Source organism: Sceloporus undulatus, unplaced genomic scaffold, assembly GCF_019175285.1.
Source record: "Sceloporus undulatus isolate JIND9_A2432 ecotype Alabama unplaced genomic scaffold, SceUnd_v1.1 scaffold_18, whole genome shotgun sequence".
NCBI lineage: Eukaryota > Metazoa > Chordata > Lepidosauria > Squamata > Phrynosomatidae > Sceloporus > Sceloporus undulatus.
In genome coordinates, this window is record NW_024802940.1 from 1,932,905 (window position 1) to 2,077,083 (window position 144,179).

The 144,179-nt window shown below is 41.4% G+C and overlaps 1 protein-coding gene and 1 long non-coding RNA gene across 6 annotated transcripts; one reads left to right on the forward strand and one right to left on the reverse strand.

The window, feature by feature from the left end:
- Positions 1-4,568: 4,568 nt before the first annotated feature.
- On the reverse strand, positions 4,569-72,691 carry LOC121917444 (BTB/POZ domain-containing protein KCTD1). Of its 5 annotated transcripts, none has more exons than XM_042443426.1 (5): positions 72,617-72,691; positions 35,417-35,595; positions 18,758-18,902; positions 9,608-9,913; positions 4,569-6,076 (listed from the first exon to the last, which is right to left on the reverse strand). In XM_042443426.1, the coding sequence occupies exons 2-5, from the start codon at positions 35,578-35,580 to the stop codon at positions 5,918-5,920; spliced, it is 774 nt and encodes a 257-aa protein (XP_042299360.1). In that variant the 5' UTR covers positions 35,581-35,595; positions 72,617-72,691; the 3' UTR covers positions 4,569-5,917. The 5 variants fall into 5 exon arrangements, with proteins under 5 accessions (XP_042299360.1, XP_042299358.1, XP_042299356.1 ...); XM_042443424.1 differs by lacking the exon at positions 72,617-72,691 and adding an exon at positions 71,718-71,968; XM_042443422.1 differs by lacking the exon at positions 72,617-72,691 and adding an exon at positions 69,487-71,435.
- A 52,397-nt stretch (positions 72,692-125,088) lies between these two features.
- Positions 125,089-130,564, forward strand: LOC121917445. Its single transcript, XR_006101028.1, has 3 exons — positions 125,089-125,805; positions 128,356-128,531; positions 129,503-130,564. It is a non-coding gene; the product is annotated as an uncharacterized LOC121917445 (long non-coding RNA).
- Positions 130,565-144,179: the final 13,615 nt, after the last annotated feature.

Consider the following 144,179-nt stretch of genomic DNA (forward strand, 5'->3'; position numbering starts at 1 on the left):
AGAGCATGTGCAATGTCCTAGGGAGGACAATTGGCATGTTGCATGTTTGTAAATGCCAGGCCACTAATACCAGTGACTAGAGGAATGCATGCATTCCAAAACACCTATTTTCTTGGGGAAACTATTGTTTATAAACAATGTAACATGGTACCTTTTTTGTATTACAGTGGAGCTCATTTGTCATCAGCTGCAGCCCAGACTGCAGAAACATATTATATGGAGTTCTCTTTCTCCATTTCACATCTCTGCCCAGCATAGCCATTTTAATATAGTTACCCAGTGGACTGGTGCTTGCAGACAAAGAGGACTCACTATTTATTATGATAATATCTGTAGGACATATTTTTCATCTTAACAGGACCCCCCAAATAAAAGTGATCTCAAGAATGCAATATATATGACACACAGGTTCCACGTTCACTGAGGTTTCTCTGACTAGTATGCTGAGTAGATGCTCCATCTTTTAAGGACATAATAAAATTTCAAAAACACTAATTTTTGCACTTTCCCATGGGATGATGGTGATAAGAAATAATACATCACATAATTCAGTTAAATTTCAGGAAACATGTGGCAGACCTACATACTATAAAGATGGGCTGCTACCTAAACCAGCAGCAACAAATTGAATTGAAATGCCCTTACTATACAGTGTCTGATTCAATTCAATCCCTTGCCTTGACATCACCATTTTCTTCTGGGTATCAACAAGGGCCAACAATATCATCGTCATAATGATGTCAAGACATGGATGGAGCTTTGAAGTTACATTTTTGACCAGCTGGGAAATTCTGGACAGTCATCTAAATAAGTAACTTTCTGGCACTCCGGGGAAAAAATGAGATTAGGAAATAAAAATTTGATGGGGCAATTTTCAGAAGAAGCCCCAAGTTCTTTTTAATGTACTATAATTCTATGCTAAATGATAGAACGTACTAAAGTTGATGCCTCAAAATCTTAGATTCCTGACTATAGACTATAGATAAAGAGGATTTAAATGAAACAGGATAATTAAACCCAGAAGGGAAAAATATTCTGACACAGGTAGTCAAGTTCATGATTACTTACACATACGTCCATTTTCAATGCTTATGTCCAAGAACACAAATCATGTACTTCAGTAAACTATTTCACACAAAACTATTATGCAACCTGACTACTGTTTGTGACTATAACGTTAAACCGACAAATGCTACCTTTTTAAATTAAAGTGATCCACATGCAATTGTAGCACCTTCTTTTAAAAAACTGCAGCAAACAACTAGCTTTCCTACCTCTGTCATATTTGTGTTTCAAATGCAAGCCTGAGAGTGTTTTGGAAGCAGCAGCTTCACCTTCAAACACAGAACATCTGATCCAACATCTCCAGTTTATTTTTTGAGGCCCCAGTAACCAGATCAGTGAGGAAACAGCCAAAGATAACTGAAACCCTTAATGCAAAGTATTGATCTTGGTTCTGGTGATCCCTCCAGTCCCTCAAGAAATAATAAACAACTCACATTGAAGTCTGAGAAATTCAACCACCCTGAGGGGCTTGAAGGTTTCTTGGTTTCATTTCCACTGTAAATAAACCTCAGGCAGCAAGAATGCCGGCATTCAAATACCAGTTGTCCAACAGAAATAATTCATAATATAAAATTCTCCAGGACAGGAATGACAAAATAAAGCAATTTGGTTTTGGTTTCTAAACAAATTTAAAAAATGAACTATGGTCAATATTATTTCAGTTGTAGGGTTCTCCCTCCCTTCCTTGTTTTATGCATTTTTCTCTTTGACAAGTTAGTCATCAAAATAATATAAACATATTGATATGAAAAGTACATACACAGGTGTACTTTTAGGAATATGTATTTCTTATTATTCAATGTCAGCTTGCAAGTGGGGAGTCAGACTGTGTACGACATTGAAAAAGCAGCAATAACTGGACACTTGTGAAGGGGCAACTTGTGGCAGCATCATTCCCATAGACTCTTTTGTTGGTATCATGCACAGCACATGATTCTATATTATCTTTGAGGTGACATATGGTTTAATGGTTAACACGGTATCTTTGAGCATTTCCAAGTGACTGATGAAAACTGGGCACACTTGCACCATGGAACCTACTTACTTGAAAAGTACTCCCCAAACTATTCCTAATAAGTGCTGTCATCCCAACCTGTTGGCAAAATTGGGCAATATGGGATGGCTCTTTGGTTTGTTCCCTTGCATTGTGATTTTACACACACATTACAAGCTTTTGGTGAAAATGACCTACATGCAGAATGTGTGCACCATGGTTGTCAATAGTTATCTAATAAGAAATGATCATGCTTAGAGTTTGAGTGGATGAAGAGTGGTCTGATGATTTTTTTTTTTAAAGGAAATAATAAGAGCATACACTGAGGAACTAGAAAGAGGTATTTGTATTGGTAAAAATGCATTGATAACTGATATAAGCAATAATGCCTCAATTTGCATTTGGAAGCTAGTTTCATTTCCACCTCAAGCCACATTTTTTTATGTGGAGGAAGGTCATGTTGCATGGCATTTCCAGTATATGTTCCCAGCTGTCCCTTTGCTACCACTTAATCATGTTGACAGAACACACTATATTTGGTAGCTGCAGTTCCTTTCCAATATTCCATGCATTACAGCAAAATACAGCACCCACTGATGGCATAAAATGCAGATATATTTTTTAAAAAGTAGCTAAATTACAACTACAGTGCATTACAATATTATTAACCTGTAAAAAGAGAGCTGTTTGCTATCTCTGTTTTGTTTCTTAGTCAGTATATTTATTGCTCATATCTATCAATCTGATTTTATAAATGACATTTAACAGATTGTTAAAGACTGTTTTCTTTGTATAGGGCTAATCAGTCACACCTACAACTCTATGTTTTCTCTACCCTTGCATCTGTTTTATCCAATCCATGACCACAGATTTCTTTGACTATGACTTAAAGTACAGTGTCATTAAAATTTTAGACCCCCATAATTTGTGGTTCAGTTCATAAAATAACATTCAATGAAGTGTTTTTCTGACTATCCAAAGACTTACAAAGGAGCAAGATGATGAAATGACCCAGATCTTGTTAAATGCAACACACACAAAACCCCCACAGTTACATTAACCTGCAGCATTTAGAAAAGTGAAGACCTTTGCAACAATATCTGCAATTGAATTTTTTCTATCACATATCCTAGGCAGAGTTCAGAAACATGTATTAATCTGCAAGCTCCTATTTAGAGCATGGGGTAGTTTTCACATTTCCTCTCTTCAAATTCAGAGTCAGTACCATTTAAAAAAATAATTAAGTAGGGCGAATATAATACTCAATGTTAAGTACAGATATGGTATTTTAACAGCCCCCCGCCAACATGTTTGCAGTAATACCCTATTGTTTAAGAATTTAAAAAATGCAGTTTCCAGTATTCTCACTCCTTCCATTCTACCTTAGTGCAAAATTAAAAAAATGAACTTACATTTATTTCATCAAAACTAATTGTCATTATTAAAACCTCAGTTAGTTAACAATGAGCCAAAATACAGCAATACACTAGAATGCTATTGCCTGAATTTACAAATTTAAAACCACAAACTTACTCTGTCTACCTTCTCAGTGCATCTTTATGTTATGCTGTTTCATCAAGCATTTTACCTGAATGCCAGCAGTTATTGAAATCTATCTCTAGCACTGATCAAACATATATGTCTCTTATAAGGCAGTGAGCAGAACTTTCTTTTAAAAAATGACAGTCCTTTTGTTATCAAAGATAGCAATTTAGAGCATGATCGTACCTGGCAAACATAGCCAAGGGTCTGCTGAATCTATATTGAAGGCGATCTTAATGCTTTCCCTATCTAGGGGTCTTGGCAATTACTTAGGTCTTACCTCTGTCTTAAGAAATCTTCTGGTATTGTGAGTGTATCATGGCCTGGAGGAGGTTTGGATCTAATATAACTTGCCCCTCTTTTATCACAGTCATTTTTGGCATTTCATTCATAACATCTTAGCCAGCAAAGTTCTTCTGCCAGAAAATCTTTGAGATCAGTTGGCAGGAGAAGGCTCTACCCAAGCAAGAGCGTTTCTGATGCCAGTGGAGGGGTGTGCCTAATCCTAAACCCTTTACAGCTAGTGTATCTCTTAATTAGAATTCTGCTGTGCATTTAAGATTTCCCTTTGGAAATCAATCAGATGTCAATTGTATGCTGTTATTCTATGTTTGAGGGGGATATTAGGCCAGGGCTTGGGAATGCTTGTCCCTCTGAATATTCCTCCTAGTATCTGGTGGGGCTACTGGGAGGTGAAGTCCAAAATATCTGGAGGGTCAAAGGTTCTTCATGTCTGTGGCGCATTACAGACCGCCCAAAACGGGCAGTCTGCCGTCGCTGCCGGTTGCTGCGTCTGGGAACCGCAGCGGCCAAACTGCGTGGTTCCCGGGTGCAGCCAGAAAGAAGCTCTGAAATGGCGCTTCTTTCTGGGCCCTGGAAGAGGCGCTAGTCACGCACTCATGGCGTCACTTCCGCTGCGTGATGTCCGAACGTTATGCATCCGCGACGTCAAAATGGCAGTCCCCGTGTGGACGGGCGCCTCCATTTTGTATAGACTCGGTCCGTACTAGGGTTGAGGGGCTTCAGGAAGTGACGCCCCTTCTCAACCCTAGCACGCCCCTTTGGCACGTCTGTAACGCGCCTGTGTTACTTAAAATAGCACAGAGTTATAATATTTCATTAAGGGGAGAAAAAGAAAACCTGAGTATGAATGTCAGGGGACTGATTTTATGGGCACTGATGAAATTCTATTATGTAGCAATGTTAGCAGTAGAAGTAGTTAAAGATAATTGTACAGAACTGCATTCAACTGCTTTACCAAACAAAAAACAACCTCCCTCCTTGCTTTACCAACTGCTTTATGATAGGCAGCAGGATCTTTTCAAAATGACCATGTTTGAAAACAGGATCAGTGAGGGAGAAAAAGGAGCACCAAAAAGTGCACCAGAACAATTTCCCACTATGTACAGTACTAAAAATAAAGTACTGTAATCACTTTCCCTTAACTCTCTCATGCCTTCATTTTGTCCTTTGCACACAGAATTCAACACCACTTATATCCAGTAAGCATATCAAATGCTTAATAAAACAAGGTAAAAGCTAACATTAACCTTTACTTTTTAAAGTTTTATTTAACATTTTTGGGTATGCCTTAGTTTAAGACTTGATGTTTTAACAAAATTTATTGTACTTCATATATGATCATGGGGTTTTTTTTTGGGGGGGGGGTTGGTAGAGGTGGAACATATGAAAACACCAGACTCAAACCAAATCACATCGAACTAAGTGGTAACAAAATTCTGGCTCCTTTGTAAAATAAAAAAATAATTAAAGAAGAAGACAAATCTTCACATCTGTCAGGTGGACAGAAGTATATTCCTTCTGTACAAGCTACATTAGAAATTGCTGTCTGTGACCTTTCTTATGTAATGGATGGATGTTTTCTGGAGTTGTGTCCAATCACTTCTAAGACAGGTGTCTGTAAATTTTATTGATGGTGTATGCGCTGAAAAGCATGTTACCATTGGGCAATAGGAAACAAAAAGGAGTTGTGAGCCTCCCTCTAATGGCAATGGCTTCTGTATTGTTATATCAGGCCTAGCTATGGCCTAGGACACTTAATGGCCATTACAGCACCAACCTCATCTACCATTGTTAGGTTTTTTTATTTTTTCATTTCTAACATTTCACATATACATATTTTACACCTTGAGGTTATTACTATTCCAAATGCTCCCATATGAATACAGGTATGGTCTTTATATTTGATATAAATGTGTCTTTATTCAGCTTTTCGTTCCAGGGTTCTTTTGGTGTCCCAACTGCACATGAAAGAGGTCCCTCTTTTTTTTTGTTGTTGCATAAGAAAAAAAGTCCTTAGTCCAGAGGCTCTTGCTTTATTCGAATGACAGAAGATGAGCGAGATGTCCGTCTGAGTTCTCGCCTAAGTACATATTCACTGAACTGGGAAGAGTCCACCCCTCCACCACATGAGCCAACAATTTCAAATCCTCTTTGTTGCAACCTCTCAAGTACCTACAAAACAGGACAAGGGAGAGATTGTGTAAGAAGAACAAAAGAAATTGTAATCTACCAATCATCTACTCATCTCAGTTTCAACCTTATTTACAATGCATCTCTGAAATGCAGCTGTGCAACACATTAGGCTTAGCATTGTTCAGCTATAATTCCTATGTTCAGATAATCCCCAGATGCCAACATGAGGTTGATATTTTTTAAATCTCATTTTTAACAAACTATTTTCACACTTCAGTAACAAGTTGTGTGTGTGTGTTCAAGTTGTCTGTTGACAAATAGGGACCCTTTGGGTTTTCTTAAGCAAGGAATACTCAGACATGTTTTTTTTTAATCTAGTGAGTCAATTCTTCACCTCATGCTAAGCAATCATTTTTTTCTTGAAAGAGTGTTTGTTTTCACATGCTTTCTACCATTATTTCTATTTCCAAAAACACATGAAAATACAACTCCCACTCCCCAAATACTCACTAGTAGACATCAATGACTAAGATTTTAGTTCAATAAATAAGGAAATAATCAGCTTTGATTTACTGCACAGTAAGAATAACAGCCACGATCCTGTATCACATTTGTCATTACATAAATGTAGCTACTGATGCCCTAAGGAGTTGATTCCTGGAACCCACCTTCCCAGGAGGTGATGTTAAGAAGCTGGTGTTCAACTGCATGGCCTATACCAAGGATGGACAACTTAAGGGTGGGGGATTTTCATACGACTCCCTGACTTGCTGGCACAGCCTTGGAAAAGCCAGCTCTGGGACCATATTGAATAAAACTGTGGGAAGGATCTCATTTTGCTGAATCCAAGAGAGAGGAGAGCTAGTAAAAGGTCAGAACATATAGTAATGTGATGCTGGGCATGAAGATGCAGAGCCACAGGGGTTACTAGCTTCTGTCCAACCCCTCTGCTACCTCTTTGGTCCAGCGATTGTTATGTGACAACTAGAGAATGTGTGTTGGGATTGTGCTGGCACAAGCCTCAGGCTTTTAAGTATGTAACGGAGTGGCTTGTGGTCTGTTGTTTAGGGTAACTGTGGGTGTGATCCCTTAGGGTCCCCACAGGCCTCATGGAAGGCAACTAAGCTTTAGCAGATCTCATAGGCCCTGATACGGTAGTTGTAGGGACTGGGTTCACAGGCCTTTTCAACCCTCAAGTACATCTTCATAGGCCCATTGACCTCCCATAGGGCTCATAGGCTCTGCTAGGCACACTCATGAGTGGGGTTCGATTTGAGACTCATTATTTTAGAATCAGAAATTCTGCAATAGCATCTGCAATACGATGGAGGTATTTGGCTTGTAAAAGGTATAGTCACAATCACAGGTGTTAAAAGTAGTTTGTTCACTAATGTAGTTGTGTTTCAGATTCTAGGTTCAGCTTAGAGAAATTCTATGCTTTGACCTGCAAGCTTAGGATGATCTATTAGGCAGTGTTATTTCAGATTGCAGCTGGACCTGACTGACCAAGCCACATGTGAGTGGCTGGGAAAGAGGGGGCTGAGAGGGCATGGTTTGCTTCCTTTGTTGTTTGGGGAGTGCAAGGAGCCTCCACTGCACATTCTGGTCACTCACCTTCAGGGTAAGGACCTTGGTTTGCTGAAGGGGGAAGCCCTGATTACCCGAACAATCCATGACTTTCAAATTATTCAAGCTCAATGACCTGGGATGCATTTACAATGGTCAGCCACTCTTCTCTGCTAAGTTTGGCAGGGTGAGGGTGATCCATGTTTTCTGGATAAGGCCTGCATATAGGTCACTAGGGAAATTAGGAATGCATTGGGGTGTTGTTGTTTTTTAAACACATTCTCAAACAATATTTCAGAGGCCTGAGCTTTACTGAGTTGATGGCATTCACCTCTCTGAAGATTTGGAGCATGGGGTGAAAGCCATGTTGGTCTGTCTGGTGGGAGAAAGGGACTAAGCTGATGCAGCTCTGTGGCAGGTAGTGGTGGAGAGAGAAATAAGATTACAGTGAACACCTATGGCATCCATTTTAATAAAGGAATGGCCTCTGGAACTGCCTCTTTAGGTCATGGAACCAGGGAGTGGGAAAAGAGATTGTTCTCAGAGCTGGCCCAGAGACTGTGCCCCAGTGTAAGCTGGGGAAAGGGTCAAGTGGAGACCTACTGCTTCAGTTTTTCCCTCACCAGGTTGCCCCCCTCTATTGCCTTTCTGGGTATTTTCTTGGCAAGATTTGTTCCGAGGAGGTTTGCCGTTGCCTTCCCCTGAGGCTGAGAGCTTGTAACTTGCTCATGGTCACCCAGTGGGTTTCATGGCAGAGATGGGAATTGAACCCTGGTCTTCAAAGTCATAGTCCAGCATAGTAGTCCAAACTACTAATGTGCACATATGATTGGATATTATATGTTTACATGTTTTAAAATCTGGACAGGAAAACTTAACACAAGGCCTGAACTCATAAACATTGTTCAAATGCAGTTTATACATGAAACCTTGGAGTAGAGAGAATTTACAACTGGTCCACTTCAGATTTTTGGACAACTGCTCCTATAATCCACAACCATCGGCCATGGCTGCTTGTGTGCAGAGGAGTTGCAGTCCAAAACATCTGAAAGGTACCAGGCTGCCTACCTCTGATTTACATTAATGGCTACAAATAGTTCCATAAATACTTAACTTCACCACCACCACTACCACAGCTAGTTAACAAAACCTCCCATGCTCCCTATTATAATAGCTTTACATCAAGCCAATTCATTTAAATCACAGTATATGGCCTGTCATTGTGTCATAAAATGGAAACACTATTGGTAGTGGCAGGGAAATGTTCTAAGTACCTTTTCCAAGAGCTCTCGAAATGCCTATGTTCTCAGAAGTATTTGACTGCTCAGTTATGCACTGAATAGGAGCAACACATGCAATTAGCTCTAATGTAATACAAGAAGTTTAATTTGTGTTCCAAGAAGGTATTTCAGTTTTCTCAATTTTTTAATACCCATCAATGAAAAACTGATAATTAGTAAAGTGAACATGTAATAAATTTGTAAGAAAGTAACCAGGAACCCTAAAGGTTCCTGATCACATGGGGAAGCAATATGGACATTCATATACAGTAATGCCTTCCAAGTACCTGCTGATTGTGTAGTCAAGACATTTGCTTCTGATACCATCCCATGCATGTGGAGGGTGTGTGTGTATACCATTGTCTATTGCTCAATTTCCTCTAATTTCAAACACATATTAACACTGCCCCCAAAATCAGCCAGTTTGCTCAGCAACACTATTTTCTAGTGCATATGGAAAATTCAGCTACTTTATTTTGAGTTCTAATTCTGTCATTTAAAATAAATGCAACACTGTTTTGTGCCACAAATATATTTGGATGATGGGATCTCTTTCAGAGGATGTTAAGTTTTCAGATGTCTTGTTGGTAGCAAGATTAATCAATCAGCAACTTACTGATAAAACATATGATGTCTTTCATATTTCAGTGATTCTTAATCTATAATTTCAAAGGCGTGACACATTATCAGCCTGCTCAGAATGGAAATACTGATGATTACTTACCTGAACTGAATTAAGATGACAATATCCATTTAAAGGAAATCTGATTACATGTGTTGAATCGTGATTCCAACCTGCATTCACTGAATTGCACATCACATCACCAATTTCTGGGAACACCTCTTCTATCAAGGATTTGTCACCACTCAAGGTAATCCTTTCTCCAAGATCTGGAGCAACTCGGACAACCAGACATTCACAGGATTTGGAAAAACGGCCTGTCTCCCGGTCTTGTTTCCACCTCTCCATTTCCCCTAGCATGGGCTGAAGTTGAAAATACTTTGCTTCTTCATATAGCAAACTGTAATCCTGAAAAACACATAATTGTCAATACAACAGAGACTGAAATGTATTTGCCAGTGTGTTTACAGTGAAAAGGAAATAAAATCTTTCTTTTGGTACCAAGCTCCCATATACATTAAATGGATAATGATGAGGGAATTACGGTCCAGTGCATCTAAGATGAGCTAGACTTCTTCGTTTTTATAAACACTATGTTATAGACTGTTCACTTTCTCCAGCTACATAAAAGCTTAGGACAGGGGTGGAAATCATGCAGCCCTCCAGATACTGAACTGCAACTTTTTGCTGCTTAAGGCTTCTAAGACTAGATGTTTGAGTGCTGCATATTTCCTACCCTGGCTTAGGGAAAAACTCAAGTGTAGGAGAAAAGAGAAAGACTGTCTCTGTATTGTATTTTAGTTCTGTTCTTCAGTTTTGTTTTATAAGTCATAAACTTACGCAACTGCACATGATAAAAACCTGTGTACCTGCCTGCCCCTTCAAACATTTCCAACCATCATAAGCTCATCCCAGATGTTGGAACAAGTGCAGAAAACCAAGAGTAAGTCAATATTCAATACTGATTGAATTCTTGTTGTTGTCAACTGCCCTTGACTCATAGTGACCCTGTGGATGAAGCATCTCCAAGACTCCCTGTCCTCAACTGCTTTGTTCAGTTCCTGTAAATTCAGGCCCATGACATCCCTGATTTGAGTCTATCCATCTTGCATGTAATAATAATAATATTTAATAATAATGTATTCTTCTTCTCTTTCTCCTACCTTCCACCTTTCCTAGCATCATTGTCTCTTCTAGTGATTCATGCCTTCTCATAATGGGGCCAAAGTATGACAACCTCAGTTTAGTGATCCTGGCTTCCAGGTAATGTTTGGACTTGATCTGTTCTAGAATTAATTTGTTTGTTTTCTTGCCCGGCCACAGTATCCTCAGCACTAACTCAACCACCGCATTTCAAATGAGTTGATTTTCTTACTGTTGGCTTTCTTCACTGTCCAGCTTCAAACAAGGTGATGGGGAATACCATGGCTTGGATGAGCCTCACTTTAATGTTCAGGTTTCTATCTTTATACTTTAGGATCTTGTCCAGTTCTCTCAATCCCAGTCTTTTTCTAATTTCTTGACTATAGTCTCCATTCTCATCAATTTTAAATCCAAGGTATGGGAATGCTTTGACTATTTCAGTTTTCTTGTTATTTAGGATAAATTCATCATTATTTCCAAGGTCATTATTTTTGTTATCTTAATGTTCAGCATTAAGCCTACCTTGGCACTTTCCTCTTTGACCTTTTTCAGTAACTAATCCAATCTGAACTGAATTCTACACCCTGTAATTTAGGCCGGTGGAATAACCCTAGTACGTATTCTGTACGTACAATATGGCAGCGGCCATTCCACACGGCGGCCGCCATATTTACGTATCAGACGCTGTGCGTCCGCACGTGTCGCAGCGTCTATGACGTCGCAAGTCCGCCCCTGGCGCCTCGCGACGTCATAGAGGCATCGCTTAAAGAAGCTCCATTTTGGAGCTTCTTTTTTGCTCCGTAACGGAGCCGCGCGGTTTGGCTGCAGCCGCTCCCTTACGGAGCATACAGCGGAGGCGGCAGATCGCCGCAAAGCAGCGGTTTATAACCCGCCATAGTTACTTGTGAAAGTTTAGAGACAGGGTAGGGTGGTAGCTTGTAAATATTGGTGTTTGAAAGCAGCTAAATTAAAATGCATTTATTACTGAAAACCATAATTATTTTTTTACAAATAAAAACATGTCATGGGAGCCTATATTCTCTTTGAGATGACAAATGATTTAATGGATAGAAGGAGCATAAATATTTATATCAAAAAATGTGTAGGCATAACTCAATGTGACATATACAATTCTACTCAGAAGTAAATCTCCCTGAGGTGGGACTATTGCCATAACACAGGTAGAACATTAGGAAATATGTACCCAAATACTATTAAGTGAAGAGCTGGTGTTCAGTTAAGCATACTTTGGTAGACAGTACTGGAGTAGACCAATAATAATTTATGTTGTTTCTTATTAATTTTACTGTTGGTTGTAAAGTTTGCATGTCGTTGAACAAAGAAGAGGGTGTGTATGTATGCAAGAGATGGGTTACAACTCACAGCAGTTTTGAAGAATGTATTTGCTTAGAATCTCTCAGACTTGATCAGGATCACTTTAAACTAAATTAAATGAGGGAGGGAGGCAGGATTCAATAGAGTATGGGGATACTAAGTACTATGAAAAATTAGTCTTAATGATATGGGGGGGTCAATATTACAAGAATACAGAAGTGGATAGAAACAAAACAAAAAGAAATCAACAGAAAGAAAGATGCATAGTCTTAGATAACCCTATACTAATGTACAAAGCATGGAAAATAAACAAGATGAACTTGAAGTCTTAATGTAGGGTGGCAAATATGATTTAATAAGGTGGCAAATATGAAACCAGATGGGATTAATCTCATTATTATAATGTAGTAATGGAAGTGTGTAACCTATCCCAAAAATAGATCAAAGAGGTAAGGAAGCAGGGGCGAGTTACAGACCGCCTCTTTGAGGCGGGCTGTACCCGCCCCTTTCCCCACCGGATCGGGGCCTGAGCTGCCAGAACAGCAGCCGCTGAGGCCCCGATCTGCCGCTTTTCAGGCTGTGGGGAAGCAGCAAAACGCCGCTTCCCCGCAGCCTGAAAAGGGGTGTCCCTGGGGCTTCAAGCCCCAAGGACACCCCGCAGCGGCAGGGAGGGGGAGGCCCCTTTCTCCCTTGCTTCGCTGGGCGCAGCCATCTGAAGGCTGCGCCCAGTGAAGCAAAGCGGCGCCTCGGACCAGGAAGGAGCTCCGAAATGGAGCTCCTTTTTGGTCTGCGGAAAGGGCGCCCTAGGCGCCCTGCCGTGGATTGAGGACGTCACATCCACGCCTCCCCGTTTAGAGGCGGCGCGGCCGTGACGTCCTCATGGCGGCGGCTGTATGGAAGGGCCGCCACCGTTTAGTGCGTGACGAGCACACACTAGGGTTAGGGCGGTGCGGAAGCACCGCCCTTTTGTAACCCTAGTGCGTGCTCGTCACGCACTAAAGTGCCGGTTTGTAACCGGCCAGAGTAACATTATATGTGAAGGATGTGTATACCTATGAGGAGATCCTTGATTTAGAGCATGGAAAACAAGTTGACACATTGGGGCAAAAATTAAAAAGGAGAGAAGCAATGGTGACCTCATTGTGGGCATCTACTATAGCCCCCCCCCCAACCAGACTGAAGATATGAATGCCTTTCTAGAATAAATGCTCAAATATTTTAAAAAACGAGTGATACAGTAGTAATAGGAGACGCCTACCACCTTGATATTTGTTAGAATTGACCTCTGACTAGAATGTAAGATGCACTGTCTCACTTACCTTGCAGACAATTTCATTGTCCAGAATGTGGAAGACACAACCAGGGAATCAGCTATTTTGGATTTGATATAAACCAGTGGCTCCCAAACTTTCATCCTCTGGATGTTTTGGACTTTAGCTCCCAGAATTCCTGACTGTTGGCCAAGTTGACTGGGGCTCCTGGGAGCTAAAGTCCAAAATACCTGAAGGACCGAAGTTTGGGAATCACTGATCTAAATCAATGAGATGAATTGATTAACAGGGTGGAAGTACTGTAGTGAGATTCCTCTTGGGATTTCAAAATACATAGTTGTGTTACTCTGGAAAATCAGTATGCAAAGGGATCTTGCAGCACCTTTGAGACTAACTGAAATATTGAATATGGTAGGATGAGCTTTCATATAGTCAACATACAAGTCTATGAAAGCTCATGCTATCAACTGAAAGAATAATTTTTTAGTTATTCTCAAAAGAGCTGCAAGATCCCCTTGCATACTCTTGGGATTTGTTATACAGTGGAAAGGGGATGCCAAATACAGTCAGACATGTGCTTTGGATCACAATAAAACTATTTCAGTAACTTTAGGAATATAATGTGTGAGATCCCATGGTCAGAAATGCTCAAAAGGAAGGGAGTTCATTAAGGCACAGCTGCAAGCTATTCTAGCGAAGATGATAAGTGGAAGGTGTCTAAAGAAACCAAGGTAGATTATATAAGACATTTTCAGATAGATTTAAGAGATGTATAAGAAATGGAAGAAGGGAGACATAACCAGAGTAAGACAAATAAACAGCTAGTACTTGTAGGAGGTCAGAAAATCTAATGATTAGAATGAGCTCATGTGTGTTAAAGAGATTAAAATAATAATCCAGACTAAAACATCCTTGCTTACCTGCCTCCCCTCTTTTTTTCTCCCATTTCCCCCCATCTTTATCTTTATTCTACCTAGACCCCACTTGAAACTCTTATTTCATTTTAATCGTAATTGCATATTAATGTTTTTAACTTCTTTTCTTGGTTTAATCTCCTTTTAGCATTTAATTATGTTTTTATGACGGGGGGAAGGATGGGGATCTTGGAATTTTTAATGTATTCTCTTTTAACTGTATTTTGATTTACTGTTGTAATCCGCTTGGATTCCTAGAGATTAAGCAGAATAATAATAATAATAATAATAATAATAATAATAATAATAAATTGGGGCTTTTCGTTATTAGGTTGGGGCAAAAGAAAGAACAAGGAAATGGCAGAGCCACTGTATAGAAAAGATGATGAAATGCTGATGGAGACAGAGAGAAGGCAGAACTATTCAAAACCTTTTATGTCTCAGTAATCTCCCAAAAACTGGAGAAAATGGAACAAATACTGCAATAGGGGGATTGGAGTCCACAAGTATTTGTTGGTTTTTAATACTGTATATATGCTTTGAAATAAGTTTTAACTCTTTTGATATTTTAATCATGTTTTAATTTTGTTTTCAGTGAGGTCAACTTTCATCTGTTTTAATCTTTGTAATTTGCCTTGAGTCCTAGAATTGGGATGTTATTAGTGTTCCAATTCTTACTGAGTCATTGGTGAGTCTTTTAAGGCATGTAATGGTACATTGATTGGAAATGTTACCTTTCTGGAATTGATTAAATTATGGCATACCCAAGTCTTCAATTGCCAAATATCTTTTCCACTGGATAGTTTATGGTTTTCATTAAGCAAATCATTTGGGTTCAGAATTGGCCCATAGCATACTTAGATCCACTTGGAAGATAACAGCATAAAGTGAGGAAAAAATTCAAAAGTGCCCAAAATACAGTTTCCAAAGTGACAGAATATTGGTCTAAGATGAAAATGTGTCAGGAACAATGCCTTCCGTAAAAGTAGAGGACTGAGCCTCTATAACACTGGGTTCAGTTACATATCAAAATAGAAGACACCACCATAAATCACAAGGCTAGATTTCATTTCTATTTTACCTGCTCTGAAAATAAACTGTAGTTGTAAATAACAAGGCTAACATTTTGTAAACTTTTAAAATGACTGACCTACCTCCAGGAAAGAAAACCATTAGGGGCAGTGGAGAAACAGATGCTGAGTCTCAAGTGGACATATGTGCTAATAAGGCTATTTTTAGACACTAAGTGCCATTCAAGAATGCTTGGGAAGGGCAAACTGGTACTACAAGGTTTTGTACACTGCAGTTTAGCTCTGTGGCTTGAGCCGAAGTGCATTTCATCAGTTAAACACGTTTTGATTTTCCTACTGAGTAGATAAGTAGGGCCAGATGTTTCAAATAACCTGGGGCTGCGTTTTTAAGAGTGCTCACATTAAAAAAAAACCTCTTTTTTAAAAAAAAAATACGGCCCTTAAGCAACAGGGATAAAACAATTACACAATATCTTGACATTCTTCACCTTTTTTCACGGTTCCTTCCCCATCCCATCTGAATGCAAACAAATCCCATATGAATGCTAACAAATACCATGTTAGGGCACATCATACTAAGGTGTGGATTAATAGATAATATGAAAAGATTAATTCTGATGGTGCTCAGTGTTGATGCCAGAGAAAGGAGTCATAAGCAGAGCTGAGGCTGTATTTTTAACAGCCAATGGTTTACATGGGAAATAACAGGAACAAAATAATGGCTGGCATCCTGTTCAGTATTTACAATATCATAAGACAGACATATGACATCATAAACATTGGAACTGCCATTTACAGTTGTTGTACCAACGCAACCAAATATGTGTGTGTCCCCCCCAAGCCTATCTTTGACACCAGGGAGCCTCATCAACAGAAGGATTTCCAAGGAGCAGGGAAGAGGGTACAGCAGTCAATGAATAAACATCCAACCTCCTGGCAAAGTATCTTGTTACCAGCAGCAGGCTAGATGCTTCTTCACTGACCACCCACTCCCCAGTGCCTCAGAAATCCTTTAGTTGCCAAGGTTGCCTAGCATCAAAGCTAGTTTCTTATGGATTGCATTGGTGGACATAGCTATGATGATGAAGATCTACTGGCACAATACATCTCTCAGTGCAAGATTTCAGTCAATGTTTTTCCCCATTTAGGTCCTTCATATTGTTCTTGATAACTCAAGCTGCTGTTTGGGTTTAACAGATACTGTTAAGGTCCTAACTGGAAGTAAAGTTAGAGTGTGGTGGAGTCTTATTCTTTGAATGATTTTAAATAGAGGCTGGATATCCATCTGTCGGGAGTGCTTCGATTGTGTATTGCTGCATGGTAGGGTGTTGGACAGGATGCCCCTTGAAGTCTCTGCCAACTCTATTATTTTATGAAATAAGTTAAGATTGGCTACAGTTTAAAGAACAGATTGTTTTAGTACCCTATTCTATGGAAGCTATGGACATTAACCCGTCTTTGTCATTTGTTAAAATTTACCTCCTAGGTGTTTTGTGGTTATTATTTTGTGTGTGTGAGAGAGAGAGAGAGAGAGAGAGGGATCAGCATTAAGACACCCATGTACTACAAGAGCAAAGAGCAAAAAGCAACCCCCTCAAAAAACAAAAACAAACAGTTCCCCCCAAAACATAGACCAGAAATGGGTGGAGAGATCTGCTATGATGCTTATGATATAGGCAAAATGACAAGTTATTTCCCGGTTGGAGGGACAGAATGGATCCCAACTGCCTTAGACATCCAGTAGTTTCATACTCCCATTAATTTCAATAGGCATAAAACAGACTCAATTCATTAATTTCAATTGGCATAAAATAGCCTGCTCAGCCAGGACAGCTGGTATTTACAGAATTAAAATACCAGTAAATGTTGAACAAGGTGGAAACAAGGATTTAGCCATGTTTGACCCCAGTATGTACAGTATTGGTATTGATCTAGTTAAATGACCTTTATTTCACTCATAGGTAGGTTTAGTCACAAACCCTGGTATCCTGTTAACAACATATGCATGTATAACTTTTGTTTATGCAAGCATATGTCCCCTTGAGAGTGCTGTGGGGTTAGTATTTCTTTCCTCCCTCCTTCTGCAGCACCCCCCCATCAACTTACTGAGCAGCCTCTAAAGCCCCCTGCATTGCATGCTTTGTGGAGAGCAGGCAGGATCACAGAAGTGTATCCATATGTGAAATTATGTCAGTGCTGAGAAGCACTTGAGTCCTTCTCCAATACAGTTGCTTCCCACAAAGCACAGAATAACCATCTGGGGGCTTCAATGATTGTTCATTAAGTTGGGGGGCGGTTAACACTCAGCCTAACATGGACCTACTATGCTACATTGTGCCATACAAGATTGCAGTCACTGACTGATGTGTCTTCAGATTTTTGCTATAATCTGTATCTTTGAAACATGTCAAATGCAGAGCTGAAGTCTGACCCAAAGCCCTAATCTCTTAGAACTAAAATGAATTTTGTGCATTTATTTCCCTCAAAATTCTCTTACAGAAATCTAATATTCAATGCTGTCCAAATATTTTTCCATATGTTCAAGTAACTTTTCTTTGTCCAACACCCACTGAAATTTGGTTTTAGTATTTGATAGTTGGAGCTTGAACCTCTTACAATTTCTAAAGGATTCAGAGTTAATATTTTTCTGGACTTTGGCTCTGACCCAAGAGATCATTTTAAAATCAATTAATCAGTTAGCTTGAAAATCAAATAATTACATATCAAATCTGACAACTCTGAATGTTGGCATGCAAATGTATATTAAAATTTGAGAGACTGGAAGGGGATTTAGTAACTTACAGTATGCAGTAATTAACATGTAAATGTAATATTTGTGAGTTTTCATACTGGTAACTTGCCAAAACAAAAACCACTGAAAATCACCAAAAGGTCAAGATATTTGAACTTCAAAACATTAAGAGTGCAATCTAGTGAAGGTCTACTCAAAAGTGAAAGTGACCAAGTTCAATGGAACTTGTTCCCAGCTAGATTTGCACTCTTATGGCCGAGACAGACGGGCGGAGAAACACCGCCCCTGTTTGCTGCACAGCTTTACCACACCAACCAAACAGTGCGGTACCGCTATGCAGCAGAAAAGGAGCCGCCTAGAGCGGCTCCATTTTTGCAGCATCATAAGGGCTGTGATGCAGCCCTATGATAGCGCTTCCTGTAGAAGATGTGTGGGAGCTCAGATGCCCACACATCATAGACACACACCCCGTGTGGGCCATGCCACGCAATTACGGCACTGCCCGCATGTAGTAGTGCTCAGGACTGTGTGGATGGTGTGCGGTCCTGAGCCCTACTATCGCCGCCAGGGCATTGCTTCCTGGCAGTGTATACTGGTTCTTAGTTAATCTTACATTCAGATGGTAAATATGAATTCTGTCTATAAAATTCTCATTTAAAAATGTTATGGAAAATTCTGCCAGTTGTAAATACTCATTTCAAAAATCTAACATTTGCTAGCTTCCTTTGCTTGGTAATTCAGATCATTCCAGCTACCTCCTCACTAAACGTTTTCAGACATTATGAAAATGAGGAAAAACATTTCACCTTGAAATCGTCTGGTATGAGGAGTTTTGACGTTCGTAGAAAATTCAAGATATATCTGAACATTTGGCCATCCCTGTCGATGAAGTAGTGCTGCTTCAGGCTGTCCAAAACAATTGGCTCTGTGCCATCAAAAAGCCTCCCAATTCTGAAAATGAAAGAGAAGTCATGACCAACATCATTTTGGAATCAGCATCATGAGTCACTAGAAGTCATACTGATCAGAGGCAATCTAAGTGATTCCAGCATTCAGTTAAGTTCACTGCTGACAGAAACTAATGGGTGACACATATTAAAATGATGAATTCTTGGTGTGAATTCAGAAAACGTTAAAAACTGAATGGAAAAATGATGATACTTGTCTACTGTGACAATTACACTGAAAAGAAAAGAATGTGAAATTTATCTCCATTTCAGTAACTCCTTGAACCATTCTCTAGGGCTGGATGAAGAAAGCTTATCCTCTAGAAGCACTCTTACCCCATGTAAGGTTTTTTTCTTCCTTAAAACATCTTGAAACATAAACCTTCAGGGCTAAGATTTTTGCGGTCTTTGGCTCTGACCCAAAATAATCCAAGTGTATAGAATATGGTAATCATTTGTCTTTTATTCTTACATTCTGAATATTTTAACTTTCCTTTCTCGAGGTTGTACTCCCCTCCCCTACTCCTTGCCTATGTGAAAGAAAAATCATGAAATAAGAAAGTGGCTTACACATTGTAAACTGCTTAGTGAGTGCTAGTTCACTGATAAGCAGTATAGAAATATACTGCTAAGAAAGTGCAGAAGAGAACTACCTGAAAATATTGTTTTATTTATGATGCTTAGTTTTGTAGTTGTATGCCTTCAAGTTGTTTCTCACTTATGGCAACCCCAAGGCAAACCTATCATGGTTTTTTTTTTTTTTTTTGGGCAAGATTTGTTCAGAGGAAGTTTGTCATTGCCTTCTCCTGAGGCTGAGAGCATGACTTGCCCAAAGTCACCCAGTTGGTTACATGGCTGAGCTGGAAACTGAACCTGGTCTCCAGAGTTGTAGTCCAACACTCAAACCACTATGCCATGCATCCATCACTCCCTGAAGAAACCCAGGAAATATTTTAAATGAATGCATATGTATTCTCAAAAGTAAAAACAGGACAGCTGATCAGAATCTGGACTTTACTTCAAAAGTAGGGATACTGACCTTTTACCCCATACTGGGATCCCAAACTGGACTGGGTCCCAGCACTTATATATTACCAGAAAGAAAGAAAAAAGTGAAAAAGGGTAACTTGAAATGAATGGGGTTTTTTAACCAATGGAAACTGCAGACACAGCTCCCCAATTCAGACAATGCAAGGCAAAAGGTTCAAGCCTCATCTTGCTAGCCAGGATTCCAATTGAGTCCACCTTTTGAGTAATTGGGGGTGGGGGGTAGGTTACCTACTGTACCATGTTTTCCAGCAGAAATGAGAATGTTAGGAGCCAGGGAATACCAAAAAAAGGCATCCCTATGTGTCTTCCTTCCCAACATAATCACTGTGAAGATGGTAAAGTTAAAGCCTCTCCCTTCTCCTTTTCCAAGCGATCTGGGTCTGGAGATGGCGGGATGTACATATATGTTTTTATGTATGGCAGGCATGGATGGACAGGCGCACACAGTCCATCAAACACAATGTGCTCAATGTATTGTTTGCTAGATTGAACATGCTGTTTGATCTCCACACCATGGATCCATTTACTCTTATAGTGCTATGATTCCACTTTAATTATCAAGGCAATATCCTATAGGATTCTGGATTCATAGTTTGACAAGGCACTAGAGCTCTTCGGTTGAGAATTCCTAGTACCCCTTCCCAGGATTTCATGGGAAGGACCCATGGCAGTTAAACTGGAATCATAGTGCTATAACTGTGAAGTGTGAAAGAGCCCCATAGAGTTGGACTTTTAGAATTGGACTTCGTGGCAGATCAATCGTATAACTCAACCTAAATGAGCACACATGACAAGAATACCCTAATGATCCAGCTTTCTAAGAATGCCAGTGACAGGGACAGTCCTATTAGTATTTTTATTTCATGACAAAAAGCCCTTTACATTTGTGCCAGTTTTACTGACATTGTGTCATTTATTTCTTCCTCTCAGGGCCACATTGTATTTAACCCTCTTGCAGCAAGCCTTCTCAATAACAGGACAAAGTATTTTAAAATAAAGGTTGATTTTTCTTCCTGCCATGCCATCCTTCCTTTTCCCACCTCCTCCTCCTCCCATCCCAGAAGGTCAGTCTCTCACACATGTCTGAATTGGTTTAATATTTGCTTCTGAACTTCCAAGTAGCGGCATGATGAAACTGATAATTTTTGTCAGACTCACTGTGGCCCAAGGCAGAAAGCAGCTGTACAAACTCAAAATGCAACCCAAGAGGCAAATGGATTGTTCACGGATTTAACAAGAATCAAAGATTTTTATTGGGATAGTAGCCTTTGAAGAAAGTGAATGAAGAAACAAATGAATAAATAAACAAATAAGAGAAATATTCTAAAGCCACGACTATTGGTCTCCTAAATATTTGTTAACATTCAAGATATTTCTAAAACAAAAGGCATATTTTCCCCAAGTGTTATACATATCATATTAAAGTGACTTAAAATATGAATCTTAGAGAAAACGGCAAACATCACTTCAGATTTTGCTTTATATTTCCTGTAATGTTACTTCTGTCTGAAATTTCATTGTCATCATCTATAAAGCAAAGCACAGAGAAAAGTAGCAAAATTTTCTGCCAAGTATAACAGGGCCCAGGAGCAAGATGTAGAGAGCTTCACAGTGGACCCTTGTTATACGCTGGGCTTTGGTTCCAAGATCTCCCGTGGATAACAAAATCCGTGTATGCTCAAGTCCCATTAAATATAATGATACAGCAAAATGGTGTCCCTTATAAAAAAAATGGAAAATCAAGGTTTGATATTTGAAATTTATACTTTTTTTGAACATCAAGCTGCTGTTTGGGTCTAACAGATACTGTTAAGGTCCTAACTGGAAGTAAAGTTAGGCCCATTACAGACAGGCACCCTAGGACAGACTCAGTCCATGCTAGGGTTAGAAAGGGGCGTCTCTTCCAGGCGCCCATAACCCTAGCACGGACTGAGTCCGTACAAAATGGCGGCGGCTGTTCCACACGGCCGCCGCCATCTTGATGTAGTGGACACGCTGCGTCCACACATCACACCCCAGAAATGACGATGCGAGTGCGCGCTTCGGCACTTGCGGCGCCTTTTCCGGGGTGCAGGAAGGAGCGCGATTTTCGTGCTCCTTCTTTGCAGCGTCCGGGAACCACACCGTTGATGCTGCAACCAGCAGCGGTGTGAGACTGCGCCTTCTGGGCGGTCTGTAACGTGCCAGAGAGTGTGGTGGAGTCTTATTCTTTGGATGATTTTAAATCATCCGTGTATAAAAAATCCGTGTATAAGAAGGGCCGACTGTATATATTTCAAAACCCTTCATATCTGGCACTGAGTTTACATCTGTGTGTGATGTGTGGTAGTCCTCCTCACTAGAACTGCCTTTGGGCCACTGCTGTAGCCTTTTTAATGGGCATCTGGGCTTAAGGATGAGCAGCTAGAAGAAAAATTGGAAGAAATAAGTTGAGAGAAATTAATTAGATAGTCATTAGGCAATTATCAATACAAATCTGACCAGTTCCTTCCCCTCTTTCCTAACAAGGTTTGCACTAGCCAGAATTCTTAGGACTGGCCACCTCAACATGACAAACCAAGCCTCCACAGGGCCTGTTTCAAGAGGAGAACAGAGGTACTGTAAAGCCACTAGAGCCAGCCTTATGGAACTGACATCCTGACTCAAGGCTTACCATTCATGATTTGAGAAGCTCAACTAGGATTGGTACTCATATTAAAAATACTGCAGGCTTAGTTTGTTGGAACTAAATGAGATAGAAATATGAATATTCTATGTTCCAATCACATTCTGGTTTCTTGATATCTACCCCCATCTGTTCTTTTTCTACATTGTCTGAGTGTCATGGCCAGCCAAGAGCAGGTCTCGGAGGATGAGGATGGGGCTCCTCCAGAGCAAGAGGTAATTGAGGCTACACTAGGTGCTCATCCTGCTCTGTCAGAATCCAGCCCTGATCTCCCAGCCCCAGAGGAGGAGAAGGCTCAGCCAGGTCCTAGTGCTGATGGGATTCCTCTGGTGGCACAGCAGCCTAGTGGTGACTCTGGGGAGGAACCAGGCCTGGAGGTTCCCTCCTTTAAACAACGCAGGGCTGAGAGTGCTGGCAGACGCAGATCCAGGAGGATTGCTGAGAGACAATTGGCCAACAAGCCTCAGCTGGCACCAAGGAAAGAATCTCCTACTTAAGAAACAGGGAGACACCAATTCAATGCCAGAGTTTATTGCGTGATCCTTTGGTGTGACTGCTACTTGCACTGGCTCCCTGTATCTTGGACTCCTTGTTGCCTTGACTCTTGACCTTGGAACAGACTAGACTCTTGCTACTTTTGACTGCCCTGACTCTGGACTGGACTGACTACTCTGACCTCTGTTTTCCTGACTTTGGCTCTGGCTTTCAGCTTGCTCCTTAACTATCACTCCTTGCAGGTTTGTGGACTGTTCCCAGTTGCTTGCTAATTACCTAGCTGAGCCATCCTTATTGGTGTTGTTTGTGTGTGCTGGCTGCAGTCCAGGACACTGAGTTTCCCAGACTTGATGTCAAGCTATCCATGTGATTCTGTTTTGTCCAACCATCAACTATCCTACCTGGTTTTATGAAGCTATTTCTTATAATTTTTCGTAAATTAATCTCTTGGCAATATAGGAATAATCCCAATGCCTTTTTGAATAACTGCTCAGAACTTTAAATGTACCATGTTGACCAGTACTTAAGAACTGCTGAGGTCTATCTTGAAGTTGATAAAACTGATGTGGATGCTCAGGATAACAATAAAAAATGACTGAAAACCAAAACTATGAAATATGGAAAAGTAACAATAGATGATGGAAGAAAACACTATTTTCATGTGACTATTCAGGAAGAAAATAGACAATAAATTTTTGAAAAATAATTTTCCCTTGGAATACTGAAATATTCTCAATCAAAGACAAAGAATTTAGAGGTATCAACCTCAACTAAACCCACCATCTCTCCTATCCATTGCTCATTTTTTTGGTAGAAAGTTGATGTGTGTGGTTTAGTTTCTTTTCACTTAGGCATGTTCTCAGAAAGAGATGCAGTTGAAAGATTATAATCCTCTTACAAATATTGTTAAATATTTAAAGTCTTTGCTAACCTTGCAACTAATGCTTACAACCAAAAAACAAAAACAAAACATATTTCCCTCATTTTGAAATTTCTTAAATGTAGTGTGAAATTAGCTGCAAGAGCTAAGAACAATCACATCTCTTCCACTGTCCGAATATTCTAGTTGATAACAGCTTACAATGATTGTAGTCCTCTGCTTATATATTTGGGGCAAGGGAGGGGAGGGGGTCATATCTGATTTTCACCCTGCTTCTTTCTTTTACAATGTATCATCAAGCTGATGATGTTTTTGATGAAGTGTTTCACACAGGGGCCTGAAGATAATGGATTCAATGGCAATATTTAAAGGATCATTTGTCAATTCAGTATTGATTATTTGTGCTGCTCCAAGACAGGAAGAGTTCTCATTTTTTAAAATATAAGCTGTGGAGCCCTGAGGCATCTTCTTAAACCATTTAACAAGAAATCAATTTTCAGATAGGTAAAAGGAGCCTAGAAGAGTCATAATGAACCTGAGTGTTCTGGATTTCATTCAGCTAAATCTAAAGCAAGGCCAGACAAGTTTAGAACCTATTTCTTAGTAGAGAAACTCTACAAAAAGTTTTGCTTCTACTGTTTAGAATTTGCGGTTATGGCTCTTGACTAAAGCCATAAATTAGTGTCTTAGTACTTGAAACATAATGTCTAGTTGCACAAGAATGTAAATTAATTGTTACCACTAATGAGGACACAGAAAAAGCAGTTACTATGCAAAATAGATTTTGGTGTTTATATATAAGGGAGGAAACCATTATATCTTGCAATCATATTAATTAATCTCCAGATACTGTAACAAATTATGTGCAGGTTATTCCATTCACATACAGCAGACAAAAGCATTACACAGGATAAAACCTCTTTTCAATTAAAAGTTCTCCTCCAACTTCAACTTTTGAAATTATAGTTTACACCTATCTTCTGTTCACATGATGGAACACTGAAGGGACTTTTTTGCCCAATATAAATGACTGTAGGCATATTCTAACAGAGAAAACACAGAAAACTCAAATGAAGTATATAATATACTAGTATCTCGTTATTTTTATACTGTGCCCTATTTTCTTATTTAACTGCTTGACATAACAGAAGAACACTAGCATCTTTCTGTCTCTCTCAACTGCCTTTTGCAGTAAAAAGGCAAAAGACAAAAAAGTGAGACTTTGCTAAATTCAAAATATGTTGTGTTAATACAAGTTTATTTATGTCAAATTTAAATTTGGCATAGGTTTTATTTTTAACGCCCACTGCAGCCTAACTTTGCTGAATGAAGAAATATGATTGTTTTTATTTAATTTGCATCCCAATTCTTTGCTTCTAACTGGCCAAGAAGCGAATAGAATTCTGAATTTCAGTATACTAAATGAAACACTGTTAACAGTGACACTATCCATTTTCCCCCCCAGTTCAACTGTTGTTAACATGGTTTGAACTGATAAGAATAATATTTGACTAGGTCATTAAAAGAGTGATGATAAGTTACATTATATAGGTTTTAAATGACAGATGTAAATTTTAGCACACAAATATATAATGCATTTCTTCATTGAACCAGAAAAGAAATGTCTTGAAATTTTAATATAGGCTATATAACATTTAATATCGTAACATTATTATTAAAAGAGAACAGTATGTAAATTATATTTTCATATCACCTCTATGTGAAATGTTTCTACAGCAGCTGATAAGTGGTGACTGTTGAAATAATGCACTGATGGATGCAAGGAAGGATAACATGAAAGTGATCAAGAAAGAATAACTGGCTGAAGTCATAGGTGCAGAAGTAGGAGTACACCCTATCATGAATGGAACTGAGATTGGTAAAGAAATGAAAAGAGGTTAGGAGGGATTAAACAAGAAAACCAGAAGAGATGAGGTCTCTTTGTTGGGTAACTAATGCTGTAAAACAGGAATGAACAAAGTGTGATTCCATCCAGCCTTCTAGGCCATTTTGCACACCCCCTAGACCTTATGTCTTCTTCCAAAAATTCTGGGATGGTGATAGAGATTCTTGCCCCCTAATGGCCAAGAGAACCTCCCCAAGCCTCTGAGGGGATGATACTATAAGTAGGCATGTGATGATTATTCATTGCTGTTCGTATACGGGGTTTCTCTCTCTCAATCCCTTTATGTTTTTCTTCATGAGCCAAGAGGTATGTCAGCTTCCCCTTGAAGTGTAAAAATTTTCAGATAAGTCATTTACAAATGAAATAATGAGCAAGAATTCAATTTAAAATTTGATTTTTATTGCTTACATACTTTACTTAAACAATGCCTCTCAGTAGGCAGCTCCTCCCATTAGACAAAGCACTTAACACCTAGTATGCTTCTGCTGACCAAAACTTTAAAAGCCTTTTCATCCAAATACTTCATTGGTTTAAGGGGCTAAAACAGCTGTCCCCACCTCCCACACACCCGCCCCAATGCAGGGAGAGAAAAGCTTAATCTCATCCTCTTTCTCCATATATAATTATGTATATTTTTTCCCATCTCTTCTTGTAATTCAGCTTTTTAAAAAAGCTAGACAGCTCCTTTAATCCAATCAAACAGAGATGGGAGCTGTGGCCCTCTTTACATTGTTGGATCACAACTCCAGATATGGGAATTCTGTGGCCCTCCATACACTGTTGGACTACAATTTCCAGCATGCCTCACCATTAGCCATGCTGGCTAAAGCTGCCAGTAGTTGCAGTTCCTCAACATTCTGATGGTCATACAATTCCATCCATCATCAGCAAGACTGGGCAATGGAACTGTAGGACACTAGCATGCTCTGAACACTGTGCATTACAGATCATTACATTATTTTGTGTCCAAGGCCATGTGACTGTTTTAATGCTCTTGTACTCAGTAGGAGGCTAGTAGTTGTGGCAGAGCTCACAATAGTATTGTTGAAATCTTATGAACAATTTGTGGTGTTTTTTCTACATTCACCAAATTTGTGCAGCACTTTTTCATATGGTGTTGATTAATAATAATAATAGGTTTTATTTATATACAGCCCAATCACTGGGAATCCGAGCGGTTTACAATAGAGGGGATAACAGACAGTTCCCTGCCCACAGGTTTACAATCTAAAAAACACGACACAAAAGGAGAAGGGAATGGTGAGGGGGGGAGGGAATCAGGTCCAGCATTCTTCTCTCCCTCTGAGGCCTGGACCAAGGCAGATGGACCGGAGGGAGGGCTCTTCTTCTTCAGGCTAGCCCCTGATGGTACTGGGCCAGCCGTCTCTCTCCCTCAGAGGCCGAAAGATGACAGTTAGGGAGGGAGGAGCCTCCTTCTTCAGGCTAGCCCCTGATGTTGATCAAACATGGCACAGAGGGGATACCAATGTTTGCGTCTTGCGATGTGTGGATGTTTACTGTGTAATCTGACCTACACAGAACTCTGAAAATGTACTTTTTTGGACTAAAACTCCCAGAATCCCCCAGCCAGCATAATTTTTTATTTCCATTGCCTTCCTCTGAGAAAATGGGACACTCAGGGCTAAATGAGAATTTGAACCCTGGACTCCCAGAGTTAATATTAAGTATACAGCTTTTACTTTTCAAAGCCAAATGTGACTCATTTTGAGCAACTTTTGGACCACTGTTTTTTTTCTAATGTATGTTTAATAATAATAATAATAATAATAATAATAATAATAATAATAATAATATAACAGAGATCCTTGTGTCATTTTCTCATATTCCTTTTGTCATGGACCTTCATGGCCAGTTTTTGCAGGGTTTTCCCCCCACTTGGAGCAGATCTCATGGCCCTTATTTGCCCATTTCAGACTGAGGGCCGGAACAGACCAGCATAAAAAGCCAGTTTCCATCTGGCTTGGGAATGTGGCATACACACGATGCACGACCCCAAGATGCCTGGATGCTGCCTGGCTACCCACACAAGGGTCAGCTTCCAGGCGCTCCAGCAGCGCAGCATGTAGATGCTTCATGGCGCCAGAGCACCTTAAAGTCAACTTCTGGCTGCAGTTGCCGCAGCCCCAATCTGGCTTTGTCAGGGGTGGCTTCAAGCTGCCCCTTTGGGGTGGTCTGTTCAGCCCTGAGTTAGTCCAGTATAACTTTGCATTACAAATTGTATTACATGAGACAGATTTCACAACAATATACTGGTGCTGGGGGAAAAAATCATTTTTCCGTAGCTACCTTGAAACTTGCAGTAAATTTGGTAGAAATCTGTCGATCTGGTTTTATATGGTACAGTAACAACACAGAAAACAAAAGGTTGAACAGACTAGTAAAAAAGAACACTACTTGTGTTATAAAAATCTAACATCTTTTCCAGTACATACTGGTAGATTCCCAATTGTGTAGAACTATAACTCCCTTCATCCTCAGATGGCTTGGTAGTTCAGGAGATGAGAATTGCAGTCCAACCCAGCTAGAGTGAACTACATTGCAGCTCTTAACCAGTACCCTTGGCACCAGCATATTATATACAGCAAATCATATGCCTCTGTAAGAAGCCCACACTGGGCATGCTGGGTCTATGTTTCAGAAAGCTGTAATTAAAAAATGTAACTTTTGTAGTCTTTGATGGAAAGCAATAAAAGAACAGTTGTTCCTTCCTTATTTGTACAATATTTGTGGATTTTACATGTGTTTATTCCATCAAGGAATATGCCTTATAATTTATGCTCTGCACATGCTTATGCTCAACAGTGTTACTGTAGGAGGGAGTTATATCTCTTTTGAGGCACATGTGAAATGCACCTGGCTATACTTTTGTAATCTGAATAAACATCCTCCTACTTTATTGTCAGCTACTCAAGTATATTTTGCTTTAAATGAGAACTGGGGGAGATCAAAGCTGCAGGCCCAGGACATAATTTGAGCAAATGTTTGCTTTTAGTCCTTTGCAAATTTGTCAGGAGCAAGATGAGCAACTTGAAGTATTTTGTTTTGTGAAGAGTGAGAAGAGTCATAAAATTTCCCACCTGCCCCTTCAGAAATGAGGCTAGCCAAGGGACAATTTTACAGTACAGTACTAACCATGGGCCATTTTGTTATGCTTTTCAGCCTCCTCACTGTATTCATGGCCTCTGGAAGCTTTCCTTTAAACTAGGAAATCTGATCACTTTCTGGTTTGAAACAAGCTAAGAGATAAAAAAAAGAGAGTGAGGTTAAAATGAATCAAAGTTTGGTGAAATAATCAGTAGCAACGGCCAGCAGCCTTGGGAACACTACTAGATATTTGGGGGATAATGAGATACATTTTTGGCTCCTCCCATATTTTAGGAGGATGGAGCACAAAGCAATATGACTCTCCAGGGTCGCCATAAATATGCAGTGAAAAGGTTGAAAGAAATTCCTATAAGATTTCAAATTTTGCCAGAGAGAAAACATATTGGCAAAGGTAAGGTAGAAGGCCTACAGCTGAAGAAAGGGCCACAAGTTTTGAATACTCTGCATACAGCAAAAGTTTGCAGTTATCACTGATTTTAACCTTCTTTGAAGGTTCAGGAGAAGCAGATCTTATCTTTAAAAGCTTATAAAATACCCCAAAACACCATCTGATTACAGGGATCAGCCTTCATCATATTTCATACTTGGCAGTTGGGAAGAGATGGTTGCAAATGAGGTTTGGTGACTTCTGTACATGGCATAGAATTAAATTCAGAATAAGGAAAGTTAATCACCTTGGAACCAGTGGAGCTATAAATTACAATGGACTGTGTCTCCAGAAACACACCCATGAGGTTCAAATAAGTGTGGTGTTTTTGACCACTGCCAAGTCCACTAGGAAGTCAACTAGTAAGAAAGAAGGCAGAGAGTTAGATATGAATAGAATCTGATTTTTTTAAAAAAAATACAATAAGACTAAGGAAGCTAGCTTGAACTGGGTCAGCCCATTGCTTAATCTAGCCCAGGATTGTTGACACAGACTGACAGTATCTTTTCAGAGTTTCAGGAAAGTGTCTTTCCAGCCTTACCTAAAGATATGGGGGATTTAATTTGGGACCTTCTGCATGCAAAACGTGTGCAGCCCCTGAGCTAGAGGTAAGATTTTATTGGCCAAAATACAAGTTTGAAGACAATACCATCAGATTCAAAGGACCTTCCCCATTTTGTGCTTCTTCTTTAAGAAACAAATCGCACAAATGGCAAACCTTTCCAAATGCAAAGCCAGCAAAAAAGTGGAATAGAGCCAGCCTGAAACAGTCTAGAACTTGGCAGCTATATCCTGAAGCTTCAAACATGCCCTGTGGGTGGCCATGGGTGTTGGCTGCAAAACTACAAGCAGAGTCAGTTTGGTTCTGCAATTATATACATGCTGTGTATGAAGCTGCTTAGCACCTATGCAGCAATTTAGGAAAGACCAACATAGCAGAAGCTATTTCATTTGGAAATGAATTAATGTATTGCAATTATCACCTCAGAACACTGAAGAGGCATGACCAAAAACTGAATGCATGGAACATGTCATGAAAATTATATCAATCTACACAAATAATAAGATGGAAATATGAGGCTATTAAAAGAAGTACTGTTTCTCACTCTGAATAGATGCCATTGTGCATCTCAGTAAATGACCTAAGATATATCAGTAGGACTAAGTCATGTAAAGAGCCCTTCTATCCCCCTCTCCCTAAGATTCTTCAATAGAAGACACTGGACCTGTAAATCTTTGGAATAGACATTCTTGTTCAGAGATAGTAATGGCACAATTTGAGACATGCTGAAGGTGGAAAGTCCACTTCCCTCATATCCAATGTTTCTTGTAAATTAGCTATTAGGTAAGTGGAATCAGATTTGAAAAGAAAATGTTGTTATGGTGACTCTAAGATGACCCTATCAAATCTTATCCTATATTAAAGAGATCTCAACAGCATCCAACACTGGGGCTTACATATTTTACCTACTTTATACCGAGATGTTTTTTGTGTGGGTTTTGTGGAGGAGGAGGAGTTTGATTGGTTAATTTTTTAAAAAGGGTCTTCAGCACAGTATCTCTTTCAGCACCATAAGGTTGTTGTTGTTGTGTGCCTTCAAGTCAGTTCTGACTTATGGTGACCCTAAACCAAACCTATTGTGGGGTTTTCTTGGCAAGATTTGTTCGGAGGAGGTTTGCCACTGCCTTCCCCTGAGGCTGAAAGCATATGACTTGCCCATTATTATCAGTGAGTTTCATGACAGAGCAGGGCCTCCAAAGTCGTAGTCCAACACTCAACCACTACACCATGCATAACTGCTTAACTAGTATTCTGAATCATCTCCTTCTTTGCATTGTCAAAAAATTCCGTCCGTCTCCAGCTGCTCCACACAGACACACAGATTTCCTTCTAACAGCTCTAAATGACCCACAAATAACTGGCTGTGTACTCCTCAACGGGGCAACCACTTCTTACTACAAATACCAACTGTAAAATGAAGGAGACAATTCTGGAACCTCCCCCTCATCTCTCTTCCAAATACCATCTTCCAGCATTTCGCTTGCTATCTGACACAGCTGGTGATGCCCCTCACTACAGAAGTGGGAAGGAACAGTAAAACTATGGAACAATAGCTGTAAAGGAGCTAAAGAATCCCTTTCCACCATTTCAAATGGAGAGTGAAAAGACAACATCCTGTGTCTGAGGAAAGAGGTGCTAACTCAACATTTGAGAAGCTAAATTGGAAGAATGAGCTTAGTTGATTTGATGTTGCCAAAAAAAGCAATATACTTGCAGTCACACATGGCCAAAGAAACTACACAGTTTAAAAATACTGCCTGAGACACACATGCAAACACAATTTTAAAGCTGTCTCTGTATCTAGAAAAGTATTCATCCTTATTAATATGGTGTTTTGTATCCAATAATACTAGGATATGGACTTTGTCTACCAATACAGTTTGTAACCAACATTGTTTATTTGTCTGGTGAAGAAAATGACAGAATGATCTGTGACAACTGAGAAAGGGAACACTGATTTACAGTCCAGGCTTAAATGCACAATTTTGATGCTGTTCGGGTTTTTTTTTAGAGGACATGGTAAGGTTTTTTTTCCACAAGAATATTCTACTTAGTATCACACACTGAATTTTTTTAAAGAATTTTCTAAGATTTATTGCTTTTTTTCCAGTTGTTACTGACACTTATCATGTTAATAGAAAAAATCTAGACAATTTGAAAGAGAGCAAAATTATTTTGACTAAATTCAACCCCTTTTTTATTTTAAAGAAACTGGAGGCAAGCACTCAAATAAAATTGGCTGGTACAACCATGTCAGCAACAAGGCAGGTAGTCTGTGAACAATTTGCTGAACACTTTGCAGATAAAATCACTCAGATCTATTCTGACTTGCATATTATAATTAATACAGATCCACTGGATGTAACTTTGGCACCTACTTGTCCAATATTAATGGGTAGTTTTCACCTTGTACAGCCTGAGGATGTGGACAGGATCCTTGGAAATGCAAGGGCCACCACATGTATGCTAGAACTTTGACCTTCTTATTAAATAGGCCAGAAAGAGAATGACCCAGGTGGACAGTGGTAGTGTCCAATACCTGTTTTGAGCAAGGCCTGGTTCCCACTTGCCTAGAGGAGGCAGTTGGAAGATCCTTGATAAACAATGCCTCCATGGATCACACTCTATGGAACTGACCAATCTCTTAATATTCCATTTTTTTGATAAAATATTGGAGTGTGCAGCTACTTCCCAGTTCCATGGGTTTCTGGATGAGACTGATTATCTAGATACATTTCAGTTTGACTTCAGACTCAGTTATGGGAAAGAAACAGCTTTGATGGGAACTGGATAGTAGAAGCATGTCCCTGTTGGCTCTGCTGGGTCACTCAACAGCATTCAGTACTTTCAACTATGGTTCAGCCATGATTCAACTGTCAACAAGCATTCAATATCATCAGTTTCTGGGACACCTCTCTGGGATGGGACTCAGAGGCATTGTTCTATAGTGGCTCCATTCCTTCCTTGAAGGACAAACCCAGAAGGTGATGCTGGGGATCTTCTGTTCAGCTCCTTAGCTACTGGCTTGTGGAGTTCCACAGGACTCTTTCTTGTTCTCCGTGCTATTTAATATAAACATGAAGCTGCTGGGAGAGCTTGCCTGGAGTTTGAGGATCAGGTGTCACCAGCCTGCTGATGATACTCAGCACTATCTTGAAACTTATGGCTCATTCCCACTGGGAACACAGGTTGTGATTCGGATCTGCTCCGTGTCTGTAACCGATTTCAAAAGATCCCTCATTCTCACTATAAAAGGGGATTTTTTATGCCACTTGAATTGGTTTTCTTTTTTTTTATCCCCATTTGCACTGCTTCAAGCCAGAGATAGGGGAAGCCGGCGATGGAGCACAAGCCGGCAGGGGGTGAGAGCAAAGGCTGGCGACAGTGAGCAGGCACTGCGGAAGCCAAGCTGGGAAGAAAGGAAAGCACCAAAGGGGGGGGGGGGGGACAGAGAAGGAGGATGAAGGGGAGGACAATGTGCTTTGCAAGTAGTTACAAAATCAAACAATCGCATAGTCTATCAATCACATATTCTATCAATTTAAGTTTTTTTTTAAAAAAGTACACTGGCAGCACTTCAAGGGCAGGGATGGTGGATCTGTCAAAACGTCACCCCTCTGCCATTTGTCCCTCTTTGCCTTACAAGTAGTTACAAAATCAAACAATCACATATTCTATCAATCGCATATTCTATCAATTTAATTTAAAAAAACAAGTACACAGGCAGCACTGCAAGGGGGGGGGGATGGTGGATCTGTCAAAACATCACCCCTCTGCTATTTGTTCCTCCCCTCAGAAAGAATCAATTCTGATCTGGTGTTCCCACTTTTAAGAATCGTGTCAGAACCTATTCTCAAAAGAACCTCATAATAACTGTCACCAAAAACCCCCATGCTTTTTGCATTTGCTCTGCTTTATTTCCCAAGGAATCAATCCAATGAGGATCAGAATCAATTTCCAGTAGGAACTAGGGGCATATACCCCGAATCAGTATTCGGAGCTCATCGTAGTGGGAATGGCCCCTCAATCTAGACAAGACAGAATTGCTCCCAGTCAGTTGAGAGGCATATCAAGGAATAAAGATTCAATCTGTACTGGATGGGGTTAAACTTCCCCTAAAGATGCAGGTTTGCAACTTGGGTGTGGTCCTGGATTCAGCCCTGAACCTGATCGCTCAGGTTTCTGCAGTAGCCAGGAGTGCATTTGCACAGTTAAAGCAAGTGCGCCAGCTGCACCCATCCCTTGGGACTTGGCTATGGTGACACATGCCTCAGTTACATCCCTGCTGCATTACTATAATACATTGTATGCAGGACTGCCTTTGAAATGTGTTAGAAACTTCAATTGGTCCAAACAGCTGCAGCAGGATTACTAACAAGTGCTGGTTACAGGGAACACACAACTCCCATGTTGCCACAGCTCTACTGGCTGTTTGTCTTGTTTTTCAGGCATGATTCAAAGTGCTGGTTATGATCTATAAAGCCCCATATGGCTCAGGTGCAGCCTATCCGAAAGATTGTATATTCTCATGTGACATAGAGGGAAAAGGAATGAAGCTGTGGTACCTATGTTTTCTCCTTCCCATTACTTGTTTGATTCAGAAGATCCATCTGCCAGTGATCCCCTTGGAGTCTGCAGGCAGAAGGATACACTGACTGGTGCCATTACCATAAAGCTTTTGTATGTCAAGAACATGCACAGAACCCAGTGGACCTACAAGAAAAAGTCCAAAACTTACCACTACTCTTGTCAACCTCCTTCTCCTCAGAAGACAATGATACACAGTAACTTTTATGACATTAGAAACTGTATCTCCCTCAAAAGCAATATATCTGGTACTGGATTAAGTTATTATAGAGTGCAAGGAAGTATTTTAGAGTGGAGAATGCAAATGGCAGAATCACCTCTTTCTTACTCCAGGTCTTTGATTACTGCAAGTGTGCTAACTCTGGCTGTTGGAGAAGCTCTGGCTGCTTCACAATGCAAACCCATAGTCATTTATTTTGCCAATTCTTCTATTGGACTAGCCAACTACTCATGTACTATAAACATCAGATGCTGAGAGATTTTGAGAAATATTTTATTCTAAAGCAGATTTTCTGATTGTAAAGTTGGGGGTTATCACCATATAATGATACTGTATGAAACACCAGCAAGAGGGGTTGAAGGACAGGGCTGAAAGAGCTGGTGTATGAGTGATGTGGGCCAGCTAGGTTGGGTTGTAAGCAAAGAAATAACACCCAATGGTGAGCATTTAATAAAATGTTTCTGAAGTACAATTTCAATGCACCAAGAGAAAGGTAAAACACTCAATGAAATGAAAAGTGTTATATTACAGAGGTCAGACATAAAAAGTGAATAAACTAACAATGGTGCCAGAGACATGCAACATAATCCTTAGAATTACCTTGAATCAGGATATTTAGTAAGTGTGGCCAAGCTGCTGGTGTACATATGCCCACCCACGTCAATATGTACTGGTGCATTGGATTTTGTGAGCTGTGCTGGCGTGGGAATGCCTTGATTGTTCAAAGGAGATGCAGGGGACCTAGTGATCAGAGGTCTTGACATATTGGGCCGGCTGTCCTGTAAAAAGACACAAACACCATTAGGAACATGGCTTTTGAATTTATGAGAAAAGCTAACAAAAATAAAACAGTCAAATTAACATTTAGGAGTAATTAAATTTAGTATTACCACCACTAAATCTCAGTCTCTTCCCCCCATATATATATATATATATATATATATATATATATATATATATATATATATATAAACTTTTAAAGATTAAGGTTTCATTGCACTGCAAGGTGAAGTTGAATAAACATAGTGTTGCTTGGATGCAAAGTATAAGACAGTATTTTTCAGGCTTTCATTTAAAAACAGAAACAGATTGATCACCATAACTGGTTAAGACACTAATGTTCTTATAGTTTACATATGAGATCAAAAATATAAATGTTACTGGGGATGGGGGAGTTGGATTTTGCTATGTCCCAAACCCTCCTATTGGCTAAGCAGTTAGAATAGGTAAATACAAACCCTCAGCTCTTCCATTCTGCCAACTCTTCTCTTGAATTTCCAATTCACATATCACGCAAACAGAAGAGGAAACACCTGGACTAGCCAACTGTTCATGTACTGTAAAACATGGGGCACCGACAGCCTTTGAGAAAGACATTTTCCATGTAAATATACAAGTTGTGACAGATGCCCCTCTGCACCCAAGTCAGCTGCTGTTCCCAGCAGCTTCCCAAAAGAAAACTCCGAAAGGGAGCACCGCAGGCAGATGCAGTTGAAACAAAACACCTCAAACTGGAAATGCAGTGTCAGTAAACAGCAAGGATTAAACCTGTGCAAAGAGTTAAGGGTGGGACAGAGTAGAGCAGAGCGAAGCACTTTGCTGAAGCCAGCAAGGCAGACCAGTTTCAAAATTCTGGAATGTAAACAAAACAAAGCCTGGCCACATTTCTAACACAATTTTACTTCCTCTTAATATATTTACTGAAGATTGTAGCTGGTATACACTCACTGTGGATATCAAGTACTAGGAATGAAAAGCAATGTTAGATCATGCTGAATTCGCAAATGTCCTTTGTTTGCATTATATTTAGCTGCAATAATATATTTTTAAAAGCCAGTAATGATTTGACAAGGGAAATTTGCTTCTATTTAGTCGCATAAATATATTTTTAAAAACGGATAATGATTTATTGAGAAATATGTGTGATCTGTTCCAAACTATAAAGTCCCAGGTAGCCTTGGGCAAGTTACTGTCTCTAACAGTGCAATTCTAGACATGTCTATTCAGAAATAAAACTGAGCTCCATGGGGCTTGCTTCCAAGTGGAAGCGCCAATGCTATACACACTTTTCACTAAACTCAAGGGGCGGAGGAGCTTCTTCTTAACAGATATTCATACAACTATGCTCACTGTTATTCTGGAATCCACATGTGTAAAATGAGAACAAACTTACAAGACTTTGGGAACCAACGAGATAAGAACTGAAAAGCTTTTGGCATGTAAAGGTACTAAGTTACAAGCAGTCTTACTATACAGTTTATAGTCCTGAATGGTATTGGAAGTATCGGAAAAAGAACACAACTTTTATCATATTTCATTTACTGCATTTTTAAAATTCCTGATAACTGTACCTTAAAAAAAGATTTAGTATAAGTGTTCTAGTCTATTTAAGATATTCTACCACCAGATTTGTCGGGCATTATTCAGATTTGTGATGTTTGCATATCTGAACCATTTGAATCATTCTTGGCTACAGAGGGCAACCACCATAACTGGCAACACCATAGGATTTCAGCATCTACAGAGTTAGGAGAATTGATTTTAAAAAGCAATTAGTTGCTGTTATAGTTCTTCCCAAAGTAATTTACTATTATCTGTGGTTGTTGTGTGCCTTCAAGTCATTTCAGACTTATGGTGACCCTAAGGTGAACCTTTCACATAGTCTTCTTGGCAGATTTCTGAACAGTTCTGAACAGTTCTCAAAAATCACATCCTCTTGGATGGATTGGGAATGGAAGGGAATGGAATGGAATGAGTGAGGGACTTCTGTGTGCAGTAAAATGCATCTCCCACTCGTTCCATTTCCTTCCCGGCCCCTTTTGGACCGTTCTCGTCCCATGCCTACAGCCCTGTGTGGTAAGGTCCTATGACTAGCTAAAGGTCACCCAGAAGGTTTCCATGGCTGAGTGGGGATTCAAACCCTGCTCTCCAGTGTCATACTCAAACCACTACACCACACGGGCTCTGTAAGTTACTATATGTACATTTTAACTTCTTATCTTTGATTACAGTTGGCCCTTTGGATCTGTGGATTTCAGATTTGTGCAGTTGATCATTCATGAATTGTCACTCTCTATACTATTAAATGGCAATGGTGTGAACACGGACACATGAAATCATGTGCATTCATGTCACTACCACTTAATATTATGGGGCACAATTATTTGCATTTTTTCATATCTGCAGGTCTCACCAAACAGAACCCCGACAAATCTGAAGGGCCGACTGTACTTAAGAAAAATATCTAAATGCTACAGTTCACTGGCCTGCAGGATGCAACACACCTCCTCATTTGCATCATTGTTGCTGAAACCCACAAGCATAAAGGACAGCACATGAAGTCAGCACATGAACTATGTGACATTCCTCTTCTGTCATTAAATGAGGCCACATTTCAATATATATTGAATTAATTATTGAAAATGTTACATTATGCCACAAAAGCAGGGGAGTTACCTCTTTTTGAATTAAATCATCATGAAATGTAGTTAATGCCTTTGTTATTAAAAGGACTAGATTACCTATAATTCAGTATTTGCAACACCTTATTTCCAGCCTGTAGCTGGAGAACCAATATTTAAGTTGAGCAATGTTTAACAGTATTGTGCTCTTACAAAATGATGGTTCATACGTAATCTTGTCATTGAAACCATGTTTAGGGAGCTACAGTTCCATAATACAATAAGCTGGTACCACATCCACCTAATTAGTTTCAAAAGCAAGCCAACTATATATCTGTATATGCAGAAGAGAAGGTAAGTAATGACTTTTGTTAATCTTTCTTTACAGAATACTATGGTTTTATAATCTGAAAATGCTGGAAGATCTGCTTGGAAAACAGCAATTACTTGTTTGTGTAACCATCTGAGTGGGAAGACTATGCCACCATAAAGAACATGGCTATGGGGGGGATACAGACGGGCAGAATCGTTCCTCCCGTGGATCATTGCCACAGCGAACACATGTCACGGCAACAATGCGCCATGAAAAAGGAGCCGCGAAACACAGCTGCTTTCTCTGCCACTGCCGAGGTGCCATTAGTGCCCTGGAGTGGCGCAGTGATGTCCCTTGTGCACCACGCCATTTAGAAATGGCACATGAGGCACGTCATTGACACACATGTCGTGTGAACATGCATGCACCAAAAATGGCACCCGGACATCGCGATAAGGTCGGGAGCATGTGGACACTCCACTCTCCTGAGCCCTAAAACTGGCCTACTGGGCCTTATATGTTTAAGATACTTCTGGAAAGATGGAGAAAGCTAAAGCATTTAGGAAAAGAAGCTACTGATAAAGTTTTTAAAAACCATATATATCACACATCGTGTTTGATTTAATGTCCTTAGTGTATTTTAGGATAATAAGACCTGTGTATTTTAGGATAATCAGACCTAACACCAAAGGATAACTCTACAGCCATTATAGTTTTCTTCTGCTGTAATATAATTTGGAATATAACAGCATCTTCAAGACCCCTCCCCCCAAATCTGGCATATCCTACAGTATTATCGACCCTTGGGCAACGGCTGGCTGGGTATGTTGGAACTTTGGAAGCCAACATATCTGGAAGGCACCAGTTTGGGAAATGCTGGCATACCCTTCCTGGGTTCCTCTAACACATGTGAACAGGCTTAAAGGAATTCAAACCATCAAATATTTTTAAAGGAGGATAGGTGCAAAACTATAATATTGTTGTTGTGTGCCTTCAAGTTGTTTCTGACGTATGGTGGAGGGTTTTCTTGGCATGATTTGTTCAAAGGAGAATTGTCATTACCTTCCTCTGAGACAAAAGTGTGATTTGCCCATGGTCACCCAGTGGCCAAGTGAGAATTCAAACCCTGATTTCGCAGGGTCCTGATCCAACTGCATCATACTGGATCTCTGTATTGTAAATAAGGCCAGAACATTTATTAGCCTGCCACCCAATGTAAACAAAATGCTAGCCTGTTTAAAGGCTTGCCACCAATATTCCCATAGGGGCTAAAGGGAAAGGGAAGCCTTCTCTTCCAAAGCTAGCATATAAGAGCAGGGTACCATAAAGCATTATTTATACTAGCCAGCCAGCAAGTAAACTGGGAGAAGAACAAAGCAAGCTGCCCCACTTCTTCTCCTCACTGCTTAGCTGTGATGATTGGCTGTGATAAAGAAACTTTCCTCTTTTAGAGATACTGTAGAGGGGATTTTTGCCCCTGTGCTCCAATGCAGGCTACAAGACTGCATTTTGGGCACACACACACACAAAAAGGCCCCAAAGGCATGCTGGTAGTAACCAGTGTCAAGCTGGGCATTTTGAGGGCTTGTTTTCAGCAAATGTTCACATTTTATATTAGGTTTGGGGGTAAGGTACCTGGGGAGGCTTTTCAGATGTACAGTGCCACTCTAGGCAGTGCTTTGAGTGATTAAAAATTAATTTTGAAAGGTCTAGAGTCTTGGGCACTGCAAAAAGGTGTTGTGGGCACATGCAGTCTGTGGGCTCCACTTTTCACATTCAAGCTCTACACTTAACAAGGATACTAAGCAGGCTGGCAGAAGAAAGAGATGGAGAAATCCATATCTTTCCAGACTGTTCATTTACCTGTATGGGGAGAAAAAAAATCCATAGTAATCCTGACTGCCTATTGTTAACATACTGCTACAGTGTATCATCAGAATCTGACCTAAATTGCTCACTAACAAGACATGAAATGTAACCAGTCTCTAGTGAACAATGTGTCATTTAAAACAATCACCAATAATAATAATAATAATAATAATAATAATAATAATAATAATGCTATTTTACTACAGTTCCTTATTAGGAAACAGTTTCTTTCCCAATAAAATGGTATAAATTTGCTTGCTGATGTTTTTCAGGAATATTTTTCAAGACAAAAAAAGTTGGATATTCAAATAATTTTAATTGAACATGCAAACCTACAATAGTCTACCCTGTTCATGCCAGATGGACTATGGTATAGCTTATTTCTCAATACAGTGTGTCCTTCACAATGCGAAAAGGCCAAACTGCTCTCCTAAAATATACAAATAGTTTTGGAATTTTGTTTCTTTTGAGTCTATTTATCTCTGTTTGTAGGGGCCCCAAGAGAAGTGGACAGTCTTCTGATACAATAACTGTATTTCCTTTAATTTTACATGACTGACTAGTGAATATTTTGCAGGCTCATTGATCAAGACAAATTTCTGAATTAAATTGAAATCTATATAATGCCAGTGCATTATGTAAGATATTTACCTTTTTTTAAAAAAAGCAAAGGAATTTTCTATATGAGTAGGATCAGGGGGTATGAAATTTGAAAAAGCAGTGTTTGATATTTTGCATATAAGACTGACAAAAAAAGAAGCATTTGTTACAGGCATGATACTGCTGCTGAAATCCAAAAATCACAAAAAAATAAAAAAATGAAATTATTATTCTAAACAATCCAAATCCTTCACAATTTTGGCACTTTCATCATAGTCACTATATATATAAACATTCTGAGAGTTACTATGTGCGTGTTTTCCTCCTGTGTTGTCAAAGAACCCATTCCTCATCTTTCTGGTATTCCAAAATACTCACCTAACCTCATTTATTACTCTAATTTGCAGTAACACTGAAATTAACATGCATGTATGTAGATACTGCAAAGAACTGCCCAGCTGTCACATGCAGTGCAAACCTGATCAAATAAATGTAAGCATGCAATAAAATATACACAACAATGTCTGCACATCTTAAAATAAACAAATCCCATGCTGCACTGACCTTCAGGCAGTTCTGCTTATATACCCAACATGATCCCATGCCTACATGCAAATATTATATAAAGTGTATGACTTTTGATGAATTCCATCACTATTCTGAATCTTCTAGGGGAAAAAATCAGTTTGCTACTGAGTAAATGGATTAAAAGCTTTAAACAGATCATATTATTTGGGCCTTCTCTCCACCAAAGGAGAATTTGTATCATACAGAAAGCTTCCTCTAACCCCAATATGTCTTTGTATCTGGAAATTTATTTCTAGACTGATGCTGATTTCTGATAATCTTCAGTGTTTGTATTAATTAAAACAGTTCATGAGTGTTAAGTTATTTCTTTTGACTATTTAATATTACTGGGTGATTTTTACTGGGTGATTTTTTAAATCGCAGAATCAATGTAACACCCCATCATCTACAAGCAAAACTGAGACATCAATATTTAATCATTGTGTGCATTCAATTCTTTATTTACCAGTACAGTTCTATCAGCTGAGCTCAATGAAACTTTCTTCCAAGTAAACTTCCACACAAAAGATGGCAACCTGCTTGTAAGAACAAGTAAGCTATTCTTCAAAGGGTAGCTATGTTTATGATAAATTTGGAAGGTTAAGGAAAAAATAGCAGGATTCTCACAGAATTATCTAGACCCATTTCAAACTGGCTTCAGGACAGGCTTTGGGGTTGAGACTGCCATGGTTGCCTTGACCGACGATCTGCGTCTGAGCATCGACAGGGGCAGTGTGACCCTGTTGATGCTTTTAGACCTCTCAGCGGCTTTTGATATGATAGATCATGGCATCCTCTTGGATTGCCTGAGGGGGCTGGGAATTGGAGGCACTGCATTGCAGTGGTTCCGTTCCTTTCTCTCGGGTAGATCCCAGAGGGTGCTGCTTGGGGACAGTTGCTCCAGTAAAAGGGAGCTCACCTGTGGAGTCCCGCAGGGTGCTATTCTGTCCCCAATGTTATTTAACATCTATATGAAGCCGCTGGGTGAGATTATTCGGAGTTATGGAGCTGGGTGTTATCAGTAAGCCAATGACACCTAAATCTATTTCTCCATGTCTCGTTCGTCGGCCTTGAATTCTGATGGCGTCTCCTCTCTCAATGAATGTCTTCGGGCAGTAATGGGCTGGACGAGGAAAAACAGATTGAGGCTGAATCCAGACAAAATGGAAGTGCTCACGGTAGCGGCCCCAAAACCAAGAATTGGGTTGTAACCTCCAGTCCTGGATGGGGTCACACTCTCCGTCAAGGACTGCGTTCGCAGTCTGGGGGTGCTCCTTGACTCGTCGCTCCTGATGTTGAACCAGGTAAATGCGACAGTCAGGAACACCTGTTATCAGCTTTGGCTGATACGCCAGTGCGCCCTTTTCTGGAAGTAAGGGATCTTGAGACTGTTGTGCATGCGCTGGTAACCTCACATCTAGAGTTCTGTAATGCGCTCTACATGGGGCTACCCTCGTGCTTGGTCCAGAAACTGCAACTAGTACAGAATATGGCAGTCAGAGTAATTTCTGGAACATCCAGGAGGGACCATATTACCCCGGTTCTAAAGTCCCTCCACTGGCTGCCCATTAGCTTCCGGACCCAGTACAAGGTGTTGGTTATCACCTTTAAAGCCATAAATGGCTTGGGTCCAAACTATCTTTGGGACTGCCTTCTCCCCTATAATCCTCCCCGCGCACTCTGCTCCTCTGGGAGAGGCCTACTTCAGCCACAAAAATCTAGGCTCTCGGCTACCTCCCGGAGGGCATTTTCCATCATCGCCCCCAGACTGTGGAACGGCCTGCCGGATGAGATCCGTCTGCTTACATCCTTAGACAGCTTTAAAAAGGCTGTTAAGATGAATCTCTTCTGGCAGGTCTTCCCTGAATAGAGAACCCAGCCTCAGAAAAATGTCTGGGAATAAGATACTGCCGCTCCCATTGATGGTTTGCTAATGTGATGTTGTTGACCTTCTGGTCAGTTTTTAACTTGTTTGTTTTTTATTCTGCATTTGATTTAATACTTTTTTAAGGAGGGGAGGGCACCAGGGATTTTATATGTGCTGTATTTTTAACTTTGTTAGCTGCCCTGATTGTTCTCAGAGGGGTGGGATACAAATAAATTTTATTATATTATTATTATTAACAAAACACAAGGAACTAAACCTGTTGGTTCATGTGATGGAAGACTCAAAGTCAATTAACTGCTGGAAATATTTCTCCAATCATCTCCCATGCTTATAAAACATTTCTTGTTACTGCTAGTACTAAAACACATACAAACCCCAATATAGGAAGTTACTTCATGTGTATGAAGGAAAAACTCTGAATGACTGCAAGGTGACATCAAAACATGACTTTGATAAATCTGTGGGAATGTAGAAAAATCTTGGAAGACACCTAAATTATGTTGGGAAATTCTCTTTCTTTCCTCTCTTGTTTGTGAAGAAATTTTAAAAATATGAACCAACACTAAAGCACAAAGCAGAGTCCTTGCTCAGATCATGCATTCAATTTCTAATCAACTTGGTTGGCAAATTTGTACTGATTCTTATTTATAAAACTAGCATCATGGCTATTTCAAAGCTTTTTTTTTTAAATCATTGTTACTATGAGAAAGAAAATCTACTTAGAAGTCACTAAACCTATGTGGAAAAAAGCTTCAATGGAACTGTGACACAATACTATCAAACTATGGCACAATATCCTAAGTCACATTTTTTAATGACAAAAGCTGGAGGGAGGGAAGATTGGTCAGGCAGCTGAACTGTTGTATTACAGCAGTTCAAACAACAGCAAAAGGCTTGTATTTAGATTCACATTCCATACCATGAGCAAGATTGCCACAGTGAAAGGCTCTAGGACCTTGCTCATGGTACAAAATGCAATTATAAACACAAACTCCCATTTTCACTTCCCCTCTGCATGAAACAGAGACATACAGGAAACATAAGACCTCAACAGTGGGCAATAATTTTATTCAAACTAACCAAAAGCTTCTAAGTTCTCTAAAAGTCTTCATTAAGCTAAATGGCAAAAAACCAGAATTTGGATCCTCCAAATTGGATCAGATGTTGTGGCCATGAAGTTTGCAGGTTAGATTCATCTCAAACCATCTCTGGTAGGTATCCAATTAGGTGTAATTTGATACCTCCGATGCTTACCAGATGCTAATTTATTCATTCTGCAAATATCAGTTTTGTGACTGCACCTAACCTGCAGGGGTATCAAACACAACTTTCTTTCTTCTAGCAATGTCTTTCATTCCAGCAGCAATCAGATACTCTGGAGTACTGCAGGGCTAATGTGAATGATGCTCAGCCACATGAAGAAGAATATAAAGATACAACAAAAGAGAAGCTGGATTCAGCAGCTATGGTTCCAAATGATAACTCTACCCATTAGGAAAAATCTCACTCCAACTACAGGTAAGTGAGTGAAAGAACATCCCAGCTTTGATGCCCTGTGTTTTTTTTTCCAGATTCTCTAATATTACAAAATGGGGAAAATCCAGTCGATCCATGGAGCCACATTAGAAACAACGTATAGACTACACAGAGTATCAGGAGAAAGGTGAAGTTCAAAACTGAAAACTGACCAAATACTTTGACTTCAGATCAATTTTTGACTTCAGATCATTTTTTTAAAGACTGTCTTCTGAAATCAATACGTCCCAACATTACTACATTCTCAAATTCTGCAATGATTCTTTATACAGCATGGTAATGCAAAGCTTTTTAATCTCTCTCATCCTTTTGATGTCCATGTACCATCTCCAGTGACTCAAAAGTATTTAAAATCTAAAATAATATAAAGTCACATATATTCAATAAAAGTACAATTAAAATATAGAGGGAATAAAAATACAGAGGCAGAGACCATAAATAAAATGACCTCAGAATATTCTGTCAACTAAGTTAAGACCATGGTGTCGGTACTGTAAATTCTTCTGTACTGTACAAGTGTAAACCTTTTTTTTGTGTGTGAAAAAAATGAAATTGCAGGGTAGGAAGGAAATAATTAAACTTACAGTTTTTATTAGCAAAGGATTATCAGTAAAGAAATAGGATACAACAAAGTGTTCCAAGTTATCTTTTAAGATGTGGCACTAGTTGAAGTGCATCCTTTAAAAAGTTACCTTAGGAAAATAACAAAAATATGCCAAATTTTACCATCAAAACTTCTCCAGGCAAAATATATCAATAATTCTAGCTTTCATGTTTTTGTAGTTTTTCCAGCTCTTTTCCACTACTTGTGACATGCTTCAGCCACATTTTTAAAAAGAAACAAATAACAAAATGGATTTCTTCACTACTTAACCCCAACCATCCATGAAACTGATGACATCATGGAACCAGTTAGTTTTGTATACATCATGAGTTCAAAACACACACACACACACACACACACACACACACAATTCTCACTGAAGATGAGATCCTCTGATCAAGCCAGAAACTGCAGTGGAATTGCCTACTCAAGCACACACACAATTGACCACAATAAGATGAATGCATGCAAATACACATTCCAATAAAAGCCAATTTGCCATTGCAGATTTTGCTGGACAGAGATGGCTTTGTTGACACAATGCAGTCAAAGAAGCGTAAGTCCAGTTGCTAAGGCAGTAGGGGATGTACGCTTACTCCTTTCATGATCTTTGAAATACCACCTTCCTCAGGTTACAAAAGTTGACAACAGTTCTGAAGGACAAAAAGGCATTCATGAAACCGGTCCCCAGTCTGGCTCAGCTCCTGGTGAATAGGGTGAGGGAGGGGAGAGAACACTTGCTTGTCTTGTGACAAGGTAAGTTAACCCTCTCAAACTTTAACAAAAGGGATCTTCACTTACAAAACATAAAAATACCTGGTGATTTCTTTTGGATCTTCAGTAGCTCATTTCTTTGGGATCATTCCAGATCAGCTCCCTATTAGCAGGGAGAAGCTAACACCCATCATAAAACTTCCAGAGGCACATTAGATATTTATTCTCCCGCTGGCAATTTCACCCTCAGAAGAGGAACAAACATTGCCAGTTGCCATCTCTGCTGAGAAAGCACAGAGAGATAATTTCACCCTGGGAAAGTTGCTGATTTAAAAGCTTCTGGGGTGACACAGGCCTTGCCTCCACAACCCAATGGCTCTTTTGAATCACAGAGGTTAAAAGGATAGTGATAAAAAGCAGCCTCTCCCTTTACATCAGTCAGGTTCTTTTAAATATATTTTTAAACCACTAAAAATGCAAACATCAGTACTACCAGCAGCATGGTGTAGCGGTTTAAACACTGGATTATGACTCTGAAGAGTCATGGTTCAAATCCCCGCTCAGCTATGGAAACCCACTGGGCGACTGTGGGTGAGTCACACACTCTCAGCCTCAGAGGAAGGCAGAGGCAAATCCCCTCTGAACAAATCTTGCCAAGAAAATCCTGTGATTGTAAGTCAGAAATGACTTGAAGACACACAACAAGACCAAACCATCACCAAATGAGAGCCAGCATGGTGTAGTGGTTTGAGTATTGGATCATGATCCAGGAGATCAGGGTTTAAATCCCCACTTGGTGGGGGTAAGTCACACTTTCTCTGAGGGAGGCAAAGGCAAACTCTCTTGGAAAAAATCTTGCCAAGAGAAACCCATGATAGTTCACCTTGGAAATGACTTGAAGGCACACAACCACCATGACCACCACCATGACATAATAAACATATATTTCACACACATACTTATAAATACAGCATACATTCTCTAAACATAAATGCATTCTTGACTTCTATAGTAAAACCTCTTCTTTGCTAATCTGTATTTATGATAATACAGGCCCATGGTTTTCATGTATGTACCTATGTAGCACAAGTAAGTGGAAACAACACCCATAATGAGTAAAAATTGCAAAAAGAAATCCTAAATGCAGCTTATCACATATAAACTGCATTTTGTGATATATATCAAGGGAAGGGGTGCTCTTAAGATTCACAGACAAGAAGACTCCTCTGCACTGTTGCAGAATAATAGCAAGGGGTTGAATACTCACTCTCCAAATGGCAGCAAAGAGTTGGCACAAAGGAAGAGTAGCATGCAGACAACATGTATAGAGCTGTGAGGAGAGCAAACTCAAGGAGGCTTATGTAAAAGAGAAAGCAAGCTCTCTTATGGTGGCCAGACCAACGAAACAGCTAGGGCTCTTTAACAACTCTGAAGAAGAAGCCATTTCAGTTGGTGCTGCCTTCCATCCAAATTACACCTTCTGAAATTCGCTATTCTTTACAGCTATTAAAAGTACAGGAGCCCTTTCCTCTTTTACATCTGGCCACTATATGCATTTCTGTCTTTTATTCTGGCAGCCATTACACCTCAACTCAGCTAGGTCCTGTTTGTGCCAATGGAGATGGGCTTTAATTGTGATCTGAGAAGCTGTGGGCTTGAATTCAGAAAAATAACTGTCATGATCCTTCAAGCCAGCACCAAGGAGAAGGAAAAGGGTAGCATTTCCCTCTTGCAGGCTCAATGATAGATTCTCTCCTGCGAATTTTAGAAATTGTCCAAGATGCCAACAAGAAGGCAAGTATTATATAGGAAGGAATCAAACTCCAAACATTTCTTGCTGTTCTCATCTCTCACTACTGAGTGGGCTGAAAAAATGGGTTGGGTAGATGCATGCAGGCATGTATGTATATTTTTTCATGCAAAATAATTCCAGATGTTCTTCTGCATAAGCCTTTTTGAGATTAATGGCTTTCAATGAGACATGCACAATAGAATTTCCAGGTAGACTGTGTCACACAGAATATAATTGAAATTCTTTATTACGGTCAAAGAACAGCATACAGTTAAGTACTTACCCAATAAATATTAACTTTTTAAAAAGCTACCATTTAACACAATTTATCAGTGCATAAATTAATAATAATTTCAAGTCACCTAACATTTTTTTAGTCACTTAAGGTTTTCATACTGCTTTGCTCAAGTCTTTTGCTTCTCCACCAATTAGCTTTTGTTTTTCCTATTTTGAGCTACATTAAATAAAAACTAAGCCATAACTTATGAGTATTAATGAACGGGGTTTGCCTGGCAGTGATTTATGTAAAAGGGCCACAGCTGGGACTGCTAGAAGCAAAATGTGATCAGTGAACTCTATGGTACCAAACAGTGACCTGCAGCTGAATTCTTTAGTCCCGATTACAACAGGAGTATATTTGCTTCTGCAAACAAAGGAATGCTTCAGAAACACATTAGTCTGGGGAAATGTTTTTATTAAAGCTGATGGAAGACATCTGAAAATAGCATCAAATGGTATAGGACTACAATATATAAGAGGTGATAGGACCATAAAAAAACCAGAATACACTTCCTTCCATTGCAGCCACTAAACATCATCAATATTACTTTACCTTCAAAGCTATTATCCATGACATGGAGCTGCCACTTTTCTGGATCTTGTTCCCTAGTACCATCTATCTTTATACAATACAACATAAGATCATGGGCGTTTCCCAGAGCCTACCCTACCAGCCAATATTCCAAGGCAGGGAAATGAATACACTTGAAACAGCGCATTACAAGTTGTATCATCTAGATCTCAGTGAGGCTGTATCTACACTGCAGAATTAATACAGTTTGACACCACTTTAACTGCCATGACTCACTGCTATGGAATTCTGGGATTTGTAGTTTTGTGAGATATTTGGCCTTGTCTGTCAGAGAGCTCTATTGCCACAACAACCTACAAATCCCAGGATCCCACAGGATGGAGCCATGGCAGTTAAAGTGGTATCAAACTGCATTAATTTGGGAATGTGGCAATCTTTTGATTTAAAACTTTGGTTTTGCTAACACTGATGTTTTGTTGATGTTGGATACTGTTATGCTTATTTAGAAAAGAAAGTCTACATCCATTAAACATTGTCAATTTAATAATGATATTACTTTCCTGTGTCATATGATACGGGCAGCTTCAGTGGTTACCCCTTTTTCACCAGATGTATTACAAATTTATCAGTTTGAACCAGAGAAACATTGGATAATTGTAGACGCTACAGCAGTGAAAAAGTTATACCTCTCTGCCACTATTGTGTCTGCACAGTGTTGTCCCTCAGGTTCCTGTTCTGTCCCCCATGCTATTTAACATCTACATGAAACCACTGGGAGAGGTCATCTAGAGATTTGAGGTGTAGTGTCACCAGTATGCAGATGACTCTATCTCTCCTTTCCATCTGATTCCAAAGAAGCTGTCTTTGTACTGACCCAATGTCTGCTGTCAGTAATGGACTGGATGAGGGCAAATTGAAACTTAATCCAGACAAGACAAAACCACACCTGGTCAGCTGTAAGGCACATCAGGGAATAGGGATTTTGCCTTTGCTGGACAGAGTTACATTTTCCCTGAAATCTCAAGCTTGCATCTTGATGCCCAGGTCTCAACAGTGGCTATGATGCATTTGCACAGTTAAAACTAGTGCACCAGCTGCATCCATTTTTTGAGATGCCAAATCTGGTTACGGTGACACATGCCTTGATTACATCCCATTTGGACTACTGCAGCACACACTATGTGGAGCTGCCTTTCAAAACTGTTCAGAAACTTCAGTGGGTGCAAAACTCCACAACTAGAATGCTGACTGGGGCCAGTTATAAGGAGCAGATACCCCCCCCCCCCCCCGTTGAAACAGCTTCACTGGTTACTGGTTCGTTTCCAAGCACAATTCAAAGTGCTAATCATGACCTATAAAGCCCTATATGGCTTAGGTCCAGAGTGTATTTCTCCTGCCTAAGCCTCCCTAAGATCTTCAGGAGAAGGCTTTCTCTTGGCTTGCAGGCTCGCTTGGTAAGGACATGAGAAAGAGAAGCAATGGCAGGGGAAGATTGGTGAAAGTTGACTTTCCTGATACTTCCAACCTCCAGATCTCCTTAAAGCCTCTCCTGAGAATAAAGGAACCCTCCTGAAAGAGATCAGCTATATTATGAATGAAATTTTATTTCTAGACCGCTATTCCTTGCAGATCACAGTGGTTTACAAAAACACCATATTAAGAGATGGGCTGTCAAAAAGTTTGTACAGAAACAAAGAAATGTAGAAGCAAAAGTGAGAGATATTTCTAAAATGTTTTTACATTTTAAAGAAATGCTATACTATCGGAGAGTTTATCACACAGGGAAAATTGGAAGGTTAAATAGGGTTCATCCCATGAAAATCACACTCCTACTAGTAAAGCGCGGTTAAGATTTTCACACACAGCAGTCATTATCTTGGGAGTAACCAGGGAATAAACAGGCAATAAACAGCAACAAATCAGTCACAGAATTTTCCCATTAATGATTTGTTTGCTGTTTATTGCCTTGTTATTCCTGGAATAATGGCACTTTAATCGCTTTTGATCGCAACATCTTGTAAAAACCTTTATCATGAATGCGTGCAACTGCACAATTTTCATGGGATGCTCCCAGGATAATAGTACTTTAATCACAATTTTTTGTGAAAATCTTAATCACAAATGCACAATTTTCATAGGGTAAACCCTGTTTACACTTCCAACTGCTCTGTGTGATAAACTCCTATGTTATTAATCAGGAGCTCCTAATTTGAGAAAGTGATGCTCTTTTGTAAAGTATCATTTGTTTTCTACATAGCTCCCAGACTGAAGACCCACCACCTGCAATGTCTTTTTGTGACAGCAAATTAATGTCCTGCACACTGTGTATATTAACCAACGTGGCAGAGCAAAATGACATGCTGTTGTGTCTTGCTAGTTGTTCGTTATTTTATTCATTACAGTCACAGAAACACAAGAGACCAAGAGGCCTTTTAGAGCAGTGTTACTCCAAGTGGTGGTCTGTGGACTATTGGCTGGTGGTCTGGAGCAAGTTTCCAGGAAAGAAAGAAACAATTGTGTATGGTTGTGGTCCCTGACACTTACTTGCTGGTCTCCCTCATCAAATAGCTTAAGCAGCACTATTTTAGAGGAACCTATTACTCAAAGAAAGCAGATGTACTGAAACAAATCATACAGGACAACAATGAAAGAAAGTTGTACTCTAAACCACACAAAAAACAAGTATTAGAAATACATGCATATGTTTAAACCATCAGAAGGCTGAGAAAAACAGAGGAAACCACTAGCTCCCTTTGCAGCAGTTTTAGAATTACACAAGCTGATTATTATATTATGATTTGTTACTATTGTTATCCTGCCCTCCTTTTCCTCCTCCCTTCTCTTTTTGCAAAATCTCATGCTATCTTAAAATTAAAATAAATAGAACACGGTTAAAATGGGCAAAAGTTCAAAATAGAACAGAACTATCAATAACATTAAAAACAAAGTAAAATGTAGAAATTATGTTTAAAAATTAAAAACAGTATACATTCACTGGGGTTAGGAGATGCAGGAGCCCTCCCTCCCAAAACCACATTCAGTACACAAAAAAGTACAATCCACAGATTCAGTAGAAGGCATCAAGGTTCCTTCATAAGACAGAAACATGCAGCTAACTGCTTCCATTGCTGTTCTACACCATTTTTAATAGGAACTTACTAGCCTCACTGCATGTTTGCAGTCTCTCAATCTCTCAATCCCAGTGGCAGAGGCAGCAGCAAATAATTGATGAATAATCAAATCCAAAAAAGTCAAACTTGCTGACTGTAATTAGATATATATATATAGTGCCCTGTTAAAAGCCCTTCCTTTACAAACATTTCAGTTCTCAAAAGCCTGCTGGAATAAGAAAGTCTTTGCCTGCTAAGGGAAGGTCAACAAGAAAAGGGTCATATTAGTCTCCCTAGAATAGGACTTCCAGAGCACAAGGCAGCCACTGAAATGACCCTAGCTCATGTCGTCACCAGACATACCTGTAAAAATGATGGGGCTGAGAGAAGGACCTCATCTGATGATCTCTGGGCAGGCTGGACTTAAGCTGTTGGAAACCCATACCCACAGCAGCCCTTGGCTAACTTTAGAATAGCCCATGGACATTTGCCCTGCTTCCTAGGCCCCATTCCCACCTAAAAATAAATCAGTGTGCAATCCGAATTGATGGATCGATTTGACAGCGGAGCGTGGTTCCCACTACATTTGCCCCAATTGCATTTCCCCCCTAAAAAATAATCAACTTGTGGTTCCCATTCATGAATGAATTGCTTCAAAATGATTTGGTTCCAGCCAGCTGAAGGGGAAATTTAAATCGATTCCGATCTACATGTCTCACTTGCACAGATTCGATATATTGAAAAAGAAGCAGAAAAAATCAGCGTCAAAAAGATGTGGGTTAAATAGGTCTAGCGCATGGCCCCCCTCTCGGAATCGCTTCAGCAATTCGGATTAAGTGGGAAACAGGGTCATTTGAACTGGTTCAAACCAATTAACATACCAATTTAAAAGATAGTGGGAATGAGCCCCTAGATTATTCCATCAAGCTACTCATTACTGGAAGCAGTTGAGAAGGAAGACAATGGGATCAAACACCTAAAATGCAATAGAGGCTTGGAGTGTAGTGAACATTTTGGACTGCACTACCTTGAATCAAATATTGCCTAGAACAGAGACTGCAGTCAAGTATTCAGAAGACTAGGAATGGAAAGGCCAGCTATGAAAGAACTAAATGAGATCATAACGAATACAGCTATACAATTGAACACTGAAGTAAGAATCGTCCAAACTATTGTATTCCCCATCACCATGTATAGATGCAAGAGCTGGACACTGAAGAAAGCAGGTGAAAAGAAAATCCACTCATATGAGATCTGGTACTGGAGAAGAGTGCTGAGAATACCGTGGATGGCCAAAAAGATAAACAAATGGGTTCTTAAAAAGATCAAGCCTGAATTCTCCCTGGAAGCCAAGATGATTAAACTGAGGCTGTTGTACTTTGGCCTCATCATCAGAGGTTATGACTCACTTGAAAAGATAGGGAGGGTATAGTGAAGTAGAAAGAAAGGAAGATTGCATGCCAGATGGCTAGACTCAATTACGGAAGTCACAGGCCTAAATCTGCATGACTCAAGCAGAGAAGTAGAGGATAGGGGGTCTTCAAAACATCTCATCCACAGGGTCACCATAAGTCAGGGTTGACTTGAAGGCAATTAACAACAACTAATTAAACACACACACACATCCCTTTAGTGGAGCTTTTTGTTTAATTATTTATGCAAGTCCCACACCACTAAAGCCAAGACACATTTCAGGGAATTGTTTTGTAACTCAAGATAGTGCTCCAAGTCAGCAAGAGGGATTTATCGCAAGCCTGAGCAGTTTGTAATTCACCAAGCTGAAACTGCCCACCAGCTATGTATTATGGACTGCCAAATGCAAGACAACATCCCTATTTCTCCAGTCTCAGGCAAGCAGCAAAACCAGGAAATTTACAATGCTCCTTGTAAGCATCCCTACATACCTCATTAACTATGCTGGGCTTTGTGGCTAAAATCTTTTGCAGGTTTGATTTACAGCTTTCACTGTAACACATATGTGTAGTCATACTCACTGATTTAAGATACTTTTTAGCATGAAGTTTCAGATCTGAAACAATGCACATACGCTTCTGAAGATCTCAATGGGTTTCTCTTGCTTCAGTGAACTGTAAATGTAGCTTATCTGCAATAACGCAAGAGTCTCTCTCAAAAGCAACTATTTTTGTCTAAGCAACTGAAGCAGCTTAATTCATCTTGCCAGACCAATGCAAAGCTATAAATAAACTACAGTGACTACAGGTGAAAGCAGGTGAAACTTCCCAGAAAGCAATGTATGTTAATGGGGGGATATATAGAGAGAAGGAATGGCGTTGCATTCTCCCATTCCCACCAAGTTCAGTAGGTAATTTTATGTCACATCTATATAGCTACCTTCAAAATAAAGTCAGGGCAACAAACAATAACAATGATCCTGTGTCACACCAGTGGGACCAATGCATTATATGGAGACATAGAAGAGAATCTCCTTGTGCAATATCATTACCTTGGAGACCCATTTGGTACTGTTATTGATCTCATTTGGAAAGAAGCTTAAACTTCCCAAGTGTAAGGATCTTGGCTTGATTCTATAAGAGTATATGGCTTGAAATTGCTTATATAGTTGAAATTATTTTAAATATTTTGGAGTGTTCTAATTTGTTTTTACTTGTTCTTTATTGTTTTAAACTGCTTTTTCTCCTCTACGATATTCTGAGATCTCATAATACAGGCTGGATATAAATATTTTAATTAATACATAACAGATACATAAATAAAGCAGCTTTCATTTTATGAATAAGGTTCTGCATATAAAAGAGAGGAATTGATTTATTGAAGCTTTGGACCCAGAACCTCTGCCGCTTCTCTAAAAAACCCAGAAGAGGAAACTCAAATGTTGGTGCCTTGAGGGAGCTTGAGGGAAGCGCCAGCCACAGGTAGCCCAAGTCCCAGACCAAGGAGGTCAGGCATGGAGGGACCCTTCCCCACCCAGGGATCCCCTTACCAGCCTTCCTTCCAACCCAAGGAGGATGAGTCCTTCCTCCTCCTCTCCCTTTGGTGCCCTGAGGAGGAGGTTCGGTGAGCAAGCCTCGGTTGGAGGAGGAGGAGAAGGAGGAAGAAAAAGAGGAAGGCGTGAGGCCCGCCTTTGGCCAGACCAGAGAAACCTGCCCACCACAGCAAAGGTAACCTGAGATCGTGGCTGAGGCACTGAAGGGTGGGAAGGAAAGGCCGCCCTCCTCCCAGCTGAGGAGAGACCTTGGAGGACTTGGGCTTGGCCATAGTGTCCCTCTAACTCAGTGCTTCTCAAATAGTGGGGCGGGACCCCCAGGGGGGGCGCGAGGCTCCATAAAGGGGGGCGCGAGGCTCAGAATACAGTGTTATGTAGAGGTGTACTTATAACAATTTTATAGACAAATGATACTATTTACAGTCGTGCGGGGGGTGCGAAATGTTTTCTTCTTCCTAGGGGGGGCATGACAGAAAATAATTGAGAAGCACTGCCTGTACCCTCCTCAACTGCACTTTTGGAGCAACTCTTCTCCTCCTCTTCCCTCCTTTTTGAGCTACCACAGATCCCTCCACTGCCAATTTCTGTCTTTCTTTAGGGAGGGAAGGAGGAGAGGAAGAGACCTCTGGAGGACCTTCCTAATATCTCTCCCTCCCTCCTCCCTCTCTCCTTCTCCTGGAGCTGAAGCGAGGGCCAGAGCAAGGAGGGCCCAGGCCCAGGGAAGAGACCCAGCAGGGGAAGGAGGAGGAGGAGGAGATGGAAATGGAGCGCTGCTGTGCTGCACAGCTCTGGTTCCAGGAACACTCTTTGGGCAAGTCACACTTTCTCAGCCGGAGGGGGGGGAGGAGGAGGAGGAGGAGGAGGTGGCGGCGGCGGCAAAGGAAAGCCTAGGAGCACTTGGCAAGGCTCCCCATCATCGCATCCACATTGACCCAGGGATGACAAGGGTTGGAGCTGGGGGGAGTGCTAAAGAGGGAGTTGAGGGAAGTGTAGCACAAGCATCCACACATTCTAAAGGGAAACATATGTAGCACAAGCATTCAAAGCACAAGCATTCACATAATCTGTCACAACATTTTATGTATATATAAAAAAGCCGCTTGCAAAGTGACTGGTGTGAGAGAGGAAGCATGTTCTGCCCACTGTCAACCCTCTGACATGAATCCCTCCCCTGAACGTGACCCGATCATGACTAAGGCCAAGTTCACATTTGCCAGCATCCTGGAAGAAGTGGATTTTCCAAAAAGAAATGGGGGAAACCCGCTTTTGAAAAACCCACTCTGAATGGGATTTGCCCCAGATCGGGTGTGCAAAACCCCGATCTGGGTGTGTAAAAACCAGTGCCAATGGGAACTTCCCACTTTTAAACTGGGTTAAAATCTGAAATAAAATGCAGTGTGAATGGCCCCAATAAATCCACATGTGTCATTTGTATGACATCACAGCAAAATAACTGACAAAATCCTCACCCATATCTTAGGAAGAGATAAGATTACACACGACTGCTGCAAACTGATATGATCAAGGACACTACTATACACCGTGTTACACTATAGGACAAGGGGTGATGGAAGCACAGCCTGCAGGATCTCATTTTGCATTCCCTAAAGCCCGAACTGAGGTTCCTAAAAACCCTCAGACCAAAAGAAAGTAAAAATTGGAGGAAATTATTTTCGATATAGGATGGGTGTCACTTGGTTTGACAACAGTATGTGCAAAAGGGATCTGGGAGTATTAGTGGATCACAAGATGAACATGAGTCAGTGTGGTGCAGCAGCTAAAAAGGTCAATATGATCCTAAGCTGCCTCAATAGGAGTGTAGTATCTAGACTGAGGGAAATAATAGTAACACTCTGCTCTGCTTTCATCAGATCTCAGCTGGAGTACTGTGTCTAGTTCTGGGCACCACAATTTGAGAGGAATATTGACAAGCTGGAGTTTGTCCAGAGGAGGGTGACCAAAATGGTGAAGGGTCTGGAAACCATGCCCTATGAGGAGCAGCCTAGGGAGCTGGGGATGTTTCGCCTGGAGAACAGAAATTTAAGAGGTAACACAATAGCCCTGTTTAAATATTTGAAGGGCTATCATATTGAGGATGGAGCACATTTGTTTTCTGCTGATCAGAGACCAGGACACGGAGCAATGGATTCAAGCTACAGGAAGAGATTACACCTCAACATTAGGAAGAACTTCTTGACAATAAGAGCTATTCAGCAGTGGAACTCACTCCCTCACAGAGTGGTAGAGTCTCCTTAAGAGGTTTTTAAACAGAGGCTGGATGGCCATCTGATGGGAGTGCTTTGAATGTGTATTCCTGCATGACTGAATGGCCCTTGGGGTCTCTCCCAACTCTATGATTCTATCTTGAAAACGTCTGAAGAGTGTCAGTGAGCCATACATATCTTGAAAACAAATGAGCAAGCAAATAAATAAAATTTAAAAATGGCTGAAAATGAAACAAAAAGTTCTGGTCATGTTAATGTGGAGGGTTTAGGGGTGAAAAAAATCCTCCCCCTAACTTCTGCTATAGGCTAACAGATATTTTATGATGCCCACAACAACACCAAGTTGTATTTGTGATCACTGCAGAATACATATGCTGCCTGAACTGTCATTTCAGAGAGGAAGTATGAACAACTGAGGCAAAGAGTTGTGACAAGGGATGGACTTTTAAATTTTATGTTAATCAAGCATACAGAATAGGGGTGGGTAAAATGTGACTCTGCAGACATTGCTGCACTGAAAATTCCATCAGCCCTAGCCAGCATACTCAAAAGTGAAATATGATGGGAGCTACGGTTCAAAGATAAAATTATCTGTTGGAACAAGTACTTTTTAACTTGTTCATGAATGGTTTCACAAAGAGGGCAGTGTACAGACCAGGGTTATGAATGACATCAAAATTAATCAGCATGGTAAAAATAAAAAGAATTGAGAGTTCCAAAAAGAATCTTTTCAGACTAGGTGAACAGTCACTGAAGCTGCAAATACATTCAGTAATAGAAAATAGAAAACAAGACACCAGGATCAGTATATTCTTTATGCATATGATGATGAGCAGTAGTGACTGAAACTACTGGTGCAGTTGTTGTTGTTGTGTGCCTTCCAGTCATTTCTAGTTTATGGTGACCCTAATGCAAATCTATCACAGGGGTTTCTTGGTAAGATTTGTTTAGAGAGAGGTTGCCTGTGTCTTCCTCTAAGGCTGAGAGGAAAATCACCTAGTGGGTTTCCATGGCTGAGTGGAGATTCAAACCCTGGTCTCCAGAGTTGTAATCCAGCCCCCAGAGCACTACACCATGTTAGCTATCTTTCTGGCAGGAACCTCAGTGAAAATATCAACCCAGTGTTTAGCTGCTATAAAAATGCATAGCCCATGTTGGGAATCTTTAGGAAAAGAATTGAAGGCAAAATTGCCACTATTCTACTCTCTTGGAACACTGTGTACACTTCCAGTAACCACAGGCCAACAGGAATATTGTACTTCTGTAAAAAGTGCAGAAAGCAAAGTATTCAAGGGGATTGAAGACTTCCCCACAAGAAAAGCTTAAAGTGAAACTTCATCTAGACAACACCTCTCTAGACAGGAGATAATTTTTGGAGGAGACTCATCTGCCCAATTAAGTTATATTAGGCCTGGTCTGAAGGGTGAGGCATTCCCCCTAACAGATTAGGCCCATATTCAGAGAGGAACTTTTGAATCCAGCACTAGAAGCATATGTCACCGCAGTGGCTCACAGTGCCTTTTATCACTCAGTATTCAAAGGGTTCTTGTAGCACCTTTAAGACTAACCGAAAAAAGAAGTTGCCAGCATGAGCTTTCATGGATGTGAGCCTACTTCCTCAACTTTGGCTGTTATACCAACTACGACTCTTCCTGGAGAGAGAAATTTTGGATTACAACAATGCAGGACTTGAAAACAGTCCGGGGACGTCACTTAATACAATACAGGGCAGGAAGGTTGTTAACTGGAACTGCCCAAAACTGGGGGGGGGGGGGGGAGAAGGAGAATACCATTGTCAGTCAAGCTCTCTCCTAAACATTATGCTGTTGTTCTTACAGTATTATGCACTCTATCCAAATTTAGCTCTCAATTAATCCCTGTTGTCTATGTGACTTACTACTAACAATAAATATAAATTAAAATGTACAGTATATTATTTACACTTGCATAATGAAATGCAATGTGATGAGGTGGCTCTTCAAAATACTTCTCTGCAATACATAGCTTAATGTTAACTAGTGTGATTGGTAATGGTGTTTTTAAATGATTAAGGACTAACAGCCAGAAGCTTCTCAGAAAAGACAGATGCAAAGAAATCTGGGTACTAGAGAACTGGTATACCAATAAATTACCTATTATTATGAAAAGGTTAATCATATATAGTAGTATGGGTTAATTTTTATTCTTTTAAAAAACCTACAGTGAAAGTCATTGCTTTTTGCCTTATACATGGTTCCCAAGAACTGCCACTGTTGCTTAATAAAGTGTTAACCAGAACCAAAAGCCTGATCAGTAAAAGGGAATCCTGGGTAAGACAATTAGGCCAGTAAGACCACTAGCAATCAAACCTGATCCCTAGCAGTACAGACAGTGATAATATAAAACCCCAGCCATAATTTGGCAGTTTTATGAAGTGCTTGGGCAATAGTTCTGGAAAATGTTGGTCTCAGGTCAAATACGTATTAGGTGTCAAAGAAAACCTGAGTCACAATCACCCCAGATGGTAGATACAGACAGTCACTTGTCTAGTGATATGCTTAATAAGGTGGAAATGCCAGTGATGGGAAACTGATTCTATTGCAATGATCCATGTATTTCATGGAAATAATGTTACTACTCTTTTGCTGTCTCTGGCTTGCTGATCCATAGTATAATTCTTCTTGATACATCTCCCGAATATGAGAGATTTTGTGACTGTACTATGCTACCATATAGAAACTGGTTTAGCTGTGATCATGATGATGTTGATGATTATATCTCCCCTTTCTCCCAACATAGGGATTCAAAGCAGTTCATCCCATGGCAATTTATTGGCAAGGACTGCCATTGTGCAAACCCACAAATAAACACAATGGCTTTGGAATCCCAAATTCCCTTTTATCAGCAGGAGCATCTCATGACTTGAATTTGCCCATGAAGAATTTCCCTTATATTAATGGTGGTGGGAAGTCAGATTTCAACTTCCAGAATTGGGATGTGTTGGCTGCAGTAGAAGGGTGTGTCAGCAAAGTAATTTCCCCCCCAATATCATATTTGCTTCAAAGGTATTCAGATTTAAAATTTTGTTTTGCCAGTGTATCAAGCTAGTTTAAAAATTCTTCAGTAGACTGCAGTTGTACTACACAAGAATGAGAAAGAATGAATCATTTCCTTTTACAAAATTAGTGCCCAAACATCAGGGCTTATAACAGGCTTTCCTTAGGCATATACTTCTACAGTTTTCTGAAAATGACACTGAATCCAAATTGTACTGAAATCACCTCCACCGAATTCACAACATATGGCCCATTAAGCAGTAACTGGCACACTGATATTTCAGAGCCACCTTCGCTGTTTTCTTCTTTTGAAGAGGAAAGGATGCAACAAAAAGGCAAAAGAAAGGCAGCAAGGGAGTGGGGGGAGAGACAGGTCTTCCAAAGTGGCTGAAAAATCTACAACACAACTAATTAGGTTCCAACTTCTAACACAATAGTTGGTGTACTAGGGTCTATTATCAAGTTTATAGCTAAAGGCAGCAGACAATACAACCCCACACTCAATTTAATTACAGCCCATGGCTTTTGCAGCAGTGGAGTATTTCAAAGGGTTTAACCACTCATTTATTTCCAGACTATACATAAAATAAGGCAGCTCACTGTCATAGAGGTTCACCAATTAAAACTGAGCATTTTCTGATCTCTGAGTCTCTACAAGGAGAACACTGAGCAAAAGAGAGGCTTTTTTTCACAGCCATAGAAGCTTCATTTAATAGGGAAAATGCTTTCAGGCACCTGTGATTCTAGTTTGTGCATTAAGGCTTTGATGTTCATATACTACAGTAGTGAATTATTTAACTATATGAGGGGGGGAAAGATTTGCACAGTGCCACTTCCTCACTCCTGTAATCATTTCTTTCCAGTCTTGGTGGCATCCATGAAAACTGGGCACATAAAATATCAATCCTCCCTTGCCTCTGTTTTTAAAAACTGAAAAGACCTTAAAAATCCAGCTCCAAATCTAAGATTACTCAGCTTCAGACCTAACATGCTGGATGTATTACATTCTAAATCCATTTGTCAGTCCCACTCTAGCTGATCCAATGAATCAGTGAGAACTTGATAACCCAAAGATTATGTAAAACTCCATTGACTCAATATGTCTTGTCTAGTTGTGAGTAATACTTGGAATTATACTAACAGGATCACTTGCAAAGGAACTGGCTGAAGTATCAGAGAGGTGAAAGATCTAATGAAGAATGGTATTTTGTAATATTCCAATCAAACTGCTTCATGCCACTCTGACAGAATCAACACCAGTGCTAACCAACATATGTCAACAGATATGGAAAACAAAACAATGGCCAATAGATTGCAAATGATCAATATACATCCCCATCCACACAAAAAGGAGACACAAAAGATTGCAGCAATGATAGGACCATACATCTAATCTCTCATGCAGGCAAAATTATGCTCTAAATTCTGCAACATAGACTCCAACCATACATGGAGAGAGAAATCCCAGAGGTTCAAGCAGGGTTCAGGAAAGGAACAGGCACTAGAGACCACATTACAAACATACAGTGGATAATGGGTGCCCCAAAAGAAAATCAGCATGTGTTTTATGAACTACAGCAAAACCATAGGCCCAAAACACACAACCCAAAAAATGCAACTTCCGGACCTTTCAGGGATGTGGTGTGGATGACACACACACACCCTGGATGAGTCGGAAGCCACTCCACTGCCACCAAAGGCGGCGTGAGGCTGGCCAGAAAAGGAGTAGTGAAAAGCCACTCCTTGCCATCAGGGGCCGCTCCAAGCTGCCAGTGTGCTTTGCCCCATAGACTACATAGGCCATGAAAAGCTATGGAACACCCTTAATGACATGGGAGTCCTGGAGTTGTCTCATCTACAGGGTCGCCATGAGTTAAGATCTATTCGAGGGTGGTTAACAACCACAACCACAAAATTTTGCATACTTCTCTACTGCACTTTATATTGCCCAAGTAATCGTGAAGCAAGAACTCTAGAATGAAGGAGAGGGATTACAGCTCAATAGTATAAAGCAAATGTTCTGCATGCCAAAGATTTCACATTGAATCACTGGGATCTCCAGTTTAAAAATAGAAAAGAAAGCAAGCAGACTGCAAGTGGTAAAAAAGACCACAATTCAATACCCAGGAGAGGTTTTTTCAATAGGGCATGACATGTTGGGTTAGACAGGCAAATTACGCTAGTGACACAGGCAGGCATAAATTGTGCTATGCATGCAGGGCATTTTCTATAGATAAATCATAACAGCCATATACAGTTGATTACAGCAGAAGTGGACTTCCACATGTGCTTGCACACTGACATTCAAAGAGGTGTGTGCAAATATGCATTGTCTAATGTAATGGTTGCCATTGCTCCTGATGCACATTTGTTGTGCTACATTATTGTCCAGTATATTTGTATATGTGTGTATGTGTGCATGTGCTTTCAAGCCGCCTGTCAATTTATGGTGACCCCATAAATTTCATAGGCTTTTCTTAGGAAAGGAATCCTCCGAGATGGTTTTGCCAGTACAGGACCAGAAAGGTTGACACTTTTATAGGTACAATGGTAATGAATTAGCAACATCTGTGCTTCATTTACATCCAGAAGTGATTAAACTACTGTATTGCCTCCACACTGGGCTGGTTTAAAGATACTCTGGAAGCATTAGTCAGAGACATAGCCATGTTAGTCTGGAATATCAATATGCAAAGTGATCTGCATGCAATTGAGGAAGTAGACCAAGTTTACGAAAGCTTGTGCTACAACTTCTTTCATATAGTTGGTCTAAAAGGTGCTACAAGATCCCTTTGCATTCTATAAATTTTAATTGGCCTCAAATATGTACCCAGAGGTTTTTCTACTGTTCTAATATAGGGGTGGGCAAAAGTATGCCCCACTGAGCCATGTGTGGCCCCCCTTGGGCTCCCAAGATTGCTTCTGACTTCCTATGCCCCAGACCGTAAATCTATCTGTTGTTCTACTCAACTCTCTTTCTAAAAAGGGGGCTTTTCTGGCTACAAGAAGGCCTGGTGGGGAAGTGTACACAGAGAGCAAACTCTGCCACTTATGGGACAGTTTTGAAGTTTTGGAAGGGGGGAGCAAAAATGACTCCTGGCAACTCAGATTATACAGAAGGCAAAACTCCAGACTCCCAGAAGTGGCCCGCCCTTGTTCTAAGGTCAGAACATATACCTCCAATTTTACTTCAGTTTCACTGCCTTCTTACACGCTTTGTGTCTGAACTGAAAATGCTGGTTCCAGTCTGAAAGCCACCAATGGCTTAGGTTCCCTTAGGGACAATTTGCTCCCAGACAAAACTGCCCAGAAATTACAAAAAGTGTCAGAGGCTTTACTTTCTGCATACTGTAATTTCAGAAGATTTAAACAAACTAGCACAGAGGGCAGGGTCTTTCCTGTAGTGATGCTACAATCCTGGTGTGTTCCCACAATTAGAATTCACCAGGCTTCCTTGCTGTGCCTCTTTTGCCAGTAATTTAAGGCACTGTTATGCAACAGGCTTTTAACATGTAACACTGTTATATTCTTGCCTGGTCTAACATGTATGAATTTTTACCTTATTGTTGCTAAGCTTTTGTTGTTTTCAAGGTTAGATTACACTATTAATTGTTAATGATTATAAAATTGCCAATTAAACATCTACTTATTTTATTAGAATCAATGAGTAGGAGGAGACCACAAGGGCCATGCAATCAAAGCCCTCCCAACAGATGGACATTGAACCTGTTTAAAAACATCCAATGCAGGAGATTCTACCACATTCCAAAGCAGTATTTATTTTATGATTAGGATATGCCCCATTTTGACTAACTTCAGTAGAACAAGTAGGATACAAATGATAAATTATTTTTACATTATAGCCTATTCTCATAACTATCACCATTTGTGATCACCACAGAAAAACCAATTCCAAGTTTCAGCTTGCAGTAGAAGAGGCACTGGCATCTGACAGCTGTGGGATGTAGCTGACTTGCCATGCTACTGAGTACCATCCTAAAGCTGAATGATGTCAGATGTAGATAACTATTTTGCTATGGACTCACACATTGGATGTCAGCACAGTCTGGCCTTTTCCAAGTGGCTACTATGGGCTTATGCAATTGTTAGAATATGCCCATTTAAATCCAAATCATCTGAATTTACCAATTAATCTAACAGATCATAACACCATTATGTAGACCACCAAACTGGCATTTATATAGTATTTCCAACAACTACACTGAATGGGTTGCATCCAAATTCTGTCACCTAGCATTTCAAGCAGATGCAATTAAATCAGTGAGTGAGACTTAAGTTAGTGGGATCTTAAATCCTACTGATTTCAATGGATTTACTCCAAGTGTAACTGAATTTGGCTCTTATCCACTGTTTGTTTATTGTCTGTGATGGCTTCATCTGGTGTAATGGACTTGTCTTTGGTAAGCTCCTGCTTCATAGTGCTGGTCAAATAAAGTTAAATAATTAACCTGAAGATGTTTGTGGACTCAGCCATGCTTATTTTTCTTCCTGACATGCAGACACCAGAGTGATTAGGACTGGTCTTGCTCTATGGCATTTCAACATGTAACTTTATGCCACTTCTTCAGTTGCAAGAGCATAAACAGCTGCCTTTCTGGTGCATATGCAGCATGTACTGGTACCTATGTAGCAAAAGTGACAACAGAATGTTTCCAAAAGCAAAAAATATGTACCAAAAAAACCCACATCAAAATAGCAAATTAGTAGTCCTCTGAGAGCCTTTGCAGCTGAGGAGTTGGGTATATAAATAATATAAATAAATAAATAAAGCTACAATATAATTCTGTGTCTCATGCTGCCATTAAAGCTCTCACAGAAAACAATCTGATTCCTTAGACCAGTGCTACTCAAGGCATTGACTGTGGACCAGTGCCAGTCCCTGAGGTTTCCTTGGAAGTTTCATAAATAAATAAATTTAGGTCCAGTCCCTGACATATAGGGGAAAAACCAGCAACCAGTCCCCACATCAGATAGCCTGAGAAGCACTGCCTTATACCATTTCCAGATTTTGTTAACCAAAATTTTAAAGTAATGAGTATATAAGTCTTGATAGCTACTGTACCACACTGTTAGATTTTGAACATTTTAAGAGGCAAACAGCCATATTATAAAACATCTATCATGAGCCTGAACTATACCTCCTGCAGTACTGCTGCCAACACTGTTGCTCTTCAGAAGCATTAAGGACCAAAGAACTCAAGGTCATACAGGCTCAATCACATATGATTAAAACACTATAATGCCTCTTGTGTCTACTACCCAGAGCAAGAGCTGGATCAAAGGAGCATTAAATATGTCTTCCCATTATCCAGCCGCTGCCTCCTACAGGGTTTCTGTACCTAGCATACTAAAAGATATCTTAAGACTGAAAGAAAAATGGTGGATGAAGTAACAATTACAAAAATGCAGATGACAATTTTCTTGAAATTCCAGCAAGTGTTCATTTGGTAGTTACTGAACTCAGTATTTATATCTCTAACTCTGTACAGCTGCACCCCAATTCTTAAAACACAAAAGCGTGTTTGCACTAGGCACCACATTTTATGTGGAAAATGTCATTTCTGAATATATAGTGTTGCTACACATCAGTGTTTCCTGCATCTAGCTGTGGATCACATGTACAACAGGCCATTGCAACACTGGAATACACGGCATTATGTTTTGTCACAGAAAATGTGGACCCATCTTTACTTATGCGCTAATGTATACCTAGGGTCCAGTGGCTTCAATATGCACTGATATACAAAAACACACACTTGGGCTTTCCTATTCTCAAAGAATGTTCTCAGTGTGTAGTTTAAGCACAAAAACTAAACACCTCTGAGACTGCATACAAACTTCTTGTGAACTCAAGTACACAGTTTTGATCTGCTTGGAATAAAGGCTGGAAGGAAGGATTATTAGCAGATAAACAGATTTTATCTGATGAACAGGAAAATGCACTTTGAGAGCAACTTGGAATCCATGCATGGTGTATTTCCATTCACAGGAGAGAGGTAATTCTTGTATGCAGAGAAATCTGGGGTCGTGATGAATGTGAAATCACCATATAAGGTCACTGATCAAAAGAACCTATTTCACTGCATAGCCTACTCCTAATGCCAATATTATATGAAACTGCATAAATAAATGTAAGAAGTAACGGAGTGAAGTACTGTCTTCCCTGAATGTAGAGGTGAGATCAATAGTCTACCCTTTGTCTCAACCTAAACCTAGAGTGTATCCTTTATTTTTAGACAAATGCAACTGGCAGCACGTATTGCTTTATAATACCATTAATCAATAAAACGATCATTCTATGACCTTCAAGCCCTTGAACCTATCAGGAAAGCAGAAATATTTGTCAGCCATGCCATTTAGTGGCATGACGCTTGATGAAGACAGCCCAGTAGCAACCTAGAAAGTCTATGTTTATAATGAAGCAATAACCATTGTGGGCCAAGTAATTTCCTCTAGATTAATGATCATCTACAAGATGATAGCCCACAGCAATACTTCGAGGATATTAAACCAAGTAGTTATTCATTTCTTTAAACACTTTGCTTTATTGTGGCTATTTGTGCATTAAAAGAGTAGGGAAAGTGTTTAACAACATTTTTCTGTAGTTTAATATATCTTTTTTTTATTCTCACTACAGAACTGTCTACAAAGAAAATGGATGGATTTTTTTACCATTACTGAGAAAAAATGATTATGTATTAAATAATGAATAGTCTTGACCTACATAAAATAGTTTGTGAAGAAAGAAAGAAAGAAAGAAAGAACAAAAGGTAAGCAAGTATGATTTCTTCCCAGCCCCCATTTAGAAATTAGCAACTAGTTAAATTTTCCTAATCAAGGGCAAAACAACTGTAAAACAGTATGAGGTTAATATTAAACTTCCTTTAACATCTCCCAATCTCAATGAATGCTCATTTCTTAATGGGAAAAAAATCAACCCAGAAACAACAGATGTCTTTATTCTGTCTGCTGCATATACAGTTTCCTTAGCAGTCTGGCTCTTCCTTTTATCTAAAACGCCTGCTGTACAAGTCATTAGCATTTAAAACCGTTACAAAAACTAAGTCCACTTTAGGAAAGCATACAATATAAGAGTTCAGGGAATATAATAATATATTATTGGGAGAAAGGTATGTGGCAAAAGTTACCAGAAAAGGATCAACACTCTTATTGCAGCAACAAAAGGTAGGGAGCTATACTTGCAATCAAATATATTTAAGATGAATTGTCAATTGGTGTCTCGCTTACACATAGCAGTAGACCAACACAGCTATAAAAGGTGATTTCAACTTTGCAAATGAAGTAAATTTATAATGGGGGGGGGGAGATCCATACTGAAGAGGTAATTCCTTTCATCAACAAGCCAGAATAAAAACATTATCTACACATGAGCAGATCTCTAGCCACTGGCTGCCAGAAGATATACACTGCAGGAGACCAAAGTACAGTACTCTCTACTCAAGTGGTCCCAAACTCCAAACAGCGAAGGGAGGTCACATGCATTTCTACAGAAGACAGATGCTGATACAGCCCTTCACAAAAAGGCCCTTTCTTCAATTAGCCTTCAGGCGGCCGATTAGCTGGCAAACTCCATTGAAAGGGTCAGTTTGTACAAAACTAGTATTTCCACTTTGGAAATTGCTCAGGCATGTCATATATACCTGCATCCGCAGAATGGATCTCTTTCAGTGCTTAAGACTGAATTCATTGTTTACACAGAAGACCAGATCAGGAAGAGGTTTTAAGAGTCAACTGCAAGGACTTGGAATCAAATGGTTGCCTCAGATACATTTTATAGCATGCAGCACAGCAAGCACCCCAAAAGAGTTGCACACAATGGCATCATAGAAAAAAAGACCCGCATCACTGAATTATTTAAAACCAGTTCAAAAGGATACCCCAGTTTTAGCAAACCAAGAGGAGCGCACCTGTGAAATCTTCTCTCCTGAAGGCTTCCCAGGTCAAGTCATCCCCTGCTGATGTGGAGCTGACCTGTTTCCTTCAGGTATGAGTTTGCATGCAATTAAGGGATCCTAAATGCCTGCAGGACAGGGACTTTTGCGCAAGATATATCAGCACCTCCTGAAACATTCTGCCTCATGTTCTGAAAGGAGCGCCAACTGCTGTGACTCTCATGGCATCGAGTGAGACACAGAAAACTTTTCAAAGGCATCGCTGTGGAAAATCAGGATCTTGTCCCACCTTTGAGACTAACTGAATGACAGAAGTTGGTAGCATGAGCTTTCCTAGGCTTGAGCCTACTTCCTCAGCTGGATGCTTACACTGGGGACTCAATGAAGCAGGCTCAGATCTATAGGAAAGCTCACGCTACCAGCTTTTTTCTTTCTCTTAGTTTTAAGGGTGCTACAAGAGCCCTGTGCACACAGCCAACCTTTGTCACCCTTTCTGCTCTGAGACTTCCTAAACCTCTCCTTCAGCACCTAGTAAAGACAACCTGGAGCAAAAGTTATGACGAGAGATCTTGTAGCACCTTTGAGACTAACTGGAAGAAAGAAGTTGGCAGCAGGAGCCTTCATAGACTGAAATCTCCTTCCTCAGATTCTGAGGCACCTTTGAGACTCACTGCAACAAAGAAGTTGGCATCAGGAGCTTTCCTAGACTTCAGTCTCCTTCCTCATACTCTGAGGCACCTTTGAGACTTATAGTGCTTGTGAGGACTTTTGGCTCCATTCGGTGAAGGGAGGTCCTCTGCCCTCTTGAGGCAAATGTCTGGGGAGTCCACCTCCCTCTTAGGTTTCTAGCAGCCATGGCAGGATCCTCAATGCAGACTGGCCCCACTTTCTCAGTGCTCCCAGGGAAAGAGCTGCCCTGTTCCCTGAGGACTTTGTGACTCTGCTGCAAGAAAGAAGTTGGCCACAGGAGCTTTCCCAGACTTCAGTCTCCTTCCTCACCAAATGCATCTGAGGAAGAAGACTGAACTCTATGAGAGCTCCTGCTGCCAACTTCTTTCTTGCAGTGAGTCTCAAATGTTCCTCAGAATCTGAGGAAGTAGACTGAACTCTCTGAAAGCTCTTGGTGCCAACTTCTTTCTGGCAGTTTGCCTCAAAGGAGGCTCCATCCTAGGAAGTCTCAAGAAAGGTGCCCGAGGGAGAGGGAGCCGAGGGCCCCGGGGCCTGAGGCTGGAAGTGAAGGGAGCCAAGGCCGGGCTGTGGGGGTTAGTCGTGGTTGGGCCGGGGCTGGTTCTTCTTTCTTGGTTACCTGTGAAGCCAAGGACGGGGGGAGGATGGCGGGCGAGGCGCCCGAAGCGGGCGAGCCGGTGCCTCGGTGGCCGTTGGCTTCGGGCAGGAGGCGAGGCGAGGCGGGGTCGCGCTTGAGGGAGGCGGCGTCGAGGGGCTGGGCCGGCCTCAGGCAGCGCCTTTTGGGGGAGGCGGGGGCTCCGGCGGCGGAGGCCTCTCTCTTGGCGGCCTGGGCCCCCCGGGGCTTGGGGGGGCTGCCGGGGTCCTGGGCGGGCGGGAGGGCCAGGCGGGGCCGGCCGTTGAGGGCCTCGGGGGTCAGGCGGGAGCCGATGCCGGCGATGCTGTTGAGGGTGGCCACGGAGACGGCGCCGATGCAGTGGTTGGTGTAGGTCTTGGAGAGCTTGGCGGCCTTGGAGAGCATCTGCATGCGGGTGCCCAGCAGGTTCTTCCCGATGGCCTTGTTCTCGTACCAGGTCAGGTCGCCCTCGCTGCAGTGGTCGCGGGGCCGCTGGAAGAAGGCCTTGCAGAGCGGGTTGCGCTTGGAGAGGTACTTGACGAAGGAGGCGTAGGGGCAGAACTCGGTGCCGGTCTCGTACATCCGCGGCAGGCTCTCCTCGTCCGCGCCGTCCCGGTGGCCCTCGGCGCCCCTCCGCTTGCCCCAGGCCGAGGAGGAGGAGGCGGAGGAGCCGGAGCGGGACTTGTGGTAGGGGCCCAGGGCCTTGAAGTAGACGAAGCGGCGCCCGTCCTCGTCGGCGGCCAGCCCGAAGGAGCCCTCCTCCAGCTCGCGCTGGTTCTCCCGGCCGCGGGTGCAGAAGTACATGCAGGTCTCGAACCAGACCTTGTTGAGGAGGCCGAAGGGGCTGCGGGGGCTGAGCACGCCGTCGCTGCAGGTGTAGAGCTTGCGGAGGTCGGCGCGGGCGATGGCCTGCTTCTGGACCACGGGCCCGGCGCCCTGCTCCTCCAGCTTGCGGATGACGGCGGCCAGCGTCAGGTTGGCGGCGCGGAGCTCGGGGTCCTTGGTGAGGTCCAGCGTGCGGCAGTAGGGCGGCTCGTTGAGGTAGCGGTTGAGGGAGCTGCGGATGCTGATCAGCGAGGACTTGGAGTAGAGCTGCCCGCTCTTGGAGCGCGCCTCGGCGTAGAAGGAGCGCAGCACCCGGCACAGCGCCCCCTTGTCCAGCCGCTCGAAGTCCGGGCTCTGCGCCTTCTCGCTCAGGTACTCCCGGAAGATCCGCACCGCGTACCGGGTGGCCAGCCGCGTGTTCTCGCTCAGCCGCGAGCGCTCCGGCCGAGGAGGAGGAGGCGGAGGCGAGAGGAGCAGCTCCGGGTCCCACTCCTCCGCCAGGGCCGCCTTGCCCGGCGCAGAAAGGGCCCTGCCAGCGGCGGGGAGGTCGGGGTCAGGGAGGCCCGGAGCGGAGGGGCCAAGGACCGCAGGGGGAGCCCCGACGAGGACGCCGCCGCCGCGGCGGAGCCCTCCAAGGCGGGCCCGGAGAGGGCCCTGGTCCATACGGATCCTATGGCCCGCCTCCTCCTCCTCCTCCTCGCCGTCCCAAGCCAGGCCCAGCATCACCATCTCCCTTTCTTCCTCCTCCTCTTCATCCTCCTCCTCTTCCTCGTCCAAGAGCAGGATCCCTCCATCGCCCTCCTCCTCCTCTTCCTCTTCCACTTCCTCCTCCCCCGTTATCTGGACCTCCTGGATCTCCTCCTCGTCCTCCCCGTCCTCCTCCTCCCCGGCGCTACAATAGTGGAGGCCCCCTCCTCGCCCCGGCGGACGCTCCCCGGCTTTGTTCTCGCCACCTGCGCCTCTTCTTCCTCCTCCTCCTCCTGCTCCCGCTGCTCCGCTGCTCCAGTCTCCTCCGCTGCCGCTGCCAGGCATTCTCGCCATATTGCCGTCTCCCTGCCAGTCCTCGGGCAGGGCGCATGCGCCTATATTGGACCGCAGCGCTGGAGAGCTTTTGTGTGTGTGCGTTTAATGACCTTCAGCTACCGGGAGGCAAAGCCCGGCGCTCCTCTTAAAGGGAACGCCGCCGCCGCTGCCTCCCTCCCCCAGTGGCATCCGGGCGGGAGGGGGCTGTGGGTGGGTGAGGGAATGTGGTGGGAGTAGGAGAGGGAAAGGAAAGGAGGACTGGAGGGAGAAGCGCAGCCCCTGAAGAGAAAGTCTCCCTTTGCCCCGTCCAACAACACCCCCTCCACACACACACACACAAGCAACATGTCGAATGCTGGCTTAATAGGAATAATATTCTGGTTGCGTACCTTCAAGGAATTGTTAAGGCGAAGCTATCCTCCTGGGACTGGTTCCTGATCGCCATGGGCTTCCCCTGAGGCTGAGAGAGTGTGACTTGCCCGAGGCCCCCCACAAGTGGGCTCCCTGGCCGAGCCGGGAGGGAGTCGCCAAGTCGGGTCTTCCAGCTATCTATTCATGGAGGGATTTGTATCCTGCCTTTGTCCCAGAAAGGGATTCAGCGAAGAGCTAGTCTGGAAAGGAATCTTTCTCAAGACAGTCCCCTCCGCGCCCCGGGGAAGGAGCGGGTCCACTTACCCCAGAGAGACGGCGCCCTCCTTAAGTGATGCCCGGAGAGCCGCCCTTTAGCAGCCCCCAGGCGCCCATGACCAAAGGGATGGAGGGGGCAGCGAGGCTGCTCCCTCCCTGGCGGCGGAGGAGGAGGGAAGGAAGGGAGGGATGGGGAGCCCGGGCTGGGACTCAGCTGTCAGAAGAGCCTCAGACAGGTGAGATCCACCAGGGAAGGGATCAGGCAAGGGAGGTCCACCGGGAGGGGATCAGGGAGAGATCCACTGGGAAGGGATCGGGCGGCGGCTGAAGGGGGAGGAAGAGAGAGAGAGAGGCGACGGGCGGCTTTTCCTTGCCAGGCGGCTCCTCCCTTCGGGATCCTGGCAGCCAAGTGCGGAAACAAGAAGGCAAAGGCAGCGCGAGGCTCAGCACCAGCATCCCTTCTTCCCCCTTCCTTCCCCGGAGTTGGAGGCCGGCAGAGGCGAGAGAGGAGTAAACTTGTGGGATGCTGGCTAGCAGCACCTCCGAGGGACCCCTTCCTTCCTTCTTCCCTCCTTCTCCTCCTGGTCTCCAACCAACCTTCATTCCCCCCCCCCCCCATATCTTTAAAGGCAAGCAGGAGTTGACGGGGCTCCAACGTTACCGGTCGGGCGGAGGCAGGCGCTCCTGGAGGGGCTTCACGGCGAAGGCATGGAGGGAAGGGGCGAGCGGGGCTGCCCTCCTCCTCCTCCTCCGCCTGGGGCCCTGAGGGACGGGTCCGTGGGGGAGGCTCCTGCCCCTCCGGAAAAGGAGGCAGCCCTCTCCGCTCCGCTCCGGCGCTGAGCAGCTGAAGAAGGAAGGAAGGAAGGAAGGAAGGAAGGAAGGAAGGCAGGAGGAGAGAGAGAGAGAGAGAAGGAGCGGAGGAAGCCGGCAGGGCGAGCAAAACCCACACAAGAGTCCGCCGCCGAGAGGCAAAGCCAGAGCTATTCCCAGCCCAAGGGGACAAGCAGCTGCAACACACACGCACAACACACACACACACACACACAGACGCCACAGCCCAAGCCCTGCAGAGCAGCCATCGTCAACACTGCTCTCCCTCCCACACAGAGACACAGGCGCACAAGATCTGCCCCTCGGCTGCTGCCCCCGGTCCTCCTTTTCCAGGACCTGCCCTCCCCTTCAGCCTCCGGTCCAGGAGGAAACCCCCAGTGTCCCCCATCCAGAGTGACTAGGCATCCTCCTCCCTTTCCAGGACATCGATTTCAGCCTCCTGTCCAGGAGGAAACCCCAAATGGCCTCCATCCAGGTGACTAGGCATGGTCCTCCTTTTCCAGGACCTGTCCTCCACTTCAGCCTTCTTGTCTAAGGGGAATCCCCAGATTTCCTCCGTTTGGAACAGGACTTCAGAAGCGTGGAGGTGCATTTATACAAGTGTTCCTTCCTTTTCTGGAGTGCCCTACATTGGGAGGTACCTTGGCGCTGGGGGCATCTGGCCACTTTGGCCTGGTTCCTTCTCCTGGCTCTCCAGCGCCTTCCCTCTCAAACACCCATTTTTTAGGTTGTGAAAGGAGGCATCTCCCTAGGACCGACCCTCGAGTTTCTTTCCCTCCAAAAGCTCTGTGGACCCCCCTCCCCCCAAAGTCCCTGGCTCACATTCCCAAATGTCACAGAGCCTTCCCTCACTTGAAGCTCCTGCCTTCCCTTCGACTCTCCTCCCTCACTGGCTGCATCCATACTGGAGAAATAATCCGGTTTGGCACTGTTTTAACTGCCCTGGTTCAAGGCTATGGAATTCTGGGAGCTGGAGTTTGTTGTGGGGAAAATGAAGGCCATGTCTAGTCACCCTGGATGGAGGACATTTGGGGATTCCTCCTGGACGGAGGGCTGAAATGGAGGTCAAGTCCTGGAAAAGGAGGAGGAGGAGGAGGCCTGGTCACCCTGGATGGAGGACACCCTCCACTGACAGGAGTATTCAATACTCCCACCCATGTCTTTTTCCCTGAGCGAGGAGGAGCAGCCTCCCCTCCAGCCCTTGGCAATGCCAGCCTGACGCCACGCTGTCTTTGCTCCCTGCGAAATGAACAAAGCTCTTCTTCTCCTTTGCTCACCGCCTTTTTGACACTGTACTTTTTCACCTGGAACAAAAATTCTGGGGAAATCTCGTTCCGCTCCCAGACAAGTCAGGACCAGCCATCATCGCAACACCCCAGATATGATTCACAGATAAAGCCTCCTCAGATGACAGTTTATGGCTGCTCCATCCCTGAAAACACGGCTGGGAGTTAATTTGACAACAGCCGAATCACACTGTGGTTTTTGTTGTTGCTGCTGTTGTTGTTTCCCCTCCCTGCTCCGTTTTTAAGTGTGAAAGGGAGTGGAACTCCTTTTTAGAAAAGTTGGATGGCAGCCACTCAGAGGGGTCCAAAAATCAAAATTACATGTTTGAAGTCTATATATATATATATATATATATACACACACACACCTCAGCATAGCACACAGGAAGAGCCATACCTAAAAGTAACATTTTCTCTAATTCCCACCCAAAACACTGCCAAAAGCAAATTTTGAATGCTGGCTTAATAGGTATTTATTTATTTATTTATTTATTTATTTATTTATTTATGGGATTTATATCCCACCTTCCTCCCAAAATAAGAACTTGTGTGCTGTCTTGGTTTTGGTTGTTTAAAGAAATCTTTATTTAGTTTATTTAAACAATTCCCTCCAAAACATTTGTTGCAATAAAACATGTAGCCTATGTCTATGCATGTTTGCTGAAAAGTCCTAATGGGTTCAGTGCAACTTCTTTCTTTCACACTACATAATTAAAGCACTTTGAGCGATCAATCAATCTATCCATCAATTTATTGTCTGCTTCCCCCCCCCAAAAAAAAACCCCTCAAGGCAGTTTACAGAATATGTCTGTCTGTCTGTCTGTAAAACATACCCGTAGCTAAAAACAAAAAGTTTTGATTCAATCAAGGAACTCATAGCCCTGAGTTTGGAAGATCTGAGCAAAGGGAATGATGACTAGGGAGTTTATCACACAGGAGGAATCTCTCTTAATTTCGAATGAAAAGAAAGTGGAGCCAGAACGCATTCACGTGAATTCGCTAGTTCAGCGAATTTACGTGAATTTGAATTGCATTCAAACTGACTTCCCATTGCCCGAAAATAGCTTGCCATTGTGTGTGATCACCTCTCACACAATAACCTTAAACCCCATGATTGCATTCAGATTGCCATTGGACTACATTTCCAATTTTGTCTGATAAACTCCTCGGAGGTCTCTCATTCATATAGTTGCCATAAATCAAAGATGAATCGATGGCAAGCAGCAGCAGCAACAACAAAAACAACCAAATATTCAGCTCTATATAGAATTAAATCCACGTAAGATCTGAATTTAACAGCCTAGGTTAAAAACAGTACAACATTCAAACAGGAAACCCGATCATTTTCCAAAGGCCTGCTAGAATTGAGAAATCTTCACCTGACAACAAAAGGACAGCAAAGAGAGAGGCAGCCAAGCTTCTCCAGGAAGGGAGTTCCACAGTCTAGGAGTAGCCACATTCCCACCAAAGAAGTGGAGGTACTTCTTCACCTGGAGCTGAATACAGTATATTAATTGTAAGTAGGGACCCTTTCGCATTAACCTACTATAGTACTTTGGTACCACTTTAACATTCATCACTAACATGCATCTTTTGAATCCTGAGATTTGTTGTTTGGTAGACAGAGCCAGCATGGTGTAGTGGTTTGAACTTTGGATTTTCACTCTGGAGTTCAGGGTTTGAATCCTGGCTTGGCCATGGAAAACCACTGGGAGACCTCGGGCAAGTCATACACTCTCAGCCACAGAGGATGGCCATGGCAAGCCCCCTCTGAAGAAACTTGCCAAGAAAATCCTATGATAGGGTCACACTAAGTCAGAAATGACTTGAAGGCATACAAGGCATGCACACAAAACATATTTAGACTTCTCAGCCAGAGAGCTCTAGAACCTCATCAAACTACTCACCAAAAATTAATAGGATGCAGCTATAGCAGTTAAAGTAGCATCAAAGTACTATATTTGAAAGGGTCCTTGCACAAGACATGGAGCCCTGGTGGCGCAGTGGTTAAATGCCTGTACTGCAGCCATTCACTCAAAACCACAAGGTTGCGAGTTCAAGACCAGCAAAAGGGTCCAAGCTTGACTCAGGCTTGCATCCTTCCGAGGTCGCTAAAATGAGTACCCAGACTGTTGGGGGCAAATTAGCTTACTTGCTGTTCACCGCTATGATCTTTGGAATAGTGGTATATAAATTTAAAAAAAAACAACAAAAACAAACAAACATGAACATTGCTCCCAATTAATATATTCAGCTCCAGGTGAGGAAATTCATCTATTTCTGTATCCAGAACACAAAGGAAAGGCCCTATGTTGGAACAGAATGCTTTTTAAAATATTTATTTTGATTCAAAAAGTCTCATGTCTTTCCATCAGTCAAAATACATATGTTGCAGAATGACAGCTTAGTGCCAGCCAGCAGAGTCTGTATCTCTATATATTGGCAAACTGAATATATTATATTCAAAATGAAGTTCTTCTTTTTGAAGTGAGGCTTTCTCTCAGGTATGTGTGAGTAAGCCTAAAGTTAGGGACCAAAAGTAATAGACCAAAATGAAGCTGGCCAAAAACGAGATGTGCGTATGAGTTGTGACTTATGTGGGGGAGCGCAGCTTCCTATTCTTTTAAAGGAAATCCAAAATTAATCCACCAGAGTAGCAACTTGTTAGCAGTATCAGCAATCATGCTTCAAAATACTTCAGAAATTGCTTTACAACAGATTGTAATATTTCCAAAAATAAAATGTCCCATCCAGTCTATGAGGCTTGCTAGAACCTCTGACTACCAACTCCCTTTGGAAAAGATACCCTTGACTTTAAACTAACTGAAAGCACCATGGCAAAAACACTCACTGGCTCTGTCAGCATACTAACTATGCTTAATAGAAGAATAAAAATATAATTTGCAAAGCAGGTACAGAAATTCCCTTTACCATCTATGCAGCCCCTCAGTGATGTAAAAAGCCTTGTCTTCTTCTGCCTTCAAAGTAACAAACATGGAGATTTAAATTTGGATTCATAGTGTCAGGAGTTGGATCAGTGGTGGCTGGTGGCTTCCATATCAGTGGAATGGTGAATCCACTTTGAGTTGTAGTGACATTTAAGGGAATCCACTCAGCACCTTTAAAGTCTACCCTAAACCTTAGCACAAGTTCATTATCCCACTGACATGGATGAGAGGTACCAGCTGCCATTGGTTAGGACTTTCACCACAACCAGGCAAAAGACATTTTGCTGCTATTCCATGTTTACTTCCTCAGGCAGTGCTTTTTAGAAAGAAAATAGATGGAAGTGGAGGAAGAGTTAATTACATCTGGAACACAACCTTCACCTGGACCCTCCATAAAATTCTGTGAAGGACTATAACATAAAAACCTTATCTGTTTTTTGAGAGGAAAAATAAACTAAAAGTAAAAGGAGAGTATGGCCCGGTACATACCGTCAATAAGCAGCGTACCAATACTAGGGTTAGGGACCGCATGCAACTGCACGGTCCCTAACCCTAGTATGAACGGACGGCATAACAATGGCGGTGCCCTGTGTACACAGGTGCCGCCATTGTTATGTAAGTGCAGTGTGGCATCTGCACGTTGCTGCATGGCGCTTACGTAACAAGTGTGCCAGTTGACTTGTTTCTGCTTGCAGGATTTCTCAGTTTTTGAAGTGGAAAATATGGCAAAATATCCTTTCACTATTTCAGGGTGGACATATCGGATCCACCAAGATGGTGTTAGAATATAAGGTCCATCAGGTCTGGCAGCCCATTAGCCCAGCCAGTATAGCCAATGTTAAGAGATGATGGAAACTACAGCCCAACCACATTTGGAATACCACTAGTTGCCCAAACCTGCAGTACCAGAATACTGGCAGCAAAGAAAAAATGAAAGAGCATAATTGGATTTAAAATGCTGCCCACACCTTATCTGTCAAAGCAGAAGCAAATGAAATTGCAACACAGTTCTAAGGCTGAATGGATCATAATTACTGTTTGTTTAACAACACGGTTGCAACTCATATGAACTTGAGATATAAAGTCAAATGAGCCTACAACCATTTCATTACAGACAATTGCCATCTGACACCAACAACCATGATTTACTTACCCGTGTCTGTATTTTTATTTTGCAATTAGAGGATTACATTCAACCTCTTGTAAGATGACTTTCATTCCTCTTTCTCCCTCTTCTAGCACCCTGTAATCTGATTTGATGACTGCAGGGAGAAGGAAAATCCATTCCTCTGGTGGCATCTATTCCACTTACAAATGTACACAGATATAATTGTGAGGCTTAATTTCTTAATGTATTTAATTATTTATTTTTTAAAAATCTTATATACCACATACTCATTGTTGATATGTACCTTCAAGTCCTTTCTGATATATCGCAACCCTAAGGCGAATGGATTACTGGTTTTCAGTGGCTGAGAGTGTGTGACTCACCCAAGGTTACCTAGTGGGTTTCCATGGCTCAGTGGGGAATCAAACCCTGGTCTCCAGTGTCATAGTCCAACACTCAAACCACTACATGATCATATCAAATGATCACAGTCATATCAAAATTATAACAAATCACACTTTATTCATACCTGGTATAAGACACAATACTTTCCTCTCTGTGGCGCGTTACAGACGCGCCTATAGTACGTCCCCAGGACGTACTAGGGTTAGGAAGGGGCATCACTTCCTGACGCCCCTAACCCTAGTACGGACTGGGTCCATACAAAATGGCGACGCCCTATACACAAGGGTGCCACCATTGCTACGTCACCACCACGCCGCCTCCAAACGAAGCGGTGCAGAAGTGACATACTCGCGCCGCACTAGAGCACCTGGGGCGCTCTTTCGGCAGTGCAGGAAGGAGCTCTGTTTCGGAGCGCCTTCCAGGATTTGCGTTGCTGGCGCAGCCTCTACATGGCTGCACCAGCAACACAAATGAGAAAGGGGCTGAGCGGCCCCTTTCTCTTGGTCCCCACCACCATTGGGTGTCCTTGGGGCATGAAGCCCCAAGGACACCTCTTTCCAGGCCATGGGGAAGTGGCCTTTTGCCGCTTCCCTGCAGCCTGGAAAGCGGCGGATTGGGGCCTCAGAGGCTGCCGCTGTGGCAGCTGAGGCCCCGATCCAGTGGGGAAAGGGTCGGGTACAGGCCGCCCCAAATGAGTGGTCTGTAACGCGCCTGTGTTACAGCTTATAACATTGCCTATTCGTTCTCCAAAATAATTTATAAGAACACCATTTGCTGCAAAATATTTCAGCTGAATTTGGCTTCTTCTCACTTCTCTATAACTTCTTGTTACCTCAATTTTAATCAGGTTGCTAGCTTTAAGGATTCAAGTTCTGAGACATAAAATCCCTGAATCTTTTTATAGTCAGGCAAAACGTTTTCAAGAAAGCCAATGAATTCATGACAAAATCTTGTTTGTTTCTTATTCATCTTGTTCAAAAACTGTAGTCATTTCCCCCTCATATTCTTTATCCAGCATTTTTTTTTTTACAATTTACATGGGATATGGTATTATAGAAGTAGTCTTAAAGTTGTTGTGTGTCTTCAAGTTGTTTCCACCTAAGGTGAACCTATAATGAGGTTTTCTTGGCAAGTTTCATCAGAGGATGTTTGCCATTGCCATTCTTTAAGGCTGAGAGAGTGTAACTTGCTCAAGGTCACTGAATGGGTTTCCACAGACAAGCTGAGATTCAAACCCTGGTCTCCAGAGTTGTAGTCCAGCTCACAAACCACCACACTGCCTCTAAATTATAATATAGCTTTTTCAATATAGTACAAACAGAAAAGAATGATTTAATTCTGGATACAGTGTCAAATATATCCATGGAATTGATCCCCTAATTCTTTCCTTTACTATTTTTACAAAGATAATATTTCCCAGTCTCACACAATATCATATGATAGGTTTTACTTTATGCATCCTGTCTTTAAGCAAGTTTCTTCAAAAGCACAAAACATAATGAATATTCTTCATGTACGTTCTCATGCAACTTCCCCATATGTGATGTCTAATCTGAAACAAATGAAATAAAGTTAACCTTGACCCATGTTTACCAACAGGACAGTTTTGATAATTTATAAATGGAACATTATCTTGTTTAACTATCCACTGAAGTTAACTGGTGCTAGTTTTTCCCCCCAGTTTCACTAAATACTAAAAAGACATTCAGTATACATGTTTTCATATATACAACTGTCACCGGGCCCCTGGGTACTCCCCCCGAAGGTACACTGGTTTGAGGCTCCATAACAACACCACGAGGACACAAGAGGATACTGAGTGCTCTTTAATGAACTTGTAAATGGTGCAGAAACGAAACTATGGCATGTTACAAACGGCCATAAGGGACGTCCTCAGGACGTCCTAGGTTTAAAAAGGGGTGTCACTTCTTGACGCCTCCAAGCCTAATACGTCATGAGGACATACAAGATGGCGGTGCCCCATCTACATGGAGGCCGCCATGATGGCGTCACGAACACGCCACATCCAAACGAGGCGGCGCAGACGTGACGCCATCACACCACGCAAGGGCGCTTCATGTGCCCTTTCGTCTGCGCAGGAAGGAGCTCCGAAACGAAGCTCCTTCCTGCTCTTGCATCGCTAGGCGCAGCCTTTAGATGGCTGTGCCCAGTGACACAAGAGAGAAATGGGCCAAGTGGCCCCTTTCTCCTCCTCCCCGCTGCCGCGGGGTGTCCTTGGGGCTTTAAGCCCCAAGGACACCCCTTTCCAGGTCTCGGGGAAGAGGCCTTTTGCCGTTTCCCCGCGGCCTGGAAAGCGTCGGATCAGGGCCTCGCCGGCTGCCGCTCTGGCCACTGAGGTCCCGATCCAGCAGAGGAAGGGGCGGGTGCAGGCCACCGCTTTTCGGCAGTCTGTAACGCACCTTAGGTATGTTGCTTTACAGGAAAACGAAACTCAAGAAATGGTTACTTCACCACTGGCTTAGCTCTAAAAGTCCCCACGGGAGGCTGGCCCTTCTTCTTCCAGTTCCTCGTCCTTGAGCGGTCGGCCTCTCGCTCCCCACCCCACTGGCCAGCACCGGCCCTGAATGTCCCACAAAAGTCTGGGTCCAGGATTGATTACGGCTCGAGTTTGGAAGGATTCCTCACTGTCTTCCCCTGACAAGGGATGCACTAGCCAGGCAAAGAAGCCTTCCGCCGGAGGTTCTCGATTTTCCCCTCGGATGGGTCCCCCGCTGCGCCCTCTCAGGTGACGCCTATTTACTTCGGCTGCCCACGCGTCCCGACACCGTACAGCCACCTCCCCTTTGTAGCCCGTCTCCTTGTTTACTCCCGGTCCCCACTTCTGCTCCTCCTCCCCTTGGGCTGTCCCTTCTGCCCCTTTTCTACCCTCAGCCCTGCCTAGCCTGGCTCCTTCCACCGCTGTTCCTCCTTGAGCTCGCTCCGACTCCGCTTTCCGTGTGTTTTCAGGATCCCTCAGCACATCGTCTCCTTCAGCGGGACCCCAACCTGACTCCTCCCCTCCTTCCACCCTCTGACAACAACTATAGACAAAGTAGGTATTATTGGATTTAGGGCTTCATGAAACTTATTCTACATTTTCAAAAGATTCCTAATTTTTTATGATGGATCATCTGAAAATGTAGAATTAGGGATTGTGCAGACCACCCCTGAAAGGATGGCCTGCAGCTCCCTCCATCTTGGCCAGATTGGGGCCATGGCAATCACATGTCATAGCCCAGATCTGGCCTTTCCAGGGCGCAAAAAGGAGCCATAAAAGCGACTCCTTTTTGCGCCCTGGAAAGGCCACCTTAGCCACCACGCCGCAGCTTTACAGACACAGAACAGAGTGCCTTGACGCAGTGCACCATCTGGTGCAGCACGCACATCATGCCACCATGGAGGTGGAGTCAGAGTGTGCATCGTATGGATGCCACACTCCGACTCTGCTCCCAGGCTGGCCTTAATGACCGGCCTGCACAGGACCTAAGTTTTATGAGGCTCTAAATCCAATAATACCTGCTTTGTCTAGAGTGTTTCTTTGTTGTTACATCTTATTTTTCTCCTTTGGTCTGATTGTGTCTACATGGACTGGGTGTATTAAATGTAATTGCCACTTAAAAGTTAGATCAAACAGCAGGCAACACCAAATGATTGGATTTTCCAGTTTTAAATTTTTCATGAAGTAAAGAAAGTGGTAGCTGGAAAGAGACTTTTCCTATTGATGGAGTATTCCCCCAGTGGGATCTACCTAATGCCTGCTATGCTTAACTTTAGACTCCCAGTGAAAAAATTGCTTTCATAAAAAGATTTTTAATTGAACAATGAAAATGTAGCCCTATTGTTACTTTGGAAGCTTCTATGCCACCAGATTTATTGCTGTCTTGCTTCATGCTGTGTTATACACAGCATATTTAGTTTGCTTTCCTGCTATCAGTTGGCAAATAGTTGAAATGATTGTTACAGATTTGATTGTGAGTTTTGTTGCTTGCAAGCCTATAGTTAAACAAGAAATAGCAATTATCACTCTCCCAGCCTTGGAAAAACAGTGTTGCAATTAAAATTTGCAGGCACACATTGTATCCATTAGCACATCCTCCTGAAGATGTATCAAGTTCTTTCAAGTCACTTCCTTCAATCTGTTGATGTTATCCATTTGAAAGCCATTTATGTAATTCAACTTGCTGTACAGGGAGCTGCCTTATAACTGAATCAAGACACAACTTCATTTAGCTCAACTCAGTGGCAGCGGCTCTCCAAGGTTTCAGAAAAGTGTCTTTCCAACCCTTACTTAGAGATCGTAGGGATTGAACTTGGACCTTTTGGCATGCAAAACATGAGCTTTCTCACCCATCTAGAGCCCTTGTTTTTTTAAGATGTTAGTGCTTCTCTTGGAATATTGCCAAGGTGCCAGCAAAATATTCCAAGCCTGTTATTTCAACACACCTTTGAGAGCTAAAACAACAATGAAAGGTCAATATAATAATAATAATAATAATAATAATAATAATAATAATAATAATAAATTATTTATGTTTCCCTGCCTCTCCCAGTGGATCGAAGCGGGGTTGCAGACTAAATAAAAGCACAAAGTGTTTACCTCAAAATTCAGTTAAAAACAGCTGAAAACAATATTCGTTTCCTAGAAAGTTAATGAGACCTGAGGTACACATGGCTCCAAATGTTGTTTCTTCAAATGCATATTGGGTGATAACAGGTAAGACGGCCTCCTGTACCCTCTAATAAATGTCCAAAAAAGGGGAACATCACATCTTTTTTTCACTGTTGCATTTGGCTATACCTGCCAAATGTATATATGCAAATACTTAGTCTGCAGTCTTATACCCTTTTGCCTTGGAGGCATGTACAGGACTGCATAGGTTTGCCTTAGGGTTGCCATAAGTAAAAAATGACTTGGAGGCACACAACAACAACAACAACAACAACAACAACAACAACAACAAGATGACCACATTACTAATGATGTTGCTGAAACTAATATTTCGCATTTCAGAAATAAATATTTTGGCAACTCCTGATATGTGTTTACAATATGAGGTGAACATTACACTTATTAAAAGTGCTCTGTAGCTTGGATGTTCCTCTAAGTCAAAGAGCAAGTAAAGTCTGAAGATTTCACAGCATGTTTCGCCCTGGCAAAAGCAGCAGGACCCATGCTGATGCCAAGCTATCTGTTTACCTTTGACTTGGAAAGATGTATGATTTGGTAAGCGAGGAACCAGCACAAAATGAATCGCCAGAGGAACATCCTGAATGGAGCACTCATGCTTTGACAGTTTTGAACTTAAGATGTTCTGTTACTGCCTTCTAGATTTTGACAAGTACTGCTTTCTAGCTTTTGCAGCTTTTAGTGTTCCAAAGCAGAACTCGGATCTCTTTAACTCAGTACCACTTTTTATTTATTAATGATTCTCACTAATTACTCCCACTAAATCCTATCAAGTGTGTCTTTATTCCTGAACTGACGATCACATTTTCACAGAAAAGAAAGAAAATGGGAGAATGGAATATGTTGGTTTTGTCCTACCCTTTGTCTCTGCCTCCTCTAAAATTCTTTCAATACAATGTAACATATTTAGCATACACAAATCACCAATAATAATAATAATAATAATAATAATAATAATAGTGTAAACTAAAGTAGCAAAGAAAGAAAAGGCAATTACAGACTCCAGTACAGAGGATGGGATTAAAAAGTTATTGCAAAGCACTTGATACAGTCAAACCTCCACAGTTGGTTACATTCTAGGAACTCAAAACAAAATAAATAAAAGGAGGCATTATATTTAAAACTAGAACGATGATGTAATACCTTAAAATTCTGAACACTATTTATAATTATGGTGCTATTTTAGCAATTTGAATAATTAATGGATGTGCTGTGTTGTGCCAAATCCTGTTATTACTTCTGATTAAAGTAAACCCATTGAATCAATCAACCAAAAGTCAATATGATCCTAGACTGCATCAATGAGAGAGTAGTGTCTAGATCAAAGGAAGTAACAAAACCACTCTATTTTGCTCTGGTCAGACCTCACCTGGAATACTTTGTACAATTCTGGGTACCACAATTCAAGATGGATATTGACAAGTTGGAGCATGTCCAGAGGAGGGCAACCAACTGAAAGGTCTGGAAACCATGATGAATGGTTTAGGGAGCTGGGGATGTTCAGCCTGGGGAAGAGAAGGTTAAGAGGTGACATCATGGCCATGAAAAATATTTGAAGAAATGTCATGTTGAGGATGGAGTAAGCTTGTTTTCTGCTGTTCCTCAGACTGGGACATGAAGCAATAGTTTCAAGCTACAGGAAAAGAGATTTCATCTAAACATTAGGAAGAACTTCCTGAGAGTAACAGCTGATCGACAGTGGGATATGCTTGTAGTCCAGGAACATCTGGAGGGTCACATGATTCCTTGTCATTAGTTGCTGTCTGCCTTCAAATTATGGCAGCCGTAAAGTGAACCTATCATGGGGTTTTCTTGGCAAGATTTATTCAGAGGTGGGTTTGCCCTTGCCTTCCTCTGAGAGTGAGAGAGTGTGACCTACCCAAGGTCATCCAGTGGGTTTCCATGGCTGAGTGGGGTTTCAAACCCCAATCTTGAATCATAATCCAGCATTTAAACCACTACACCACACTGTCTCTCTCCCTGATTTAATTAGTTTCTGGTAACCCATGCATAGGAAAACAGAATGAAATTCCTGGGGTCATCCTGAGTTGACTGGTGGCTTCAAGGCATTTATTTTACTTTTACTTTCTTAGAAGTTCAGATCTTATGCTAGCCTATGATGCATATTAGAGGATGAAAATGGATCCTTGCAGATTAAAAAATATAAAACAATGGGGAAAGAACTGTTCCTTTTAAAATGTATTTGTTAATGGCTTTTAACCTGTAGTTATGTTTAATGCATGATATAAAAGTATGTATAAAAAGCAATGTAAAACAATAAACTGGGGTGTGTGGACCACACCAAGTGACACTTTAAAGGGGGGGGGGTGACACCATTGCTCCTCAAATACCTACATTTTGGCAGAAACAGGTTGTTGCATTCATCTGCTTCCCTTTAAAATGCTTTAAGAGATGATGGGAATGTGGGGAGAAGCTCAGTGGGAGGATAAAGGAGTGGACTCAGAATTTTTTGAAATTTAAAATGTTAAATTTCAGAATTTTAATTTGTTTTTAAAAATTGAAATCTTTGTTATTTTTAAATTTTCTTTAACAATATCACATTTTAACAAAATCTTCACTGTGTACATGTAAATAGATATAGGTTGTGCCTATGATATTATAATTTGAAGGTACAATTTTAATTTTGCTAGTTATTTATGTCAGAACTATTAGCATTATATTCAGTGGTATAGGGGAATTATGATTTATGAGTAACATTCATACAAAAAAAATTACTAATGATTCTATATGGAGTGAAATGGGAGGAGTTCAATGGGGGCACATTGACAGCACATTTTAACACTACTATTGAAATTTATTATGTGCACAAGATGCACATAGATTGACTAGGAAACCAAAATTGCACCTCCTCTTTCTCAGGAATAACATTTTGGCAATTGAAATGAACACCTCAGCTAACCTAGCTAGAAAGGAGTGCTATAGTCAGCCTTGAGCAGACATAAAAAGGCAGGATATAATATGTCTTTTAAATTAATAAACAATGAGGAGGAGCAAGACTAAATATATACATTCATGCCTCCAGGAAAGTTTTCCTGAGTTGGTGCTTTCAGAAGAGCATGTGCCTGAATCATACATTCAATGAACTTTCCATCCATCTTAATAGTCATGCTTTCCAGCCATGCTCTTGTTTAAGAGACATAAACTATGGTCATTTAAGAAACAAAAAGATCAGAAATATTTCCCTAGCTTGACACCACATCAGTCTAGACTACAATACTTCTAAGAAATATCAATGAAACTTTTGTGTTTCCTTTTCCTTTCTTATCTCTTATACTCCATGTGTAATTTCTTTTTCTCTCCTTTTTTATTTAATTTGTTTAATTTATATCTGTTTATATTTATATTAATTAATTAATTAAGTTTATATCCCATTTTTCTCCCAGTGTCCCAAGACAAGCACACAACACCTTAAACACACAACACAAGTTAAAAAACAACAACAGCTTAATATATACAGTTTAACTAATTTAAAAACACAAGTTGGAGTCTTAAGTAAGTCTTAAACAGCATTAAGTAAAATGCAGCGTTAAAAGGTATTTAAAATGATGACATAAGGACACCATGCCTCTTCCCAATTAAAAGCTCTATCTGCTGTCATCAAGCCTAAAGCTAGATTGGAAATTTGAGTGAAAGCACTATCATGCTACTTTATCTTCTGTCCTAGGAAACTTTTGGGAGTAATAGCCAGGGTATAAATGCTTTGAATTAAATAAAATTTAATTTTCTTCTAAGCCACTTAAAATTCAGTAACAACGTTCTTATTTTCATTCAGTATGGATTTTCTGGTGGTGTGGCATGAATCTAGTAGTCAAATTTAAAATGGATTAATGTTTTAGTCATTCATTTTTCAAATACATAGCATTGCTGCCCCTGAAGAATGCCAAGACTCTAGCTGCCATGTAGTAAATTCTGTAGATAGTTGCCTAGTGTGAACAACCAATCAGACCCTGCTTGCACTGAAAAATGACTGAAGATGCAATCCTATGCACACATGTGAATGAGCATGACTGAACAGTGGGACTTGTAAATGTGCTACCTAGATTGAATTATGTGCTTTTTTCTTACATGAACCAGAGTTGAACCTTTGACTTTTAGATTTCCTGTTAAAGCCAAGGAACATATTTATTTCAAATGAAGGGAGAGCAATATAAAACATCAAGAAATACTTCAAAGGGCAAAAGGTAAAATTGTCTGCCTATTCACTCAAATCATGTAACTCTGAACATTTAATTGGAAAAAAATAGAGCCCGTGCAGAAGATGAGGACAGGACTGTTATCCAAGTATATTAACTGTAAACAATTTAACTGATTAAATTATCATTTAAATAATGCATATATTCACACACAGCTGAAAACAGTTCCCAATAAAAAAGCATATTTTTATCTTGCTGTTGTTGTTAACTGCCCTCGAGTCAGTCTTGACCCTTGGCAACTCTGTGGATGAGACATCTCCAAGGCTCCGTCTCCTCCACTGCTCTTCTTAGTTCCTCTAAATTCATATGGGTGACCTCTTTAATAGAATCCATCCATCTAACATGCAGCATCCCCTCTTTCTACTTCCCTCCACTTTTCCTAGCATTATTGTTTTTTCCAATGAGTCATGCCTTCTCATGAAGTGTCCAAAGTACGCCAGACTTAGTTTTGTCATTTTGGCTTCCAGAGAGATTTCTGACTTGATCAGTTCTAGGACCCATTTCTTTGTTTGTTTTTTGGCTGTCCATGGTATCTTTACCAATCTTCTGCAGCACCACATATCAAATGAATTGATTTTCTTCCCACCTGGCCTCTTAACTGTTCATCTCTCTCACATCCATACATGGTTATGGGGAACACAATGGCTTGTACAATCCTAACTTTTGTGCTCAGTTTTATACCTTTACATTTTAGGATCTTTTCTAGTTCTTTCATAGCTGCCCTCCTCATTCTTAATCTATTTATGATTTCCTGACTGCACTCCCCACTCTGATCAATATTTGATCCCAGGTATGAGAACTCTTTTACTATTTCTATTTCCTCATTGTCTACGTAGAATTTATGTAAATTCTCTGTAGTCATTATTTTTGTTTTCTTTATGTTCAATAATAAGCCTGCCTTTGCACTTTCTTCCTTGATCTTCCTTAGTAGTTGCCCTAGTTCTGTGATGTGATTTTAGATGTATCATAATAGGCATTGCCTAGAATGCAAGAGAAAGATGACAATGTATCTTTGGAGATGGTGCATGTCACCTGCCATTTTGTATCTAACACTGCTGTCTCACTAAATGGGGGCAACATTTCAATTGACAAACAGCCCCCCAAGTTTATTCATTTAATTAATTCATTAAATATACTTCAGCCACAGAACCTGAAAGCTTATTTTTCCTCCAAGCTGTTTGAAACAGCAGGTTTCACTTAGCCTGAAGCAGAACAGATGTAAGGCATGATAGCAGTCTTTAAACATCTGAAGGGCTGCCATACAGAGGATGGGGCAAAGGTGTTCTCTCTTGCTTACAGGGAGTGGGCAAATTGAGAACTAACAAGTGGGAATGATGGGGGAATAGATTTCAGCTAAACATGAGGGAAAACTTCCTAACCATTAATAGTTCTTTGAGACTCAGGATGTAGTAGGCTCTCATTTCTGTCAAGAATGCTGTAGCTGCACCCTCCATTCAGCAAGGAGTTAAACTAGTCAAGCTGCAAGATTACATCCATCTCCATGATGGTATATGCTCTTAGACACATAATACACATTGGATGCAATCCAGCAAGGCATAAATCTTGATAATTACCCATTTACTTAAAATATATTAACATTAGACTGAATTCCTACACATGTTTATTCACAGTTGGGTCTCACTAATTTCCATAAAACGGACTCCTAGGTAAGCATGGACTCAGTTGCAACTCACTTCCTCCTTATAAGCATCTAAAAATATTTGGGCTACTTTATCTATCTTTGGTTTTGAACCAGAAAAGCATGCAACAGGCCTGATTCAGTGAAAATGACGAGACAATTTATACATGTAGCACAGTTTTTTTTAATCTCTTTTAAAACCTACAGCCTTCATAAAACATTTAAATCCCACCAATTATTTCAAAAGTACCTTCCAAAACCATAGTATTTAGAAATGGGAAAATTGTATGTACAGAAATATTTGAAGATACACCCAAGTGACCTACCTATCAACATTTCTGGATACGAATGACTCTACGTGTACTCTTTTCTGTAAATCACTGAGACGTCTAAGGACTTCGGGCAAGTTACAAAATCTGCTGACATAATCCAGGAGGAAGGAGGCAGCAATATGGGAAGCAGCAATACAACCCTGTGTTGAGGAACTCCTGAGACATAAGTTGAAAAGTAGCACCACCTTAACTGTATATCTCATCTTGTTCCATAGAGGTAATAGGAATCATGTGGTTCCCCATATATTGTTGAACTGCATATACCAGCAGTACAGCCAATAATGGAGAATGCTGAGGGTGCGGTACAACATCTGGTAGGCTGCATGATGGAGAAATTTTGCTTATTTGTTCTCTAAATCATTGACAATACTTGTCCTGTAAAGGCACAATATGAAGTCGAAGGCTTTCATGGCTGGCATCCATAGCTTTTTGTGGGTTTTTCGGACTATGTGGCCATGTTCTAGAAGGGTTTATTCCTGACGTTTCGCCTGCATCTGTGGCTGGCATATTCAGGGATGCTTAAACTGTTTAATAAAGCAGTGGTGTCACTAGGGGAGTGCGGGGGTTCAGATCGCACCAGGTGATACCCTAAAGGGGGATGACACCATTGCTCCTCAAACAGCTACATTTTGGCAGAAACGGACTGTGGCATTCATCTGCTTCCCTTTAAAATGCTTTAAAAGATAGTGTGAGTGGGGTGAAGCTCATTGGGAAGAGAAAAGAGAGGCTCCAGAACTTTTTAAAATTAAATTTTCAAATTTCAAAATTTTAAATTTTGAAAAAAATTGAATTTTCAAAAAATTATTCTTTAAAAAATTTCTTTTAAAAATCATATTTTAACCAAATCTTCACTATGTATATGTAAATACATTTAGGTTGTGCATATGATATTGTAATTTGAAGGTATAATTTTAATTTTGCTAGTTGTTTATGTCACAACTATTAGCATTACATTTAGAGGTGTATGGGAAATACAATTTACAAGTAACATTAGTACAAAAAAGGATTACTAAGGATTTTGTATGCTGTGAAACAGGAGGAAAGTCAGTCTGTGTGTGTGAGTGTGACACCATGAGTTACCACACCGGGTGAAACCAATCCTAAGGATGCCATGGTAGTGAAGCTTTTGGGGGAGGGGGAGGGGAGAGAATAAGCAATGTTTCTTTGTATCAGGAATGAGTAACTTTGTCTCTCAATGTTTTTGGCCCATAATTGTCACCTACCAACCCTAGTCAGTACAGACACCAATAAGGTATTATGGGAATTGTGATTTTAAAAATATGATTTCTTTCTTTTTTATTCAAAAAAAAACACACCATCAGTTTCAATTTTTTTAAAAACTCTCCTTCCTTCCTTGTACTTTCAGTTGCTGTTGTTGTTGTGTGTGTTCAAGTTGTTTCCGACTTATGGCAACCCTAAGGCAAACCTATCATGGGATTTTCTTGGCAAGATTTGTTCAGAAGTGGTTTGCCATTGCCTTCCTCTGAGGCTTTCAGACCACCCAGTAGTTGAAGTTCTTTGGGTGGTAAACTAAAAACAAAACAAAAAACAACAACAAAATATAAAGAAAACACCATAAACCTACAGCAAAAATTAAATAGTGCAAAGATTTGCTAAATGCAGTTCTTGAAATGGCAACATAAAAAGGTCTCCACCTGAGGCCAAAAAGACCATCATGTAGATATCACATGAGCCTTTCTGTGGAGGGATTTCCATAGAGACGGTATTACTGCTGAAGCTGACAGAATCCAGGAGCACCTAGAATCCAGAAAGAATGTCTGGAGCCAGCTGGGTACACTCATCTGAGTGTGTTGTTCAAGCAAGGGAGGTTGGCAAGGCAACACATCAATGGTTGAGGTTTATTGAGGTTTTTTTTCCAGAACTGCTTTAATTGCCTGTTTTAAAGAGGCTGGTATTGCCCCATCTCTCAAAGGCGAACTGACAATTTTCTGGACCCAGCTGGGCATCCTCTCCTTATTAAATAAGACAACGATCCAATAGAGTCAAGCATACAAAAGCTTGGTCAAACACTGTCTTATCCCCAGCCCTTGCTAAATAACACAGATGGCCCAGACAGTGTTCTGGACAGCTCCACTCCTGGACCGACACTTACTAATGGATGCAAGCAAGAAACTTTAAAGTATACTGCAAACTTATCATACAGCACAATTATTACAGTATGCCAGACTGCATCCTGGAAAAACTTATCTGTACAGCAGTGTGAATAAGCTGAGATTCAATCTGGATAAAACCAAGAGACTGACAGCAGGTGATGTATTTACCCAGCTAAATGCTGGTCAACTTGTTCTAGAGGGAGCAGCATTTCTCCTAAAGGATCATGTTGGTACTTTAAGTTTTAAATTCAGCTTTGTCATAGTGGAGTCCCAGATGACCCTGTTGCACCACTTTTTATATGTTCAGATCAGCGTGACCTTGTTTGTACTCCCCTGAATGGATACAGCCTAGTTACAGTAATCCATACCCTGTAATCAGTCACTCATTTTGTGGCCCTATCACTCTACACTTTTATAACACTATATTCCACTTTTATTGCTCTGGATGTCTGCTATTGCATTCTGGGGTCTGTAGTTTAGTGAGGTCCAAGAGCTCTCTAGCTGAGAATCCTAAATGCGCAGCCTTAAAACTCCAAATTCCAGGATTCCATAGGATGTTGCCATGGCAGTTAAAGTGGAATATAGTGCTATAACAATGTAGTGTGACAGGGCTTTGGAACTGCTGTGGTGCATTATGCATGAGAATTATATATGAGAATGCCTTTGAAAAGAGTCTGGAAACTTCACTTGGTTCAAAATAGGTCAGTGAGATTGCTAACAGGGACTATACAACCTGGGTCATTTTTGGATGATTTTTGGCATGAAGTACCAAATGCACCAAAATCAGACATAGGCATTATAGTTTGATCTCCCAGCAAGCTTCCTGCAACACCCTATGTTGTGGACAAAATCTGGACAAAAATAGTGACTGCAAGTGATATATCACTTCTGGTTCACTGTGTTACAATGGTGCAACTCAGAGGGGCAGGGTAAAGGGATGGGAACTGCTCCCCCATGCATTTACTTGTCCCAGTCCTAAACAGTTTGAGCTAAGACTGCTTGAAGGACTGTTTTTTTCATGCTATTTCCAGCCTGAAGGACTGTTTTCTCTGCCTAGAACGCAAGAGTCATGTTCAGAGGCCCTTCTCCAAGTGCCTCCTCCAAAAGAGGTGAACTGGGTCTTTGCAGTGGTGGCACCTTGGTTGTGGTATCCTTGATTCATTAAAAAACAAAACACTGTGCAGTGCTTTTTTTGGTTTTTTTTATTTATATACTGCTATTCCAAAGATCATAGCGGTGAACAGCAAGTAAGCTAATTAGCAAGTAAGCTAATTTCCCCCCAACAGTCTGGGTACTCATTTTAGCGACCTTGGAAGGATGCAAGCCTGAGTCGAGCTTGGGCCCTTTTGCTGGTCTTGAACTCGCAACCTTGTGGTTTTGAGTGAATGGCTGCAGTACAGGCATTTAACCACTGCGCCACCAGAGAGCTTCAGCTACTGGGTGGCAGAGTATGTATAAATAAATAAATAAATAAATAAATAAATAAATAAGATGCATAGAAAGGGAAAATAAATCACTCTTTGCACCTTCACAGTTGCAAATTGAGCAAACAATTGGCTCAATTGGATTCAGCATAAATTTCCTGCCATCTACACTCTAGCCTTTGTTCCTTTTGCTTCAAGGAAAACGATGGGGTTCATAGAAAGGAATAGAGCTCCTATAAAGGACTGTGTCGATTGCCACATACATTTCTGTTGTTCAGAGTGGTCAGGTAATCAACAGGATCATCAATAAAGAAGCCCACTTCGAAAACCTGGATGTAATAATTTGTTGTCTCCTGTTTCTCTGTTTGTCAAAGCACTTGAAAGAGGAATTAAACAATTCTATTAGTACTTGTCAAGAGTGGGTGGAAAAATAGTCATAATTATTTGCGACTAAATCAAAAAATGGGTTTCCCAACAGTTTGGAAATTCCTTCAGGAAAAATAATGGACCAGTGAGATTTTTGTGTTGTTTTCTCCATGCATTTGACATCCTAAAGTGTTGTGGAGGGATTATTCTGGGAAGAAAAAAGTGGATTTTTTAGTGCAAGTCTCCATTTTATGCTCATAAAATGGGTTTCCTGGACTAAAAACAAAGGCTGGTATTCTGAATTGCAGTTATGGATTCATAACCTAGAGTTATGAATGTGTAACTGCGCCACATTCAGTAAAACTATGTAATCATGGCAACAAAGTGAAAGATTAATACAATCTGAAGAGAAACCAGAGTAGCCACCTTGAGTTCTTGTACTGGGAGGGAGGCGGGATATAAACATAATCATAATAATATAATAATTATGTCACCTAATTGTTGCAGCCAGGACAATGTTAGCAAAACACTGGAAAGAAGACCGAGTTCCAGGAATCGAAGAGTGGATTGAAAATATAGCAGAGATGGACAAGTTAACAAGACTTTTGGTGGACGGAAATTTAGAAGAATATGAAAAGGACTGAAATGATGCTATTTTTGTTTCAGAGAGGGGGGGGTCAGTTAGCAGTAGAAGGATTTATTGCATGTTGAAGTGAAATCACAAAACTAATGTGAAATAACAATGATAATGGATAAAACTAAATGAACCAAGAGAAAAAGATATTTAGAAGCTAGTGAAATGATATGTGACATACATTTTAGAAAGAATATATGAAAGATTACAAAATAAGCAATAGCAAATAATCAAAATAGGAAGATAGAAAGGATATGTTGTATAGAAAAAAAGAGTGAGTAGAGCTAGAATGTAGTAAGTGAGTGAGGGTAAAAGCAAGTGTAAGAGCAAGCAGAAGGAAGGTAGGGAAAAGAAATAAGAAGAATACAAGAGAGAGATGAAAGAATTAGTACAAATCTTAAAGAAGCGCATATAGAAGAAAGACAGAAATTGATAGACAGAGGTAAGTTGAAAAAGATAGGAAAAGAATTAGAAAGGTTATAATAGAGAGAAGGGGATAGGGAAGAAGCAAGTTTAAAGAAGAAAAAGATTTGGGAAGAATCTGAAGGTTAGCTTGACCTCCCCCCCTAAAAAAAAGTACTTATCATAAACAAAAAAGGCTAAAATTAAATTTTAGATTAATATAGGGAAAAATTAGAGATAAGGAATAGAAAATAATTGAATGTTTGTTAGCAGTTTTATATCCGTGTTGTATGTTTGCTATGTGATGTATAATATTTTTTATGTCTGTAATGTGAAATGTGAAAATATTCAATAAAAAGTATATATATATATATATATATATATATATATAGTTAGTAATCATGATACAGTAGTCTTGCCACAGACGTAAATGTCCCCCTCAGCCCACCTTTAACAGCCAGCAGCCAAAGTGAAAGAGGTCTGATTAGGTGCTGATCACTAGCATATAAATAATTCTACCTGTAAGTATGGCAGATTTCATGCAGGCTGCCAAACCTAATCTACAAAACAACAGTGAAACTCCTTTTTGCCTGTAGCAGCCAAGTGCTTTTTGCATCATAACAGCACCAGAATAAAATACACTGCAAATTAAAGTAATTTGATTTGATCCAAAGCCATGTATGTGGGAGAACCATCAACAGATATTCAAAATATTGGTTGCTATCTGGCTTTTATATTCAGCATTTCCATATCTTTAGTTTTTAAATGAACATCTGTAACACATTACAGTGGGCCCTCAGTATCCACTGGGGTTTGGTTCCAGGACCTCCCACCCCTGTGGATGATCAAGTCCCATTAAATATAATGGCATAGTAAAATGGTGTCCCTTAGATACAAGAGCAAATCAATGTTTGGCTATGGGAATTTGTATATTTGTAAAGTATTTTCAAGCCATGGATGTTTGAATCCTTGGATAAAAAAAATCTGTGGATAAGGAGAGCTGGCTGTAGTTATAGGGGATGACAACCTGTGATCTTCTAGATGCTCTTGGTTTATGGCTCTCATCAGCCTTTGGTAGCATAGCTAATTGTGGGAGATTATGGGAGCTACAATCCAGGAACTTTTCTCAGACTAGCACCAGCAAATGCATTTCACAATGGTAGCACAGGCAGGAAAAAGACAGTAAAATGTTGAGTAAAGGAGATGGACTGTAGCTGATAAAACAAGGATAGAGAACCTATGGGCCTTCAGATGTTGTCCAGCTCCAGTTTACATTATCCTTAACCACTAATCATGCTGGTTACAGCTTGGGGGAGTTACAAGTTAACATGTGGAAGGCCACATTTTGTCCAACCCGGGAACTGGGCAAAAGATTCTCTATTGATAAAAATAGTACTCTCGGGAAGGGAAGAAGAAAAAGAAAGAAAAGAGAAAGAATAGGAGAAGGAGAAGAGGCCACTATGTGTCCCATCTCCATTACTTATCAGTTTGGTCATTTTCTGAATGTTATTAAACAAGGTGACATTTACAGCATATTTTATTTGATCCATGCTGTTTAATCATTTGATTTATCTCTGTTGTCCAAATGTTTGAGATTCTTTTTTTAAAAAAAGTTCAAATGTCTGTATCATAGTTTTCCTGTCCCCCCCCCCCCCCACTTCTCAAACCAGCTTCATCAAAGCTAGATTTTGCTTTGCTTCGTTCTGCCTTCCTGCTCGGTTGTTGTTTTAGGACTATGCATACCTTCTGTGTCTCATTATCCCAGCATTTAAACAGCCCCATGCTGAGTTTAAGGAGTTTAATTTCCTTCTCTTCTTTCCCCTTTCCTTCACATTCAAAGCATTTGTTGGACTATATTGTTACTTCCCTAAACATGAGGTGAGTTGCCATACATTTCTGTAAAGCTACTACTTTTACTTTTTCTTTTGTACCCTTGGGAGTCATCTCCTAACTCCTTTAATCCTGGATCTACCCAGAGGGTTCACAGGTTTCAACATGCTGTAATGCAATTCAGTCCACAGGGCAATGCTACACATGTTTATTTGAATTAAATCCCAATATCTTCTGTGGGTCTTTCTCCTAGATAAATGTGCATGGAACTGCAGCTGTAAAGAAGGCAGTGGCTGAGTTTCATCAGCCATCAATCTAGATATAAGGACCCAAGTAAACAGATACAGTCAAGAGCAGAAGACTAGTGATGTGGGAGTATCACAATGCACTTCCATTTTATGTTTGCATTTTGTTTGGGGCGGTCTGCTGGGTGGTTGATCAAGTCTAGTGCACCACCACCTTGACTCTTCCTGTGGGAAGGGACCAGTCTTTCTTGTCCACCTAGAATCTCATCTTGCAAATGCTCCTCCATCTAGTTTTCCAGCATCATTCCCATTGCGTGCATTGCATAGTGGGCAGCTGTTTCCCTCGTGTCTTGGACCTCCACGAAAGAATCTGTGTTAAGTCTGTTGCGTCAAAAGTCTCAGAATTGTGAAGAAATGTATAGATTAACATTTATGACATTAGCTTTTGTGAATTATATGTATGAAGCCTTCTCCACAGCTAGAGCCATATTATAGGGCTGCAGTCATGGATGCTGACAGTGAACTGGATATTGAGATTGCAGGGGATGTTGTGGGTGAGTTGGATGAATCACATCCCAACACCATAACCAGAAATCAAGGTGGGGTGGCAAGGGAGAGAGAATGTAGATTGTATGGCTTATATGGACATAATGGATACATTTGCTCTGTAGAAATAATGCAGTTTGACATCACTTTAACTGTCATGGCTCCATCCTACAGAATCCTGGAATTTGTAGTTTTGTGAGTTACCAGCACTCTTTGGTAGAGAAGACTAAAGGCCTTTTAAAACTACAAATCCTTGGATTTCATAGGATGGATCTGCAGCACTTTAAAGTTGTGTCAAACTGCATTATTTCTACAGTGTAGATGCACCCAATGGCTCATTTGTTCTGCAACTTCTTCATAAAAGGGCCTCGGCCTAAAGTGGCAGGTAATGGAGCTAGATGAGCATACCTGAAAAGAAAAAGTGGGGCTAAAAACTAGAGAATGTATATATTGTTGGATTACAAATTATAATTCCTAGAAAGCCTAGGTAAAATTAAGAATAATTAAGTTGCAGTGCAGCATCATCAGGAGGGCTGCACTTTGCTCTCCTGTGTTCTAGTGACTCTTAGTCAAGACTGTCAAATGGGATAGTTTGACCTAAGTCTTTTGATGCCATCAAATCAGTGCTGAAGCTTGGGTTGTACCTTCAGCATAGTGTCTCCAGTGATACTGCATCAGCACTACAGCACAGTAATGCTTATATAAAATCAAGCAAATTGCTAGGATCAAGGTACTAACCTTGATTTCTTTTCTTAAATTGTGTAGATAGATAGATAGATAGATAGATAGATAGATAGATAGATAGATATACAATTTGTGGATAATCCCATTATCAGTGAATAATCCCATTAAAATGTTTTTATTTTGTTGAAAATAACTTTTTAAAGAAAGGCCTTCAGATCTATGTAGTAACTCTGAGCAAGTATGCAAAATTGTAAGATGTATACAAGTTCATTTCCTTCTGACAACAGGCAATTTATCTCTCCCTGCTGCCCATAAGCAAGGTGCATTCTCAATTTCTGCAGCAGATCTCTCTAACAATGTAAATGAGAGAAGGCAGAGCATTTGTCCTACAGTTCCTTCACAGAGAGAGGTACATGAGTTTCCCTTTAAAAACATGTACTGAAATTATGTTCTCTAAGAGGCTTTAGGATTTGGATGGATTGTGGCATGCCAAATACACTGGCAGACCGCCCCTGAAGTACTGGTGGAGTACTTCACTGGTGGAATGTCTGGGATGGAGTACAGTGTGGGAAGGCCACACTCGGGGCTCCTTAATTTGTTGTTGTTGTTACTGTGTGGCTTCAAGTTGTTTCTGACTTATGATGGGGTTTTCTTGGCAAGATTTGTTCAGAGGAGGTTTACCATTGCCTTCCCCTGAGGCTGAGAGCATGTGACTTGTCCAAGGTCATCTAGTGAGTTTCATACTACATAATTATGGCATTAGTTTAATTGTCATTGTTTCATTTTAAGGAATCCTGGGATGTGTAGTTGATTAAGGCTCTATAGCTCTCTGGCTGAAAAATTCTAAATATCCCTCTCTAACATGCAAATCTCAGGATTTCACGGGATGGATCTATGGCAAGTAAAATGGAATCACTGTGTAGTGTGAAAGGATTTTTTTAGCCATATCTTATATTACTTCAATTAATAACCATCATATGTCTAAAGCCTGTTATTGAGAGAAGTTACTTCTTTGGAGTACAATTCCCAGAATCCATCAGTTCACATGAGCACTGGTCATGCTGGCTAAGAAATTCTGCACACTGTAGTTCTGATGTTGTACCTGGTAAGAGGCAAAGGTTGGTCATGTTGGCTGGGATATTCTGGTGGCTACAGTCTTGATGTTGTATCCAGGATGCCACCACCAGTCATGCATAAAGGATAATTTGGACAGTTATAGTAAATTTTAAAAAAGTAATTTTTCCCAAGTACTGCTCCTATCACCAACGCTTACATGGCACAAAGACTTTAATGGAGAAAAGAGGATTAAAACAGATATCCCACATGAACAACTTCCTTGACTCACATTTCCAGAATAAAACACAATAAATAACAAAACTTCACACACAACACACCACCTCCAAGTGACCAGCTCCATACAGGGAGGTCATAACTGAGAAGATGGGATATATGCGTTTTCTCCCTTCAGCACCATTTTCTATACCTTTGGCTCCCTTAAGGAGATTTGAGGAGGGAAAAGCAAAGCAAATGTATTTTGCATAACAGGGGCCACTTTGTAAGGAATGTGTTTTCAGAGCACACATAGGAACCTTGACATGCTCTACCACATTTCCTCCTAGAACCTATGTTGATAGTCTCTCTGGATAGAAACACCCAACAGGATTTTATTTACTGTAGTTATCAGGGGTGCCTGAGCAAAAAATCCCACTACCTAACACTTGGCTGCCTGAGGAAAAAAACAAAAGACAACCCCTCCCTTTACTACTTGTACAGAAGCTGACAGAAATATCCCTTGAGCCTACAACAACATGAAGGATGGGACAGTGAGTGCCACCAATTTGTTTACGGGATACAGAGCATTCTGTTTGGTATGCACAGCTTTGTAACATTCTGCCACGGCACTCAGCCCCTGAAGATGTGCTGCTTTGAGGTCGGTGCTTTATTCTAACAGTAGGAGTAGGCGCTATTTTCTATACATTGCTCTGAGAGTTATTTGGTAATATGTTTTAGAAATAACTCACTAAATAAAATGGAAGGGGAGAGAACTCCACTTAAGATGCCAGAGCAGAGCACTAAGTCACTAATAAGTTAAAGGGAAAAGCAAAGCTTGTTATAATGCAAAATAGTTTCAGCTGTCTGCCATCTTACTCCTCATCTCATGGCTATATGTGAAAACTCTCTCTTGGCTAGACTGTATTCCAGCAGTTGAAAGCAATGACTCCTACATGACAACAAAGATCTCCTTTGTCCTAAGCTAGGCACTCTGCTCAACCAAAAATCACTACAAACCAAATACACACACACACACACTTGTGTTATGGGATCCAGACGCTGAATGCATGGATCTGAAGAGCCAATGTCTACAGATGAGGTTGCACTGCAACCAGACCAAGGATTTTAGGAGTGTCCTTGCTTCATTTTCTCCTTCACTTCCTACTCATGTATGCCCACACACAGGGGAGATTACCGCATATCGTTCTGAGAACGTTCTGCACGTAACGTGATGAGAACGTTCCTGGAACGGATATTACCGCATTGAGTAAACTGGAACGTGATCAGAACGTGATTGGAACGCATTTTACCGCACAGCGCTTCCTTTTTCTTGAAACCGCTCTCAGAACGGTTTGCTGTATTACGTTTTGTGGGCTGTGTACTGATGACGTCGCCACTCAGTGGTTGGAGGGCTCGGGAGAGGTGCTGCTCCCAGGAAAGAGGAAAAAGGGAGGCTTGGGGCATGGAGCTCGCCTCTCCTGAGTCCCTCGGCTTACTGAAATCCCTCACCTCCCTTCCCCATAGGAATCAATCCAAAAACGGAGTTTAAAAGGAGCAGAGAGCCCTATGGGTCTTCATCTGGGGAGGAAGAGGTTACTTGGCTATGGGGATGTCCTGCCATGTCTCTCTCTCCCTTCTTTCCCCATAGGAATCAATCCAAAAATGGAGTTTAAAATCTCTCCCAGATGCAGACCCAAAGGGCTCTCCTCTGCTCCTTTTAAACTCAGTTTTTGGATTGATTTCTATGGGGAAGGGAGGTGGGGGATTTCAGTAAGCCTAGGGACTCTGGCCGGGAGAGTGCTTCTCAGCCTCACTGAGAAGTCTTCCCTCCGAAGATTCCCTTGGGAGGGAAGGAAGGCAAGCGCCCCCCCCCCCAGCTTGTCTTCCCTCCGAAGGGAGTCCGAGGATTCTCTTGGGAGGGAAGGAAGGCAAGCCCCTATAAAACGTTGGGGCTTCATATGCTGGCATATGTTTGAAGAAAATAGGATAAAACCTATGTAACTTGATGGGACAAGGGCAGAGTCCCCTCCTTGGCAGCCTGGGCTTTAAGGGAGCTCCACGGAGGTCCCTTCAAGCGGAGGGAAAGGGAGGGGACTGGACCAAGGGCAGAGCCCCGGCAGCCATTGCAGCTCTTTAAACCAGTTAGAAAAGAAGAGTCCTCTGCTGTCATCCCATTTCCCCTTTTTGGCAGCTTGACACCCTTTTGCTCCTGTGTGTGTGCATGTAATGTGTGCCTTCAGGTTGTGAGCTTCCCTCCCCACTTTAACTCTTGTCTGGCTCTTTGCTATGGAATTCTGGGAGTTGTTTGCTTGCTTTTGTGTGGTGCTCCAAACAGAGGAGCTTTTGTGGGTTCCCTCCTGGAGGGAAGGAGGAGAAGGTCCTGGGCATCTCTGCCTCCTGCATTGTGACAGCACAGGAGCCCCACTGGACATGACACTAGAGGCCCCCGCAGAAGCAGACAGACCCTTTCCCTCTTGCTCTCTGCTCTGGTCTCCTCTTTCCCTCTCTCTTTCTCTCTCTTTCCCTGCTTTTCTCTTCTCTTCCTTGTCCCACCTTTCCTCCCTTTTTCCTTCCTTCCCTCCCTCCTTCTTCCCCCCCTCTCTCTCTCTCTCTCACACACACACCCCTTCCCTCACTGCAGTCGCTGGCCTGCCTTTCTCCCTGCCTGTCATTCTTTCAGCCAATCAGGAGATGGAGGAATGAGAGAACGGATTTGAGAACGGATAAGAATACCGCACAGACCTCTGTTGGAACATTCTCATCACGTTACAGCTCTCTGGGAACACATGCAATCCGTACCCTCCTGGAACACATGTAGAACACATTTAGAACGTTCTCAGAACCCGATTGGAACACATACGTGCGGTATTCTTAAATGTGTTCCGTTCTCATCACGTTCTGAGAACGTTCTCAGAACACAGTGCAATAATCTCCAGGGATTTCAGATTGAATGAAATGATTGTAAAGAATTATTAGAATAAAATTTTTCTATTAAGCATAACTGTTATATTTTTTGAAAAGCTGTTAATTTGGTACATTCCCCCAGTCCTACACCTGGCATTGACAGTGGTTGAGAGAGTTGGTCAGCAACTGAATTAACACCATCCTCCTGCATCACTTTGTTATCCTGTTTCAGCTGGCCTTAACCCCAAGATTTCCAGCATTTAAAATGTTTTGCACAGAGAAACCTGTGAGCAGCTACTGTATTCTCCATCTCAGTCTCTGAAGAACTGGAAATAATACTGAATCTATAGCAATAACTTCTGTGTCCCTATTGGAGTCCTCAGAGCCTTCTAACTCCTGCACTCTAGCCTGATCATGCTGCCCAGAAACTATTGTCTCCTTTGCTGGAATGACCTTAGCAAAATCAAAAATCTATGTGTGCATTTGTATGTGTGTTTTAACTGTACTTTGCACTTCTTTGCAACCTGCCTAATATTATTAGCACTGAAATCTGCAGACACTGCACACTTAGCATCAGCAGTACTTTTGTGGCAACACCATTCCTTACAACAGCATTGCTGCTAACCTAGAACTCATGGCATATGAAGTGAATCAGACACTTGGCACAAATTCAGTAAGTTAGGGGCTCTTTAGACCAGCCATTAAGGCCAGCCTGGGGGCGGAGTCAGAGTGTCATGTTCACATGACACACATCCCGACTCTACCCCCTAGGATGCCATGTGCCACTCCAAACATGTTGTGGTGTCATGGCACTCCTCTGGCACTTGCGTCCACATGATGCAGCGCTGAAGGAGCACCATATAGCTGCAGCACTTTTAGGGTGCAAAAAGGAGCTACTTTTTTCCACCCTGGAAAGGTCAGATTGGGGCTGCAGCATGTGTTGCCGCAGCCTCCATCTGCCTGAAGAAGGGGTGGCTGGAAGCTACCCCTTCGGACCTGTTTATACATTAAATGTTTTGTAGTGCATGCAAAAGAACAAACAGCATACAAATGAGAATTCATTTCTTTAACAGCAAGGTCTTTAAACATTTTCTGTAAGCTGCCTAAGCCACACACCTCCCTCAGTTTTACTGAATATTCTTTGACTACAGCTCCCAGTATTCTTCAAAAACAGGATACTTGCTGCCCAATATCTGAAGGGCCTCTTGATTCTTGGAATTCAGAAAAACTACTTCTTTTAGGTTTCAGTTTCTAGAATTTGCCTAGCCAGCTAAAATTTAGGCCAGAAACGTAATCTTTCAAAACTTTTTTATTTGGATTTTAGGGCTGCCTGGAATTTCTTGAGTCCTGTGTGCCAAATGCTTATGTTGCTAGGGTTTGTGTTGAGTGGTGTGTATGACTTCTGTCTCTCTCTCTGCATGTTGAGTGTCACTAAGGTCGTGCTCCCAAGTCAACCTTCATGGATGGCTCCACTCTGTTTCTGGGATGTGGGGAGATAATTTCTGCCACATTCTAGGACTGATGAACACTGGCAGATTTGTCAATGGTGCTATGATGTTGTTGGCATTTATCTCTTCTCTTTTCACTATATCTCCCCTGCCCGCAATGCTTGGCTGAGCATTTATTGGACAGGACAGCTCTTCCATTGCTATAAAACCACAGTTATGTCCAAACCCTGGCATAATAGCAGTATAGGAGTGTGCCATTAAACACTTTGGTTTCCTCTTCACAGGACTTAATTTTAGTCAACAGTGTAACTTACAGCTTGCAACATCAAAATCAGCACAATATCAAAAATCTATCAAATAATTAGCCCTGTTTCTAAGTAGGCAACAAATAATAAGAGTATACAAGGCTAAGTTATATTTAAATGCGTACATTATGAGAATTCACCATGAAGGAGTTTCTTCTTTAAAGAGTAATTTTTATGACTATATCATGTGTGTCCCTTGACTACCTCTGTAGAACTTAACATTATCAGAAAAGAGAGGGAGAGAAGGTGAGAAATGTCTGCAAGGATCAACAGGATAACTTCTTCACTTTCTGTAATGGATGTCTTTTAACTTCATGTCAGAAAATCATTTTGAAATATTAGGAAAATGTGCCTGTGATAACCACTTGGGTGAAAGAGCAAATCTAGTCCATTGCGAGATTTATAAAATATTCACACCTTCACTTAGATGCAAGGCAGCAACGAGCCCTATTTCTAAACTCTGAAAGTCTGAGGGAATCCATTGATTTGCAGTGACTGTTTTATCCTGCAGCAGCTTCACCTGTAGTGGAAAGCGTTACTGAGTGGCAGGATTTGTCAGAATGCCAGGAGGGAGGTGATAAGGGGATCTAAACCCCTTGTGGCTTCAATTGCTCAACAATTCAGTCAAACTGTCTTTTCTTAGGGCTATTTTATACTTTATATTCTTCACATGTAGATGCTACCAGTAGAATGGGTAGTGAGGGACTACCAGCATGGCTGCAGCTCCTTCAAGGGTATTTCAGAAATCTAATGACCTTTCTGGGGGTCTTGTGTGAAGTAGCCCTCTAAAGTGAGAGAAATGTGGAGGAAAAGAACACTAACAATTTCAGTAATAATGCTGAGCATTTACAAAAGGGGAGGGAATCACAGCCCTCCAGATGTTGATGGACTGTCACTCCCATCAACTCCACCTAGCACAAACAATGGTGAAGAATGCTGGGACTGGCAGGCCAAAAATATCTGGAGGGCTACATGATTCCCACTATGATTTACACTTAGCAGGAGTGTGAAACCTGTGGCCCTCCAAGTTGTCCAATCAGCTTCTGATAACATGACCAATGGTTAGGGACAAAGGCAAATCATACATAGCCATGTTAATGTTTATAGTGGTTTGTGCATGGCACCTCAGTAAACCGACAGCCCTTTCACATAGAATTAAATCATTATATTTGTATTGCAAATGTGGAGGAGAGGGAGGAATAGTGGAACCACTGAAAGCCACTTAGTGATATCACAAATTAGATTTGAACTTGCAAATGTTTTCTTTTTTTCCCTCCTCTTATTGTTACCTTTTCCTTTCCTTGTTTTCCCTCACAAAAAAGACAGATACTGTTCAGTTTTTTAAAATGTTTATATTTAATCCATGAGGAAACTGGAGACTTGTCTCAAGACGTTCCAAAGATGGTTGTTTTGCAGTGTGCCCTTGGTATCTGCTGAGGTTTGGTTCCAGAACTCCCCATGGATACCAAAATCTGTGGATGCTGAAATCCCATTACAGTATAAACAGTGGCATAATAAAATGGTGCCCCTTATATAAAATGACAATATCAAGGTTTGTCTTTTGGAATTTATATACTATATTTTCAAATATTTTCAGGGCGTGGATGGTTGAATCTGTGGATGAAGAATCAGTAGCTATGGAGAGCTAACTGTATTAGTTTTAAAAAGCCTGATGCAGTTCCGCGTGTATATACTCTTAAGGCATTCTTTGGGAGTTATTCAGAATCAGAGTTCAGAAAGCTTGGATCAGGAGCTCCAAACCATTCATTCACTGGACAAGTGAAAAGTGCTTGTTTTCACTTGTTCATGAAATGTTTTAGGAGTCCCTAGTCCAGTACTTTCTAAACTTTGATTCAGAATCTACATCCCTGGATTCTGCCTTGTCATGGATTTGATTGGATGCTCCTCAGCTTCTTGTGCTTCTTATGTTTGTATGTAGTGCCATCCATAAATGTGGAAATTTAAGATGGGAAATCCATACCTAAAAATGTCTGTCCATATAGACAAAATGGAAACAACAAAGTATAGACTAGAAAGCTGGGCCAAACCTAACAAAATGAAATTCAACACGGAGAAATGTAAGGTACTGCACTTAGGGTGGAAAAATAAAATGCACAGATATAGGATGAGGGACACCTGGCTGAATGAGACAACATGTGAAAGGGATCTGGGAGTCCAAGTAGACCACAAGTTGAACATGAGTCAACAGTGCGATGCGGCAGCTAAAAAGGCCAATGCAATTTTAGGCTGCATCAATAAAAGTATAGTGTCTAGATCAAGAGAAGTAATAGTGCCACTGTATTCTGCTTTGGTCAGGCTCCACCTGGAACATTGTGTCCAGTTCTGGGCACCACAATTTATAAAGAATGTGGAGAAACTGGAGCGTGTCCAAAGGAGGGCGACTAAAATGGTGAAGGGTCTGGAAACCATGCTCTATGAGGAACGCCTTAGGGAGCTGGGGATGTTTAGCCTGGAGAAGAGAAGGTTAAGAGGTGATATGATAGCCCTGTTTAAATATTTGAAAGGATGTCATATTGAGGAGGGAGCAAGCTTGTTTTCTGCTGCTCCAGAGAACAGGACCCGGAACAATGGATGCAAGCTACAGGAAAAGAGATTCCACCTCAACATTAGGAGGAACTTCCTGACAGTAAGGGCTGTTCGACAGTGGAACGCACTCCCTCGGAAGGTGATAGAGTCTCCTTCCTTGGAGGTCTTTAAGCAGGGGCTAGATGGCCATCTATTGGGGATGCTTTGATTTGGATTTCCTGCATGGCAGGGGGTTGGACTGGATGGCCCGTGCGGTCTCTTCCAACTCTATGATTCTATGATTCTATGAAAAGCATAGGATGGTCTGGGGAGACTCAGGCTCAAAAACTGCTTTGGCCATGGTGCTGCCAAGATTGTGAGAATAATAATAAAAAAGGGGGTGGCTGAACACTGTTATCAGCCATCCTGAGATGATGACAATGACAACCACAGGTGTGGGTTTTTCACTGAGTTGCATTTTTATTTCAAATTGTAAAGAAAACTAATTCTTATTACCAGCTTTATAAATAAACTGTGACACGTTGATAGTTAGCTCATTTATTTGCAACTTTTGTAGGTAAGAAGCTGCTTGTGTAGATTGTAGACTGTTAGTTGAAATATATGTTGGCGATATTCCCTACTTCCCTCTTGAATTTCACCTTGCTTTCTGTTGTACCTATTTTATTGAAGTGGTCAGAGTTGTCTTCCCATTTCCACTACAATGTCATTCAGTTACCTGTGTACAGGGATTTCTAGATTCTCAAATCAAGCCTTCCTAAGTGGGGAAGACAATGACAACAATTGTCACAGTCTGTCTAACTTTAATTAAGGAGAGAGGAAAAGAAAGAGAAAGAGATGGTTTGCCTGGTTCTCTCACTTCCTAGGATACAACTTAGGGGCTATACAGACCTCCCCTTTCTTGGCCGGATCAGTGTCACAGCAACTGCATACCATGGCACCGATCCAGCCTCTGTAGAGCACAAAAAGGAGCCAGAAAAACCAGCTCCTTTTTGCACCCTCGAAGGAGCGCCATAGACGCCACCCACAGGCCAGCTCTTTTCACTGGTCTGTACAAGGCCTTATGGTCATCTCCTCCAGAACTCTATCTTAGAAGCTCACAGACTGGGCTATTTACTCATGATTACATAATCAGCTGGGAGGGTTTCAGCCTCCCACTTGAAACAAAGTCCTCTATATAGCTGACAGGTCTGTTACAGCTCTTGAAAACCTCCTCACTAGAGAAGTCTTCTATTTCCAATGTCAGACAAAAGCCTCAAACTTGAAACACAACCATCTACACAACAGTTCTGCCAACAGTAGAGGTCTCCATTTCAAGGCTATCAAGGCACTGAAATGGCTTTCAAGTCACTGTGGGGAAACGTTAATTCCCCTTTAGGAAGAAACCTAACTCTTTTCACATAGAACCAACACATGGAACAGTAAACTACACTTTAATAAATGAACAACTCCAGCTGTTTTTGGAAACATGCTAATGTGAAATAATCCAAGTATAGCTTGGTTTTGGGCACAGCTGGCCTAGATTAATGATTCTAGAATCAACTTCCAAGCAGGGTTTCATGAAATGATTGGCAAAACTTCTGGAGGAAAGGTTTATGTACAAGATGTCCTGCTTCAGGGCAGAGGATGTGACTCTGTGATCCATTGGATCTTTCTGTTCCCAGTTTCCTATGAGCAGAATTGTTTCAGCTGGCTGAGAAGCAATAGAAGGGACCACCTTAAAGGCAGCCAAACACTGCTACAGTATTGATGCACAACTGGCTCAGTATAAAGTTAGTTGAAAGTTTTGGATCATGTTCATTACTTTCATGTATTTGAAAGTAGAAACTAGGCTTACAAACCACAATCTAAAATAGTAGTCCCCACACCACAAATTAGAATAGTGTCATTCAGCCTACTGCCCTCCAGATGTATTGGGAGGTACATTTTCACTTATTGCTTTCTGCCTGTCAGTCTATTCTGACATTTTCCAAAGCATCTCAGAGACACATGGAGTTTCTTCTAGCTCCTTCTAGACTATTCTCATAGGAGGGCAACATCTAAAACACCAAATCAGGAGCATGTTTGCTTGAAACTAAATGCTACTGAATTCAGAGTAATTGGTTTCCTTTTTACTGTACAAAACTATCTGGAGAATGCCAGTATATAAATATTCATAGAATCATAGAATCGTAGAATTGGAAGAGACCGCAAGGGCCATCCAGTCCAACCCCCTGCCATGCAGGAAATCCAAATCAAAGCATCCCCATTGACAGATGGCCACCTAGCCTCTGTTTAAAGACCTCTAAGGAAGGAGTTTCCACTACACTCCGAGGGAGTGTCTTCCACTGTCGAGCAGCCCTTACTGTCAGGAAGTTCCTCCTAATGTTGAGGTGGAATCTCTTTTCCTGCAGCTTGGATACATTGCTCCAGGTCCTAGTCTCTGGAGCAGCAGAAAACAAGCTTGCTCCCTCATCAATATGATATCCCTTCAAATATTTAAACAGGGCTATCATATCACCTCTTAACCTTCTCTTCTCCAGATAAATATAAAACAATATGCTTCTGATTGCAACATTACATGGAATTGCTACTTCCTCCTGAATCATCTATTTAGTAGAAGATTAGAAGACTTGTAAAATAACAAACTAGTAAACAGGTTATTTAAAGCAAAAGCTGTTGACTCCAGTGAAATCAATGAAAAAAGCCCCAAAGATGCAGTGGATCCAGAAATTCATGTAAAATATAATTATTTATTAAGAACAGTGGTAATAAGCATTACAATATCTGGACCAATTCGATATAAACTGGGTAGAAGTGGACATGTGAATAAAACATGGCATCAACTGCATTCTGATCTAGAACCCATTTAAAATTCAGACTAGTGAATATAAACATGCTGGCTTCACATTAAGACATGCAGCATATTCAGACTGTATAAGCAGCATTTCATAACTGTGCTTCATGAAAGATTTCCTAAACCATCACAAGTTATAATTACTCTTTCACTCCCTCTTTTGCTCCTTACGAGCCAAGGTAGATGTTCTGTGCCTGTGCAAACCAAAGGTGGATGGTTACAGTTAGAATAAAATGCACATTTTAGATTAACTTTGTTCAAATGGGCAAAATGAGATTATAGTCTATGAAAAGTAGGACAGGGAATAATGCATTTTAATAGAGTAGGGCAAATTAATTCTTGGCGTATTAGCAAGTGAGTTATACAGAAACTGACTGAAATTCTGAGTGCAAAGAGGGAATCTTATCCACTGTGGAACAGAGAATAAAATCTGTTGAAACAATATACTTATAAAGAATGGTCTCTCTGCAAAAACAAGGATTCCCCCCTCATCCCAGAAGGAGAACCAATCTGGTTGTATGGCAGCAGCAAAAAAGCCATCCAAAATAAGTAACAGCAGGCATCTTGGAGGAAATTTTCTCCTGACAGCTTTTTTCCCCTCGAAAAGAAGGGCGGAAAGCAGAAATATTCTTGATGAGGAGGGGAGGGTGGGCACGGGGCACACTCCCCATTTCTCATTTAGTTGAAATGCTTTTCAGTATATGCATATCTCACTACCTTTACCAGGATTATATACTGGCAGGCATTTTGGAATCTAGGGCAAATGGGGGCCAGGTAGCTGTGGCATATTTGGAATTGTGCAAGTCTCTCCTTTTGAAATCATGTACCCATGTTATAATCACTCCCTCTTTTCCTTTATATTTCATTTTCTGCAGAAATGGAAATGGAAATCAACTCACTCCCATTCACAGTTCTGCATCAAGGAACGGGGAAGAAATAATTTTTCCCCATTTCTTTTTCCTACATAAGAGTCAAGTCTGCTTTCCATCTTCAATGCATACATTTTTTAAATGAACAAGATATCTCATTTTATTAAGCCATTGCTTTAGAAGATATCAACCCTTAAACAAAGGGGTTAGTCTGTAAAATCATGGCCAATTCACATAGTATTTTAATGGAACTATGTCTATAAGTCCATTTGTAGAATGTAAAGTCACCCCTCCTAACTCGCAGATCTGAAATCCGCAACCTTGAATATCTGTGGAGGGATGACCTCTGCTATTTTCAATGGTGCACACCCCCAGCGCATACGCACAGGCCATGCACATGGGGGGGCATTCAAGCCTATGGGGCTTCAATATGTGCGAGCCTCTGTTTGTGTGTGTGTGGGGGGGGGGAATCTGGAATGGATCCCCTGCAAAAATGGAGGGCCAACTGTATATACATCTGTGCTCTTGCTGTCTGTCTGTAAAGGAAAGTTTATCGGGAAAAGCCCCACAAGAACAACCTCCATAGAAACTCCTTACAGTGTTCCTTTTCTAAACTTATCTACCTGAAGCTGAACTGCCATGTTGCACAGTCCTTTACAATTGCATCCACTTCAGAATGCCATTTGACAGCTCCTACTCATTTTTTTGATATCTATATATCAGGAAAACGGTTAGATAGAACACTTTCCCCTGATGTTAGTTTTCCACATGCAGAGCTTTTTATGTGAAAGAACATCCAGAACAATTGCAGTCTCAGCTCCATTGGAAATGGCTGGATTTCTGAAAGAACAATTTCTAGCTAACAATTAATGTTTAACAAATAACAACTAATCTTAAAAGTTGCAATTGTAGTATATTAGTCTGGTGTGTGCCCATCCAAGGCCAACTTCTGGATCAATGGTTTATGTGTCTTGTGTAAGCAGGGGGTCCTATGCACATGCCACACACACACACACACACACACACACACACACAAACACCCGTTTATGATGAAGTGAGACAATATAACAATGAAGCAATTATTATTACCAGGTGAAAGCCAGGGCAACTGCCAAGAAAAGGGTCACTTCCAGTTACTTTTTTACATTCCAGTCACTTTCAGTTACTTTAAAAATTATTGGGGGCTGTTTTGGAGGAGGGAGAACAATGATTTGTCAAAAAATCATGTCCCTAAATGCCCCCCCCCCCACTATTTTTAGTCAATACTTTTCAGCTTGGGGAATAGGGGAGTATAAAAGCTACATAAAAAACAAAACCCCTGAAACACATGAGGTTCGTGGGTTGAACAATTTCCAACCTTGGTCTGAAGCCATGAAGTAAAGCGATGGCATGAAAGATTACTTAAGTTCAACAATACATATTTGACCTCTTTGGCACCCGTTGACTGCTTAGGGATGTAATTCTTCACTAATTTTCCTCTCAAAGTAAGCAACAAGCAATTTTACCCATTTTCCTCCTGCTCTGAGAAAGTCTTCAAAAATTGCCTGTTCGCAGCATGGGACTTATTCTGTGCAAAATTCACATGTTGTTGTTTTGCAGAGGTAAACAGCATGCTATGCACAGAAAATGATATTTTTGTACAGAAATGATATTTTCTGTATAGAAAATGCTGTTTTCTATGCAAATCAATGGCATGCAAATTTTGCACAAAGTAAGACCCAAACTGTAAAGATACTTTGTCAGTCCAAGATTATTGTTGTCAGGGTTTCTCAATGCTAAAAAAAGAGAACATCCCGAGATTCCCCCACATGGCCTTGCTTGATTCTTGAAATTTCCCTTGAAGAAAACAGCATTATGTACTTATTGGAAACTATCCATAAGTTGTACACAGGAACCGTTTCCGTTAGGTACATAGCAGCTAAGATTTAACCATATAGTCTGGGAAAATACCATGTTGTTACAGTAACAGAGAAATAATATTTCATATACAACATACTTTGTCAAGATCACTCTGTGAGTGATACATATTAGACTTCCAACTATTCTGATATGATAAAATGGCATTTTGGCATTTTTCTGACTTTCTTACATGGAGTTCAAAAACACAGAAAGAAACAGAATAAAGTGTTACAGTGTGGGTCATGGTCTAAATACTCTACAGGTGCCAGATCCTGTCCGATCTGGGAAGCCAAGCAGGGTCAGCCAAGGAAAGTACAGTACATTGACGAGAGACCTCCAACAAATACTAGGTGCTGTAGATTATATTGCAGAGGAAGGAACTGGGAAAAGCATCTCTGAATATTCCTTGCCTAAGAAAACCCCATGAAATTCATGGGGTTGCCAAAGCTGACAGGTGAGTTGAAGGCAGGTGCACGCACACAGGTGTGCACACGCACAGAGTATATATCAATCTTGGGGTGACATTAACCATAGGGTAGTAAGAACCAGAAACAAAAGCTCATTCTTTTGTGTTCATATCCAAAGGATAAATTGCAAAATCCTAAATTTGACCTGGCTCTTATGATGCAAGCATGTCCCGCACAATACAGTCAGAACCATGGAAACTTTTCCATCAGCAGCATGTGAGAAATAGCCAGCCTTTTAAGGTATTATACTTGCAAATGACAGGGTTGCATCCAGAGATCCCTTGAGTAGTTTCACTCATGGAAATTCCTATTATTATTATTATTATTATTATTATTAAATTTATTTTCTCCAGCTACATGAGACTCTTGAAAATCTAATCAGGTTGAATTAGAGGGACCTCCAATATGACATAGAGGATGGGACAGATGGCTGCAGATGTATGGAAATTAGCAAATATCACTTTTCTTCTGTTTTCTTTGAGAGTCAATCTCTGCTGGATCGTTAGACATTCTGTGATCAGCAAGAGATCACCTATTTGTCCTCAGGTTGCACTGGAACTCCTTTCATACTATACAATTGGAGTAATTTGATTCAGCTTTAACTGCCATTATGACATCCTATGGAATTTGGGGGTTTTCAATTTAGGGAAGGGGTTTTTGCATTTTCAGCCAAAAAACTCTAGTGTCTTGACAAACTATAAACCTCAGTATGCAAATGGACGCTGTAGCATCTTTGAAGTAACTGTGAAAAGATGTTGTAAGATAAGCTTTCTTCTGAGGAAGCCAACCTAGTCCTAGTCTACAAAAGTTTATGCTACAACTTCCTTTGCACAGTTCACTCTTAAAGGTGCTGCAAGATCCCTTTGCATATTTCTATTCCAGACTAATAAGGCTATGTCTCTGAATACAAACCCCAGAGTTCCATAGGATCTAGCCATGGTAGTTAAAATGGAATCATGGTGCTATAATAATGTAGCATGGAAAGGCCCTGGATCCAAGCCAATAACATCAGCAGTCCCATAATGTAGCCACTTATTGTTATACAAGGGGCCATGATACATGTTTGCTCCTCCTGCTTGTACACAAATGGTTTATTATTTTTGCAAAGAAACACTGAAGTGTTTGAAGTATAAGTGTGATTAGGACAAAAGTGAGATACAAGTGTCTACAAAATAATGCATGGGATTGGTAAAGAAATAGAACAAGGCTGTGTCACCTCTCTCTGTGAGCTGGAACTCTGATTATGTAAAGTTCTAGATCATAGGCAAAAACTCACTTAGGTTCATCAGGGTACAGGCATTTCCCCACTCCTTGAAAAGTATAGAAAACTCCAAAGAATGAGGTAAGTAGGGAAGGCCCTGTGCAGTCTCTCATGACCTCAGCTTCCATCCCAAAACAGTATCACCCCTCCAAAAAAAAAAAAAAAAACAAAAAAAAACTCAAAGGATCACCAGAACAAGCACATTTTCACTTCTGATATCTCAAAATGATATGTATGTGAACAGTATGGTCCTTTGGAGGACCAAGGAGCCCATCTGGGCTCCAGAAGAGCCTACCCCTAGATTAGATGGAGTACTTAGGTTTATCATCATGGCTATAAGAAATTCTCAGGAAGGCAATATATCAATGAAGTAACTGGGAAACAGCAGGAGCCAAATATGGTCTTCATCCTTTGACTGGGAGTTTCCCAGAGACATCTGGTTGACTACCATGGGAAGCCATGATGGTGGACTAGATGAATTCATGGACCAATCCATGAATGCTCAGAAATGTGAATGCAATAATTTGAATCAATGCAAAACTTCAGCAGTTAGGGCACCAGGGGAAACAAACAAACAACCTGGTGTGCTCTTGTGCCTTCAACAGCAACTTGGTGTTCAAAATCAGCAGGCAAAGATTTTCATGCAGTGAAGGTAAGCACAAGGCTGTTCAAATCAGGGTTTTCCACATGTATACTCAGTGAACGGACTGCATGCCCACTGTCCTTATCACTAATGCATCTCATACCTGTCACCCCAACATTGCATATTTAGCAGAAAATCAACAGGAAGCCTCTATAAACGTACAGCTACCTATAGTCACATATAACTATAGATTCTAAGCTTACAGTGGCCGAAGGAACAAGTTGTGCATGGTGCTTAGAAATAAATAACCAACATGCATGTTGTACATGTGTACTTCTCTAACAATACATGGATAATACAGGCACGTCGGATATTGCTTCCTCCATGCTTAAAATATAGGTGTGAAGACGGCTTCTGTGAACAGTCCTATTAGCATGTGTATGTGAAGCAATTTCAGAGGAATGAAGAGGTGATTAAAAAGTTGACAACCATACCAGTGATTTTGTTGCAATCCTATGAATGTGCCACCCTAGAATCCAAACCAATGGGTTTTTGATGTATTTGTTCCTTTTCAATATCTTTGGCCCGGAACAGACGGGCCTTTCATGACGTCCGCATCACGTGCTAGGGTTGCCTCGGGGCAACCCTAGCACGTGACGAGGGCGTAACAATGGTGGCTCTCTATATACATGGGCACCACCATAGTTATGTAAGTGCCATGCAGCGTCCACGCGGCACAGTGCGGCGCTTACATAAGGAGTTACACTGCCGCCACAGCATAAAAAGAACCCACTTTTCAGATTCTTTTTTCACCAGCAGGAAGCTGAACAGTTTGGTGGCTGCAGTTTCCCTCCGGCAGAAAAACAGGTGCCAGCAAGCCACCTTTTTTGGATGTTCTATACCGTGCCAATATTCCTTTATTAGAACTCTTTCATTTTATAGTGGCTACTGTTGGTCAGTATCACTTCTTCACCTCATACTTTAAAGATGTAAAGATCTCCCCTGTTTAATTTTCAACTTTGTTGAATATATATAAATGTTGTTTACACAGAAAGGATGTAAATAGTTTATTAAGAAATGACTGGATCCATGTTATTATGCATGCAAAACTGTCAATACCTGGCTTAATTCAGGCTGTGATCATTCTTATTACTTTGTCATGATACCATTTTTAAATGTAACATATTGTGGTTATTTTAATGAAAGTGCATTAAATCAGTATGCATAGGTACTACCATCTACCTGCTATTGTATCAAAAGCACAGTATTTTTTCTATTTTAGATGGCAGCCCTAGTTGGCATTATTCAAACTCTGAGATTAAAAAGAAATGTAAACACAGACACATCTTAGCTACAAGAGAGACCTCTAGTGTGTGCTAGAACATTTTGTGTTGTGCTTCAGGCATAATTAATACACCAAAATCACTGCAGTCATTTTGAATATGTGATATTACATTTCAGTAAGTGTCTCTCAGAGTGAATTAGTTTTAAATGTCCTCCTAAGTGTGCATTTTAACTCAATTGGCATCAGTTTGAAGCTGAGTGGAGACTGGGAAAAAAACAACTTGCCTTCATTCTGAAAGCTTCTGTATTATGTCTGATCACTTTCAGTGATTTGATTTTATAGCTGAATGATCAAAAGGTCAAAAGCATTCTACTTCTTCTGAACAAACCTTTACAACCAGGATCAGAAAGGGTTTGCCTACTTGCAATATTACAAACGTAATAAAGAAAAATCTTACAAAGCTACAGTATTTATTCCATAGAAAGCTATGGTGTATGATCTGAAATGTGTGGCCTCTTTAATGTACTTCAAGACTAGTAATCAACAGATGATTTCTAAAATTAAAGATGACCTGACATTAGGTTTGGGCAACCAAATCTGAAATATTTTCAGTTAGGCTGCCTGAGAATGTGAATTTCAATTGGAAATTCAGGTGGCTCAGTGCTTATTGGTAGAGAAGCAAAATAAAGCTGCTCCAAAATAATCTACATATTGGAGTTCCACATAAATATAATTATAAATTAAACACATTTTAATGATCATTTTAAAAATAACCCCATAAACACCTGTGAGCTCCAAGGATATAGAGAACACTGGTTAAGCAAAAGCAGAAATTGAACAAATCTGCAACTATGATAAACCAGGTTCAACTCCACTAATTTCATCCAGAGTGTGGCATTGTTTAGTTCACTCCAGGCACAACAAGGCAATGGATTAATCATGTCAAAGGCCAAGCTGGTTCTGACTCGATCAACATGTAGGGCAGAGAGTATGAACGAGGGGGAAAAGAGGAAGGTACTGTTGTACTACTGTGTTGGCCACTACTGTGTTGGCCTGGATAGGCCTTGTCTAACCCAGCAAGGATCTTATGTTATGACTAAAAGGCAGATCATTGCTGGGGAAGTATGTATGTCTTATATAATGCTCCTGAGAGTGGCACATGACTTAATTGCTATATATATCCCTTCTCAGCCATGACAATCCATTGGGTGACCTTGAGCAAGTCACAGTCTCTCAAACTCAAAGGGAGGCAAAGGCAAGACCACTCCCGGAACAAATCTTGCCAAGAAAACCCTATGATAGGATTGCCAGAGGGGCCATTCACACTACGTTATACATTGGATTGGAAACTGGTTTATAAGTGGATTGTTCCCACTGGTGCCAGTTTTTGCACACCCGGATCAGGGTTTTGCACACCCGACCCGGGGCAAATCCCCCTCAGCACTGGTTTTCTGACATCAGGGTTTTCTCCATTTCTTTTCGGTAAATCCAGTTGTTCCACAGTGCTGGCCGATGGGAACTTGTCGCCAGTCATGATTGGGCCATTTAGGGGAAGGAATAAAGGTCAGAGGGTGGGCAGTGGGCAGAAGATGCTTCCCCTCTCATGCCAGTCGCTTTGCAAGCGGCTTTTTATTTTTTATTTTCTGATGGAAATTTTCAGATGTCGCCTGGGCCAGTTTGTGTGTGTGTGTGTGTGTGTGTATTTGGCAAATTGATAGAAGATGTGAATGCTTGTGCTAACATTTGCTAATTGCAACCAAAGTAAAAGTTTTGCTTGGATATCACCAGGGCCAGGGTTTTATAGGCAAATTGATATGTGAATGCTTGTGCTAACTGCAGCCAAAATAAAAGTTTTGCTCTGATGTTGCCAGGGCCAGCTTTTTTATATATAATATTGACAAATTGATAGAATATGTGAATGTTGCCGCTAGATTTTTTTAAAAAGTAGGGGAAGCACCCATGCCATTGACAAATAGCTGCAGCAGATACCAGACATGTCACTATTGATGACAGTGGAAATGAATAGGCAAATTATTTTATTGACAACAACGAACGATAAGGAGGTGCTATCTTTTACCACTACTTTTGAAGTGCGAACATCAAGTAGGGTAAATTGCACCAGGAAGGTTCAATCAGGGTAAAGGGTAGTGGGAACATCCATTCCGGACACATTTGGTATTGGCTTGCCGAATCTGCCCGGATCTACCTAGGGCAAAAGCGCCAGTGTGAAAGGGGCCTTAGGGTCACCATAACGTGGACATTACTTTAAGGCACACAACAACAACAAGAAGTCAGAAACAACTTGAAGGCACAAAACAACAACAAATACCACTGTGGAGGAGTGGTTCTTTCTCCCCCTTCCTTAAATTTCACATTGTGTTTCTATTTCCTGTGAGTGAGCCATTGGGAATGGATGATGAGTGTCATTTATGAATGTCATTTAACTGTTCATTCACATTATACAAATATTTTTTCCATGCATATCTGCCTAATCTTTGCTGCTTGAGGTGGCTGTTGGGGACACAGAGATACACACTCAGAAATAAGTTGCCTTTTGCTGATTTTGGACTTGCTTTGTAGTGAACTGGTGTATGATGGAGCTGTAAAAATCTTTAATAGTGCCAATATTCTGGAGGAGGGACCCCCAACCTCAAGTAATACACAATCAGATTGTGTAACAAATAATTATCCATGGCTGTTGTTATGTGCTTTCAAGTCATTTCTGACTTATGGCAACCTAGGGTGAACCTATAATAGCATTTTCTTGGCAGGTTTCTTCAGAGGGAGTTTGTCATTGCAATCCTTCGAGGCTGAAATAGTGTGACTTGGCCAAGGTCACCCAGTGGGTTTACATGGTTGAGTTGGGATTCAAACCCTGGTCTCCAGAGTCGTAGTCCAGCACTTAAACCACTGTGCCACGGTGGCTCTCTAATCATCCATCATCATTATCTTTATTTATATTCCACTTTCAACCCCCCCCCCCCAAGATTAAAGATAGGCATACAAATTTCAATAAATGCAATACTGTATAGTTAAAACATATAAATGGTCAACATTAACATGACACTAAACTATCCATAACAGTAAAATCAATTTAAAACATGCAGTTACAAATAATCAAAAGCAGTGTAAAAATTGTATGGCAAAAAACAATACAACATCCTTTTAAAAATTCAATTCTCAAACAGCCATTAAAAGCCATTCCTTTCAAAAATTCAATTCGTAAACACATACTGGCAGAGGGATAGTAAGGAGGTAGCCAACTTGGCATTCCTAGGGCAACCATGACAAGGTCCTCTCCTGCAACCCTACCAGATGGGCCTCTGAAAGGAAGAGAAAGGCCTTTCTTGAGGATCTCAGGGACTGGGCAGCTCTTATGGTTCCATCCAGAGTAGAGCCATTGAGTAATTTGGATTTATCTATGTGTTGATTCACCAGACACAAGTAGACCACAAGTTGAACATGAGTGAACAGTGCGATGCAGCAGCTAAAAAGGCCAATGCAATTTTAGGCTGCATCAATAAAAGTATAGTGTCTAGATCAAAAGAAGTAATAGTACTACTATATTCTGCTCTGGTCAGGCCCCACCTGGAATATTGTGTCCAGTTCTGGGCACCACAATTTAAAAAGGACATTGAGAAACTGGAGCGTGTCCAAAGGAGGGTGACTAAAATGGTGAAGGGTCTGGAAACCATGCCCTATGAGGAACGACTTAGGGAGCTGGGGAAGTTAGTAATAGCAAGGAAGAGGCCAGGATATGAAACAATTTGGTGTGTGAATGTCAGTTCTGATACTAGGGATATGCTCAGACACACCTGGCTTTGCATTCTGTGTCCAACCTCAGTTGGCGGAACTTGTGATTTTTTTTAAAAAACTGAACCCCGTAAGCCTGCAGGTAGTAGTGTCTCTGATATCTATAGCAAGAGTATGAAGCACATGACTAGTGGGCAACATGCCAGTATGGCTAACAGTGGCCAGTTGACACCATGTGGCTACCCTGACAGCTTTGGGGCCCATTCTACTCGCATCCTACCTAGAAACATTTTCAGCTAAAAAGGAGCAACAATTCTGCTTTACAAAACACAGCCGATATTGTTTTGCCTGAAAGCCTCCCCCCCAAAAGGGATTTTACAAAACAAGACATGAACTTCTGGCTACCTTCCATTTCATTTGTTAGAAATAGAGCCAGTAGTTTTTGTAGTCTAGATTTTTTAACTTTCTCAAGCTCTGCTTTCAACACAGTATAGTACTCTTTCCTTTTCATATGCTATTTTAGATTTGCCCACATTCAGGAGAAGCTGCCATCTGGGCTTGCAAGTTTATTTTTCAGACTACAATCTAGTAGCTGGGGGATTCTAGGAGATGTAGTACAATTTTTTTTAATTGTTCCAAGCTCTGGTTAGAACTGATTCATAAATCAGTTCATCGACCTAACAGCCTGTGTCTGTCCATATTTACTCAAGAGGAAGTCCCATAAACTTTAATAGGAGTTAGTCTAAAGTAAGTCTGCTCAGACTTGCAGCCTTAGATTTAATGCACACTAAAAGCAACTCTTTTACACTAGATGGATAAGGATGTAAACAAACGTTTGCTGTTCATTCCTTTAAAAACCATATTTTACTCATATTAGGAAATGTTCATCTCCTTCCACCCTCCGCTACATTTGTATTTGTTTTTCCACTTTCAAAGTAGGACTCTTAAGGAGTCTAACTGCTGAGAAGGTAAAAGCCATTTTCCTCATTTTTTAATTTGCTCAAACAATCCAAGCATGCTTGGTACCCAGAGGGTATGCTCAAATAAACTTGTATGTGTCTGCCAGCTTTGTTGATTGAAACCAGAAGGCGAACATTTCTTAGGGAATGGTGATGTTAAAGGAAAGGGGGAAAAAAAGCACACCAAACTGTTCTCTTTCTTTTAACAGAAAAAGAAAAGCTAAAGCAGAAATCAAACAAGCAACCTTATAGGAATGGAGCAAGTTTACATACACTGAGAAGAGAATGTGGTTGGGATTTTCAACTAAACCACTATTTGTATTCATTAACTTTTGCCCACTGTATTGGCCCGCTTAGACAAAGGAGAAGCCAGAGCCATGGGGATCTGGGACACTCCTGCTTCCTTCTCCATTTTCTTTGAGCAATAACCTCTACTAGGGCTTCTAATACTAAATGTGCATCCTCACCCTGCTAACATCATTATGGAGTTGATCACACAGGAGGAATTTCTCTCAATTTCGAATGAAAAGAAAGTGGGGCCAGAATGCAGTCACGTGAATTCACTAGTTCAGTGAATTTACGTGAATTCGAATTGCGTTCGAACTGACTTCCCATTGCCCGACAATAGCTTGCCATTGCCTGAAATTGTGTGTGCTAGTCTATCATGCAATAATGTGAAACTCCATGATTGCGTTCAGACTGACTTCCCATTGCCCGAAATTGCGTGTGGTAGTCTGTCACGCAATAACGTTAAACCCCATGATTGCGTTCGGATTGCCATTGGATTATACTTACAATTTCCCTTGTCTGATAAACTCCTTATAGACTCCCCCATCTGATAGATAAGGTAAATCTAGAGGTAAATCCATACTGCACAGTTATAGTACTTTGATACCACTAACTGTGTGGTTCCAGCCTGTGGAAACCTGGGATTTGTTGTCTGGGGACAGACTAAAATTTTCTCATATGTTTCAGCCAAAATGGTGAAAAGTCAGGAAACCATGTCCTTTGAGGGGCAGTTGAGGGAGCTGGGATGTTTTGTGTGGAGAAGAGAACTTTAGGAGGTGATAGGATAGCCCTATTTAAATATATGAAGAGATGCTGTATTGAGGATGGAGCATGTTTAGAAGCAGAGCCCTCCCTCCAGTCCATCTGCCTTGGTCCAGGCCTCAGAGGGAGAGAAGAATGCTGGACCTGATCTCCTCCCCCCCTCACCATTCCCTTCTCCTTTTGTGTCGTGTCTTTTAGATTGTAAGCCTGAAGGCAGGGAACTGTCTGATTAAAAATAATAAATGTAAGCCGCCCTGAGAGCCATTAGGGCTGAAGGGCGGGATATAAATACCTAAATAAATAAATAAATAAAAATATAAATGTTTGTTTTCTGCTGCTCCAGAGAATAGGACATGGAGCAATGGATGCAAACTATAGGAAAAGAGATTCCACCTCAACATTAGAAGGAACTTCCTGACTGTTCAAGAGTGGAAAACACTCCCTCAGAGGGTGGTGGAGTCTCCTTCTTTGGAGGTTTTTCAACAGAGACTGGATGGCCATCTGCCAGGGGTGCTTTGATTGTGAGATCCTGCATGGCAGAATGGGGTTGGACTGGATGGTCCTTGAGGTCTCTTCCAACTCTAGGATTCTATGATTCCTGGAACTTCAGTACAGCACTTTTTGGCAGAGAACCCTAAGTACACCGTGAAACTATAAATCCCAGGATGCTGTAGATGGAGCCATTGCAGTTAAAGTGGGGTCAAAGAACAATCACCGCGTAGAGTGAAAGCACCCTAATTTAAAAAAAATAAGATCCCAAATAACACTTGATTGGAAGGGAATTCCCCAGCATCTTCTCAGAAATCACTAGACACCAGCCTTGGATGGTTTACTCCCTTACTCATACAGACCCCTAAAACTGAAGCTGTACTGTCCCTTGCTCATAGGTTCTGGACCCATGCTTGGGAAACAAATGGTGCACTTTCTTTTAAGCCTCAGTTGCACTCACATGTTGATATGCCAGATTTCCATCACATGGTTCATTTCCAGGATGTTCAAGCCTCTGCCCACCCACTCCTTCATGACCATTATTCTAGGCAGGACCAGCTGTTCTTAAGTCTACAGGGACAATGAGCACTTTGCACATGCTCCAGTCCACAAGGAAAATATACACTTTTCACATGCTTATGCTTGCAGGGACAACAAACACTTTGCACATGCTCACTTTGCACATGCTTAAGTCTTCAGGGACAATGGACACTTTGCACATGCTTAAGTCTTCAGGGATAACGGGCACTTTTCACAAGTTTGGTTGGCACATGCTTAAGTCTACAGGGACAACAGACACTTTGCACATGCTCACATTAGGCATGCTTAAGTCTACAGGAACAGGCACCTTGAGCATGCTTAAGTCTTCAGTGATAACAGACACTTTGCACATGTTCAAGTCCACAGGGACAACAGGAATTTTGCACATAGTTCAAGTCCACAGGGACAAGGGCCACTTGGCACATAGTTAAGTCCCCAGGGATAACGGGCACTTTGCACCTGCTCAAGTCCACAGGGACAAGGGCCACTTTGCGCCTGCTCAAATCCGCGAGGATAAGGGGCCCTCCTTTGCCCCTCTCCTTTCCCGAGCAGCCTGGCTCCCTCAGAGCCAGGCCTGGAGCCCCCTCACTCAGGGGACGTCACTCCTCCCCAGCCTCGGTGGGAGTTCCTTGGACGGCCCCGGTGCCGCCGCCGTTCAACGCCTGGCTGGGGACCGTGGCTGCGTCGGCGCCCCATCCTCCTCCTCCAGGAGCAGCAGGAGCAGCACAAGGCGGGAAGGAGGCGCAAAGGGCGGCGGAGGGGAGCCCGAAGGCACCGTCGGAGGAGCCCGGCCAACAAGGGAGGCCGAAGAAGGGACCGGCGCGTAAAAGGGGGACTGCCTTCTTTTCCAGAGGCGGGCTTTCGGGAGAGACTTTGGGGAGGAGCAGGCGTCCGTTTTGACGCCAGTTTAGCGGGCACGGCTCCCTGCTCTGGCATTCTGGGAATTGCAGTTGGTTGTGGCACCAGAGCGGAGCAATTCCCAGCCAGAGCAGGGAGCCGTGCCCGCTAAACTGGACTATTTATCCACTCTGGAGCCTTTCCTGAGAGGAAACGAGGCGGCGGCTCTTGGCTCCTCAACCACACACACACACCACACAACACACACACACACACAGACCCTGAGGTTTCCTCCCGCCGCATCATGGCGCCTCTCTGGCAGCCGGCTGAGGAGAGGAGGGGGAGAATAATACTGGACTAGCCAGCCCTTTCTCTTCCTTTCTAGCGGACATTTCTCCTCAGGGGAGGAAAGGGGAGCCTGAGACACAGACACAACCCCCCCCCCTCAAGGGGAGGCATGGGGAAAGGGGCGCATGGCGGCAAGGCGGCGAGTGAGGGATAAAGGAGGAGAGAAGGAGAAGGAAGAGCAGCAGCCTTGGTTCCCCATTGAGTAGCCATCTGGGGCTCTCCAGGAGGAGCACTGAGCCGCCTCGCCCTCCATCCCGGGCTGTGGGAGCTTCTCCATCCCGGTGTCTCTCCCCCTTCCCTTCCCTTTCCAGGCGGGTTTGGGGCGCTTGGCACATGCGTACACGCCACTTGCGCCCAGACGAGTCCCCTTTTTCTGAGGAAATATGTAACAACATTCACAAACCCCTTACCTGAAACATTGAAGCCACAATGTGTGTGTGTTCGCGCCTTTTATCCTCCTCTCTCTCCTTCTCCTTCGCAAAGTCCTTTCCTCTTCTTCCTTTCCTTCCTTCTTTTCTTTTTTCTTCTTCTTTCCTCCCCTCTTTCTTCTTTCCCGCGAGCTTTCCCTCGTCTCTTTCTCTCCAGCGCTCCGCTCCCTTCGCTACACCAGAGAGCAATGCGATCGCTTGGCGAAGGTAGACAGAGCAAAATACAGAGAGAGAGAAGAGTTGCTCGGGGGGCTTTGAAAGCCCCTCAAGGCAAGGATCAGGATACAATTAGCTCATGTCTCTCTCTCTCTCTTTCTCTCCCTCTCGCTCCATCCCTCCCTCCAGTCGAAATCAATCTCCAAAAGAAGAAGAAGAAGAATCATATATATATTTTAAATTAAATTAACGGATCGCAGGGCATTGATCGCCTTGCGGAAAACATAGAAATATTATATATACATATATATATGTATGTATGTATGTATGTATAGCGTGTCATTTCCCCCCCTCTTCGGGTTTATTTTGTTTTTTCTTCCCTTTTTGGTGGAAAAAACAGACTCATTCCAGCCTCTAACTTGCTTTTCTTTTTTTCTTTTTCTTCTTTTTGCTTTTGCTCTCCTCTTGCACAGAAAAGCTGATTTTAATCGTTGTGATTAGTTTTGATGTAACGTTTCCGCGGGCGGTTTCTGCAAATGGATGGCGTGTTTCTTTGCCAGGAGAGAAGGGGGGAAGAAAGCAGCAGATGATGATAATTATAAGGATTGTTTGGTTGTTTCCTTTCCTTTCTCTTCTTTTTTTTTAATATTCCTCCCCCATTTTTTTTTTGGCTTTTGTTTTTAAAAATGGCATTGAGATCATCAGACACTTTCCCAAGTTGACCTAAGTTTGCCAGTTGAGTTGCAGCCACACTGGAGAAATAACCCGGTTTGGCACCGCTTTAAGTCTTTGTCTGGTTCTTTGCTATGGAATTCTGGGAGTTGGAGTTTGTTTAGCCTGGAGAAGAGGAGGTGAAGAGGTGATATGATAGCCCTGTTTCAAAACTTGAAGCAATGCCATATTGAGGAGAGAGCGAGCTTGTTTTCTGCTGCTCCAGAGAACAGGACCCAGAACAATGGATGCAAGCTACAGGAAAAGAGATTCCACCTCAACATTAGGAGGAACTTCCTGACAGTAAGGACTGATAGACATTGGAATGCACTCCCTGGGAGGGTGACAGAGTCTCCTTCCTTGGAGGTCTTTAAACAGAGGCTGGATGGCCATCTGTCAATTGGGATGCTTTGACTGAGAGTTCCTGCATGGCAGAATGGGGTTGGACTGGATCAGGGCCCTTGCGGTCTCTTCCAACTCTAGGATTCTATGATATTTTTTAAAAAAAACATCAAGAATGAAAAAGCAAACATAAAACCCCAGGAATTTACCGTGAAACCCTTGTCCAGTTCTGTCGGCGATGCTTTGATCTGGATTTCCTGCATGGCAGAATGGGGTTGGACTGGATGGCCCTTGCGGTCTCTTCCAACTCTATGATTCTATGATTCAGTTTCCCAATTATCTAATTAAAATGAATACAGCAAGAGCAACAACAGCCCTCCTCCTTGTCCATCGGAACTGGTGCATTTGGACCTGCTCTCTCCCTGCGCTCCTGACTCAGAAGTAGCTCCATTTGTTTGACTAGGTCTCCTCGAGGGCAAAGGAGACTTAAATGACTTGGTAGGAGAAAGTAATACCATGGCTTCAAAGTCCATATGTATATGTATATGGCTCTGTTCTCTACAGCACTGACAACATTCACATGTGGCCAAAAGAGGGTATGCATAGATACAATTTTTATGGTATTTTAGACATGACAGGGGACATTGATTTTAATTAATTAATTAATTAATTAATTTCTATCCCTCCTTTCTCCCTCAAGGCACCCAAGATGGCTCACAGATCATACCTACCTTAGTGTCTGGAGGATTAACTTGGGAAATAAAAACCTGGTCATGATGACACCATCCCCTGGACAGTCCCCTGTTTTCATGTACACTGATTCTCTTTGGTGGTTACAGGAGAGGTGCGTTGGACATACTTTCCCAAAGGTATGGTCCCCCCCACACACACATTGTAATATATGAATCTACACAGTAGGATGACAAGTGTAGTCCAACAAATCTGTGAGGATCTGACTGTATCTGTATACCATTCACCCCTGTGCCATCTACACATATAAATAGGCTTAGAATGAGCAAGTAAGACTGTGGTAGAGACATATCTTCCCTTTGGAAAAAAACAAGATATTAAATGTATTTAGAGTCAAGACAGACATCTCAATAGATTCAGGCTGAGGCTTAGTTGCCAGGCTGAAAACCAGAGAAGGGTTTTGTAGCTTTGCAATAGAGGGGATTTTAGCAGGTGTTTCTTGTTACTTGGTTGTGTGACAAGCAATACTTGCTGGAATTCTTTCTTTGACATTGTCATTTAAGGTACAGTTTTCAGTCATAGTGGTTTGAGGGCTGGATGATGACGGGAGACCAGGGTTCAGTTCCCAACTCAGCCATGAAACCTACTGGGTGACCTTGGGGAAGTCACAAACTCTCAGCCTCAGGGGAAGGCAATGGCAAACCTCTTGCAAAGATTGATAGATTCACCTTAGGGTCACCATAAGGAAATGAGTTGAAGGCACGCAACAACAAACAACAAAATCCTATTCAGGCTTAAGTCATTTGGGCCTTGAGGATATGAAGGGAAGAGCCAACATTATGGACAATGCTAGTCTTTATCTTAGAAGTTGGTGGTTCATGAAATCATTTGTAATATCTTTAATCATTTACATTCTTCTGGTAACCCAAACTTGACTTCAAAGTCAAGGATGTTCAACAACGAGTCCTAAAAAAATCAAACAGAAAGTCTAATTCCATACTGTGTTATTATTGAATACTGAGCAAGTAGTAGTAAGCCAGGTGCACTTGGCAGCAAAAAATGCTTTGGCGCATTCAGGCACCAGAACTTACATTATAGTCTGACTTTAAAGACGGTGATTCGGAATGCTTTCCAAACAGTTAAATACAATTAATGGGAAGAAGGCAGAATTCTGACACCTCAAGGCAGGTTTCTGTATCAGAAATATATATATAAATAAAAAATGACTAATGCAATGTCTTCAAGGTGCAATTCACTATAAGTTAGTAAATTTTTCAGAAGGCAGTCTTACAAAAAGTATCGAACTATTTTTTCCAAATATGTCACTCATTGCATATTTGAACACATGCACTTACAGTGGATAATTTATTCAAAGTTGTTTGCTTCAGTATATTGCATCAAAAGAGACATTTGATGAAGGCCCTTAGAGTAATGAAATGATATAAGTCAATCTTCTTGCTGTAAAACTTCCACAGTCTTTGCCATTAGTGTAAAATAAAGCAATGCAATACAGCCAGATCTCAGTGGGAAATCTGTTAAAAGTTTTCAGTGGTAACATCCCTAAATAAATATGCTACTGGAAGGAACCCAAAGGCCATGAAAAAACTCCTGCTGGATGAGATCCCCCAGAATGTGCCCCATGACATTTTCTTGGGCTACAGTTCCCATCTCACCTCACCTTTGGCTATGCCACGATGGCTAGTTGGAGCTGAAGTCCAACATCTGGAGGTATGCTCACTTCTAGTCTATCTAGTCCAACAGCCTGCTTCCTTGAGTAGCTAAGGTGCCTGCAAGATATATGTCCTTCTAAGCTCCCAAATGCTTTAGCCTTTGCTGATAAAGAAGGTGCTTTAAAAAGATTGTTTGGGGTGACCACCTTGTCCACTCTTCTGCAGCAAGTAAGGGTCATCTGTCATTTTATGGTCTAGGCCACATTGGACAGCAACAAAGCAAAAATCCAAAGAAGATTGTTGCAGAGCAAATCCCTCCAGATGACTGAAGAAAGCAGGACAAACTTATCTGCTCCCATGATAGGAGAAAGAAGAGATATAAAACAAACAAACAAAGGTGCTCTCTCAAAGCGGATGGTAAACTTCCTGAATCTGAAGGAGGCAGTCAGGAAAAAAAAATCAGCAAACCCCTTTAGCCAAATTGTTATGAAAGGAAAGTTTGTTGGGGGCAATTACATGCCACACAACATGCTCTCTGTCACTTGTGAGAGATCATCATCTCTTTCTAGAATTCATCACTCACAGCATACCAAATACAACTAAATCCAAAATCCACAAGAGTGTAGTACCTTTATTGGCCAGTCAAAATGCAGAAAATAAATCACGAAAGCTTTTTGTCTTGGCTTCTTTTTTGTTGTCAAAGAAAATCATGATATTTCTGTCACATGTTTCTGGTCCTTCCAGGTATAAATGACATTTTCAGATTATTATTATTATTATTATTATTACTATTACTATTATTGTTATTACAATACATTTGTATATGTATATAGTCATTAACATGCATGTGAGATATGATTTTCCAGCCTTCACCAACTAGGTGATCTCCAGATGGATTGGATTACAATTTCCATAGCTGGCTACCAGATGTTGGGCATATTCATGCAATATGCCTGGAGGGCAGCAGATTGGGAAGACTGAGTTATGCTGCAATGACTTGTTGAATGTGGGTTGGATCTGATGTCACACAGTCTTGACTACAATATCTGGTTAACCTAGGAATTACTCAGGTGCAAGGTGGCTGGTGAGTAAGGAGGCACAGCATGTGGACTCCAGCTACTGGTCATCTATAGAAGCAGCTTTGTCATGGAATAACTTTTCTCTTCCTAAAACAAGAGTTTGGAAGACTTGCTTATTTGAACTAGAATCCTTTAGCCAGCATGGCTGCTGCTCAGGTATGGTGCTAGAATGACTTTGTTTTCCATGTATTTACTCTTTTAGAAATATAAATGCACCTGAGGAAGTAGACTTAAATGTACAAAAGCTCATGCTGCCAACTTCTTTCTTTCATTTAGTCTCAAAGGTGCTACAAGATCTCTCTACATACTGATTTTACAAACATGGCTGTATCTTTGAATTCTACCTCCTTTGGAAATGGTTACAATAGCTGCTGTGCCTCCTGAGTAGGAAAAAGTTGATGAGGGTTGATAAAGATGAATATTTCAGTCCAGCTCATTTTGCAAATGCTACTATAATTATTTCAGAATTAATTTTATTTCCCAGTGTTAGCTTCATAACTCAGTACTTTTACTTTTTAACTTTGTAAAGTTGTAATCAGGGGCACTTTGCATGTGGGGTGAATTATGGAAAACTACATTCCATTCTATATTATTTTGCATTACTGTAGAAGGGGAGGGTGCCCAGAAATTTTACATAAATCTGGATCTTGTTTGTGAATGATCAATATTTGATGGAAAGTGACTGGCTACTTTAATGAGCTCAAACAGAGTGGGGTATTTGTCTTTCAAGCTTTTGATTCACTTCTCATCTGTTTGTAATTATGTTATAAAAATTCAAGATACCCCCTCCTCAATATCATTTTCAATGTTAACAGCAAAAAAAAAAAAAAAAGCTTTTGGGGAAAAAAGATCTTTTAATGCATTCTAATCAAAAGAGTTCACTTATTCAAAGGTGTTAGTTTTGATTTAATTATGAATTGTTTTGGGAAGCAGCCATCTAGGCTCTCCTCATGAAGGACTCCCCATCAGCCTAGGCTTCTTTTTATTTTGATCATCCAGGCTAAATGTGCTTTTGAGATCTTAGAGTACTGTGAAGCAGTGATGTTATAACAAACTTCTATAATTTTTTTGTGCCCTGTTTCATTATGGTTTGAGAAATTAAAAATGATCTTTCTTCTGATTTTCAGAAAGGTGGACTTCCCTCTTCCAGAATGGGGGGCCTTATCTGATCACTCATCTTCATTCCTATCTACCATCCCCACTGAGGCAGAATGGCCTGCTTCAAGGAGAGAATCCATACAATGCTCCTGTTCTGTCCATACATCTACTGTAGAGAGAACTGAAACCAGGTGGTCCTTCCACAATGACAGGTGATCAAGACTATCAGTGCTGATCTGTCCAGCTGCTGCTTTGGAAGAGGGGAGGCAAATCTTATCATCACAAGCCCCTAAAGGCATCCTGACTGCTCTTCTGGTAGAGGATATTTTGATGTGGCTTTTCAACATATTCAAACTTTTTCTTGCATGTTTTTACTGAAGACCAAACAGTGTACTGTACTACTTCAGCTGCATAGAATGGCCTTAATCCTCCCTCCAGGCCAGTATGTCCTGCTCCCAATCCGTGCAGTGGTGATTGGTGAGTTCCATGTCATTGGGAAAATGAATAAATTCCGGCAGACTTTGGTCCAGACTTTAAAGAGATATCCAAAACAGCTCCTTTTTCTCAAATATGGTCAGTTCCTTGGATAGCTCCTTTAAAGTTTGGATTAAAATCCAGAGTGAATTCACCATCTCAGTGCCATGACAGCCACTCTATCTCAGTTTGGTGGGTATAGGAGCTTTAACTTTTGCACTCCACACCGATCCTGATCTACGCGCGCACAAACACACACAACAATCTGCATTGCTCCCCAAAAGGGCCAACTTATTTCAATGGGGCATTTACCATATACTATCTTTTGGCCTAGGTTAATCCATTGATGGCATATATTGTTTATGGCTTTCTACGTCTGCATCAGAGGTAAGTGTACCTCTCAGAGTCTTAACAAGTTGGAACTAATACCTTCTTGTGGTTATGGATGAGAATAGTCTCTTATGTGAGAGGTGGATACCACCATTCTACAAATGATCATAATAAATTTTTTGTCATGTGAGTTTGCTCTGGCTTTTTATGTCCTTTTATTTAACTATATGTACATTTTAAATGTCTGGGGTAAGCTTAAGTCAACTGGGCCTCATTCCCACTGCCTTTTAAACTGGATCGCAAATCGGGTTGAAATGGTTTAAATGACCATGCTTCACACTTGAACTGAATCGCTGAAGTGATTCAGAGAGGGGGCCCCACATGATAGACCCATTTAACCCGAGTCTTTTTGACACTGATTTTTTCCACATCTTTTTGGATAAATTGATTCTGCGCAACTGTGAACCAGATGCAGATTGGAATCGATTTAAATTTGCCCTTTGGCTGGCTAGAGCAGGTCCATTTTGAATTGATTCATTTGTCAGTGTGAACCACAAGTGGGTTATTTTATTTTATTTTGCAGCAAGAAAATGTGATTAGGGCAAATGTAGTGTGAACCATGCTCTGCTGCCGAACCGATCCATCAATTTGGACCGCAAAGTGATTGATTTGTAAGTGGGAATGCAGCCTAGTCAGAAGGCTCTCCTGCCTGGCTCATATACTTCTCCTCTCAACAAATCTCACCAAACAAATCCTGGCCTGGCCAGCTTAAAAACTGGCCAGATGACAGCATTATATATACATTTTGCCAAAACATCAATTCTTTCAATCTGGTCTTTATTGTAACTCTAACTTTCCAATTCTACATTAGTTTAGTGTGTCTTAAGTTTGGTTCAAAGGCTTGTACATCATTTGGATTTATGTGACATATGGTTCTAATTAGAGGCTTCAATCACGGTTGGCCCTTGCTAAGTTGGCACCAGAGACAACATAAATTTTGCTGCTCCAACCCCCTCCCCTTTTCACAGGGAGAAACATGCAGTGACTTTATGGCTTCTTTTGGCAGTGGTGAGCCCAGCACCAAGAATCCTCAGTTACCAAGTGATTTCCCCCAAATAACCACTAACAGAAATTTTTCTTGTTTTAAACAGCAAATGGGTGGAACAGGAAGCTCTGGTAGATGCTGCAAGCTAGCTAATGAAGAGAAGAAAGAGTCCTAGGCGGGAGACTAGGAGTTGGGAACTTCTGTAGCATAATCTAAGTTCCGGGTCTGGATTTGAAAATGATGGTGGTGAGGTTAGTCGGGAGAGTATTAGATTTTGCAGGCCCACAATGTGAGGTAATTGTAGAACATGAATGAATTAATTTTTAGTATTAAAGTTCCCAGAGTCAGCAGCCATACTGGCTGGGGCATTTTGTGAGCTAAAGTACAAAAAGATAACTTTTCCAATCTCTGGGTAACTGCCTCCTTTCCATTGGTTTAGCTCTGTTTCCTGTGAACTAATAAGGAGTGTGTATAATTTTTGGTCTGTATATAAGTTATATATTTCATTAGTGATCCTCCTTTTTCAGATGCCAGTGCGTTAAAATAAACTATATTGTATCTGAAGGCAGTTCTATTTGTAGTACAATCTGTCTTGTTTGCAGTTCATCTGGTATAGAACCACTTAGCTTTGCTTTGCTGTCCTATTGCCTGAACCAGAACTGTTCATGAGATACCCAATAATGCAACAGAGAAGCCTTCAGGGCACTATATAAATTTATGTAAGTGTATCTCTTTGTGCCTCCTTCGGGTGTTAGAACCTCTCAGCTTAGCTAACCATAAAAACGACTGCTATATAATAGTAATATAGGTGCAGAAAAATAATAAAAATGTTTTTCTTTTAAAAAACTAGTTCAAAAAGCATGATCTTAATTATGTATCTATATCTATATATCAATATTACTTTCAATTTTCTTAAACACAGCAATAAGGAGGATGGAAGGTTTATATTGTATTTCTCAGCCAACATAAGGCTTATGAACAATTAACAGCAAATGCACAAATCAGGCATATGAATCTCAATAAAGAACATTCTGTTGTAACCAAAGTAGCAGTTCAGTAGAATAAAAGAAAGAAAAGCAAGTAAATAGAGCCAGGCAGTTCAAGTTCAACAAATACAGAGATAAGCCTGGCTTTTGAAGTATACAAAATGCAGGATCACATGAAGCTGATTGTTTTTTTTTTTGTGAACAAAACAAGAGTGATGGATTTTGGTTCACTGTATCAAGATAGAACAAGTACGAAAACTATGGTTATAGAGTATGCCTTTGGTATGGAAAAAGGAAGACATTACTGACACAGAATTGTCAGAAACAACCTCATACTAAAACAGGTGCCCAAACCCTTTTTGGTCCTGAGAGCTGCATCCAATATAAATGAAGCTGCTATTGTTAGTTGGTGGGGGATTGGACACTCAACATTTTCATGCACTCAGACAAGTATCCATATATACATGACTCAGAGGTGTAGAAGGCTGTGGAAGCTCTGAGCAGTGGGCTATAACCTTATTCCTATCTCTCCAATCCTGTAGTCAAGATTGCTGGGGACAAAGAGAGGCTACTTTGAAGACACTCCTGTAAATTGCTGATTTGCCACTGGCTTTAGTAATGTGGAAGCTGCAATCCTAGATTTTTTGGGAGGAGGTTGAAGCATTGATGGTGTTGTGGAAGGCCCAACATGGAAAACCGAGTGTAGTTTGTAACACAAAAGTCACTCGCTCCAGACTAAAAGTCTGCTCCCTTGGATTGCCTGGGTGGAAGATATAATTTGAACTCACTGAAGAAAGGAGAAGAAATCTAGATCTACCATTAGGTAAATATATGAAAAAAAATATTTAGGATAAAGAAGAATAATGCAAAGCAGCAATCACAGATACAGTATTCCAACTATAAATAAAGTCCTTCAAATATGACAAGCACACATTACATAGTTGAACAGAACACTGAATTTCAAAGCATTTACAGACTTACATCTAAAGCTGAGGATTGAAAAGAGTACATATTTGAAGATCTGATGAGATGTTACCAGGGATATACATTCAGGATGAAAGTTTACAAAAAGGGAAACAGAATGGGACTCGGTTAAAAGATACTGGATTAAAACATGTGACATAAAAGAAGAATTACTGTACTAATCTCTTAAGTAAAAATTAATTTTATGCTTCTTATATTCATTTACTGAAGATAACAAGGAAGAATAATATATAATAAGGAAACAATATTGGTTTTGTTAGGAAATACGCGTATATGTGTATGTGTATATGTGGATGGTTGGAAATATGAAATGTCTCAAACAATGTGTAAATATTACAATGTATCGATGATGAATATGTAGTACACACTTTGTAAATATGGAAAATATGGAAACTAATAAAAAATATCAGAAAAAAAGAAAGTTTACCTGTTTATAGGAATCTGAAGGTAGACTGTTGTTTTGTCTGTTGGTGAGACAAGTTCCATGTCTGATTATAGTGTTGCCAATTTCCAGGGAATTCACCGGATTCTGGGGAATTTAATTAATTTCTTTCTGGGGATTTTGTTTGAATAATAATAATAATAATAATAATAAATATTGGGGAATTCTGGGGATTTTGGATTTTGGTAAAACATTCCGGTGAATATCTTTGAGGCTTGTTGGCAACACTGATTATGAGACTACTTATCTAATATCTTTCTACCACCATTATAAAAAGCTATGCAGTTCTGGGCAGCTATCTTAAATGTGGGAGAATGTAACTTCTGTATGTTCCTTCAGAAACAAAGCCTAAGGTGTATGTTCACTGAAGCATCAAAGTGGGGGTGTCAGATCACTGATGGTCAGACTATAGCGATTGGTTACATTGTTGAATCTTTATTCTGAAACAAAACTCAAGACATATGCTTTCTGAGGCTTCACAGTGTGGATATAAAATTGCAGACCCTCCAGTGGTGCTGGACATCTACAGAATATAAGGATTGACCACAACAGTGCAGATCAGGAGCTGAAGCTGTTCATTTCACGAGCTCCATGTGATTGCAATGTGGTCCTCAGCCACTGTGAACGTCTCATGGTGAAAAAAATGTTCATTGTAAAAACAGCTGATGCCAGAAATCTCTAGGAGGGAGTATTGGCCATTTAAAGATTATTTATTTTAAACACACACACAACAGCCTGTATTATTGCCAGATCTCCACTTTTCAAAAAAAGGCTTGAGTCTGGCCCACCATGATCTGCTATGTACGTGTGAACATGGCACATGTGTGCCCAGTGGTTCTTCAGTGGCTGCCCAAACCTTGTATAGATGATATGTAGAGAAAAACATTTTAGTTCACATAATGAAGTCATATTCACTTCACTGGGGAATCAAATTGCAAAGTAAACATTTTATGTTGTTGCTATGTGCCTTCAGATGTATTTTGATTTATGGCAACCATATCCTGGGGTTTTCTTGGCAACATTTATTCAGAAGAAGTTTGCCTTTCTTTTGGGCTGACAGAGTGTGAGTCACCCAAATTCACTCAGTGGATTTCTATGGCTAAGTGAGGATTTGAAGCCTAGCATGCTTATCCAACACTCAGTCCACTACATCATGCATACTCATGGCCTACTGTAAAATGGTAAGATCAAGGAGCATGGATTCAACCATCCATGTTTTGAAAATATTCAAAAAATATAAATTTCCAAAAGTACATCTTGATTTTGCCATTTTATGTAAGAGAGACCATTTTACTATGCTACTGTATTTAATGGAAACTGAGCATCCATGGATTTTTGTATCCATGGGGGATCCTGGAACCAACCCCCAACAGATACCAAGAACCCAGTGTACTGGCTAATAGTTGCAAGAAAGAGAAAGAATGGCGAAGGGACATAGATTACTTTTTTGTTTTAAAAAATATGGTTTTCCTTTCACTTTGGTCATTGGTTACAGGGGTGTTTTTGTCTGTTCGTGTTTTTAATTGTACCTATTTCAAATTTTTATGAACCTTAGATTCCAGTTGTGGGGATATAAGTCAAGCAAACAGATAAATAAATCAACATTTGCCTAGATAACCAATAGACTTTTATATGTTTTTACTTATAGTTGCTTCCAGGGAAGGCTTCTTTCTCTTGGGCATCAAAGTAATTGCAGTTCAGTGTCAGGAGCTGTTTATGTGACATCTAACCATTAGTCTAAACAGTTCACCCTGATCTTTCTGTGTAGAGCTCACTCTGGTCTTTCTTAGTTGCACTCCCCAACAAGTCCCTTCATCATGAAGACACCAAACATTGAAACCTGTACATATCAACCACTGAGCAATGACATTTTTCCTGATACATCTTTCTGTTATTAAAAACTATTAATCTGGTATTTTTTAAATCATGTTTTTCTTACTCTCTCATAAACCTACATCTTTTTATTCCTTAACAGTTTGGGATTTATTCTTTAGTTATATTTATTTTATTTTGTGCAATGGTATAGCCACCATCTGCTCCTTTAATATGGTACTCTTAAATAGCTAGAGGCAGATTGCCTGGATTTAACTCTCTCTCCCTCTCCCCCTCTCTCTCCCTTAAACTTTGCCCTTGAGATTGCTAACTAATTTGCTTCTTCCTACATCTTGATCTTTAAGAGTATAGAACTCCCTTACCAAGAACTCCACTGAAAAAGTCCCGGTGATGTTAATGAATCAAGCAATTCTCTGCATCTCTGCTCAGATTTCGGTCCCATCGAGATCAATAAGACTTATTCCAAAGCAGCCATGCATAGGAAAGCAGCCTTTAAAAAATGTATTTTTGTATCTAACTTAGGATACTGACCATGCTTTCCAAATGATCCTTTTACAATGAAGATGTATCCCCACCACCACACTTCTTTTGAAATTCTAAAACAGCCTTAGGCTGATGCAATCTCGAGTAGAGGACTGATGGACAGAGTCTGCTTAACCTTTTCCCCTCTGGCTGTTTTTCATCTTAAAATTACACATCCAAACTGGCATGGCCATATTTTTCCAGAGCTTTGGGAGACTTATTTATGCTATAATTCCCAGAATCTTCCAGCTAATATGACCACTGGGCACGCTTGTTCAAGAGGCTAAAAACCATAGTGAAAAAAGGATCCCCCCCCCAGGTTCTGCCCCTGCTGCCGTATTGAAATTTTTTGAATATATAACAACTTGTAAGAGAGTTGTGCAGAAAGTGATATAGGCTCCTCCCTATTATTTTGCATTGTTGATGCTCCTTCCCTCACTACTGTACTTATATTTTCTAATTTGCATCTATTCGTTTCATATTATTTAATGTGTGCTAAAAGCCAAATATTTAAGATTTTTCATATCAACAAATGTTGAAGTTAAACAGCAGATTGAAACATTATTCCAATGTGTTTGTAAATTGAAATCTTGGTCTCATTAGCATGCTGGAAAAAATTGGTCATTGAAAATGGATTAACTAACTCTTCTCATGATCAGTGAACCTAGATAGCTCAGATCTACAGTCCTGCAAAGTCTACTTGCCACAGTGTACTAGCTCAGATTTAATAAATTATAATAAAACTGTGAAACAGTTTCACATTGTGCTATAAAAATGGTATTTTGTTATTAGCTACTCAGGAAATTTCCAGAGTTCCATTTTGCTGGTGCTTCTTCTGATGGCCTGAAAGGAGTTTTCATATAGGTAGATATTTTGTGAGACTATATTGTCCAATGGTTATGGTTTCTTCTTGGAAGTTCACTGCCAATGCTCCTTGACATCAAACCTCCCCCATTATTTTTGTAAGTCTCTTGGAGTACAAAATAAGTTGATTGAAAACTAAAGTGAATGAAAAGGAAGAGAGGAAAGAATGGGAGTGAGCATAACTTGGTGGTAAAATATACACTTTTACATGTACATAGTCACAGGTTCTGAAGAATTAAAATCAGAAGACAACTAGGGCTTGGAAAGGCAGCTATTAAGGAACTAGACAAGTTCCTGAAATGTAAAGATGTGTCATTGAATACTGCCCATGCCATTTTATTTCTCATTTCTATTTACAGTTGTGAAAGTTGGACAATGAAGAAAGCTGATAGGAAGAAAATCAACTCATTTGAAATGTGGTGTTGGAGGTGAGTTCTACAGATACTGTGGACTGCTAAAAAGTCCAATAAATGGGTCCTAGAGCAAATCAAGTCTGAATTCTCCTTAGAAACCAAAATAACTACAGTCATTCTTTGGACATATCATGACAAGACATGATTCCCTAGAAAAGACAACAATGTTTCTACAAAGGCAGAAGACAGTGGGAAAAGAGGAAGTCCATGTTGCAGGTGGATAGTCTCTCATACATAGGATCACCATAAATGGAAGTTGACTTGATGATAGTTAACAACAACAGCACAGATTCATTCCCTGGCTTCTTCATGTCAGAGGGTTTCAGGTTGAAAGGCCAGAAAGATAATTATGTATGTGTGCAATTATATAATTAATTAACTTATATAAGTGTATGTGTGTGCAATTATATTATTAATTAAACATACATAGTTTATTAAATTATATATATAAATTAAATACTTTAGTTGGGGCATGATTTTCAAAGTGTACTAGGAAGGAGACTGATTGTGAGATCTGGAATTCTTCAGACCAATTTTCCACAAAGAAAACTCATTCCAAAAGAAAGAAGTTTATTGAAGAACTAAGGCAGAAACAATCCATTGACATGTTTTTGCAGAATCTGAAGTCCACAGGGGAAAAAAAGTCACACTTTTAACTCATGGTTCCCCCCAGCCCCTCCTTTTTCCAGCCCAGTTCTATTCCCTCACCACACACACCTGGCCATGGCAACCAAGACTTTCCCAAGCCAGCAGCCTTGGATGCCAGACAATTCACAGGCCTTTTCACTAACATTCCAAAATGCCTGTCTAGGCCCCTTCTGAGCCTTTTCTAGCAACTACCAGCTACTAACTTTTCTATTCTCTATCCCACCCCCTCCCACCTATAACACTTTTAGACAGAACAGTTATGCATACAGTTATATAGGTTTAATACACAGGAATAACCATTATAACTGAACCCAAATGACTGGTTCTGACACTGATACAGCTGAATGTCTTTATACATTTTGCCTAGTTTGGGAGAGCCAGTGTTCTGTAGTGGTTTCAGTGCTGGACTGTGACTCTGGGGAATAGGGTTCAATTCCCCCACTAGAGCATAAAAATACACTAGGCAACCTTGGGCAAAACAGATTCTCTCAGCCTCAGAGGATGGTAATGACAAACCCCCCTGAAGAATCTTACCATGAAAGCCCTTTGACAGGGTTGCCTTAGGGTTGCCATAAGTAAAAAATAATTTGGAGGCACACAACAAGTAGTTTCGGAAAGCTCACAGCTTAGTGGTAGACTATATTTACAGAGGGTCACAGGTTGAATCCCTGCTATCTCCAGACAAGCTATAAAATATTCCTCACTGAATTCCTGGAGAAATTCTGCCTATCAACGAAGCAGGGTGGAAGAATGTGGCTCATTGGCCATATGAAGCGCCCTTAGGTTTCCAGTTCCCTCCAGTCCTCCATAATCTCCATCTGTAACCTTCATTGTTTGGAACAATTTGGAAAGTCTTGGAACAGTTTTGTATCAAGGGAAGTTGAGAAGTGGCACCAGTCACCAAAATCCTTGTGACTGGATGTAGTCCATAGAACTCTGCAATTTGTCCACCCCTCATGTAGGCAAGAGATGAATTAATGGTCTGACTTGATATAACACAGTTTCTGGTGATTCTATTGTTTGCTTGCTCATCTTGCTTAATTGTGTAGCTTTTATATAATAATTGATGATGTTTGGGACGTGAATGTTTTCCATCCATATTATCTTCCATTAGTATCCTGAGTATTTCTCACATTCTGACCAGCTGGTATAGCTCATTAGTTAACAGCCTATGCTCACTCTCTTTTCCCTTTCACTGCTCCTTTATTCCATTTCCTATTACCTGGCTGCTCTGCTCTGTCTAGATTTGGTTACTGTGCCTTTCTTTTTTATCCTACTACCATCAGAAGCTCCAGAGTTGAACAGATTCTCCCAGCTTTAGTAAAAAGGCCACTTCCAGGGAATGCCTAAGTAAGTCTGATTCTGTGAAAGACAATGGCAATCTTGAACATGCTAGTAGATTAATTCCTCCAGGACTTCTTGCTTTAGTGAAGAAACATCAGGAAGAAGCCTGGAGGCTAAATGCCAGAAATTCCAGCATTCTCTGAAATCAGAGGTGCTTGAAAAGATGACAAGAAAAAAAAAAGATATTCTGCAAACCACACTGTGATGATCTGGCAGAAAATTTTATGGTTTTATGGTGGCAAAATGACCTATAAGGTCCACAGTACAATAATTTGGAGATGTATCTTCTTTTTCTTAAAAAAATCTTATTGTTTTATATTTATTGAGTGCGCCTTATTATTTCATTGTTGTTCTACATTATGCTCTCTGGCTCATTAGGTTTATTCTTGTCATATGCAGAAGCACCAACATGATTTGAACTTTGAATCAAATAAACAATTATAGTCCTGTAAGAATAGATAGACAGCGTTGTAGTCCTTGCACCTTCTGATGAATAGGATATTTATATCATCTGTTGTATCCCTATGACTGACCAGATTACTCTAGGTTTAGCTGGAATGCTTGCAGCCGGGAGACAGGTGCTGATAAAATTTTAGAGAGAAAAGAATCTCTTCAAAAATCTTGAGCCATACTTGTGCAAGTTGTTGTTGTTGTTTTTAACTGCCCTCGAGTCGGCACTAACTCATGGAGATGCTATGGGTGAGATATCTCCAAGACTCCCTGTCCTCCATTGCTCTGCTTAGGTGCTGCAGATTCATGCATGACTTCCATGACTGAGTTTAGCTATCTGGCATGCAGCCTTTGGGGCTATACAGCTGCTCCATTACTGGCCAGATTGGTGCCACAGCAACCAACTGCTGCGGCCCCAATCCAGCCTCTAGAGAGCACAAAAAGGAATCTCAAAAAAGGGCTCCTTTTTGTGCCCTCTAAAGCCATGGTGGTGTGGCTTTGTGACATCCTTTTGGTGCTGCCTCATGATGCTGCACACTGTTGAGAAGGGTGCGTGGCACCATGGCATAAAGCCATGGCATCCAGCGTGTGGATGCTGCACTGTGGCTCTGCCTACAGGCTGGCACAAAGTGCCGGTCCATATTACCCCCTTCTCTCTTTCTGTTGCCTTCTGCCTTCCCTAGCATTATTGACTTTTCATGATATGACCAAAGTACGACAGCCCTAATTTCATCATCTTGGCTTACAAGGAGAGTTCAGGCTTAATCTATTCAAGGAACCATTTGTTTGTCTTTTATGCAGTCCACAGTATCCTCAGCACTCTTCTTCAGCACTACATCTCAAATTAACTGATTTTCTTTCTGTTGGCTTTCCTCACTATCCAGCTCTCACATCTGTATATACTGATGGGAACATAATGGCTTGGATGATTTTGACTTTAGTGCTCAGTTGTATATCTTTACACTTTAGGGTCTTGCCTAGTTCTTTCCTGACTGCTCTTCCCATTTGTAGTCTTCTTATTTCTTAACTGCAGTCTCCTTTCTAATCAGTGTTTGATCCAATGTATGGGAAATCTTTGACTATTTTGATTTCCAAATTATCTAGGTTGAATTTATGTAGATCCTCTGTGATTATTTTTTTTTTAATGTTCAGCATAAGCCTATCTCTGTACTTTCTTCCTTGACCATTCTTAGTAATTGTTTCAAGTCTATGATGTTTTCTGCTAGTAGTATATAGTCATCCACAAATCTTAGATTGTTCCTTCCTCCTATCTTCCCTTTCTCTTATTCCATATTCTGTTCTAACTCTAGCCTCTTGTTTTAAATACAAATTTTTCATCTGGACTATCAGATGTATTGGCACTCCCATGTCTAAGAGCATTCCATAGCTTTTATGATCTATGCAATCAAAGTCTATAAATCACATGCTGATTTTCTTCTAATTCCTTAGTGCACTCCATTAACCATTGTATATTTGCAATGTGGTCCTTAGTGCCTATTCCTTTTTTGAATCCCAGTTGTACTTTTGGGATTTCTTTCTCCATATATGAATGGAGTCTATGCTGCATAATTTTGAGCATAATTTTGCTTGTGTGAGAAATTAATGCTGTAGTCCTGTAATTGCTGCAGTCTTTTGTGTCTCTCTTTTTGTGGACTGGGATGCATATTTTCCATTTCCAGTCTGTTGGCCACTGTTTTGTTTTCCATATTTGTTGGCATATTTTAATTATCACTAGAGTTATTTCTTTCTGTGTGGATTATAGCAATTCTATTGGAATATCATCTGTTCTTCTTCGTGGTCTCTGCGAATCATACAAATGGGTTTCACTGCGCCTGCGCAGTGCTGCTCGGAACCTACTGGAATCACTGTGCAGAGCTCACTCTGCACAAATTGCAACTTTTTGGCGGTAACTCCGCCCACCCGTTATAAGGCCCCTGCCTTCCCGCTCTTTCCCCAGTTCCTTTTTTCCGCCGCGCTAGCTGCTTCAGAGGAACCTTCGCTTGTTTGACTTGCTTGGAATCACTTTCGTTTTTGACTTCGGACTGTTTTTCGGACCATTCTTTGTCTCCCGCCCCTGGTAACTTCGGACCTTCGGACTCCTTCGACTTTGAGATGCCTGCGGCTTTCAAGAAGTGCGACATTTGCAAGGGCAAGATGCCCGTTCAGGACCCGCACTCCACCTGCTTGCTCTGCCTTGGTCCAAGCCACGACCCAAAGGCCTGCGCACTCTGCAGATCCCTCTCTTCCCAGGCCCGGAAAAACCGTGAGTCCCGGCTTACTTCGGCGATTGCCCTGGGAAAGCTGCAAGAAAGAGGTTCGCGGTCCTCTTCTGTCCCGCCTCTGGGGCCCCCCCGCTGCATCCTCTCGAGCAAGTGTCTCCAGCGTGGGATCGGGAAGAGCCACCTTCCCCAGCGTGGTGTGTGTCCCGGCCGGGACCCCTTCCACCACCGCCGATGTGGCCCGTGGCTCTAAACCGCCCAGTGCCACCGACAAACCCTCCAAGCGCCCCCATAAGCCATCGGGGACTGAGGGTACCGAACGGGCCTCCAAGCCAAAGGAGGGAGCGGAGGGCCCCCGTTCGAAGGAGGCTACCAAACCAGACGACCATCTCGCCTCGCCTCCATCCTCCAAGGCATCCAAGGGACCGGGGCCTTCCTCATCAGCGACGGCCGCTGTACTCTTGGATCTCCCTGACAACCCATTCTTCCCTTTGGATGAGACTCCTAAGACCGGGAAGAAGAGGCACCGTGACAAGGCTGATCGTGATTCGGCCTCTAAGAAGGCTAAGTCCTCCAAGGAGAGACCAAAGGACAAAGAGCACTCCCCCTCCAGACGGGTCCGCGCCTCTGCCTTGCCAGCTCCATGCCAGGAGCCAACGTCGGTGGACCAGGGAACCTCGGTCACGGCCCTACCTCCGCCGACCATGGACTTCACCCACGGGACGGGGGATGCCGAACCCCCTCGCTCCCTCGGGCATCGCTCTCCTTCCCATCCCGCAACGGATGATGAAGAGGACTTGCCCCTCACTCAGGAGACCCCGGATCTCTTTTTCGACATGCAGTCGCGCCGCTACTACATGTCCGTGCCGGAAGACAGGGCCATGAGGGAGTTCACCAAGGTGAACCCCCATCCCTCAGACTGAGCCGAACCGGCCAAGTTGGTCCCCAAAGCATCGATCTACGAGAGATTACCTTCTCCATCCCGTAGACGTGACAGGTCGCCGTCTCTACCTCGTAGACGTGAGAGATCGCCGTCCCCAACCCGCAGGCGCTCCCGGTCCTCAGTAGACTTCGCCCGCCCAAGATCCCAGGTCAGGTTGAATGATCCTCTCTCTTCCGATCTGGACTCTGAGGACGAACCGCTGCCGCCTTCAGAGGCGCCCTCGGACGAGGATGTCCTCTCGGGTTCGGCCTCCCCTCAGAGGATGCATAACCCAGAGCCGGCTTCGCCGTCGGACGACGTCAGGGCCTTTACAGAACACGTGGTCAGGATGGCAAGGGCCCTCGACATTCAGCTCGCATCTCCTGAAGACGACGCTGAGGACCCGGTGGAGCGTCAGGTACATGGACGAGTTCCCACTCCACCATGTCTGCCTCTCCTACCTTCTCTCCAGACCATCGTCAAGAAGTCTTGGGACTCTCCGGCCACCCTATCGGCACCCTCCCGCAAGGTCCAGGCGCTCTACAGGGTCGCCCCGGCGAGTTGCTCCTGGTTGGCAGAACACCCCAGGCCGAACTCGGCCATTGTGGAAGGTGCCCAACACAGCTTCGTTCCGAAGCAGGCCACCTCCCCTGTCGACCGAGAGGCAAAGAAGGTGGACGGACTGGCCAAAAAGGCTTATTCGGCATCGGCTCTTGGGATCAAGGCCGCTAATTACACCGCCTGCATGGGGGCCTACATCCAGACCCTCATGGAACGGATCTCCCCCCTGGTTCCGGACATCCCGGATGACATCCAGAGGCAGCTGGTAGAGATCAAAGACGAGGCTCACTCCATCAGAAGCTGGCTAATCACCACTTCCAGGAACATGGTGGACTGCTCCGGAAGGTCCATGTCTGCAGCCATGGCTCTTCGGCGCCACGCATGGCTGAGGGCCTCCGATCTCAATCCCACGGTCAGAGCGGCCATCGAGGACATGCCCCTCGACGGGACTGGCCTCTTCCACGCCGAGACCGACGACCGTCTGAACCGCAAGTTCAGGATGAAGGCGGCGGCCAAGAAGCACGGCATGTCCTCAGCACCGGCTTCTCCGTTCCCGAAGCGACAGCGCCCGTGGCAGCCGCAAGGTCAGTCACAAGGGACCTTCTCCCGGGATCGACAGCCCCAACACCAAGGCTCTCAGAGACAGCGCTTCCCTTCGCAGTCTTCCTC

Bases quoted from the DNA above. Each gene is read 5' to 3' on its own strand.
- LOC121917444 (XM_042443422.1), bottom strand. From the start codon at position 71,346: ATGGCGAGAATGCCTGGCAGCGGCAGCGGAGGAGACTGGAGCAGCGGA. The intron at 35,596-69,486 runs GTAACCAAGAAA...GTCTTTTTACAG, and splicing joins CCCCGTCCTTGGCTTCACAG to GACAGCCGGCCCAATATGTC. The intron at 6,077-9,607 runs GTAAGTAATCAT...CCTGTTTTGTAG, and splicing joins GTCATCTTAATTCAGTTCAG to GTACTTGAGAGGTTGCAACA.